At 37.7% G+C, this 144,179-nt stretch overlaps 1 protein-coding gene across 1 annotated transcript; it reads left to right on the forward strand.

The window, feature by feature from the left end:
* Positions 1–5,606: 5,606 nt before the first annotated feature.
* LOC146003035 (uncharacterized) lies at positions 5,607–80,308 on the forward strand. Its single transcript, XM_083141198.1, has 21 exons — positions 5,607–5,724; positions 13,350–13,464; positions 15,094–15,189; positions 17,374–17,584; positions 19,378–19,482; positions 20,748–20,839; positions 22,396–22,498; positions 23,961–24,030; positions 25,320–25,404; positions 28,587–28,706; positions 43,496–43,577; positions 50,411–50,501; positions 60,312–60,426; positions 64,437–64,532; positions 68,847–69,057; positions 71,604–71,705; positions 72,627–72,718; positions 75,973–76,075; positions 76,626–76,695; positions 78,386–78,470; positions 79,853–80,308. The coding sequence occupies exons 1-21, from the start codon at positions 5,697–5,699 to the stop codon at positions 79,935–79,937; spliced, it is 2,157 nt and encodes a 718-aa protein (XP_082997324.1). The 5' UTR covers positions 5,607–5,696; the 3' UTR covers positions 79,938–80,308.
* Positions 80,309–144,179: the final 63,871 nt, after the last annotated feature.

A 144,179-nucleotide genomic window follows, 5' to 3' on the forward strand; every position in this document is an offset into this window, starting at 1 on the left:
AAGTTTCTTCATTAACTGGTTCAGTACTTACAGCTGTTGTGGCCATCAACACAGGACGTCTATCAAGTAGTTGATTACACAGATCTTTCCATCTTCTCTCTCAACCTCATCACAACCTCCTCTTCCAATTTTTGCAAAAGCTTTGTCACTGCAGTGTTTGGATTTTATGCTGTTTGTTAATCGGTTACTTATAATTGTCCCAACTGCAGACACCATATTTCAGAACACACTCGAGTAACTTAATGCTAGTAAAATACTATCTTTAAAAATACACAATGTGGACTCTTGAAAGGCGTGCAGTTAGTGTCGTCACTGTAGTTCCACCTGCTTCTACGTGGTATCTGTTGATCTCCAACCTGTGTCTCAATCTTTTTTGACGTCCAAAATCATGCCATCAGAAGTAGCAAGGATACAGTTCTTCAGACCTAGTGGGTTAGGCTTCTCCTTCATGCACTGATGTAGAGAGGTTCTCCCATGCAAGAGAATTATTTGCTCATCGATTGATAAAGTTTATTTTAGAGGCAGCATCAAACTTTTAATTGTGTCAATAATTGGTTGGACTTTGTACAGTTAGTTTTGTTTCTTCTCTTCATCAGGAAATGCCAAATATCTACACAATATATATATAGTTTCTTTGAAGAACCTGTCACGAGGGATTTGAGTAACAGCAGAAACTTTAATAGATGGTCGATAATCCATTCTCAAACGAGGCAACTTCATACAGAGTGATTATATGACCACCTGTCAATTTCTTACACTCTTCTGGAGTAACATACAAGGGTGTTACGCACCACGCCATGAAGGTGTATAAGGGGGTGGGGTTAGGGCCCCACACTTTCTTGATCACGGCTGAAGGTGGGGATGATGTGATCAGCACCATGCCTCTGGCCACCTTTGCCCCTCAGAGTTTCCTCCAGGTACTCATTTTAGACGACGCTGAGTGAGCCATTTGAACAGGTGGAAAAAAATCCCAGTTTTCCCACGCCAGGGATCGAACCAGGGTCTCTCGCATGGTAGTCAGGTGATCTAACGACTGAGCTACCGTTGCTCAAGGTATTTTAATGATGTCCAATGTTTTCTCCCACCAACATCCCAATCTTCTTCGAAGTAAACAGAAGTATCTAACTGAAAATTATCACATCACCTTAATTCTCTTCCCTTTCCTCCGAGCCGGCCCCCATGGCAGAGTGGTTAGCACATTGTGCTACAATGCCAGGGGTCCAAGTTTGAATCCTGGCCTGGGTATGGATGTTTGTGAGTGTCCTTTCAACAATTTTATCATATCACTCAACCCCATCTTCGTAATTTAGTCAAAAGTGGCACAAAAAGCAAAGTAAAATAATAATAATAAAGCAAGTCAATCAAACCTTTTCCTCCGTTTGTCTGTTTCTCTCTCTTGGGTGGGGCCCCTTCACTTAAAAAAAAAGTGCTATTTAGCAATTCTGCACAATCTATTTCAGTGAAAAAAAAGTATGTAATGGAATGTGTATATCATGTTTGCACTAAGCATGTAGATTTAAATGTTTTAATTATGATTGCTAAATTGAATTTATTTGTTTCTTTGATTTGTTGTTTAAAGTTCACTTTATACACAGATAGGCTAATCGAGACTGGACCTACAGTTTAAAATGTGATCCAAACCACTGCACAATGTGTGTCCATCACGTATCTAATCATGTTGAGCATCAGTGTCATCGGACAATCCTAGATGTTCCATATCACTATTCTCCAGTTCCTCCAAAATTTGTCTTCTGTAGTCTGTCCATTGCTTATAAAATAAGAAATTAATTGTAAATACAATAAAATGCAAATATATGACAAAGTTGTGTTATTTAATCACACACAAAATTATATAGCCCAAATTGTGAACATTTATGAATTTAAGCACTTGGCGTAATTGACTCATTGTCCAGTTCGCTGGACTGAGACTTCAAGTTTAAAAAAAATGAGACAGGCATGAACGTCCGGAGGCTGGCAACGGCGCCCCCTGGAAAATAAATGTCCACCTAAAAAGTATATATTTCACACAATTTCATTTGTCATAATAATTTGTTAATTATTATAAGGGCGTTTAATTTCAGACTCATGTAGTATTTTTGGAGCGGGCATCACTATTATCATAGAATAGCTATTATCAAGGTACATAGAGATTAGGTAAAGCCATCTGAAGATTGCCGATCTTGCACGAACGCGTGACGTCACCGGAGAAGCAGACGAGCCCTAGCATTTATATGGGACATTCAGAGAGCGAAAGTATATTATTGCTTTTAGGAGGGGCAAAATAATAATTGTCATCCTCCAAGATGGTATTGAGGCATCCTTTTAATGATTAGTAACATAATTGAAAACGCACTACTTTTAAAAGGGGGCAAAGTACATGTGAAAAAATGTATTTTGAAAATCCATATTCTTGAAACTTTCTGACCGATGCGCTACAAAGAAAGTTGCGTATTCTCCTTTAGAATTTCGTGATTTTACAAATCGTAATATAAATTTAACAAAAACGTGGTATGCTAAAGAAGAATTAAAGAGTTTAAAAAAATAATTGATTAATAGACTTAGTTTATTTTACTTCGCTTATCTGTCACATATGGCTAATCGCAAAGATGAGGATGCGTGATGATATGATGAAATTGAAGAAAGGAGAGTAGACCCATGCCCGGGTGGGGATTCGAACCTGGGGGCCCTTGGCATCGTAAAGCATTGTGCTAACCACTTCGCCATGGAGGTCAGCATTACAAGGAAATAAACAGAAAAGGGCATCTATGTTTTAATATGCGAGAAACATTTGCGAGGAGGTTATTGAAGTAACAAATAATTATTACAAGACGACGTGATGAAAATTATTAATATATCTGAAATATCGATAGTTGACCTTGCAGTCTCTAAATGTACTTTTAGGGTTACACAAAACCTTTACTCAAAATTGCTAGTGTAAATTTATAAGCTATTAAAATTTAAAACTTATTCCTGTTCGAAAAAAGAAACTGCCAAGTCAAATTAAATATTTCGAAGAAATAAAAGTAAAGTAAAGTGCTCCCCTGTGCTTAGCACCATGCCATGAAGGCGTATAGGGGGGGTGGGTGTAACGCCCCACACTTTCTTGATCCGGTCGTGAGTGGGGATGATGTGATCAGCATCACGCCCCTGACCGCCTTTACCCCCCAGGGTTTCCCCCAGGTAGCCATGTCATTCGATGCTGGGTGAGCGCCGGGGCCGCTTCCAATGTTAGAAATACACATTTTTCTTTCATGAGGCCAAGAGAGTGTTTGGAGGGGACGGTGGTTTGGGAAGGCTATAGCCCCGGATCTCGATCTGCAAAGGGGCTTCCAGTGGGAAAACATTGCTATGAAATAGTCCAGAAGAGGTGGCGAAATGATTTTTCTGAATGGCTCAAGAATACAAAGATATAAGTGGATATTTGACAAGCTTAGTCTAAAACTTACAACTGAAATCGTACGTGTGGGGGGGGGGGGGCTACGTGAGAACACAGTGGAATATGATTCACAATACTAAAATTAAAATAAATATGTGGGAACAATAGAAATCAAAATATGTTGTAGCTAGTGACGGCGCAATAGTAAAGATGGAGGTAAATCATATTTTCCCGGGGCAATCATGTTTATTATTCCGTTACATACGACACAAAAATGCATATTTTGGCTAAAAGAGCATTCATTCATTTATTTATTTTTGTCGTTTCACTGGTGGCAGATAAAAAAAAAAGGTAAAGTGTTCCCCTGTGCATAGCACCACGCCATGAAGGCGTATAGGGGGTGTGAGGGTAACGCCCCACACTTTCTTGATCCGGTCGTGAGTGGGGGTGATGTGATCAGCATCACGCCCCTGACCGCCTTTACCCCCCAGGGTTTCCCCCAGGTACCCATGTTATTCGACGCTGGGTGGGCGGTGTGACGGAGAGTGCAGTGACCCCTCTAGTGTGGTCACTGCCTATAGCTATGCTGGAGAATAATGCACCAATTAACGAGAATAGGGGGCCTTCCTGCCCCCTCCCCCCTCTAGTGTGGTCACTGCCTATAGCTATGCTGGAGAATAATGCACCAATTAATACGCTATTAAATAAAACAGATACTTTTAAAACTTTTAATCAAATTATTTGTGAACTATGATTTAAATTTAGAGAGAGCACATACCTGTTTAATTTAATTTGGATGAGTTAACTTCTGAAGCCAGCCATTTCCGAGCCTTCTTCCGGTGTAACTGCACTGCCCTTTGAGCCTTAGCTGCTGCGTTCAGGTGGCGAAACGAGCAGAATACTAATTAAAACAAATATGTGACAAATATATATAAAAAAAAACAACGTGTTGAAGCTATTGACGGCGCCAAAGAAAAGACAGAAGAGAAACGTGGAGAGTGCAGTGGTATTTTACGGGAATTACACCCTTACATTTACATACAATATTAAAAAGTTCTGCTTTTAGATCTCGCACAATGCCTTTTTCACAAAAATGGGCAATCCCGCATTTTTTATATCAATCAAGCTGTGATATTTTAGATTTCTTCCGTTAGTTTTCTGATAATAGTTTTCACAGCTTTCCATAGCATTTAGGCATGATTTCAGTTGACAAGACCAAAATAATCTTATTTCAAAACATAGAGGAAAAAGAAATCCAACGCGCTTAAAATAAAACTCCCATACATTGGAAGCCTGGAGAGAACAAAACAGAGGTTCCTTCGTAACACGATTTCTTGAAAACCATTTTACATATTTGAATCAACTTTGTGATAAATTGATTAGAAAGGATGAATCTTAACAGTAAAAGTTGTAACTTTTCCCCTGCTACTATATTTTAGAAGATATTCGTTGTCAAATATCTCAATTTTTGCATAAGGAACCAGCCTTTTTCGTGCCTAGCGTTTCGACGATGACGTCATGCATCCACGTACAACTGCGCATACGATCTGCGCCGCCGAACTAGCACCCCCTGAGCTATTATGGGTGATAAAATGGAATAAAATTACCTTGCTTGTCCCTCCCTAGTAAAAATCCTGCGGACGTCCATGGAGACAGGAAATACACCTGAATCGAATATTTTTTCATGCATTACATAAAGCAGTATTTAAAAATATGTACACGAAAAAGTATAATAATAAACACATTTTTAAAGCACATATCACCTTATTTTCTCATATGAATGCATTGCAGCGGCGTGCCCAGAATTTTTGAAAAGGATTCGTTATGTACACTTTTTCTGGGTCAGCCCTCATTTTGCAACCCTTTCCTACCTCTGACTTTTTTTTGTTAAGGGCCAAGGGTGGGGGATAGGGAATGGTACCCACCATCACCCGCTTGGGTCCCGCCACTCATGCGTTGACTTTGTCCTGGAAGGTTGTCCATCCGCTAATCACGAGTCATCAGTCATTTCTGCTCGAAGAAAATGTCCTTTATTATAGTCAGCATTTTTTTCTGATAGAAGGGTACATGGCGTAATATTTGTCTTGTATTAGATTATATCTATATTTTTCTAATATTTATAAGCTAGAGTCACATCAATTCATTCTCTCGATTCTTTTATTTCTGCGAAAGTGGAGTGTAAGTAAATCATTGTAATGGACAAATTGCAATATCCATCCTATGGTTTTGTTTTGAGTTTCAGGTGGTTTGCTTAAAGCGGCGAAATGTTTTTTGGATATTAATTTTTTGTTATTGTCGTTCTAAATTTATCATTATCAATATGCCACCAAAATATAGATTTGAGGAAGGTACGTATTGCTTATTTCCTGGTTACTTACACGTGCGTATAATTCACAATGCAACAGAAAATTGGCCGACCTCCGAGACGGAGTGGTTAGCATATCGCACGACGTCAGGGGTCCCGGGTTCGAATTCCGGCCTGACCATGGATGTTTCTGTGTGAATTCATCACTTTCATAATGTGTTCACTCATCCCCATCTTTGCAAATTAGCCAAGACTGGCACAAAAATGAAGTAAAATAAAGCAAATCAATCAAAAGAAAATTGGGTACTGTTATACAGGGTGTCCCACGAACGGCGCAACTGGGAATTAAGAGTTACTTTGTAACCGAAACCTGTACATACATAAGTCATACACCCAATGTGGTACTTGTTTACTATCCTTCGGACACATTTATTTATTTTTACAGAAGAAACTACTTACCGTAATAAGTTCCTGTAGCATTGTCGAATATCAGGATCTAGAAATTGGAAATAATTGCGAACCATTGGCGCTAGCCCCACGAACCATTGGTACGTGGTTAGGTTAGTTCTGTTAGGTTAGGAAACATAGTTAAAATTTGGTGTCGTGTTAGTATCAGGATCTAGAAATTGGAAATAATTGCGAACCATTGGCACTAGCCCCACGAACCATTGGCACGTGGTTAGGTTAGTTCGTCTCAGGCAAGCGAAAAGGCCTATCAGAAAGACGTACTGGTAATGTAAAAAATTGCAATTAATTTCATCAAAACAACGTTGATACACCTTCAGGAATGTTCCGCGAAGCAGATACGTAAGGTCGAATGTCAAAAATTGACGAAACGAAAAAATTAGAGGTGTCCGAAGGATAGTAAATTTTTACCCTTTTTTTTTATTCCTTTCTTAACTTCCAGAACACACAATATGGCGGGCACATCTTGACTCATGTTGTGGGTATGCAGTGTTTCAACCTTCTTCACCAAAAAATACCTACTATCGTGTTCGTCACCGGTGGAAATTATACATTATGCATGGGTAGCTGACGTATAGCCCCACGAACCATACACGGATAGCCCCACAACCATTCAGGAATAGCCCCATGAACCATTATGCACGGTAGCTGACCGATAGTCCCACAAACCATTCACAGATAGCCCCATGGGCCATTTCCAATAAGGTTAGGTTAGGTTTGGTTACGTTAGGCAAGCATAGTAAAAAAAGGGGGGTTTGAAACACTGACAGGGGCTTACGTCATCAAAGGTACGCACCATCCGGTTGTCGTAGAGCAAGCAAATGAAAGCAATGGCAATTATACGTCGGTGAGATATTTCTCTTGAAAAATACATGATTTCCCGGTCAAATATATTCCACAATGAAAGAAAATACCTCGACGAACGTAGTGAACCTTGGAGAAACTCATTTCCGTAAGTAGTTTCTTGTGTAAAATTGAAGAAATGTGTCTCAGATGTATGAAACTGTTACGCATGTATTTTTCTATAATAATGCCCGTGCGATGCACGAAAGCTGTTGCTTGCATTTCCATCCTTGTCCTTGAACCGGATGTTGCGAGCATCTGATGACGTAATCCCCCGGTAAGTGTTACCAAACACACGATTTTTTCACTATATTGCCCAACCTAAAGCAACCTAACCTAACCGTGATGGTGTGTGGGGCTATCGTGAATGGTTTTACGATCCAGAATGGTTTTTGGGGTTATGTGGGAATGGTTTTTGGGGCTATGCAGGAATGTTTTTTGGGGCTATGCGGGAATTTTTCTGTTAAGAAGGTTGAAACACTGCTTTGCAGTTTGAAAAACAACGCTAGTGAAGATTTGCCTGCCATTTTGCGTGTTCAGGAAGCGAGAAAATTACTCGATATGTCGACAATAGATACTAATTTCGTTAAAAAAAGTGAAATCCCTTGTTAAACAATCTTTCGCAATGCAGAATAAGTAAGTACGAATGTCAACAATTACAGAATAAACGAGTTACAGCCGATTCCTGGCTTTGACAGTTTTACCGAAATCTTCAGTGATTATTTGAAATGAAACTTTTGCCCCAAGTTCCTTTTGTTTTATTGCGATTTCATCATTCTACGAATGCAATTTTTACATGGTTCAATTTCGATGTACGTCTGTTAACACATACTGCGGAGTTTTAGCGATTTCTTAAGGTTTTGTTCAATATATGCTTTCGTGGTTAGGTTCCCTTAGCATTAAAATAAAGTCCCTAAATGCATTCTACTAAGGTTCCAATTTACTTCTACATTCATTCCCACGCTTCTACGATATTTTCGTTCGCTTGTCGACGGAGAGTATCTTGTCCATGAGAAGTGTGTAAGGTAATTTTGAAGTTGTTTTTTTGTACATAAATAACTTCTTTTTTTTTAGTCCAAACAGTGCTCATTACTTTAAGGAAGGTCCAAATTTCGTGTGACAATGATTTCCAAAATTCTACGATAATTAGTCTTTGTGCTAGGAGAAGTCATAAAACAATCGGAACCGTTACCATTTGTTTGCCACTATTTTCGTTAATTTTTCCCTTGTATGATCGTATCCTACGTTGTTTTAAGCAACGGTTAAACAGAGGTTGTCACTTGTGTTGCATTTTGTTCCAATTCTTGAAGCTCTGTTTGGCTAAAAGAAAGAAAAAAATATTGTGTAATTTTCTTGGTAATACTCAGTGGCCGGAAGTAGCGTGCTACTTGTAGTGTCGCTACTGTACCGAGCTACAAAATTTGTAGCTGAAGCTGTAGCGCCGCTACATTTTGAAAACTGTAGCTGTAGCGAAGCTACAAAATTCCTGTGGTTGTAGCGAAAATTATATATATATATATACATGTATAAAATAATTTACCCACGCTACGAAGTCAGAGGTTCTGCTTGTGTCACTTCATCCATGTCATCACTTCATCATTCATCCTTGTTGTCGTACTTACGTAGAGGCACAAAAGCGACGTAAAATAACTAAAATAGAAATAGAGTTTGGGGTAGGATAAAATACAGCCATCTAAAAATAGTAATGTAGTAAAAGTAATAAAATAATGTCCTAGCACAATTGAGTAGCGTTTGACATAATTTCACAGTTCAAACAGCACTTTTCACGGCTGAGTGGAGTTCCACTCCACATCTCCCCTCCATGTTCAAGTAAGATAAGCAGGAAACGTATTTTTGAGCTGGTCGTTGGAGGTTCCATAGCAATAGTTTATTAATGAATTTTCCCGAGAAATTAATAGGCCTGGCAACGCTGACGTGAGCCACGCTAAATGTTCCTTCCCCCTGCCCTTTCTTGCACCTGCCGGCACGATGTGCTTCTGCGCAGGTTTTTTTGCTTGTGGTTCCACTATAGAATGCATTTAGGGACTTTATGTTAATGCTAAGGAAACCAAAGCTAACCTGCCTAACCTAACCACGAAAGCATACATTGAACAAAACCTTAAGTAATCGCTGAAACTCCGCAGTATGTGTTAACAGACGTACATCGAAATCAAACCATATAAAAATTGAATTCGTAGCATGATGAAATCGCAATAAAACAAAAGGGACTTGTGCCTTGCCTTCATATCAGTCTATTAAATAATGAAATATTTATTCTCAAGAAAAATATGTTGATATATAAACATAAATAATCCTACCAAATATTGTTTGTGTATAGTTGTAATCATTAATTTTTGCAACACCCTAATTGCAATACTCAGATATCAATTCGTAATTTGAATTGATACGCCACTTACATAGGTACGTTATTCTCAAACACTAGTAAAAATTAGTAACTGATTAACACTGCTATCAAAATTATCGAATGGCGAGAATAATGGTAAAAAATAACAGAATCTACTTTCAGGAAAGTACAACTATCATACTAGGGGCATCTTTTAAATATCCATTTGGTTGTACAAGGCAACCAAAAAAGTTCTTGCCGTTCTAGAGCAGTGATAAACAAAGGGCAATACAGTGGACGGTACGTACCTTTAGGTTTCGAAGTAATCTCCATCAGCATCCAACACCTTTTGCCAACGTTTCTGCAGCTGCACAATACCCTGGTGATAAAACTCGGCAAGCTTGGATGCAAAGAAGTCCGTGAGTGCGTTCCGCAGGTCTCCCTCATTTGCGAAGGATCTCCCACGGAGGTGGTTGTCGAGGGAATGAAACAGGTGGTAATCTGTTGGTGCAAGGTCCGGTGAATATGGTGGATGGCAAGGTGTCTCCCAGCCAAGTTGCTGAAGGGTCTCCCGGGTCCTCTTTGCCACATGTGGCTTGACATTGTCGTGCAGGAACAGCACACCCTTGCGATTCACCAATGCTGGCTCCTTCTGCCGCAATGCACGGTGCACCCTTTGCAAGTGCTGAGAGTAGAGGTCAGCAGTGATGGTCTGACCAGGTGGAAGGAGCTTGTAATGCACCACTTGCCGACAATTCCACCATACAGAGAGCATAACCTTTCGTAGGTGCAGAGGTGGTCTTGAGGTGTGAGGAACATGGTCACGTAGCGACAACCAATGTCTGGTACGCTTGGGAGTGTCATAGAGGACCCACTTTTCATCACCAGTGAGCAAGCGATCAAATATGGGTGTGTTCAGGTGCCAAGTGAGCAAGGACAAACAGGCTGTCACTCGTTGTTCCTTGTTGGCTGCTGACAATGTGTGGGGTACCCACTTGCTTAACTTGTATGACTTCCCTATCCCATGCAGGTGCAGTCTGACTGTTTCACCGGAAACATGGAACCTTTCTGCAAGTTCATCACACGTTAGACCACTTTCGTCCTCGATGGCTGCTTTCAGGGCCTCGTCATCCAACATATGTGGTCGTCCACTGCGAGGTTCATCCGAAAGGCTCACATCTCCCGAATGGAATTTCTGGAACCAATGCCTGGCAGTGCGTTCGTTCACGGCATTCTCCCCAAATGCCTGGCAAATGCGGCGACTTGATGCGGCAGCTGACAGGCCAAGTCATACAACAAACACACACGAACAAGCTGCTTCGATACCTCCATTTCTCTTCGACACTGGACAAGCTATGACTGTTGTGTGTGCACAACGTGCCTATATTACTGACAAATCGATGGTCAGACTAACTCCCGATCGCTTGGCAGACACGTGCGTCATTTCGTTTCCTCTCTGTGAGCGCATGATTAATGGGACATGAAAAACGGAAAGAACTTTTTTGGTTACCTTGTATTAAGTTTTTTATGCAGAAGTAGCACAAAAGTAGCGAGTAGCATAGTGAGCTACTTTTTGGTAAATGTAGCTGTAGCCAAGCTACATTTTGGAAGAGTAGTTGTAGCTGTAGCAAAGCTACTTTTAAAATGTAGCATTCTGATCACTGGTAATATTTATGTATCCTACTGTACTACAACAATTTCATATTAACTAAACGAGTGTGATTGCTTGACCTTCTCAAATCCATTTCCTATATCCCATTTGGATGGTATCTTCCCGAATTTTTTCCCCTCTGAATCATCCGAAGCTTAGGAAGTATAATTGGTTGTCCCCGCTCTTTCCTTAAGCTTTTGTTTATTTCAGCTTGTTACTTCATCTTCACTGTTACATTATGGTTAAGCTGTAATGAACACATGCAGTTTTCAATTATTGTCCAATAGGGAACAAGTGGACTGTTAATCCACCGCACCTCCTTGAGAATTATGTTGATTTTTTTTAAATGTGGGTCATTCCACCCAAAATCACCCATAACAACAGGTTGCTTCATAGTCATGGATTTGCTTCCACTTTTTTTTTTACTGATAGATACTTGGTCCAACAAATATGTTGAAAGTTAAATTTTTTTAAAAATTTGAAATTTTTAGAAATTGAGTGGACGAACGAATGCATCATGTAACACAAAACATGTCATATCTCAGCCTATGTGGAGTATTGTGATGATTTAGGTATTGTTGGAGAGGAGAAGGACAATCCTAACAGAAAATAACTGTGTTATTTGTGCACAATCCCTTTGATATCATAGAAAGTGATAAACCCAGGCTCTCATTACCAGTGATAATCCTGGATAAGAAGATTGAATCGTTGAGGGAATGTGACAAAGCTCATTCCTCCAACAGCATGCTGCTGTTTCTGATTAGCTGCTAGAATCCTTGGCACAAATTTGGTGCTGACACGATGCAGACCCACTTCAGCGATCAGAATCTGTTGGCATGTCACATAACCAATTTCCACTCATCAGTGCTCATGCATGAGTTTTCGAGCTTTAACAACTATGTCAGGCATTATGCAGCTGCTGAGAGGCCTCCCTGTATTTTTATCATTCTCAATGGGTGTTCAACTTGCCCCGAGGTTCGCATGTCATTCAAAACACCTGTGTATGGCTCATCCTTTCTTTCCCGAACACTTGAGGAGTCATTGCCAGGGTCTAGGGTTGCCAGATTTCTAAAATTAGAAAACGGGACATACAGATTATATAGACATGAATGTAGTTAAAGTTATTTTTTATAACATTTTTAAACATTACGAAATCAATTGCTGTTTAAACCATTGTTAACCCTAGAGCACTGTCATGTTCCATTATTACAGTGTAACTAGCACTACGTAAATTTTACGTACATGAAGGAATCTATTTTTAACACAACCTCTACATCATGAAAACAAAATGATTCTTTGTGAACATTATTTTGGTTATTTTCCTTATATTGGAGTTTTATTCTTCATTTTAAAATGTATGAACATGGTTGTATTTAGCATAGAATAAAATTTGAATTTGTTATGTCTTTAGGTAAATACAGGACAAATGGGCATCCTGAGAACATTTTTTGGGATACCGGGACATTTCTTTAAAAAAGGGAACAATCCCTACCAGGATCTCCACACAGTATTTTTCCAGAGATTTGCACAAAATATGATGCACAGTTCCTGTTAATTTCTTAGAGCCCAGTTTCTGTTACTTTCTTGGAGCCATCTTGAAATTCCATCCACCATTGTTCAACATCAGTTCATTTAGAGTCCGCTGATTAGTCTCATGCACACAGCCCTTTAAATGACCCCAAAGGAATTAGTCTTAAGTTTGGAAGTCAGGAATTCATGGTGGCAATAAATCTTGCCAATAATCCTTTTCTCAGGTAAATGCTCCCAAATATGCAGAATATGTGATTTAAATTAAAATATCATCAAAAGTTATTTTTTAAATAAAAAATCATGATTTTTATTCACCCTGCACCTAAGGCTAGATTACTAACAATTGTGTTATGTATCAAGATAAATTCTAGAAAAGCCATTTTGTATGGATTGCATGTTCAGACTTCAGTACTGACGAATTATCCTTTTCCATTATCCCTTCCAAATGAGAATTGAGGTGGCAATTTTGACTATGTTGCGAATGCTTCTACACAGTCTTTGTGATTCTTATTCCTTTTTAGTCATGTATTCTTTCATCTGTATTGGTATAATGATTCTTTAAATAATAAACAACAATTTTAAAACTCCTTTCCCAGCTCATTTCATCAAAATACCTTCTAGCTGGTTTGATGATATAAATAGTTTATAAAATTCAAGGAAAGTTAATCATGACCACTCAATTATTAGCATTTAAAAGGAATTATTGGTATAGACATGTTGGACATTTATAGTTATGTGAGCTTCTTGATAACTGGTTATTTTGTTAAAATAAAAAATGAAAATTGTTGTTGTTAGAATGTTGCTTCAAGATTCTAATAGTTAGGTGTATTTTCAGGTGAGAAAGTGTTATGCTTTCATGGACCATTAATCTATGAAGCTAAGTGTTTAAAAGCTCAGGTGAAGGAGAAACAGATCAAATATTTCATTCATTATACAGGATGGAGTAAAAAGTAAGTGTTTGGTGAACTGGAAAGCATGCTAACAGGTTTTCACTACAAGTTTCTCACTAACTGCATTGTACATTGTATTATGGATTGTTTGCTCCAAAATATTATAATTTCTGATTGTTCCAATTATCTGTACTGTTAATTAGCACATACCTGTTTTACCACATTTATTAGCATTTCTGAAGTACATTTTTCTTGCATGCCTGCCTCTGGAACATGTAGCAGAAATGCTAACCAAAAACAAAAAAATGTATGTGTCATCATAGTAGCAGGGTCATTCCACATCAAATCAACACAAAAAACTGATATTTTGTCACCCACCAACTCTGGTTTCAATGAAATTTGGTATACACCCTTCCTTTATGGTTGAAAGAAACCCCTTAAATTTTTTCACTCCCTTTTTTGCTCTTTCTCTACATTTATAACACCATTAAGCCTTGTTTCCATCATATGAAAAAATCAATATGTTGACCAAGGCAGAAATTTATTTTATTATAAAACATAAACTAAATGTAACGTTTCAACCTTCTAGCAAGGTCTTCTTCAGACTGCACCAATTTTGTACTTGGTGCAGAGTCTGAAGAAGACCTTACTTTGTATCTGTAGGATGGTTTTTCAACTTAGGTGCAAATGTGACAGATATCAAAAATAAGTATACAAAATAGGGAAGAAATAGGAAATATCAGAAACAGAAAAATTTTCAAATTTTTGCAGCTGCAGCCCAAAAGTCACGCATAGGCAAAATATTCTAAAGTACATGGAAGTCAGTGTCAAGTCCACTTTATTCACAGAAAGGCTAATTGGGACTGGACATACAGTTTAAAGTGGTATCCGAACCACTGTGCCATGGGCCTCCACAGGGTATCGAACCTGGGACCCATTGATTACAAGGCGATGATGTTAGAATTATTGATTTGGTGTATTTTACTTCACTTTTCTGCTTTTGGTTAATTGTGAAGATAAGGATGAGTGATGATTTGGATGAAAGGTCACTCACAAAGAACCATGCCCAGGCTTAGATTCAAACCCGATACCCCTAGTGTCGTAGTGTGCTGTACCAACTAACCACTCTGCCATGGAGAAATTGGTGGGGAGGGGGAAGGAGTGGAGACTGGAGTGGATTGTGAAAGTTACTACACTACTAAAAATGCACAATATTTCCCACAACTAAATCTCCCATAAATTCAATGCCAAAAGTTGGAAATCTCCCTTAAATTCATGGCCCAAAGTTGGTCACTCCAATGTACAATCACAGACACTTCTGGGTTGATATGATCCCATTGAAAGACAGAGAGGTTGTCACAATTCAGAAGTGTCTGTGACTGTACATACATAAGAGATTGTGTTTGTGCATCAGTTTTCAAGCTGTTGTAGTGTGAGATCTAATTAATGTAACAACAAGTGTTCAGTAACCTAAAAAAAAATGTAATGAGAAACAGAGAAGGAACAAATTGAAATAAAATATGAGGAAGTGTGTTTGTGTGGGAATAGAGGATACCATGTACTTTTGTTTATCTTAGTAAGCCATAATGTTACATTACATTAACACATTCAGTTAGAATTGCTGGTATGTACATAATTTGAGTCTTGTATTTTCTTTAGTTAAGTAATGAATCCATTTTCTAATTTCAGTTGGGATGAGTGGGTACCAACAAGTCATGTCTTAAAATACAATGAAGCAAATGTCCAGAAACAAAAAGAGTTGCAGAGAGTCCATGAGGCTCAAATGTAAGTGTGCTTTAAAATTCTGTATTCCATCTAAGTTCTTTCCAAATGTCTACATTATATGAATTGAAATACTTCATTTATACTATTACTTATATCCTTCTTGGGTGTAGTATTTGACTTTCGCCCTTCCTCCCTTTCTCCTCTTTTTACATTCTTGCACAGACTCAAGCATGTTTTTTTTTGTTGTTTTTTTTTTGTTGGAAGATAGAATTATTTGTAATGGCATTGCAGTCAAGCAAGTAAGTAGTCATTCATCAGAATTGTTAAGTCTTCCTGATTCACTATTTGTTTATTGTATGTTTGCTTGGTTCCCAAACATGATCTCATAAATAAATGGATTTTTTTTTTAATTATCCAACATTTTATCAAGGATTCAAGTTGGACGTATTGCAGAGAAAGTAACGGACTGGATTTTTTTAATCAGCAGTAGGACAAGGCAAAATACTATATTGATGTTCACTATATCTTAGAACTATAGGTGGGTACATTATAAAAATATAACATTGAAATCACACAGTCACCTTAAATGATGACCCCCCATATAATGGTTTTGCAGGATAGAGTAAAACATTCATAAATAAATGGTGCATAGTGTGCTTACAGCTGAAAGGAAAAGCTGTCCTGGAACATTCAAGGAAATATTTGTACGAGGTAAAAAAAGTTGTGGAGAAATGTGAAAATTATTTTGCAAGTAAAGTTCAAAACCTGTAATGTTGCAAAAATTGAACTATGTTTGTTGTACTGGAAATACTTACGGAAATTTAGCACAGGTTCACATCAGGTGTTTCTTTAGTATGCATGGATTTTACATTTTGTGAACTGAGATTTTTATATAAACGTAATGTACCTTCTATAGTATAGATTATATATATCCTGAGTATTTCGATGTCACATAGTACATAGGTAGACCCTATAGATCTTTATATTGTTTTAACAATATTTTGGTTAGTATTATAATTATATATGTTATTAAATAATATTTTGGTAACCATATGTATACAGGGTGTTCTGGGAGGAAGCAGCAATACTTTGGGAACTGGTAGTATGGGTGATTCTAAGCAAAAAGTTCATATGAACATGGATGCGATTTTGAACGATAACGGAGATATGAACAGAAGTAAAAATGATGTAGGAAAACATAAACAAAAACAGTAACAAGTAAAACATGGCAATGTAATGGTAATTGTGTAAGTAAATACGAGAAGGGACATGCTGATACTAATCTTTATTGCATGAATTTGTGGTGTAGCAGTAATTAGTACACGATAATTAAGTAATGAAGTTCCATGTCAATTTCTGAGAAATGCTGTGCCCTCCTGGGAAGCAGATAAGACTAAAGTGCTGCACCCAAATGGGACATTAAAGGCATGTAACTGCCTGGTGGCCAATGCTATGTGGGAATGAAAGAAACCATTGATTGCCAATTCTTGCTCACAAAGTCTTTTAAGTATTTTGTGTGACTGCTGGCCGATACCGACACTGCATCAGCGACTTGTTTTTATTTACAAATAACAGAGAATAATGGACAGTAGGGGCATAAACAGAGCCAGCCAAATGAGCATTATTATATATCTGTATTTGTATATATTTGTATGTCGTTTCTCCAGGTTAACCCAAATTACAAGAATGTTGTTTACATGAAATTGAAGCAGAGACACTTGTAATAATCCACCGATTTGTTGGTGTAAATTCAACACTTTCAAAAATTGCTTGCAACATTTCAAAAAACTTTTTTCTTGCACCCTCTGGGTCTAGAAAGAAGTTCACATAAAATGTCACAAGACAATTTAAAGTGCTACAATGCTACACGAGAATAATTTGGGAGTTATTTAATGCCATTAATAGAATATGATATGATAAGTTGTTATGACTCAGTATCTAGCCTTTTCTATTTTAAACGGGAATTATACAAGCATTGGAATCGGTCAGGGTATCTGTATCGGTATTGACTCAGCCCTAATAAAATTATTCCTCATGTTAATCCTGTAATAACTTGGTTTGTGTGCAATCCTTGATATGTTCCTTTGCATGAGATATATCATCATCATTGAATATAACAGGTGATATCTTACGCAAATGTGATCTGCATACAGTCTGTCCTATAATATTTGCCACATTTTTTTAAGAATCTCTGTCAGGGGATATGACTTCTGATACAAAATAATTCTGGAGGTTTTCTTTCAGGAAAAATAATAAAACAGCATCCAAAACACAAATTTTAAAGAGGAAACTTGATGTTGCTTCAAGGAATCCTGACAGCCAAACATCAACTCTCTCAACAGACAAGCTAATTAAAGCAAAAGGAGTTCCTCTGCCTACACCTGCAGCAGCACAAGAACCTGCTTCAAATATACCAAGGAAGAAACGGAGTCGATTGGATCAAACTTTTGAAGCTGTAAGTATGATTCATTGATTTATTTTACTTTGTATTTTGTAAGTAGAATGCAGAGTCAAAATGTACCTTAATATAGCAATAAAAAGTCAGGATAATGTAATCGACAGTTGTAAAACATAAGTAACAGGTGTATATATTCTTCTGTTGTAAGTACAAGCATGCACAGTCTCACAGGAAATGTGACATCAGGGACCACAGAAAGATGAAGAGGAACAGTGGGTTGCTATCCATCTTTTGGGTAATGAGGATGCAACATCAGCAAATATCCATGGGAGGATGTAGAGGCAGTACGGGGATTCCTGTATGTCATTTCACCAGGTTTTTTGAGAGAGAGAATGTTTAAAAGTAGAGTGTCAACTCTGACTGATGCAACTCGCTCCTGTCTACTACCTCATACTGCGACTACACCAGACACTATTGGTTCAATGGATTGAATGATCTTAGAGAATCGGCAGGCAACAATTGATGAAGTGGCTCTAGAATTTAACATCGGTCATGGCTCTAACTTCACAACTTGCTGCAGTACCACATAGTCTCCCCTAGATGGGTACCGAAACAACACACTCCCAATCTGAAGGAACATTGTGTGGCTGTTTGTGAAACACTGTTATGGATGTTACGAAGCCGAAGGAGATGGTTTCTTAAAGCGTATAGTAACTGGTGACGAATGCTGTATCCATTACTTGCATATTCACAGGTGATTATCATGTGTTTGGCCCCCTTAAGAAGGTACTGGGTGGCATGAAGCTCCGCACTACCGATTAGGTGAAAGATCTGGTGCATCAGTGGTTACGCAGTCAGTCAGAAGAGATTTTTTTTCTAAAAATATATAAATAAAAAATATTAAGGCTACTTTTTTTGTGAAATTTTAGCTCTGTTAGAAGTACCAATGGTTTGCAGTTAAAAAGTATCATCTTGAAGGTACTACTGGACATTGTACTTGTACTGCGTTTGCTGACTCTTTATATGACAGATCATTATATGTTCAGTTGCAGTAAAACGTTGTATAAAAATTAATTTTACTCGAGCTCCATCATGCTGTATAAATTATAACTTTGCGAGCAATATGAAGAAAAGCCATATTGGTGATCACGTTGTATAAAAGAGATTAATGGAAGTGTAGAGATATTCTGTGGCTTCTTCAGATGGAAGCCGGGGTTGTAAGTAGTTAGATGCTTGTCGAGCTGATTGTTTTTTGATGAATTTGAAGCATTTTTGCATGTGAAACCAAATAAAATCTTGAAATAACTAACTGCAGACTTGTTTTTGGAAATTTCCATGATTTAGCATATGATGTTTAAAGCCTGAAAGGTAAAAAACCAAGTAAGGAAGTTTATCCTGAATCATCTCCACCTGCAAGCAGTGTGACAGAAAACAATAAACTGGGTAATTTAATTGCAGCGAGGTGTAGTAAGTATGCCATGTAAGTCTTGGCTTGAAGGATAATGCTCTTGCTTTGATGCAAGTGGTCTGAGAAATCTCTCCATATATAACATCCCAAAGGTCTCCTTCCACTCTTACTGTGTATAGATACATCCGTAGCTTTTTAAGTGTTTCCAAATCCTCTCATGATAATGCGTTTTGAGTTAATTCTTGAAGCTTTCCTGGCGGCAAATATTGAAGAGGTTTTCTCGGGCAATCAGCCAGGTGATTTCCGGAAAGGCTTCCGAGCTTTCGAGAGCTAACCTCACTCTCATCTTCAGGGAATGAATAGTTATTTGTCAAGAACATCTTGGCTTGTATTTTTGTTGTATTTTCCATCTTTGCTGCACTAAACGTGCTGTTCATTTTAGGAGGAGGAACAATTTTGCACCAAGGTAGAAGTGGAATTTAAGATACCAGATGAACTGAAGCCATGGCTAGTCCAGGACTGGGATCTTATATCCAGACAGAAGAAAGTGAGTGTTGTTGACACTATTGGATAGCAATTCAGAGAAAATTGACAATTTTTGTTCATTAGAAATTTTTATGAACTTCTTTTAATAACACTTGAAATTATGTCAATCATTTGAGTTAAAAAATTAAATTTCTTTTATTTGAATTAAAAATATCAGCATGATGCTCGGGTAGTTTGAATGTTTTCTTCATTTTTTAATATTTTTCTTGCCTAAAAATAGAAATATAACAACAAATTTTTTCACGGTTTCATTAACCAATCATTATAGTGGAACTTCTCTATATCGGACACCAATAAGGAGTATAAAATGTCTTGTTATTGAGCAGTGCCCATGATTTGGAAATTAATTTATAATGCCATAAAATAGATTTTCGCAACAAAATGTTTTAGGTATTTAAAATGCTTTGAAATTCTTCAAAGTTTAACAAACAAGATTTATCGTGTATGTAAATATTCCGGATTCATTTGTAATGTACGTACAATTTTGCTAAATATATGTAAGTTTCTCTTTCTTGTAGACATTTTTTATTTCAACTTTCTCATTTAAAGTTTATTGTTTGCATGTGTATCATCATAACACACATGCCACACACTTCACAAGATGGAAACTATGCAATTTTAAAACAATTAGGTACTCTTCCAGTGCAAAAAATATCTAAATACATGTGTCCGCCAGTAAATCCTTGCACCTTCTGAACGGAATAGATATTTTGCCCATCATTACAACATTGCCACCTCCAAATTTCAGAAATCACCTTGTTTCACATGGTTGTCCGTTGTCCTGAAGTTTAAAATCAGTGCTGGGAGATAGAATTCAGTGACCACATCCGTTAGTAAGAAGTAATAATGAATAAGTATTTACAGAATCTTTGTATTTCTTATGGAAAACCAACTTCAACTTACAGCTATTCAAATGTCATTTTCAACTTTTCCCACTACAAACAAAATCTTCGACGTGTCCTCTTTCCATACAAGTTTTTTTTTTTTTTATGCCATCGGAAGTTTGATATTCCCAAGAGAACAAGTATTATGATACTTTCATTAGCATAATGTTAAGTTTCTCCCCTGCCTACAACTATCCATTGCACAGACCTCTCCTTTTCCAGCTCACCATGAGGAAGGGGCAGTGTAGGGTCTTTCCAAAACCTCGTGTCTTGCTGGACACTCAAACTGCCCGCTATTCAAAGGGGTCCATTAGATGTTTTAGTGTATGTAATTCAGTTAAATTTTCTTTGGTTTAGCCATTAATTTATCTTCTATTTTTAGCTTGTAAAGCTACCTGTTAAAGAAACAGTGGAGAAGGTACTGGAGGATTACGTGAAGCACAAAACATCTAGCAAAAGTGACACTTCAAATAAGTAAGTAATCATATTTTCAATTGCTTAAATGTTTGTAGACCAGAATGTACTGTTTTTGTAATATGTTATTAGCAAGAGTGTCTCTCTCTCATTCAAATTACACATGCTAGGTGGGGTGTTATTTAGAAAAATGACAGAAAAGCATTGTAATCAATTAATAATTGTTCTCCAACAGTGACAATATATCCTTACTGTATACCTGTAAAAAAAAAAAAAAAAAAGGTAAAACTACCCCTGCATGTTGCATTTGCCATAAAGGCATAAAGGCATATTTGCAGGTATGTAGGTGGTGTGATCAACACCATACTATAGCTGGCTAACTCCCAGAGCTTCTTCATGCAGCGACATTTCCTGAAAAATTCCCACCTGAGATCACTCACTTGGGGCTCCCATGTAGCCAAATGTTAAATCTGGAGGTTGAGGGCTGAAGATGTTTGCTCTAGGTAAAAGCATTGCATGTAAACATATAGATGACATGAAAATTTACATTTTTCTAGTGTCTGGAGAGTATTCCCTATTTATTTGTTGTTTAGTTCTTCTGGTCCTTCTTCCTTTCATCATGTGTGTTAGGGATGGACCAACATGAAATTTTTGCCAATACTGATAACTGATATTCTACTGATGCACTATAAAATTATGAATGCTCCAAAAAGAATTTGAATGGTTCATTCACCTAATTAATGTAAGCAACCAAGTGATCACAATGGTTTTGCTTTGAAAAATTAAAACTATTCAACAGGGTATGTGTATGATACCTTTAAATTCATAAAAATACTAACAAAATGGCAAAGTTTACACAGCACCGCTACGTTTGTGCTCCGCTATGAATTATGTGATCTTCCGGCAAATGGACGATATAGAAAACAATTTCTTTTTTTCCAAGCCTGTGAACTGGACAAGAGCAAGGGTGGAGCCATGGTTGCATACAGGGTGGATAAAAATTATGCTAAACGTGCAATTTTTAAGAGTAGTGCTATTTTTTTTGTGACTGACTGTAAGTTACAAGCTGTGTATGCATATATCAGATTAGTATAATTTTCAGTAATTTTACGCGTACTCTGATACACTGATATGCCTATATTGGCAGATACTAGTAGACTACCAGTTGATTTGTCCTATCCATCCCATAAGAATTACATTGTTTGATGTGTTGGGATTCCATAACTGCATTAAGTGTAGGGCCAATGTATTGGTATTATTGGTTTTGCATTTACCAATGCGTACCAACCAATACTTTTCCAGTGTCTTAAAAAACATTACATTACTTTTTCAGAGTCTAATTATCCTAATTTGTGTGCAAAACTGTTTTTTGTGATTGCATGACTCATGTTTTAATATTGTGTTGTAATTTCTTGAAGATTTTAAAGAAAAACTCTTGGTAAATTGATGCATATCATTAAAAGTGGAATGTAAAATAAATCAATATATTGAACAACTTGTAATTGTTACAATTTTCAAGCATCAATGTTGGTATTGGTGGCAATCTATAAGAGTATAAGTATCGATTCAAAGTGGTATTGGCTTGGCCCTAGTAAAGTGTTTTTGTTTTTTTTCAGGGAAAGTGCAATTAAGGAAGCAGCAGATGGTATAAAAGAGTTATTTGATGCAATGCTTCACAGCCATCTTCTTTACAACTTCGAAAAATTCCAGTATGTGCAGGTAGGTATTTAAACTTTGTTATGCTTAAAATATTAACTTTTCTTGTATCATTACATGTATGATATATACTAGGGATGGGCCGATATGAAATTTTGGCCGATACCGATACAGTACCGATATAAAATTTACCGATACTGATAATCGATATTCTACCGCCGATATAAAATTAGAAATGGTCCTTGAAGACCCTGAAATTTTCATTGATCTCCATAATAAATGTGTGTTTCGAGCTGATTGCAATGCAAAAAAAGTTGAATATTTAGACATTTACTTTTTCAGAAAGTAGGGCTGGAGATTATCCATAAAAATTACAACAAAATGGCAGAATTTTGCACTAAATTATAAGATATTTATCGATATATTGGATCGGTAAAATAATCGCTAATTTTACCGATACACCTATATCGGCCGATACCGAAAGAGTACCGATTAATTGGTCCCATCCCTAATATATACATAAGTATGATAAATCCAAGTAGGGATTGCTTAAGACACAATGAAAATAGGATACCACTAAAGAATATAAAATGTGCGATTTGATGATCACGTCTCTGCACATTGTCCAATTATACTGATAAAGATGTGAAACATGATATGAAAATGGTACACGAGCATTGTTACCTTTGAATTATTGGAATGGGGGACAGTATCTGACACATAATACATTTATCTGGATTATTAGGAGAGGGTGTACTAAAGATGTCCATGAAATGGTGAAGAGTGATGAAAACCCAAGATGACGCATGAAATCGTGCCGATGTCTGTGGCACAGTCTTAACACAATGCCAAGCGTCCCAGGTTCAAATCACAGCCTGGACTTGTGTGTTCTTTATGAGTGTCCCTTCATCAATTTCATCATATCATCACTACTCCTCATCAAATCAAATGAAAGGCTCAGGAAGTCATACAATGGTTCATTTTGTGACTGTTATAAATTTGTAGTACCAAGATTAGTATAAACATTCCTGCTGTTTTTTTTTCTTTTCTTTTTTTCAAAACATTTTCAATCAAACTTGCCACATATGATAGTTTAATTTTGGTTATATATATTACAGAAATATACTTAAAATGCAGGAGTAACAGAATCTCATAATGATTAAGTGTACTATGGAGGAAAATTTAAGATTCCTCTAATCCACTTCCTATAGTTTGTTTTAACTATAACTGTCATGATCTAGTCAATAGGTACTGTTGTACTGTGTCTCATAAAAATTCATAGTGATTTCGCTATCAGTGCTCTGAAAAATTGCCAGCTGGACATGTGCATGTATATTTTATATCAGCGTTAGAAATGTACTTTCTTGGATATTGAATAAATAATCCTCTGCATTATCTTATTTGCTGGATTATTAATGGCCTTTGCATGTTCACTTGGTCTTAACTAGGTAGGATGTATTCATATTTCATTGCTTGCTTGGCAGTTTTTCCTTCAAATTGTGTATGTGTTGTTTTTTTATTATAGATATTAGAAAAGCGTCCACAAACCTCTATGAGTAAAATATATGGTGCCATACATCTTCTGCGACTCTTTGGTAAGTGAGAATTTTAATTTTGGATACTCTGCTTTGTAATGTTGTATAATTACGCAGAGGAAACCTTAATGTATTTACATCATGAAGGTATATAGGGCTAAGTTTACATCTTCTTTTACCTAACACTTGGATGAACTAGAAACTAGATGAAACTGCCTGTATTTGAAGTTAAGCCAGAGCTCTGTTAATGAAATGTTTTAAACAGATTGGCACATTTATTGGTATGCTCTGCGGGAAAGATAGTTCCTGTGTTCTCCGTAAGTCTGTTCGCCAGTTTGATAAAAATTATAAGAAGCTCGTTCTATGAAATCATGCAAAGTTAATCATAATAGCTACTAAAAAGAGTGTAATATATTTGTGTATGATCTATGTGGATAAATATTTATATATAATTGCTTAGCATTGAATTGTCATTGTAAGCTAGGAAAAAAAGTGCCAGTATGGTGTCCCATTGTTTACTGCTTGGAAAAATAGATTGCATACACTGATATGACATTATTTGCTGATAATCATACTGACATCAAGTTGCCTTACAAATCTTGTACATAATTATTATGTCTCTTACAGATGTGTATTGCACATGTGAGTAACAAACTGAGGAAGTTTTTGAATAAAGCTAAGCTTTAATTTTCCAACATTTTAAATTGCCACTGATATTCCAATTTGCTTGAATTATTATGTTATGTTTTAGGCTGAGCAGATCCACTGCTGATGCTTGAAAATTGCAATAATTAAATGATGTTTACAATATTTACATCAGAATATAATACATGTTATGTAATCACAAAATCCAGGATAATTTGACTGCGAAAATGTTGCATGGAATTTTTGTGAATCCCGTGAAATGCCAAAAAAATGTTGCTGTGTTGGTAAAAAAAAAAAAAAAGTCAAAACGAAACTTTCCAATACCAATAGATCGGCTTTGTTATCAGCTCGGTCCTAGTTCTGATTGGAAATTTCATAAAACATTATTCAAGTTACAATTAACCAATAGGTATATGCATTCTTTTACATTTCAATCCTCAATAAGACTCAATTGTAGGATTGAGAATTTAACACATTTGCATTTGAGCATCAATGTCAAAAACAAATTACTCCATGAATGTAATGCAGCATAAGCCAAGAAATCTCCAACTAAGAATCCAGTATTTCTCTATTATCTTAGTTGTTCAATGTTAGAACTGAAATAGGTTGATCCGGAGCACTTTCTTTTGGAGAAGTTACAGTGTAATTTCACAAAGCTTATGTGATTCTTTGTGTATGAGTGGTGGTTGTTTCTAATTTTTCAGTGAAAATTGGGAAGATGTTGCCAGTTGTTCCTGTTGACGAAATGAGTCTTCATGTTGCTGTCATGCACATTGATGACATTTTCAGGTATGAAAGTAATAGCATTTCTTATTCAATTCCAAGAATTTAACATTTTACTAAGTCAACACAATTATACAGAAAAAGTAGCTATAATCTCATTGTATGAGGGCAGAAGGTTGCCACATAGCTTACTTTGATGAGTAAAGATGTGCACTCGAAACTCCCACTTTTTATTTCATCAGCATAAAAGATGATAGAACTTGATAAAAGGCATATTGATTATAAGTTATATGTACATTGCAACAGTTAATTTAAACTGTGTGAGGCATGAAACAATAGTTTCAAAAGCTGAATAAAACCTTGTTCATGAAATCCCTTCAGATACTCCGAATACCAATCCATTATGGTTTTTGATGGATATGCGTAAGTCTTTACCCCCTAAAACAGGAAAGTCTCAAAGTGATAGATCCAGTCTCCTCCCATTACATTGTATTCAGTTGTTAGTTAAATGTAGATGGGCACTGTTTTGCAGACCCAGTGGGAGTTTTCTTGATCGTCCACAGGTTCTGTAATGCTAGATGTTGACATACACTGCACCACAAACTGCTGGTTTCTATTAATTTACAGCCTTCTGGTACTAGATCTAAGTTAGTGCCTCCTTGAACCAATATCAATACTTAATCATTACAATGATACATTGACTTTACTTGCTTTCTAATGTAAATGACAAATTTTAGGGCACTAACCACGAAAGCTGAAACAATCCTTATGGGCCAGATATGTATTACCTGAGCATGTCGAGTTGTGGGAATAATCTGGCAATGTTGTAATTCCTGCCAACCGCCTTTATGAAGTTGTTCAGTATGCTATTAATATATAAGTATTCCATTTGGGTTTAAAATATTCAAAAGTTCACTAATGTAAATATTAAAATAGCAGTTATTGCATTACAAAATCATTTTATCACACATTGCTGGGGAAAAATAAATGTATAATTTGAATATATAATGTCCAATGATAGTGTTGCAAGGTATTTTGCAGACTTTACAAAATATCTGAACTTCGGAAAAGGTGTGGCTAGTATCAGTGACAGACTGTAACTTTCCAATACCATACCCTGTTTTATACTCTATTCACAAGCTATGATCTGCATTAGCTAGCTTATGATCAACTATTTCCAGATTTTCTTTTCTTATCTAGACTTGTCTTACTGCCTGAAAATACATAGTAATTTATTGATACTGATAGTGCACAGAGTTGAGAAATGAATACAAGATAAATTCATAAAAATACTGACAAAATGTAGAATTTTGCACTAAGTTAAGCCTATTTATAGACATATCAGATCAATAAAATTACTGGGAGAAACAAATTCAGTTGTATTTGTATCCTAGACAGAATAATTATTTTCCAGGGTTGTTTCTGACTGTTCAAATATCATCATTGGAAAAAGATAACAGTTCATGTCTATTTCAACAATCTGTGAGTGACATCAAAGGAAATTTATCAATAGAATTCACATAATTATATTCAAAATCTGTAAGAAATTGTACCCGAAATATCAATGGGGTTGAATTTTTTAAATATTGAAAGTAGGGATGGGACCGATTAATCGGTTTATCGGTAAAATTACCGATTATTTTACCGATAAGATATATCGATAAATATCTTATAATTTAGTGCAAAATTCTAACATTTTGTTGTATTTTTTATGGATAATCTCCATGCCCTTCTTTCTAAAAAGGTAAATGTCTAAATATTCAACTTCTTTTGCACTGCAGACACCTTGAAACACGCATTTATTAAGGAGATCAATGATCATTTCAAGTTCTTCAAGGACCATTTCTAATTTTATATCGGATCGGTAGAATATCGGTTATCGGTATCGGTAAATTTTATATCGGTACTTTATCGGTATCGGCCAAAATTTCATATCGGCCCATCCCTAATTGAAAGTAATGTAATATTTTTGTCACTATTAATGAGTAATTAACTGTTAGTGATACAGCTTCTAATCAAATTAACTGCCTACAAATGCTTATTTCAACTGACAATGTAGCATGTGAAATAAACATTTGTGTGTTATTGGTTCCTTGTACAGTGCCTTTTATGGTTGAGGCGTCCATGGAGCGGTAGCCGGCACGTCGGTAAGTGGGATCGCGTCTGCCAGCATTTAGATCTACAGCTGTGCACTGACCTTGACACTGTAGGCATCAGTGCTTCAGTATTCAGATAACTGGTGTCCAGTTTGCACATGTTTGTGAAGTGTTAAGATGTTAACAAGTGTTTCAGATTGTTTTGTTTTAATTAAGGTATTACTGGTGCTTTTTTGCAGTCTAATAATGCCATGCTATCTGTACAATTTGAAACAAAGCATTTTTATGTATGGCTCTTGCATCATTACGAATTCTTGTAAGGAAATTGGAATACATTTTGCAGCGAATTCCCAGATGTTCCTGTTTCACATAGTGACAGTGTTCAGATACTTGTGAACAAATTTCGGCAATCAGGGTCTGTTCTTGATAAGAAGCCAAAGGTATAACGGCGTGTGCTTAATGAGGAGAAACTAGACAATCGTGAAGTACGATCAAAAATCCCTCCAGTGCCTTGCACAAGAAACAGACATTTTCATGGCATCTACATGGTGAGCTACCAAGATTTTAAACCTGAAGCCATACATTAGAAGAATTGAAAGAAAATATAAGAGAAATTGAAGCAATTTTGGAAGAGGAATTGATAGGTGGGGCCTCCCCAATGGCGGAGTGGTAGCGTTGTCATCTTGTAATCAAGGGTCTCATGTTTGATACCCGGTGGAGGCACATAGTGGTTCGGATCCCACTTTAAACTGTAGGTCCAGTCCCATTAGCCTTAATGTGCATAAAGTGGACTTAAAACACCAAATCAATCAATCAGACCTATAAATATGCTGTAAATGTGTAGATGCACACACCTCTTGTAACTAGGTACGTGCTCATTTTAATTGTAACTGTCAATGCAATTGTACAAGATTATTCCAGTTATTGCATCCAGTTTGCCGCAGCTCCACAGATGCCTTACCCACAAAAGGCACTGTAGGTATATCTTTAATAAACAAACATTATAACCAAATTAATCAACCAAACATTATCTACTAATGGTTGGTTATTCATGTGAAATTTGTAATTTTGTCAAATTGCAAAATTTTATATACGTGTATGTATTATCAAATAAGAATATTTAATTCCACATAAATGTGATTTACTTCTCAGGTACCTAGTGAGGAATGTTGCAACCTTATTCAGTAAGAGAGTTTATTTTAGTAGTTCATCTGAATATCAGAGAAGAGCATTGATCTACCAAGGAAAGATAATCATGGAAACATATGAATAATTTGGAAACAGCTGACTGTATATATTTTTATAAATCAATGTACCTGATTATCATGAATGTCAGATTTTTTTTATTTTGTAGATTAGTTTTTTTATAATACTGTATTGGCAATACTATAAGAATATATAAAAAATGAAAAATACACATAATTTTACAGTTTGTCTGAAATGAATATTTTTTGTTGCTTATGGTTGCCTGTAGTAAATGGATAACACCATTATTAGTTCATTAAAAACTGCTGTTTGCAACAAATCAGGCCGTCAGCCCATTGCCAAGGCACACGACACACCGGCTCGGTCCCCTCGAAAAACCAAGATCGGACGTCCCTGCCTACCATTTCTCTTTCTGTTATAAAATATATATACAGGGTGACTGGTAATTAGATGTATTCCCTGAAAGGGGTTAAAGTAGAGACAATTTGCAATAAATTTAACCAAATGATACCCCGTCTGAAAATTAGTAGTTTCCGAGATAATCGAATTTCTATTGTTTTTTTAAAAAATGACAATTTTCCACATAAAAAGATGAATTGAGAAAAAACTGCTCATTGTATGGAACTTATTTCAGCGTTTTCTGATAGCTAACAAATATGTGGTTCGTTGAAAAAAAGGTTTTCCAAAATAACAATCACATGTAAGTAACGGGTGGGTCTAAACTTACAAGTGATGATAAAAAAAAATGCACTCTAGTTTACTTGGCAACGTATTAATAACAAAAATGGTATGACACGAAGCGTACAAATTACTTTAATTACTTCCTTGTGTCATCTGCTATCCAACAAGGTACAAATGTTGCTAGCATTCACATTTGTGTACAAGAAATAATACTACATTCATCTTCATGTGAATGGAATCAATGAACAATACAATTAAAGAACATTACACGTCTTGCTCAAAGTGGGCACCTCCGTTACGAATGCAGGCACGCAGGTTTTTACGGATATTTGTTCTCTTAACTCGTGATGTGATGGTGTCATTGATGTGTTGACCAGCTGTTAAGATCCTCTCCCTGAGCTCTTCTTGCGAGTTTACCGGTATCTTGTCATGTGGCTCCAAATGTAAAAGTCGCAAGGCGTCAAATCGATCGGGGGATCGAGCTGGGCAGTCATCATGCTGATAAATTATGTAACATCTTGTAACTAGAGGCACATCCTCCAACAACATTGCCATCCCGCGATCCTCAAAAAATTTTCATAAGTGATGCCATTTAAGATTTGGGGCAGGAAAAAATGGCTCGATCAAATTATTGTTGGTGACGCCCATCCATACTTCTGCCTGGGTGTGCGACAGTGGCTGGATGAAAATTATCCAAAGAAATGGATTGGCCGAGGCGGCCCGATTCCCTGGACGGCTCGATTCCCTGATTTGACGCCTTGCGACTTCTACATTTGGAGCCACATGACAAGATACCGGTAAACTCGCAAGAAGAGCTCAGGGAGAGGATCTTAACAGCTGGTCAACACATCAATGACACCATCACATCACGAGTTAAGAGAGCTCAGGGAGAGGATCTTAACAGCTGGTCAACACATCAATGACACCATCACATCACGAGTTAAGAGAACAAATGTCTGTAAAAACCTGAGTGCCTGCCTTCGTAACGGAGGTGCCCACTTTGAGCAAGACGTGTAATGTTCTTTAATTGTATTGTTCATTGATCCATTCACATGAAGATGAATGAAGTATTATTTCTTGTACACAAATGTGAATGTTAGCAACATTTGTACCTTGTTGGATAGCAGATGACACAAGGAAGTAATTAGAGTAATTTGTACGCTTCGTGTCATACCATTTTTGTTATTAATACGTTGCCAAGTAAACTAAGAGTACATTTTTTTATCATCACTTGTAAGTTTAGACCCACCCGTTACTTACATGTGATTGTTATTTGGAAAAACTTTTTTTCAACGAACCACTTATTTGTTAGCTATCAGAAAACGCTGATATAAGTTCCATACAATAAGCAGTTTTTCTCAATTCATCTTTTTATGTGGAAAATTGTCATTTTTTAAAGAAACAATAGAAATTCGATTATCTCGAAAACTACTAATTTTCGGACGGGGTATAATTTGGTCAAATTTATTGCAAATTGTCTCTACTTTAACCACTTTCAGGGAATACATCTAATTACCAGTCACCCTGTATATGCCATGACTACGCTCAGTTCCTGCGGGTCATGAGAGTCTGCATCCCAAAGTTCGGGTAAGGGTCTGCTTTTTGAATAATAATAAAAATAATTTATGCTTACTTAACCTTAACTCTAAAGTAAGGTAACCTTCCTTACGCTTAAACTTCCATCGTGATCGCACCCACATCCCACTGACCAGTGAGGATACGCATGCGAGTTGCGAGCGAAATCAGCATAATCTAAACTGACATCTTATAGATTGATAAAGCCTCTGCCTCACTGACCAGTGACGGCAGGACACCTCATCAAACCAAAAGGAGGCCAGTTAATTTGTACTTATGAACCAAATTTACTCTGAAGGAAATACCCATTAACGATTACAAAATTTATTTACATTCTCAAATTTCCAATAAACATTCCAAAAATTATCTTGAGAGAAGGTTCTCCATTTAAACCTTAATCAACGTATTCACAAATTCCATCATAGTTAAATTAAAAAAAATATATACAAACTTCTGATCAAAAGAAAAACTACGACAATGCCAAAATAAAATTTAGATCATAATAACTTCCATAATATAGTCAAAATTTTCTACTGAGTAAACATAAAACCCAGAAAGCTCTCTCTTATATTACATGTCCATATCCCATCATAGAAATAACACAGCTGTAACTTGGTTTCAATAAACGGGTGACAATTTATTCACTTTCTAATGGTCGACAAAATTACTCGTAACCAAAACCAAAGAAAAATTTACATAACATCTATCCGTAAATTCCTATTCATGCTTTTGTCATATTTTCACATCTACATTATGTTCTATAGAACTCATGAGGTGTACCACCATCTTCAGGTTCAACCTCTAAAAACATTCATATTTAAAATATATGGGGAGCCTTTCTTTACCCTTTATCAATGCCATATCTCGGCCACAAATTACAAATGTCCACGTGGAATTCCTTAACATAATAGGGGGATCTATGTATACCCTTTTCAATGCCGTTGGCTACTCACATTACAAAAGCAAAACAATAGACTTTTACATAAATGATTTATACAAAAACTTATATTCGACCGGTCACCTGTTATAGCTGTTTCATAATTAAATCTAATATAAACCTAAATAAGAGAAACCATAAACTTTCCTTAACGTTCCGGATACTCAGACTTTAAACGGACATGTAAACTATATAAGCTATGGGATTTAAGAGGCACCCTCTGACCAGAGGTATGGTCTCGCATTAATGTCATAGAGAAATAAATATTTATTTAATTGAACCTCCTGACCAGGAGAATTCCGAATGATTTGGAATAAAATTTATCTGATCGAGAAGGATGTATATCTTTGATGAGCCTAATTTATTTAACTTGAATTTTACATCGGAGCCACACTGACCAGTGCTAACTCCAACAGAATTTACGATTTATGAATGATACCAAATTTTAAATTATTAAGATTAAATATTTATATGTGAATCAAATTATTTATATGTCCGCTAAATCCCCTTTAAGGATCATGCTGACCAGCACTAATCCTGAAAGGTGGCTTACAGAAAACCTCGGACGTTGTGGAAGGGAGAGCTGACCAGCCACTCCCCACACAAAGCCCGTATTCTCCCAGCCCTGGACCTCAACAAGCGATTTAATCACCTAAAGATTCCAGAATATACTGATTATGTTGCCAGCAAAACGGCTGGTATTTATAGTCGCGGGATTGTGCAATTCTATTCCCTGAACAAAAGATTTGGACATATGGAAAGTTATTTTTAGCTTTAACAATTACCACTTCCAAAAAAGGCATATCAAGAAACACAATGCAGCAAAATTTACTTACAAAACCGCGCAGTGCCGACCCAAAAAGAACCCATTGTTGATAAGAAAGAAAAGAATGCAAGCTTCAACTTGCTTTGCGTTCTTTTTCGCTTGGCAGAAACTGCGTTACAATTTTAACAAGGAACAAAATATGCATACAAAAAGATTAGAACTCCTAAAGAATTTATACGAGTGCTGTCAAAATTAAAAATGAAAGTCACGAAAATTTACCAAAATTTCTTGATCGACATGTTTTTGACATTGATTACACAGCCCTGCATTTTGGGAAATAAATTTGGATGATTTCAAATCAATGGGTGATTATGCAAGTATTCTGAATGCTGATCACGGAAATGACATCCGTTTTTTCCCCATCACATCAGAATTTTTCACATTTTCACAATCAAAATTACCATATTTGCCATTACATTATATCTATTACACAGACCTGCGAAATTGGAGTTGTTGCAAAATACAAGAGACGTGTACGCTGAGTATTATGTTATTGGGTGTGCTGATTTCGAAAATGACCTCCATTTTTTTCCATCACGTCAGGATTTTTTGTACAATCGATATCGATATTTTTGCTAAAGTCTTATGTAAAAAGGAATTTTCGCGAACAATTTTGCATGCACTATCTGGCAACAGTGGTTTTGATCCATTTAAATCTATGTAAAATTGATGCTTGGTGATGCAAATTGATTTATTAGCAATTGATTTTATTTTGTATAGGTTTAAATGGAAGAAAACCACTGTTGCCAGATCGCACGAGCCACCTCTGGTCGAGAGAAAAACACAAAGTTCTCTTGAGTTTACACTTTTAACATCCCATTATGGTGAAGTTTCTAGAAAAAAAGCACCAACGTATTATGTTCATTTGTGTTTATTAAGGTAACGTACATAAAATAGACGATTGACCACGAGGAGCAATGTATGTGTACATGAACGTTTGACACAAATTGTAAACTGAACAAACAACAAAACCAAACACAAACAAAGTTTATATTTACGTACGTACCCTTTTGCCTTTGAAACTTCTTTTTGACGTTCTTCTTTTATGTGCAATCTCAGGCCTCTCTCGTGTTAACATCCAATAGTAGTCGGCGAGCATGTTCTTGTTCCGTTGTCCTTGATATTTGCACTCCATATCTTTAATATCTTGGTGGAACCTTTCACCCTGTTCTTCGCTGACTGCTCCTAAATTTTCGGGGAAATAGTCCACATGTGAGTGAAGGAAATGTAGTTTGACACTCATGGAGCAACCCAACGCTTGAAGTTTGTCCAGCATATTCATAACAATTGCTTTATAGTCAGGATCCTTGTAATTTCCCAGAAATTTACTGACCACATCTTTGAAGGCAACCCAAGCTTCTTTCTCCGTTGATGTCATGCTAGTCTCAAAGTCTTTATCCTTCATGAGCTTGCGGATATCTGGACCAACAAAGATTCCCTCTGTCAACTTGGTTGCAGATAAACCTGGAAACTTTTTGCACAGGTATTTGAAACAATCGCCATCTTTTGGAATAGCCTTGACAAATTGCTTCATTACACCTAATTTGATATGCAACGGGGGTAACAATACTTTTTTGGGTCAACTAAGCTGTTCCGAATCACATTCTTGGTGCCTGGTTCAAGATTTTGTCTTTTAGCCATTCTTTCTTGACCCAATGTTGAGTCTTTGCACGGCTGTCCCACTCACAAATGAAACATGGGAACTTTGTATATCTGCCTTGTTGACCAAGAAGCATGGAGATAACTTTCAAATCACCGCAAATGGTCCAACCGTGGTCTGCATATTTTATTTTGTTGAGGACGAGAGCCAGGTTTTCATAGCGTTCTTGTAAATGTACCGAGTGTGCAACTGGTACAGATGCATATTGGCTTCCGTGATGAAGAAGGACAGCTTTCAGGCTCCTTGTCGATGAATCTATAAACAGCCTCCATTCATCTTTATCGTAGGTGATATTAAATTTGCTCATCAATCCGGGAACATCAGAACAATAGACCAGGTTCTCCGCTTTCTCAAAGTCCTTTTCTCGATTCCTGTGCCAATAAAACGTGGTTCCTTTGGCCAATAAATGTTTTTCTTTCAATCCGGAGCCCAACAATTCAGCTGCCTCTTTCGAAAGGCCCAGATCTCTAGTCAGATCATTAAGTTCAACCTGAGAGAAGGGCTGAGGTGAATCGTCTCCAGAGGGCTTATATTCGGTATCGGAGCCTTGACCGTCTGGATGTTCCGAGTCTGGAGACTCTGAAGAAATGACTGGTAATTCAGTTGGAGGCAAAGGCACTGGCACATCAGGTACATGAGGAACGGGGCGTATGGCCGATATAATGTTCTCAGGATAAGAGATTAGCTTGTGATTTTTTCGGTTATACCCACGGACATAGCAGGCACAAAAGTAACAATCATCACAGTGGTTTCTCGGCTCCCTCCATGTCATAGGAATTCCAAAGCGTAAAGCAGTGTTCTTTCCGTTGAACCATAAGCGTAGATCATTGAGACACTGCACACACACTTTATGAGGAGCCCACGATTTGTCCTGGTCTCAGAGTTTCATGCCAAAATACGCAAGATAAAGTTTTCTTACATAGTTTGTAATGGTCAGGCAGGGAGGAAAGCTATTCCACGCCGAAACAACATATTTATGGTAAATGTTCATACAAATCCATGTACAATTAAATTTTTCAAGAAAACGTGAAGTGATAGACAGTTTTCTTTATTTTTTTTGAACTCAGCACGACAAAATACATAAAGTTCACCTATCACTTCCCTTGTATTTTTTTCATCGCAGGCCTGTGTTATCTAAGGCATCAAAAGAAATTTATGCGAGGGAAATTTAGGTTGTTTCCAAATCAATAAGTGATTCTGAAAGTATTTTGAGTGCTGATCACGGTAATGACATCCATTTTCGCCCATCATATCAGGATATTTCACAATCAAAATTCTCATATTCGCCATTCCATTACACCTATTACAGAATGCAATAAAATAAGTTTTAAAAAACGACATTTTCAGATGTTTACAAACCAATAGGTGATTCTGGAAGTATTTTGAATGCTGATGGCCGATATGGCATAAATTTCTTCCCATCATGTCCAGGAATTTTCTTCACGTCATTAAGTTCAATCAACCCACTACTTTTGGATATTTTGTGAATGAATTTTTTATGAGGGATTTCGAGAACGGAACTTATGTAATCAAAGTTTACAATTCATATTTTGCATTGTGCGAATTACTCACTTTTAGCAAATATTGAAATATTTTTATACATTAATAAAAATATAAAAATGTATAAAAACCCAAATTACTTATGACAAGTGAGTACCATCCGTCGATAAACGAAGTTTCGGGGGTCTTGCCGCCCCCTTCTTCAGGCTCTCCTTAGGCACGTATCACCACATTGCCACGTCAAGTTATATCAAACAAGGAAAAGGGAGTGGGTTGAAGTGGTAAAACATAATTGGATAAAACTTTTTCTCGTCAAATATAAATTGATCGTATCCCTTACCATCTTATTATTAAGAAAACCCACACTAATGAATAAAAACTGTTAAAAGTATAAAATTCTAACCCCTCACACGGCCGTGTGGCCGCCAGCTGTTACTTCCTTATAGAATGCAGGTCATAAGTATTTTGGGTTTTTGTACATTTTTATATTTTTATTAATATATAATTATTTTTTTTAATAAAGTTTACAATTTTCATGTCAATGTGTCTTTTGAAGATAGGTGGTGGATTAAATGCTTACTATTCTATGTGCATTTATAGTTCAGAATTGGAGGATTTGTATTGTAGAAAAACCCATTTTTTACCACCATCTAAACAGGAAATGTTGGAACTTAAGGCAGTTAATATATTGCTATTTTCTGAAGAAACTAGACATGATGCATAAAAATGGATTTCATTTTTGGAATCTTTCCTGTTTTTATTGAATCTGCTTCTAATTGACACAATATTGTGATGTTCAATGTTATTCACTTGTTTTACTGTTAATTTTTGTATTAAATGTAAAGTAAATATAAAATATATAATTTGTATAATCATTGCACTAACCCAAGGTTTCCCGCTTCTACATGTTTGTTGGCTTCCTGCACCAACAAGTGGCTGTAAAAGAGCAATTTACTTTTGTCAATCTCTGGTGATATGTGTTAGTGTTGTGCAGATGATTCAAAGTTCTTGCAGCCCTAACTAGGGTGGTTATCATAGAGAACTGCAATGTCAGGGTGTCCTTGGTGAGGCCTGTGTATGTGTTTACACCATAATTTCGTAATTCATCCTCATCAATGCAATTAACTTAGGGATGTGGAAAAGGGACATACAATAACGAAAATAAAAAGACAAAATCATAACCCTGACGCTATGAGGCAAAATGGGAAAGAGGAAGAAGAAAAAAATATGAACACCAATCTTTTTCCCCTATTGCATTGTGAAGTCTCATCACTGTTGATGATTTGTTAATTTTAGACATTTTGGGGGACTGAGCTTGTAATTTTTAGATATTGGGAGGGGGACTTCTACTCCTTAAACTAATTTGTGATTGATTGTTAGTTTTATATCTGTGTGTGCGTGTGGGGGAAGGGTGTTATATCCACCTACACCTTCTTCATTAAACAACTGATGTTACCACTATCACTCTTTTTATACCATTGACGTGATACTGAATGTCTATTAGCATCATATTGATCATTGAACAATGGAAATTTGGTTGAAAAAGAAGCAAGGACACTTACATTTTATTGGGTAACTTGGGTGGTATCCTAGTCCAGCATTTGAAGTAGAAATTGCTAGCTGGGGGAATGTTTAGTCGAGTTTCGGGGTTTATTGGGAGAATGTTCCTATGGTTCAAGATGGTGAGAGTGAGGCAGCTGGGAGGATGCCACTTCGAGCACTGCCTAGTCAGAGGAGGATTTATTACTTTGCCAACAAATTTTGATCCCTCCCCCATCTCCACTAATGGGGAGAAATGGTAAAATTCCTAATGCTGTTTTAAATATTTTAAATTGAAGTAGTTAAAATTAAGTCAATATTACAATAATATCAACATAATGTGTAGTTTAGCTGACTGTCACTTTTGGCTAATTCAAACAATGGGGATGAAGGGAAAACACATATGGATCATGCAACACTAGTCTGCAGAAGATTATGGCTATGGGCCCAGGTGCCAGAGCCTCATCAGTAAGAGTGAAAATTGATGACTTAAAATATATAGGTATATAGAATGTCCTAAAATTGGGAAAAAATGCAAAAAATGACCATTAAATTTCTTATTTTCAGGTTAAAAATTGAAATGAAAAGGAAATTAAACAAAATGCAATCTTGCTTTTAAAAAAAGGCACCAAATGATACCACATGCACATTCAATTAAAATATGCAACGAGGATTTCCAATGGAAACAACGGAATAATTTTAAGACAATTTAATGAAAAAGTCATATACACTGAATGAATTGGTGTAAATTGCATTAATTTCCTAGTTTGCCCCAGACAGATGAAACCTGGTGGTATCCCCCGACACAACAGACTGTCACCAGTTCAGCATTTCTTTTGCTCATAAATTGCAATCCTACGAGATATATATATATAGGCCTATGTTCACAAAATATGATGAAACAATACATCGAATATTGCGAAAAATGCCGTAAATCGGGGAAAATGACCTAAAACCTGAAAATTGGCAAAAAATGCACTTTAAAATTACCTTATTTGGGTTCTAGACAAAGTGTAACATTGTGTATATTTAATGGGCATCGTGTCCGAGATGTCAGAAAAAAGATGACATTTCATCAACTTCTGCTCCCTACTCATCAGCCTTTCGTGGATCTTCCAAAAAATGCAGTCCTTGGAAGAAAACATAAAATAAAATCATCCTCACATTTATTGATGTAATTTTGTCAGGATTTATGCAAAATCACAGAACATGTAGTTTTGCAATATGTTTGATACTTAGTGTGAGTTCTGAAGTTTTGGTATTGATCTAGAATTGCAAGAACGACCGAGGAGTCGCTTGAAATGATATAGTAGCAGGATTTGGTTTAAAAAGCCAAATAATTGGGGTGATGGGATTTGACGTGCTGACCATGTATCACTTAATGAGAAGCCTCAAAGAGCTGTTGCACTATGTAGTTTATTCATAATTGGGAAAAGAGATACAGTAGTATATAAATACAGAAAAACTAGTACTCACTTTTATTCGCAAAGCTGTTTTTTCTTTTTCGATTAATTTCAGTGGCCACTGCCACCATCCTTGGAACTTGGGTGGCAGTGGCCACTGAAATTAATCAAAAAAGAGAAAAACAGCTTCGCAGATAAAAGTGAGTACTAGTTTCTCCGTATTTATGTAACTGTTAGTTTAATTGTTAATTTTGGTTACATGCAAACAGACTTTTTTAAAAAAATTAATTACTATATAATTTTACTTTAAAGTGAAAAGGCTTTATTTTTTTAGGGGGATGATAAGATCCTATAGATCTTTATTTAATTTTAGTAATATTTTGGTTAGTATTATAATTGTATATATTATTAGGTAATATTTTGTTGGGGAGATAAACCATTCAGTGAACATGATTTGGTGATATGTGGATTCCCTTTGTTTTCTGAAGAATAATAGTATGATAATTTTAATGATTTTATGCAATAAACTTGAAAAACCTTAATTAGAAAAGAAAAAGCATTCCAGAACAGCCATTTTGTGCACATGTAATCTATGTCACACAATAATTCCTGGGCGAAAAAGTACCGTCAGACCATATCTCTATGAGAATCTTGTGTTGGGGCACTGAGGATGAAAAATCAAACCATCTCAAAAACAGCCTCTTTCTTGAAATGATCTCTGGTTTCGAAGAAAATATTGTATTCTATGTATTAGCTAATGATTAGTGAGATCAAGGAAAGTGGGAAAGTGTGTATTAAGGCAAATGCAACAAATTATTTAAGACTGAGCAATGTAATCAATGTTGTGCTGAATAGTAAGGCCTGACTCGGAAGTTGATGGAAAGTCATCATTTTAATGACCTTGAAGATAATGCTCAATACAATTGTTTTCATTTTGTATTTGTTTTAATTTTATGATTGTTTATTGCATTTTGAGATTTCTTAACTATACTTTTACCCCTTCATTCATGTATCTTGGCTTTTTTTTCTCCCAAATTCTACAACAGCAAACAATTTTTTGCTTCAGGTTAAGTGAAGTCTTGGTATCTGGTCACAGACAACAGCAGATAGTAAAGAATGAGACTGGGTGTTGCAGGCAGCTGCAAATTGCACAATATATATATATATATTTTTAAATTTAAGTAGTGTGAACCATCAAACATCTACATAGTTGTGTTGTATTGTTCAAGTACTTGTATTCTCGTTTCTCTCCTTTGCGGTAGATCAGTCGTTAGGGTGTCTGACTACAATGTGAGAGACCCAGGTTCAATCCTGGCAGGGGAGAACCAGGTTTTTTTTCCACCTATTCAAGGGGCTCTGGTGCCCACCCAGCATCATAAAGGGTTTTCCAATAAGGGCGGGTCGATATTGGCAGCCATGTTGTTTTGGTGGCGTCTGTCTAATCTGTTGTTTCTTTTTGAGGCACTGATGCCAAATCACCATGGCAAGTTTCACAATTGAGCAGCGCGTCCAAATGATAAAACTCTATTATCAAAATGAGTGTTCGTTAGTGCAAACGTTGCGCGCGTTGCGCCCATTTTACGGCAGACGTGGTGGCCCTTCAAAGTCGACTCTTCAACGTTTGGTAGCCAAATTCGAGACGACCGGTTCGGTAAACAATCAGACAACACCCGTACGTCAAAGGAACGCCAGATCGGCTTAGAACATCGCCGCGGTCTGTGAAAGAGTGCAGGAGAACCCCAGGCAGTCAATTCCTCGAGGTGCCCAAGAACTCGGCCTTTCGCAGACTTCAACTTGGCGAATTTTGCATCGGGACTTGGGCCTACACCCGTACAAGATCCAACTTACCCAGGAGCTCAAAGTTAATGACCATAGAAAATGCCGTTTGTTCGCTGACTGGGCTTCGGAGCGTTTGGAAGAGGATCCCAATTTTGGCCTAAAAATCATCTTTATCGACGAGGTGCATTTTTGAATGAATGGCTATGTTAATAAGCAAAATTGCCGTATATGAGACGACGCCAATCCACACGAGGTTCACCAGGTGGCATTCAATCCACAAAAAGTTACTGTTTTGCGGATTTTGGGCCGGCGGCATCATTGGTCCGTACTTTTTTTGAAAACGACGTTGGTGATGCCATCACAGTCAACGGCGAGCGCTACAGAACGATGATAACCGATTTCATTTGACCCAAATTGAACGATATGGACATAGACGACATGTGGTTCCAGCAGGACGGCGCTACGTGCCACACAGCGGACGCCACGATGGACATTATGCATGAACGATTTGAGGGTATGGTTATCTCTCGCAGAGGTGACGTGAATTCGCCACCAAAATTGTGCAATTTGACCTCGCTAGACTTTTTCTTGTGGGGTTTACTGAAGTCGCAGGTCTATGCCAATAAGCCGCAATCGACCAATGCCCTTAAAGTCAACATCACCCAGGCCATCACTCAAATTCAGCCATATCTATGCAGCAGAGTCATTGAAAATTGGACCACTCGGATACGTGCCACCGTGAGAAGCCACGGCGCACATTTGAACGATGTTATATTCCATACATAATGGCATACATGGGCCTTTCAAATAAAAAAATAATTTCGTTCATACCTCACACACAGCTTGTTTTATTCCATTTCAACATCGACCCGCCCTTATTGGAAAACCCTTTATAAAGTCGGAACTTGGAAGGGGAGGGTGTAAGGGTGGCCAGGGGCATAGTGCTGATCACATCACCTCCACATTCAGCCGTGATCAAGAAAGTGTGAGGCTATAACTCCGCACCAGCACAGGGGATGATTTTTTCTTTTTACTTGTTTTCAATTCCTCTAGTATTTCTATTCAGGCACTTTCTTTAGCTACGTTCTTTGCTTTCATGGAGCTTCTTTATTCCACCATTCATTTCTCCTTTTTTGGGTTCCATTTCAAATACTTCAGAACAGGCCCTTAGCTAGAACTGATCTCCAGGGGGTGGGGTGGAGGCCTCTGTAAACCAAGTCCATTTTTCAACAGTTTAACCATATTAAATGAAGGTTAAATTATATGTGTATGTAAAATTTATAAATATCATACAAATACTACAGTACTTTTTTCTATAGCCTATCTTCTAAAACATTTCTTGAAGTGCTAATGACTGCTACTGACACCATCCCTTAATACACACTCCATACTATTTGTATATGATATGTATATCATACATGTTAAAATGTACAATAGTCACTTCAATCATAGTGCCTACCATACATTCCATCCCCGGCCGAAGCAATAAAACTCCCCTTTGTTCCCAAAACTTGGGATCTGTTAACATTCGGTGCAGATGTGGAAGGAATGTGGATGATGACGTCAAAATCACAGATTTCTGTCAAACGAGAGGCTGCAACAGCGGCAGGGAAGGTACAGATAAAGAAGGCTCCCTATGAAGAAACTTTCTAAAGTCTAGAGAATCTTACCACGCTTTCAGATTTCACCAGCGTGCATCAGACTGGTGCACCAAAAATGACGTCAATTTCGGTGAAATTCGGAAAGCTTCATACTGAAACAAATGAAACTTAGATTCGGAATGTATGGTGTTTATCAGGAAAAAAATCACCATCAGTGACTAAATCACAGAAGATATTTTATGAATATTATATATTTCCACTTAACGACATCTTATTTTGCAAATAAATACTTTCCTGCATGTTTCAGCAGAAGATGGATGCATGTTTTGTTGCATCGGCATACTTTATTTCACTTTGCGTGCAAGTGATGGAGTAGTAGTATTTAAACTGTCGACAGTTTATGCCTGCATCCACTTTATTTGCCCTCCGTGCAAAATCGGCGTGACATTCCGTACTATTACCTGCAGAATGCATATCATGAATCGGAAGAAGCTTAAGTGGAGACGATGGCATTTTGATTCACCAGCCACACCAGCTCTTGCTTCAGAAGTAGCTTACAGTATAGTAGTTGTAAAATTTTCCCAATCCTTTTTCATATCGTCTCATTCTATTTTTTCTCTTAGTTTTTGTATTAACTATTGTTCATATTCTCTTCCATTGGTGGCTGCTGCTTAGGTAGCAAAGATGCACAACCACCATATTTCAGGACTTACGGGGGCCTCCCCGATGGCACAGTGGTAGTGTCATCACCTTGTAATCAAGGGGTCCCGGGTTCGATCTCCGGTGGAGGCACATAGTGGTTCGGTCCCACTTTAAACTGTAAGTCCAGTCCCGATTAGCCTTACTGTGCATAAAGTGGACTTAAAACACCAAATCAATCAATCAATTCAGGACTTACATAGATAATTATTAAACTTGTTTTTAAAGAATAATAGTTAGATAATGTAATCATAAGATAAATTTCTTCCCGAGCATTTTCTGTTGTGTGCTTAGGCATGGGATGGAAATCTCTGTCTTTCCACGTGGTGGTGTACAGCAGGATCCATGAGTATTACCATGCAAATTGTCCATGACTCTTTTCATTAATTTTTCTCTCACATCCTATGTGTTTTAGAGAGATAGATTTTTATGTATGCTGGTGCAGAAGTTGTCAACAGCTTGTTTTGAGTTTTCTTTTAATTCTTGAAGCTCTTATTCGGTCAAATAAAGTGCACATACAGGATGATGGACAATTTGCACGGTAATACTCATGGATCCCACTGTACTCAGATTCTGCCACTTCAAGAGGGCATTGGAGGCCTCCCTATTCTTTTATGTGTGTTTTAATGCCATACCTGCATTTCTCCTATTCCAGTGTATGGGTTGTGGGTGGTTGCATGCAGATTGCAACTATGTCCAAAGTTGGCAACCTCAGAACGTCAAAACCTTCCATGCTTGTGAGTGACCACATTCTTGTTTTTTGGACCGTATGCTCATACCGAAAAACGTATTGTTTATCTGTGGTAGGTAGGCTTGCATTTAAAGATTTATGTAACATAAGATAGCTAAGTAACAGCAAGGCTCATGTTGTGCGCTGAAAGCCAGATCCCAACATCGAACTCTGGTCAAGCCATGGATGTACCATCCAGGCACGGAGCATCCATGTAAGCTGTGTAAGCCAGGCTTACACTTTATTAGTTCTAGTAAAATGTATGTAATTATATGGCAAAATTAGTAAAAACTTCAAAGTTCAACTTGGCCCGATACCAGTCTTCGAGATCCTGTTTATTAGATTGCAACACTTCAGCACCAGGGGACACATGGGAACTCCCGCCTTTTGCTTGCGGAAAGTTGTCAGCCGTCTGAATGTTGCCTTACAAATTTCTGACCACGAAGGAGCAGTGCCTACCGTATCTGGATGGAGAAGAGCGGGCCAAACCCTAGGTTTGTAAACCTACGGCCACAGGCTTACAGCAGCGTTGCAAACCCCATGTTTAGAAAAAGTGTTGTTCATGGACATCCACAGTATTTCTTTCCACCAGGGAGGATTAAGCAAAGTGTTGTTTTTTTTTTCAGGGGTTGGGGTAAACTAGGTATATTTCCCTTCTCAAAATATACTAATTCAATTTGAAGTTGACATTTTTCTGCAATGCCCTTACAATAATTAACAATTTGATGTGACTGAAATGAAATTGTGTGTGTGAAAGTGGTTGACATTCATTTTTCAGGAAGTCTCTCCTTGCCTTGCCCCTTCTGGACATCCATGGTGTCGTTTAAACTCCGAAATTATGCTACATACTACTAAATTGTTCTGTGATTTTCATATTATTAATATTAATTTATAACAAAAATATAAATATAAATTCGAATGGATCAACCAACGGCATGGGTTAGACGTTATACGTGAAAAGTTTCAGAAAATTCAACCACAACGAAAAGTGGCGCTCTTGTTTTATTTATATCCCCAACTTACAAGCAACTTTTTAAACTTGTGCGAAATTTAGCACCATTATGCTTGGGTTGGCTTCACTGAATATGCGCCAGCGAGAGACAGGTCCTGCAAAACGAGGGGCTCCAGCGGTGTCGGGTATGAATGGTTGACTGCAAAGGAAATTTGAGGTGCTTCAAGGAGGTTTTTCCAGGAACAGGGAATTCTGAAGCAAAAATCTATCAGGAAGGGGGGAAAAAGGAGATACACATGAGTGGGATACGGGAAAACTAGATACACATTGATGTGCTAAATTCTTGTTTCTGTTTTTAGCTTATAGGAGATCATAAACATCAGAAATATTAAGATCTCTGTACTCAGCTGGTAATAATTGAGCTAAAAAGTGCAAAAATAAAAAAATATATAAATGTTAATGAAAGATGAAGATTGAACCAATTTTACAAATCTCATGTCAAATGTGAACAAAATATTATTAATTACGTAGTCCGTGATTCAAACACTCTTCGAACAGCATTCGAAAAGCCTGTTTATGATCTTTTAGGTGCTAGATTTGCTTTTACAGTATCCTAAGAAAGCACTTACATGTCCTTTGATAGAAATTTCTGGATATGTCCCTACAATTAGTGAGCATTTCTTTTATAATTAATACTGTATTATTTTTTTTTACTAAATATAGGGAATTTTAAGGCAAGAGAGGGAATTTTTTATATCCAAAAGGGATATTCCCCTCACAGTCCGAAAGATCACTGCTTTGAGCAGGGACCAATTTTGGATCTGGTTTCTTTTTGTTTCCCCGTTCTTGTTGTCGAGGTATTGCTTTTGCGAATTCCATCTATTCAAAGTGGACTGTCGGCCCTGTGCTGTTGTGTGATAGTGAAGTGCATTATGGAATAAAACGAGTGTGATTGTGCGGTGGGGTGGAGAACTTGGTGCAGACACCGTTATCCAGCAAGGATTTTGCTGCCAAGAAACTTGTGGATGTAGGTAGGCCCACCCCTTCCTTCTCTAGCAGGCATAGTAACAGAAACGAAAAATAAAGTGCGCCGATTTTGTGATTCAGGGTACGAAGCTGATACTTGGTTATGCGGTTTTAAAAAGCATTCTGCACTTTTCTGTTTCCTTCTGTTTTCGATTCTTTATTATTATTATTCATTTTATCTAACTTTGCATATTTTTTATCGTTACATTACTCATTGTGATAGGAATAAGACTGACTTAATTATCAGTTGAAATGTAGGAGATACACAGCCTAGCAAAGAAAACACCAATCCCAGAGATTTATCCAGAATTTTTAATTTGGTGAAAAATTCCAGGGAAGTGTTCTGAAAAAGGGGGGGGGGGGGTCGATGTGTGTGGATGATTCGCTAACCATGTCAGCCCAAAAATAAGCACAACGGGAAATAACCTTCATCATGATAGGCTTACACTGTTGGAAAGGTCACACTCCGCCACTGGTACCATCATGTTTGTTTGATTCATCCTTTCACCGTCATCATCATGATTAGACTATGATGTAGGAAAGGGATGTAAAATAAATATCTTGTTAAAGTGCAGCTTCAGTTTTCATCTTAACCAGCCTTGTGGTAGGCGTCTTTCATTGAATAAAAACATATTTTTTCTTAATTTCCAACTGTACCTAAGTACAAGTAGCGGGCGATTAGATACATGTTAAGAAAAAAGAAAGGTCAAGAAAAAGTCAATAATTTTGGAGTTGTTATTTTGATAGACACACTGCTACAATAAACGGAATTTTTTTTATGCTGCGAGTAGCACACTTGGGTTTTACACTGACTTTTTGCTGTCGCTTTCATCATATTTTTGTAATTCTTTCACGTCCCATGGGGTTTAAGGGGTGACTTTCCACGTACACCAAATTGCCAACCCCACTTCTACGTAGTTTAGTTTAGTTTATTTGCGTCCAAGGACTACCGGTGTGTACAAATTACAGTACATGGTAATATAGGACATGTCAATACTTATATTACAATACAATATTACATTAATAGATTTTACAAATACAAAATATATAGCCAAAAATTGTAAAAAATTGGGTCTTACTCTGGTATTATATCAAAATCACAAAAAAATATAACATGAGAAGATATAGAACTTCTAAACGGCGTACGCTTTTAGAAGGAACATGAGTTCGAGTTCGGCCAATACCCAGCCAGTGTTACTGCGCTGTTGCCAAACTAACTGCTAGCGCAAGAGAAGGACAGAAGATTCGCGATGTGTCCATTATTTTGATAATATAACAGTATATATGAGTACAGTGAAATAATATAGTGAATATTTCTACACAGGATTATAATATCATATCACTGTAGCATATACAAGAAACCCATACCTGAAAGAAGCTTGAAGGTATATATTCATCACCGTTCTCGTAGTCTTCCTCAGTCTCCGTGTCACTGATTTCACTCATTTCCGAGTCACTCTCCTGGAGGTTAATGATTAGGTTTTGCACCCTTGGTGCCTGTACTACTGGTGCTAGGTTTCGAGAGTGACATTATTTAAAATAAAAAGAACACACACTATTGCACGAAAGGGCTGTATTTAATCTTTTCACAAACTGTTCTTCGTGGCGAATAATTTTACACCAACCTTGCTACGAAAACGCTGAACTCAAACTGACCCAGTTTTTCAATGTTCGAGAACGCCCAGAACAATGAAGGGTCATTGTTTATATCGAGACGAATTTAACACCCACAGTTTTCTCTAGACACAACAACTCAGCTGCATCAACATGGTGGCAACGAAAAAAACAGGTAGAAGGAAATGAAAGTTGATGTTTCCCTTGTTTCTTCAAGGAACGATAACTCCGGCTGTAGGTGACGGAAATTCATGGGACTTGGACAGTCAGGTTCAAAATGTCTTGCCCCATCTTATGATGAACCTTAAAGTGGCGAGTTTTATGAAAACTTCTTGCGTGCAAGAAAAATGCAGACCACGGCTTTTAACTTCCGCACCACAGTCTCCTAACTGTACAACGTTGCACTCCTGCCATTGGCTGATCGCCACGCACACACCCTCTGCATGGTCCCGCCCGATATCGCTTCTAAAAGCGTGCGTCGTATAGGTGATACTAATTATCCACTTTCATTTGACATTTAATTTTACAAGAATAATATGTGATTATACTACATTATGTACATTTGTCTTATGTAAAAGTCGCTTCCATGTATTCAGCTATAGAATAAAAAACATGCTTCAGAAGCATTGATTTTATCTTGTGCTTGAATATCATCAATTTTGGTTCTTTCCCCACATCTTGTGGTAGTTTATTGTAGAGATCTATGGAAGAGTTTAAGGGACCTTTCTTACATAAGTTAAGGTGGCAGTGTTTTATGTGAAGTTTGTCTTTATTTCTTGTGTTTAGGCCATGTATTTCCTCATTTGTGGCAAAGTTGGAAATATTTTGCTTAACATAAATTAAGCATTCATAAATGTATATGCAGGGGAGAGTTAACACATTAAGTTTACGGAAAAGAGTTCTACATGAATAAGTTTTCTCTACTCCAGCTATGATTCTTATAGCTCTTTTTTGAAGCATGAAAAGGACATTGGAGTGGCCCTTGTTACCCCAAACCATAATACCGTATCTTAGTAAAACATCAAAGTTTGCCATATAAAGGCACTTTACAGTTTGGGTGCTTGATATGTCTACCATTTCTCGAAGGGCATAGCACACACTACTTAATTTTGATTGTAGCATGTTTATGTGTTCTGTATAGCTAAGGTGTTCATCCAGAATGATACCCAGAAATTTTGAATTTTTTTTAGGCTCTAGTTGTGTATTCCCAGATATTAGATTGAGGCTTATTTGGTTTCTGGTTTGGATTGTAGAAAATGTAATGTAATTTGTTTTTTTGCTGTTGAGGAGTAGATTATTATTTAAAAACCAGTCATCTAATTTGTTTAATGCGTTATTAGCCTTAGATTGTAGAGCATCTTTGGAAGTGTCTGTTACTATAATATTTGTATCATCAGCATATAATATTACATTTGCCTCGGGTATAACATTTGGTAAATCATTATGTACATAAGAAACAAAAGAAGGCCAAGAATACTTCCCTGAGGCACCCCACATGTTACACTTTTCATGGTGGAGTGTTGATGTGTTACATATCCTTTTGCTGTGGTGTGAGCGATTTCTACAATTTGCTTTCCATTGGTAAGGTAAGATTGAAACCACTTTTGTGGTAGTCCACAAATACCAAGTTTTTGAAATTTCCACAGCAATATCTCGTGATTTACAGAATCGAAAGCTTTTGATAGGTCACAAAAGACTCCTACCATGTGATTACAATTATTCAGCAATTGTGTGACACATTCTACTAAGTCTGCTAATGCTGTTTTCATGCTTCGTTCAGACCTAAAACCATGCTGCGACAAGCTTAAGATTGAGTGTTTACTACAGAAATTTTCTACTCTCATCATTATTGCATGTTCAATAATTTTTGAGAAGACTGAGAGTTGCGAAATGGGCCTGTAATTTGATAAATCCTTTGGGTCATTTTTCTTCAGTAATGGTTTAACAACAGCTATCTTTAGCCTGTCTGGGAAAATACCCTGTTCAATGGAATTGTTTATTATATGTAGTAATGGTTGACATAGGGAACTATAACATTTCTTAATTAGGAAGTCTGGTATTTCATCAATGCCGGAAGATCGTTTGTTTTTTATACACCTGAAGATTATCTTTAATTCCTGTTCAGTAATGGGGGAAATGAACAAGGATTTGTCATTTACTGTTATGTGTATAGAACATTCTTCTGGAGCAGCCACAAGCCCATTCCTTCTATTTGGAACTTCATTTACAAAATACTCATTGAAAGCATTCGCAACATTAGGGAGATGTTGGACTTCTTTTCCATTAATGCATATCACCATATTATTACGTAAAGATTGGTGTTTTGTTGATGCATTTCTTATAATTTCCCACATTGTTTTACATTTATTGTTTGAATCATTGATTTTACGGTCATTATGATTAATTTTTGATTGGTGGAGTACAATTTTATATATTTGCTTATACCTCTAGGACTGCAATTTGCAGACGAACGGGACTCTGCCGTCTGGACCTGCAGCCAGTATAATTTTTGTAGGACTGTGTTTGGTCCTTGTTTGTGCTCAGTGCACATTTACAGCCTAAGCTTTAAAGCCAGGTAAGGATATTTTAGTTTTCAGACACGCTTTTATTTTAGTCATGATAAGGGGCTAGACCCCGTATAGTGTGACGGGTGCAAAATAGACTAAGTGTTGACGCACCCAAAGTTTTAAATTTAAATTCAAATTCAATATTCAGGTGCCATGCTAAATTTAAGGGGCGACCAGAAAGTCTTGACCTGTGACGTCAGGCCAATCAGAGGACGTCTACACCACTGACATAGAACGTGACTTCATCAATGCATGAAGGCGGATTTCTCAAAAACGAAAACTATATCGACGAGATATTTTGCACATTTTATTTCTATTCTTTACCATCATTCGTAAAATTGATTAAAAAAGTATATCGTGCCGTAGTGGAAATGTCCATTAATTATTTTTTTTTATATAGGTGGGTACATACCGTAATATTTATCTTGTATTATATTATAGCTAACATTTTTTTTAATATTTACAAGTGAGATTCACGTCTATCCATCCACTCCATTCTTTTATTTCTGCGAAAGTGGAGCGTAAACCCAAAGAGAATACCATTCTCTTTGCGTAAACCATTGTGAAGGACAATTTGCAATATCAACCCTCAGTTGTTGACAGAGAGAACGGTTTTGACATGTCTATGGTTTTGACTTTTGAGGTGGTTTTGTTCAAGCGGCTTCCAAGAGGAGACATTAGATTGGTGAAACTTTTTTGGATACTAATTTTCATTATTATTGTTCTAAATTTACCATTATCAATATGCCACCAAAATATAGATTTCAGGAAGGTACGTATTGCTTATTTTCTGGTTATTTGTGCTTACGTATATTTCATAGTACGACCATAGAAATATGGGTATACCGAAATTTGTTACAACGCGAATAATATTTTCATGGCAAATATTGTTTTTGTTTATAAAATTATGTTCGAACGTTTGATATCTGTGTAGAAATTTATAATCCATAATTATTTAAAATAACTCTTTGTTAGAGCGGGCAGAAATTGGCAGGTACATTTTATAAAATAGATGCTGGAATAAATTCCCCCACGAGCGGCAATTTTTATGTAATTATATACAATCGTAGTAATACAGTGTAAGTTTGTTACGTATTGTATAAATGCATAAAAGTACGTTTGGGATTTAAAAAAAACTCATACAATGTGTTCAACTGCGAGAGATACAAAGTATATCCAACAAATACAAGAGAGCGCCATTTTGAACTACAACAATTTCATGTTAGTGGAGCCAAACGAGTGTGATTGCTTTTGACCTTCTGCTGCAAAAGTTGTGTGTTTCCATATTTTTTTTCATCGGAATTATCCCAAACATGAGAAAGACAATTGATGTTCCCACTATTTCCTTGAGTTTTTATTTATTTCGGCATATTTCTTCATCTTCAGTTACATTATGGTTAAGTTCTTTCACTAACTGTCCAATAGCTGCAGAATTTCAGAAAAGGAAATGAAGATTAAAACAATTTAAAGAATACCTTCACCAGGTGATGAATAGGGAACGGAATTTTATGTGCTAAAAAACTCAGAAATATTTATTTTTTATGTGTCATAAATGTTGAAAATATGTGATAAAAACAGGAAAATATGTGACAAAAATAAAAACATTTGGTAACAAAAACTAAGAGTTGCAGTGGATCACCATAGTTTTTTCCAAATTCTCCATTGTAAATCTGTGACGATTATCTCTAAAAAGCATCTCATATTGTGAGAAAGATCGCTCCACATCACAAGAAACAATTCTTGCATTTTTGAAGCACGAAATGTCACTAACGCTGAAGTTTTCCAGAGCTTCCTCTTCCTCACCTTCCAAAACTCGTGCAATTTGGCACAAAGTTTGAAAACCTTGGGTTTTCCCCAAAAATTATGTACATTTAGACTTGTGCATTAGATCCGGTGAGTTTTTTCAGTTTCGTTTCTACTATATGGACTTCACCCACGGAAGCTGCTAAAGTGTTCGCGGACGATTCAAGCTTTCATATGGAATTAGAGAGAAAGGACAGATTTGTTGAGATGTATGCCAATTCGACTTTTGAGGAGGGATTCTTGCAGAATTCTTCTTTGTCGAGATCATTTACAACAGCTACAATTTTTTCAAAGTTCTTGGCATAATATACAGTTGCATCCAACCAAGTGCCCCATCGCGTAACTACAGGTGTAGGGGGAAGGGGAACCTCAGGAAATTTTTGTTTAAAAATGTCTATCTTGTAGGCAACTTGATAACTTTCTTCCTATTTGAAACCAGTTTATCGACATTGGGATAAAGAGCTCTTATCTTTTCACATATTCTATGCAATGCATGAGCCACACATGTAACGTGCACCATTTTGGGGTAGCTAACGGCAAGGCCTACTGCAGCTTCTTTCATGTAAGCTGCAGCATCTGTGACGAGAAGAACATTGTCAATTTTTATGCCTTCCGGCCACAATAGCTGCATTGCTTCATTAAAAAGCTTTGCTATCGTTACATGTAGCCAGCCCCAGCTACTTACAGCTATTTTCTCCCAATAGGATCATAGGTGAGGCGCCAGAAGTCTGCCAGCAAGCATGTTCAAAGAAGAAACATACCTAGCACTCTTGATATGAAAGGTGCGGAGAATAAACATTTTTCATTCGAGGATTTCGAGGTAGCTGAAGTCAATGAGCAATTTTATGTATTTAAAATGAAAATTCGCAAAATATGTATTTACATACGGAAAACTGGAAAATTTGTTATGTAAAATAAAATTTGCTGTGTTGACATATAAGGCTATGATCAGAATTTTGGCAAAAATGAGGGTCTCTATCTTATCGCAGAAAAAACATTTATTTACCTAAAGTTCCGTTACCTAGTGATGAATCTAGTTTTTGTGCCATTTTCACCAGGTCTCATGATTAGTCACTGCCTGGGAATTTCTTTTTTATAGAAGATCCACGTTCTCTTGTAAGATTTTTCTTTTTATTCTGCTTGTTATGGTAGGTAGTTAGGTTCCATGTCTCAAAAAGAAATAGAAGGTTAGAAATCTCCATAATGTTTAGTGGGTTAGTTAGATTAACTGCTCCCTCTAGTAATGATAGTTATATTTATTGTTCTATATTACACTTTATGGTTAGTTGAGTGATTACTTGCAAAAGATTGACAATGTGTAAAATATAATAACATAAGTTCTTGATTTCTATTTGAAAAAAGAAACTGTTGATAATAACTCATTCTACTAGTCTACCGATGCCCTTCAACTTAAAACAAATAAAAAATCTGCAATCTTAATCTGATGTTTTGAAACACTATACAGGGTGTTTCATAAATAATTAAGTGGTTACAAAAATGTAAACTATTTAACTTATGTTAAAAGACCAGTCTAGAACGATTGAGGAACGCGAACAGTTTGTGCGTGTATGTTTTGTTAAGCTGAGAGTTCATATCCCTGCTGCTAGGCAACACTCACATCACTCACGGTGTTTCGTGCAATGTTTTGGTCCCCAAACTCACCGGATCTTACAACGTGGTTTTTTTTTTGTGGGGTTTCATAAAAGACAGGGTATTCGTCTCACCGATGCTGCATGACATCACACCCCTAAGGGAGCATATGATCGCAGTGATTGACACTATCGACAGGCCCGTGTTGATGCGAGTGTGACAAGAAGTAGACTATCATGTTGATATGTTCTGTGTCACCCATGGTGCACACATTGAACATTTGTAGGTGTACAAAAAACTGTTTGAGTTCCTTGTTCGTTCTGGACTGGTTTCATTAACATAAGATCAATACTTCACTTGCAATAAGTTTTTGTAACCCCTCAATTATTTATGAAACACCCAGTATTTTACTACATATCCTCCTTTTGATCTTGTCATTTCTACATGGAATGCTATGCCATTTTTAAAGCTTTTGAATATGACATCATATCTCTTGTCACCATGGTCAGATTTCCTGTACACCCACAAGCAAAAGTATTAGTAGATAAATTGACCATCACCTTTTTTCATACATTGTTTCCTCAATGTAATGATCATGAATGAAAATAAAAATGTTAATAAGCAGACATCATCCTATCATCAACAGAATTCCATTGCTTAAAGCAACACAGGATGTGGAATGAAGATAGATATGGATAATTTGCCTATTATTATCTTTGCTGTTGGCTGTACATTAAATAATATTATTTATGGCTCCTTTTGACCAGGGTTAGGCCAAGCTAGGCTACTTTTTGTTATAAAATAATACACTAGTTCACACTTATGTCAGCTGACTGACCCAAATACATTTGTGTACCTCTCCTATCTTGTGAGATATAGATATATATAAGGTTCCTACACTGCTTCCATTCCTTTGCTGTGATATATGTGTGTTGCCCAACAACTACAATAAAAATGGTACTAAGTCTGGATGCATAAAAAGGCTGAATGACACAAGGCTAGATTTCCTGGTGCAGTATTTTCTCACCATATAGTTTTCACATCACAGATACCCGTTACTGTACTTGTTGATAGCTGCTGCTATTTTCCTTACAATAGTCAAAATTAAAGGTTTTAAGAAAAGAAAAGCATGGACTATAAATTAACTTGAAAGAAAATATGGTAATTAAGATGTACTCAGCATGCTTTTTAGTGAACTCGGGTATGTATTAATACAGGATATTTGCAGGATTCATTCATAAAAATATAAATATATTTTGTTCAGCTATGTTAAACATTTAATACACTGGTAATAATAAAAATATTCATTATTTGCTAATCACATGATCTGTGTACCAATGTCATTACTATGGATGAATTCCTAAATATGAATAAACATGAATACACCTCATTTCTGTTACTTTTTATTGTTTTTTATTATTTTTTATTTCACATGTGTGAAATTTTATACATTGACTCCCATTATTAAAACTATTAAAACTAATGTTGCATACTGCTTCTACAACTACTGTCCAAAGCAGAACCAATCATGTGTAATACCTTTTAGACTGGACCTATATGAAAAGCAGAAAATAACATGGTAGTTTTGGATAAAGGCGAACTCTGAAACAAGAAAATCTTCTCCTTAGAGGATATGGAGTAAGGGTCTTCTCTCACCAGGAGCAGAAAATCAACCTGAAGTGGCTTTTGCTTTTGTGCAAGCACCCCTTCATGCCCCATTGGTGCAGCCCCTGATATGAACCTGCCCTCAAGTGATAAATTTACTTTTTGTGTATATCTATTGAGATTTCAGAGCAGCTGAAGTCCACAAACCACCTCTTAAGCCATTTATACATGAATGATGGTGGCTCGGTCGGTAACGCGTCTGACTACCATGCTCAAGGTCCCGAGTTCGATCCCCGGCCGATTCAAATCGGGGAACTTTTCTAACATTGGAAGCGGCCCCGGCATCGAATGACATGGGTACCTGGGGGAAACCCTGGGGGGTAAAGGTGGTCAGGGGCGTGGTGCTGATCACATCACCCCCACTCACGACCGGATCAAGAAAGTGTGGGGCGTTACCCCCACACCCCCTATACGCCTTCATGGTGTGGTGCTAAGCACAGGGGAGCATTTTACCTTTTTTTTTTTACCTTTATGATTCAATTGCAATTTAAACATAGCATTCCTGACCCAACAAAATCAATAATTGAGAGTCGGAACACCATTCTTATTGAAAAAGTCTGAAATTATACCCATTCATGAAAAATTAAACAGCGCGTTTACTTTAAGGTGGCTGTATATATGACAAGGCAAAGATAAGTAGATCAGCTGTAAGGATAATTTTCTTTCCAAGGAAGATGTATATCAGAAACTTGCATAAACTGTGATGTGTTTTCTCATGCTAAATGTAATCTGAGAAATTGTGTAAGCATAATGACAAAATTATTTTCACAGATATATATATATATATATGATAGTGGCGTAGCAACATATTTGCGAGGCCCTGGACAAGATTAGAATGTGAGGCCCCACCCATTCGAAATCTCAATGGATACGTCAGCAATTTATCATGTTTAATAATTTCACTCACCCTAAGAATGTCTCTCTCTGTTTTCTGGGAGCTGAAATCTGAACCTGTAGGACAGGCCCATTCCCAGGTGAGGGGCCATGTCCCCCTCTTACTATGGGATATTATAATGTGAGGATATAAAAACGTACGAAAATAACATTGACAATTTTTCAGATTGTGCAATTTAGATTTCATCTTTTAACATATGAATGGATGAATGGGTTGTTTGGGGAGAGGCAGGCTCCAGAAGTCGGCAGTCTGCAACATTGAGTAATTTTTGTTTTATAACATTGATGGAAGACCACAAGACATCCCATCCCGATTTTGTCAGAACAGTTCATTCTTTTTAATTCTTGCCCTGACTTTTTTCAAAGTCCAGTCATGTTGCGAATATGTTTTTCGGTTAACTCACATTTAGAAATGTTCTTCATTTAATAATCATTGCTAATATGTATCATTTAATTTATAAATATATTATTTTGTAACCATAGAAGAAAATTTACACTTTGCACTAGCTGCAATAATACCATAACATTGGTGGTCACATCTAATACTCCAACAGCATTTCGCCGACCACCGTGATGGAGTGGTTAGCACAGTGTGCTGTGATGCCATGTGTCCCAGGTTCCAATCCCAGGTTGAGCATGAGTGTTCTTTGTGGGTGTTCCTTCATCATATCATCACTAATCTTCATCACGATTAGACAAAAGTGTTAGAAAATTGATGTAAAATAATCTAACTTAATCATTCCATTCGGATTTGCCCCCTCCCTCTAGGTAGGGGCCTGCTGTAGAAAGGAAGAAATCAACGAACACATTTAAATGCCTCTGGCAGTTGGATGTGCTTTATTGTTAACTTATTAAAATTGGGAGTGCAAGGTCAAGAGAAATAAAAAATACAAGACAAACTGCTTTTTATTCAAGAAAAGGTTAAATGGGTAAAAATGTCCAAGCAAGTTATAGTGAATTTCTGCGTAAATGTTTCACATGTTAAATACGACGATAATTTTTACTTTTTTGGCCCTCCTTAGGCTGTAGGCTATGCCCTTGATTTGACGTATTCATTCAATTATAATGTTCAACAAGAATTTAAAACCAGTTTTAATTTTATTGCCTTCCATATTTTTTCTCACTTCTATTTATTACATTTTTCATATCAACCTCATGGGACGCGAGGGTGTGGGCAGTCGCCCATTGCTACGCCACTATACCGCGTTTGTTAGAACCTGTCCCATTTCCCGCGCTAGCGATCGCTCGACAGTTTCGGTGCCAATGAGAAACGAGGAAAAAATCGTCTGCTGGGCAGCGAGGAGCGAATGGAAGCCAGAAGAGAGGCGCTTACGTAGATGCTGTTGCCACGTTGCGTATTTTAATTGGCTGCCTGGCTTTGACTTTCTCCAGCACCAAGAAAAGCCAGCGATCAGCTAGCGTGGGAACCGGGACAGGTTGTAACAAACGTGGTATAATATAGGAAGTTGTTTTTCATTTGTATATTTTATGGTTGGTTATCCAATATAATTTATTATTGCTTCACTTGCTGCTATAGAAATATGCATTATTCTTTGTTGTATAATTGTGATCAAATAATAAAGACAGACAAGTATATTCCACCTGTTTAAACTTTCCATGCTGCTTTCTCTTCACTTAGGGTTACCAGAAGTCCGGTTTTTCCCAGAATTATCCTACATTTTAGTCTTATGTCCGGCATCCGGGAGGAATTTGAAAAATATCATAAATGTCCTACATTTTCATTGTCACATAATATTAATTAGGAAAATACATAACAGAAAAAAATCATGCAAGTTACAAGTCTATGGACTGCTCTTTCAAACTCAATAGTGAAATTTATTTTGATTCAGTTATTGCCCAAAAATAATAAGTTTGTCCTGCTATTAAACAAACTGGAAAATGGAGCAATTAATGAACAAAGTTTTGGGACCAGTTTCTGATAACGTCACTGTTCAATTCCTGAGCAGAATTTCTTGCATTATGGTTTATACTGATGGAACAAGGTGTTGCCCATTCTTATTCAATATAATTTGATTGTAAAGCAGGGATATAGAGAACAAAGTTATTCAGAGTGTGTGCCAGTCATGAAAGTCATGGATGTCAAGAAGAAGTAAATAAATTGACAAGTAGGTCAAGAAGTCAATAAATTATTCTTGTGCTCAAGAATTTTTGCTATCATAATGACTGATTGGTTCATTTAGTTTATTTTACTTCACTTTTTTCTGTCCCTTTGGCTAATCGTGAAGATGAGGATGAATGGTAGTAAGATAAGATGGATGAAGGGACAGTCAAAAACATATAGGGACAACCGACACAAGCCCCACATAAGATTATACTGGCTGCAAGCCTTGCTTGTCTGCCAAACAGTTCAGGATGCATTAATACGAGAAAGCAGATGTAATTCTCTTCTTAAATTCAGTTTCAGTTTTTATCTTAACTGGCCCTTTGGTAGGGTTTTTCATTAAATAAATATTTATTTTCTTAATGAATTTCTAACTTTACCTAAGTAGGGGTTGAATAAATAAACGTTAAGAAAAACTGAAAAAAGGTCTACAAAAGTCCAGAAAAGGTTAAGAATTCTGCATGTGTTATTTTGGTAGACACTCTGTTATTGAACTAAAAACTACCCAAGATGAAACTTCTGGAACCATTTTAAATTATGGTAATTGCTGAACATTTGTTTGCCATTACAGGTCATAATTCAAATGTTGAGAGAGTACTTTCATTACTATCAGCACAACAGACTCACGAGGGAAATTATTTTTTCATAAAGTCTGTAAAATGTTTGGTACTGGTCCCTATAATTTCAAGGAGTTTGACTGTCCACTCTAACATAAATATACAGTTTGACTAAACCTGAAATTTTGATAAAAATTGTCTGCTCTAAGAAGTACCACTTAAATCATGTAGTAAGAGGTGCATTGATTAGTATGATTGCAAGTTTTGAAATTTTGCATTTAAAAATTCATTTTTTAAAACAAAAAAGTGTCATTTTTCAACTTCTTTTAATGTGTTCTATAGAAATATGTATTATTTATTGAGAATGTTTTGTGTCCTACATTTTTACTTAATGCCCTACATTTTGGGACAGCATGTCCTACATTTCCCTTACAGTGATCTGGTAACCCTATCTTCACTACAGAATAGAAATAAATAGCATTCTGTATGTCAGTAATTAATTTCAATAGCATGTGCTCTGATAATTGAGAATTAAATGGGCAAATACATTGTTTACCCTCCAAGACTTGGTACTATAAATGAAGATAGTGACCTTGGGTTTTGTTCATAGATGATTTGTTATTCTAAATGTACTCAGCTTCTCTGAAAATCTTTGTCCACAGTTTTATTAGTCACTTTTTATGTTAGTGAATTATACATTGTACATGAGAGTGGAAGAATGGTAACACATGGCTCACTTTATAAGTAGGTTTTTTAAATTTATTTATATATATATATATATAAGCAACATTAAACAAGCTAAGAATTAACAAGACAAATCCTGTCATTTGTTACCAAACTTCCATGGTTCATGGTGCGTGCAGTATGTCAGTTTTTTTTAACTCTGTTGGTGCCCTCTTTCCCTTTGGTCAACAATCAATAACTATATGTTCTATTTATGTGATGGTTTGCTTTTAAAAATTTGGTGTTTCTCCCCCACAATGCACAGTTTGATAACCTCTGCTCTGTGATGTTGGTTGCTTTGCAATTTATACATGTTTGTGGTCAAGCAGTTTGATTCATTTCACGTTTTAGTTCTTCTGTGTTATCTACCCCATATCAGTTGAATACTGAAAGCATATGCATGCCGTATTTTTTCATTACCCTACTGTTACTTGATTTGATATTGATTGTTGAATGAATCTGAACTGAAGAATATGTTCAAGTGTTGTTCCCATCTCCCAATATCTCTTTACAGACATAGCTCATTCACCAAATAAGGCCTGGTAGGCAATTTGTTAGCATCATTGTTACTTCCTATGTTATTAGATTGGAATATTCTACTTATTTAATTTGGTTTCTCAGTCATATTCATAATGCTGGTTCAACACCGAAAATGTGTTTTGTGCAAGATCCACACAAGTGTTCACCCCTAAGGTTAGATTGCTAATAATTCGATCAAGATGAATTCTTAGACAATTTAGAAAAGTCATTAGAAACTAGGTTCATTTTGTGTGGATTGTAGGTTCAGATTCCCAATACTCATTAATTACATTTTTTACATCATCCCTCCCCAATGAGTGCTGAGGTGTTGTGAATGCTTCTATGCAGTTTTGGTAAATTCTGTTCATTTTTAATCCTATATCCGTTGATCCGCATTGATGTAATGATCCTTCAAAAAATGAACAATAATTTTAAAACTTTTTGCCAGCTCATTTCATCCTAAAACATCACATTTCATCAAAATACCTTCTAGCTATTTTGATGATGTAATTAGTTCATAAAAATTCAAGGAAAGTTAGTCGCGGGCACTCAATTATTAGCATTTAAAAGGAATTGTTGGTATAGATGTGTTGGACATTTATAATTGTGTGAGCTTCTTGATAACTGATTATTCTGTTAAAGTAAAAAATGAAAAATTGTTGTTGCTAGAAAGTTGCATCAAAATGCTAATAGTTAGGTGTATTTTCAGGTGAGAAAGTATTATGCTTTCATGGACCATTAATCTATGAAGCTAAGTGTTTAAAAGCTCAGGTGAAGGAAAAACAGATCAAATATTTCATTCATTATGCGGGATGGAATAAAAAGTAAGTAGTACTTACTTTGTATTCTTTAAAAGTCATATCAGTTTGCTGTAGGTGTAGGAACAAAAAGTTGGTAGTTTGTTGCTGACTCTCCAAGTGTTTGGTGAACTGGAAAGCATGCTAACAGTTCTTCACTACAAGTTTCTCACTAACTGCATTGTATTATGGATTGTTTGCTTCAAAAAATATCATAATTTCTGATTGTTCCAATTAACTGCACTGTTAATTAACACATACTTGTTTTCCAAAATTGTGTTTGCATTTTTGAAGTACATTTTTCTGGTGCTCCTGCCTGTGAAACATGTAGCAAAGATGCAAACCTAATGCAGAGAAAATGTATGTCATCGTAGTAGCAGTATTTCACAAAATCACCAAAATTATCACACTATAGCTGTATTGTTATGAGATGCAGTAACCAAATTTTGCTAAATATGAATTGTAAGTGGTTAGTTTAGTCGCAATGAATGCCTTTGTAATAATTGCAGTTATAGGAGAAATGAAAGCTAGTATCCGTATATTTTCCTCTTTATTGGAGCATGGGATCTTTTGCTTTAATCTTGGTCTTGTGCAGGCTATTTCCTACTTTTTGGGGGTGAAATAGTCTACCTATAGATTTTGTAAGCTATAGATCTTTCCTTTCTTCCTTTGGAATTTAGATATAATTAATTTACACATAGTTGTAGAATCAGATTAGGTATGGTGCTTGGATTTCATATTTTAATTTATGATGAATTGTTGAAAAACCTCTCATCTTCAGTGGTGTATTCTCCCATGTTACCTGGTATACCGCCAGTAAACCAACTTTATTTATTTATATGAATAAATTGTTGTACTTGCATGCTGGAATTGGTGTTTTATTTCTATTATATTGTAATAAGAATGATTGTGGTAAACCAGGTCAAATTTTCAGAATATGCCACTGCTCATCTTTCATATTATGCATTTGTAGTTGTATTCTTCTTTAATGTTCATACAATGGCATTGAGACATTTATAATCAGAGCTAAGTGTGATTGGTTGTTGAGTGTAATTGAATTACTCACACTTGTTTACTTACTATATCCATAATCAGCAACTCTGATTCTGTTACTTTCCCACACATCATCATAGAAAAAATGTAGGTGGAGAATGCTTCATTAAATTACTAATTTTGCTATTTGTCATTATTTGTTTTTGTAACATTGCATGAAATATAAGATGTGATTCTTACCATGATCATTGTATGTTGTTTGATATATATTAGTTCAGATGTGACGTATTGCATTATTATTATTATTTGTAAAGAGTTGAAGGTTCTATGTATATTTTAAAAGCTGAAAATTAATCATACCTCCTCAGAATTTTTGGTGATATGTTTCTCATAGTTCATATATTTGTTTTGTATTTAATTCTTAGAATGGACAGGAGAGAGAATAATAATTTACAGTATCAATCTGAATATCTCTGAAATTGTTTACATTTATATTTACCAATTTTTGCTAAGCTATATTAATACAGTGGAACCCTGATTTTACAATCCCCTATTTTACACTTTCCTGCATTATACATTCAGTCTTGATGGTTCAAATATAGCAAAAATGTTATAAAATTTTCCCCTATTTTACATTTTGTTCCACTGTATGTGTCGGGAGTGTTACATTTAGTGCAAATTTATTTGTGTAAAATCAGATAACATGACATATTATCCTGAAAAGTTATGTTATCCTTAGTTTTCAACATTAGATAATGTTCATGTTTTTACACCCTTCAGTGTATAAGGGGAAAATCCCCTTATGTAAAACCCATACCTTAAAGATAAAGAGGGGATGTAAAGAGCCCTTGAGAAAGGTTAAAGATCAAGTTGTGAAGGGACCTGCACAGGACGAACACAACACATTAAAGAAGGTGTGGATAGTTTAATGGTCGTTAGTTACTGTAATATGTCTACATAATGGATAAATATGATACACTGTTTTTAACCTTTAGTGAATGGTAGCCTTTCCCACCTGTAAGCCACTTGAAATGTGATGTTTCTAAGCATGTTCTTTCCAAATGTGCAGTGCTGCTCAGAACAATCCTAGAAAAAACTATTTACCATAGACATTTAGGGTGTTTTCTCCCCTCAAAGTATTGTACACAAAAGTTCCTATTCGGACAGCTCCTGTGATCAGACATGAATAAAGAATTCTAAAATTTAAGTGTTCCAGTTAGATTGGCAATGTGGATAGGATGATGCACGACAAAGCTAGAAGCAATGAGTTTGAATCGTGGGTCAGCCATGAATGTGTCTATTTGTAGCATGGTTTATGAGGTTAGGTGTAAATGTGACAAATATGAAAATATAAGTACAAAAAATATGGAATAGGAGGGGTAAAGTGAAGGATGTGAGGAGAGACTGAAGTGAATTGGGATAGCCTCTTTGACATTATTCAGACTAGCGGTATGGCTCAAGGCTCATATATGAGCTTTCTTCCAACATTTACGTACTACGGTGTTTTTAGATTGGGAATGGAACAGATGGGTTGTCGCTATCCGGAAGCATTCGTTTAAGGAGATATTATGACTATTGATGTGAAGAGCAACAGTGAAATCCAGGTTTTGGTTGGAAGAGTGGTGGTTGTTGAAGCAGGTTGAAAGTTGTTACTGTTTACCCCAGGGAAGATCTACAACAGATATTGTGGATCAAAATGTAGATGATGTTTGAGGTGTGACAGGTTTCTTTGATGGAGGGTAAAGTTGCCTGCGGCAGTGTGAATCTACAGAGTAGAAGAGGTGATGAGAATTGGACAGGTTTTGCACTTCAGGTCTTGGTTGCATTTGGGTTCAAGATGGTGGGGTGCTGTAGTACCCACATACGGTACATGCACAGTCAATGACACTTATGGATTGTAATGATCCCATTGAATGTCAGTAACGTTATTACTACCCGTAAGTGTCTATGACTGTACATACGAGTTGGTTAGAGCCTACTCAGAGGCCTATGAAATCCATTCAAAGCAACATTCAAATGCTTGTCATTTGAGATGGAAACATGTTGCTGAAATAATGACAACTAAAAGTCGTCAATATCGCGATACGATATATCACCCAAAACTAGTAGTGTCATGCCATGATCTGCTGGCTTTCAGCTCTGGCACAGCCCATACACACTCCTGATGAACACGACCTTTTCAAGAGTCCCCACAGCCAGAAATCACATGGGATCAAGTCTGGATTGATTGATTTGGTGCTTTAAGTCCACTTTATGCACAGTAAGGCTAATTCGGGACTGGACCTACAGTTTAAAGTAGAATCCGAACCACTATGTGCCTCCACCGGGTATCAAACCCGGGATCAAGTCTGGAGAATGGGCTGGCCATGCATCTGGAAAACCTTTAGAGATAACACCATCATCTCCCATGTTGGCACAAAGCAGGTCATTCACTTGTCGGCCAACATATAGGGATACTCTATCTTTCATGAAGACAGGAGAGTCTAAACTTCGTCATGCACTCAGAGCAGACCATATGACAGCACTTAACATGTCAGCTCCTCAAAGCAAAAGGGACCCAGAATGAAATCAGTGGTAAATCTACACCCCACATTGATGTAATCAAAATGCAACTTCTGTTTCAGCATCGCATTTTCTCTTGGTGGCAAAGATTTAAAATTTTTATTCAGTGGCATTCACTTCTCCATGGTATGCATAATCTCTGTACCAAGTTTCACAGCAATCCATTACTTTGAACAGGCTCCAGAGGGCTCTGAGTATGTAACTGTAATTCTAACCACCCAGTATAGAAGAGGCTACGCAGCAAATGTTCTTGCATGCATCTGTTTTCAAGCTGTTGTAATGTGAGATCTAATTCAACTGTAATGACAAACTGAGTAAGAATAAATTGAAATATTATGTGAGAAAGTGTGTTTGTGTGACAATAGATAATACCATGTACTTTTGTTTATCTTGGTAAGTCATAACGTTAAAGTACAGTAACATATTCATGTTTTTTTTTTTGTTTTTTTTTGTTAAGTAATGAATTCATTTTCTAATTTCAGTTGGGACGAGTGGGTGCCAGAAAGCCGTGTGTTAAAATACAATGAAGCAAACGTCCAGAAGCAAAAAGAGTTGCAAAGAGCCCATGAAGCTCAAATGTAAGTGTTTTAAATTTCAGTATTCCATCTAAGTTCTTTCCGAATGTTAACCTTGTACAAATTGTATACTTCATTCATACTACGTACCAGTGGCGTAGCGTTATAGTACGCCCGTACGCCCGGCATTCCCAGATTTAAAATTTCAAAAATGCTAAAATGCTGTGATTATAAAGTAAAACGTGACTAATTTCAAATATGTTTGACCTTCATGGCATTATAATAGCTATTTTTCGCGATCCGCTTGCAACGCTCCACTCTCAATGCTCGTTCTAGCATCTCTTTTCAATGCCTTTCCCGGCCGGATGCCGAGCAGGTTCGGCGTACAGGACTCCTATATTCCTTGCTGCCTTTATGGAGGGAAAGCTTCCATTTCTACAGCACGCACGTAAATGGGCTCTCTTACACCAGCGTACGAGAGGTCTACCGTGATTGGTTCATGTGACCCTTCCTGCCTTCTGAAGCAGACGGCAGCAGTAGAATTCCTACCTGGTTCTTCGCTCTTCACGCTCATGCAACTCGTGGTATGGGATGCTACAATACGCAATATTGACTGACGTAACTTTACCAATCTCAAATATAGTGCTTTTTAATGGCCACTGCATTGTATGATTTATCGCACGAACAGCGATGTGCATTAGAAAGATCAACACAGTTTTTGTGAAGTAAGTTGGTGAAGTCCTCGTGGTAGAAATTCAGCCTGTTGCTGCTCTACCACTTACCCGCAAAACTATTATTTTTTTTATTGTATATTTTCGTTATTATCTAACTGCTTAATATTGTGTCAATGGAAATGTTTAGCATTCATTTGAAAACTCTTAACATCGAATGGTCTCTGGATAAAATTATTTTAAAATGTTTATCAGCATTCTCAAGATGTAATAAACAGTGGTCTGAATTACTAATCGGCACTGTTACGTCAGTAGAGTGTACGATATTTGGATCATCCACTCTGCTTTGCACAGTGCGCCAAGACGACAGAGGTCCCTGGTTCGAATCCCAGCGTGAGCACGAGTGTTCTTTGTCAGTGTCCCTTCATCAATATCATCATTCATATTCATATTCGCGATTAACCAAAAGTGGTAGAAAAGCGAAGTAAAATAAACCAAATCAATGAGTAGTTGGATCAACCACAACAATGACGTCTGCTGTTGTTCAAAGGTGCTTGTGATTCAGGTAGGTTTTCTAAGGACTTGCATCATGCAGAAAGGTATAAAACACCAGAGTTCAAAACATTTGTGGCATAGTGAGGCATCTAATTGTCTAGCTAAAACATGCATGGATGATGTTTTATTGAAAACCCAACTGACTTCAGGCACATAAACAATACCTGTGGCGACTAATACCAGAAGTACGTTATTAAGCTAGAAAGGGCCGACCCTTCCTTCGGACTTGGCGTTCCCACCCGAAATGTCCATGCTACGCCACTGCTACGTACTCATATCCTTCTTGGGTATAGTATTTGACTTTACAGTCTTTCACAGATTGCAAACAGTTTTTTTATATTATTTTTTATCAGTTGTAATGGCAGTGCAGTCAAGCAAATAAATATTCATACATCAGAATTGTTAAGTATTCTTGATATATAAAACTACTCTCAGATATTAATTTGTTTCTTATATGTTTGCTTGATTCCTAAATATTAAGGATATTTTTTCATTATCCAACATATCCAACATGATTTCATGGATTCTGCATAGGCATATTGCAGGGAAAGTGAGTGGATTTTATCAGCAATAGAAGAAGCAAAAATACCACAATGCTGTTGGTATAGTTATGCTTTTTGAGGAACTTTAGGTACATCAAAATAAACAGTGTTGCCTTCAATGATGATGTTTTTTTCCATCAATGTATACCTGTTTTGCAGGATAGAGTATAACATTCATAAGTAACAGAAAATAATATTATACAGTTGTGCTCTTACAGCTGAAAAAATAATCTAGCCTGCAAAATTCAAGGAAATCTTTCTACGAGGTTGGGGAGGTTTTTTTTTTTTTTTTTTTTTTTTAAGTTCAGAAACGTGGATAGGTTGCAAAAATTCAAATACCGGTATGTTTGTCGTACTGGAGATAATTTTGTAAGTTTAGCACAGGTTTACATCAGGTGTTTCTTAAGCATGCATGAATCTTACATTTTATGAACTTTGATTTCTATATAAAGAATAATCTACCTTCTGTGGTGTAACTCTTATATATCCTCAATATTTCTATATTATGCAGAAAATAGGTAACCAGTGTATCTCTTGAGAAAGCAATGTTCATTTGCAGTGTGCAAATCATGCTCAGACAAACTAATAGAGACTGGCCCTACAGTTGAAAGTGGGATCCGAGGTATTTTACAATGTGCCCCCGCTGAAGATCAACCTTGGGTCCCCTTGCTTAGAAGATGAGTGTTACAGAGGCTCATTTGTTGTAAATCGTGAAAATTAAGAAGTTATACATTTTTTATATGTATGTAAACAAATATTTTCAAATGAACACATGGACAATTACAAGGAACTTTTCGTTTCATGTGGGCCATTCCATCTGAAATGAACCAATGAAAAGGCACTTTTCAACCTCACATATTTTGCTTCATTTGAAATTTGACATACTGAAAGAGCCACCTGAGGTAGGAAATTATGCAGAGTTGTAGATCCATATCTGTTTTATTTCCGAAATTACAGGGGTGCAAGATGTGCGATTTTGGCCATTTTTGTTTCAACATGTTAACTTTAAATTGCAATATTTCCCGCAATCTATAGAAGTGATTAAGACAGCATTAGAAAGGTCTTGAAGGACTCTTTCACACGAGATATAGCATGCCCCTGTCAGGGTAAAAATCACTTGAAGGTGGTGTAAAGAAAACTTTGGTAGCCATTTTCTCAAAAATGAGTTTTTTAATTTAAAAGAAATAACACATGTCATGCGTACACAATTTCTCAATAACTGCAAAATTTAAAAATGGGATGCCAATATGATCTGGAGTTAGGCTAGATTGAGGTTAGGTTAGGTTAGGGTAGGGTATTTTGATGGACAAATTCCTATAATTCAAAAGTAGAAGTCTTAACAGAAATTAAATATGATATTATTTGAATTGACATACATGAAGCTGATTTTTACATTCCCAGTTGTTAGAATTACAGGATGATTCAAAAGATTGCTCCCATAGGCAACTTCATTATTAGTGCACATAGAGATAAATAAATGGAAGGAGGGAAAAGTTGTGGGAAATAGATGAGTTTCAATCTAAATTGCTTGAATTGTCAACGTAGCATGCACCGTTCAGGGTGCGTGTGTGCATGCTTGCATGTGCAATGGCCTAGCCCGTCTCCAAAATACTTCCAGAGCCCCTGTTTTCATTTGACTTAACCCTTTATTGGTAAGCTGGAGCACTCAGTTTCCTTAGTTCACAAAAGATTTAGATCACAGAATTAAACATTGTTTGATTTTACGGTATGAGCCAAGCCATGAATTTGTGAATAATGGGCTATGTAATAATTATGAAATTCAAACAACACGGGTTAATATCGAATGTAAAGGGTTACCATTTCAGAAGGCACCCAGATGTCAACCTCTCTTTCATGTTGTACACCCTGGACTCCCTTTGCAGACTAACGAAGCTCTGGTGCCTTGGCCTGCAGCCAGGATTATCCTGTTTAGGAATTGTGATGTGTCGTCCATGTTTGTGATTGTCCCCGCATCCATCTCATCATACCACCATTCATCCCATTGTCATGATTAGCCAAAGCTGGCAGAAAAGTGATGTAATGCAAGAGTTAATATCTTTATTTTAATTACATATTGTAATGAAAATGTTGAATAAAACCATACACACATTATTGTTGTTCAATGAAGAAAAACTGCTCAGTGAGCAACGTTTCAATTCTTTATGCAAACCTTCTTGAGAGAATATTCAATTCCTGGTGCTCCCGATGGTGCAGTGGTAGCGTCGTTGCCCCCGACAGCCCGGACAGGACGAGAACAGAAACACACACACAGACCAAGACGCCTACCTTCAATTTTTGCTAACCGTCAAATTTAATCGAGGGGTTCCAGGTTCAATACCCGGTGGAAGCACATAGTGGTTCGGATCCCACTTTGAACTGTAGGTCCAGTCCCAATTAGCCTTACTGTGCATAAAGTGGACTTAGACACTAAATCAATCATTCAATTCCTGGTGGAGATGGTTTGGATTTCACTTTAAACTGTAGGCCCAATGTTAATTGAACTAACTGTGCATAAAGTTGACTTAAACTTTAGGCCTTTTAGCCAACCGTTGAAAACTTTCAGAGGATATGATTTATGATGCAAAATAATTCTGGAGCTTTCCTTTCAGGAAAAATAAGAAGACAGCAGCAAAAACACCAATTTTAAAGAGGAAAATTGATGGTGCTCCAAGAGATCCTGACAGCCGAGCATCAACTCCATCAGCAGAGAAGCCAATTAAAGCAAAAGGAACTCCTCTGCCCTCACCTGCAGCAGTACAAGAACCTGCTTCGGATATTCCAAGGAAGAAACGGGGTCGATTGGATCAAACTGTTGAGACTGTAAGTAATTTGCATGTGGCTGCATCAATATGAAATTTATACTTTATTAGAAGTACCATAGGCAGTTAAAATGTATCATCTTTAAGGTACGACTGGAATTTGCTTTTGCTTTTGTCTGGATATTTGTATCAGTTTTGCGACATCATAAGGTTGTTAGTTATATTTACTTATGAGAAGTTGAAAGTACTTCACAACAGGACTTCCTCTTTCACATATAATGCTGTAACCAAATTATTTTGCAACATATGGTGTGGCAAAAGTTAATCTCATACTTAAGTGGTAGCCATTTTATTATTTCAGTTAGCTCTTGTGTAATTCTTTGAATATTTTAAAGAAAAACTGGTAGATTGATATCATATAGTTGCAGTGGAATACTTATATGTTAGTATTTATAAATATTCTGAATGCAACTTCTGATTGTTACCATGTTCAAATTTTGTTATCAGAATCTGTGGGAATTTTGAAGAGTATCAATAATTGTTCAAAGTAGTAGTGTGTTTATTCATGGTTATTTTAATGAGGATGCTATTACAGAAACTCTAATTTTTAAAAAAAAAATTGCTAGTGGCAAGAAAACAATAAATTTGCAATTTAAATACATCTGAGGTTTGTTACAAACAGTATTTGTTTTGTGTTTTATTATGCGTAACTAATTGAGTGCATTATTATTTTATATTTATGTATGTTATCTGAACTAGGGTTGACTATTTTAAAATTATAAAGAGTTTGTATTCTTAGATTTCTTCCATGGTTCTCAAGAGTTTAAAAGAGCCAATAGAATTTGAACTTTCAGCCCTCCCCACTCAACAAGGGAGTTTGTATAAATATGGCCTCTCTGACAGAGGGTGAGACAGGAAGAGACTAAGAGTGTGTGAAACTGATAGTCAGAGGGAGAGTGTTCTTGCATACTTCAGTGGCCTCCCATGAGTTACAAAGCATTACTGCTCACATTACAGAAACTATGTATATAATGCCAATTAGGGAACTTAAATGGAAGAATCCGAACCTTGTTCGTTTTGTAAATAAATGTACAGGGTGGCCAGAAAGTCCCTTTACACCTCCACTAATTTCATCCCTACATGAATAATATTTACAGTTAGTTGTCCAAAACATCCGTATGTGCAACTCCATGATCCCTGCACAGTTTGATACGCCCATTGATGGCCATTGGCCGGAATGCGTGCACGCCTAAGTCCATTTTCGTGTGGAGCTGCATTGTGCTCCTTGCATTTCCAAGTTCTGCAGAACTCTTTCTGGTCGACTTGCAGGATGAACTCATCACTGACACACTAACGTCTGCACACGTTTCCTTTCGGGTTGATGGATGACCAGAACGAGGGGCATCAAAACACTTCCCAGGCGAAAAGCTTTCTTCTCCCACGTGATCAAAGTCTGACAACTTGGTGGCTCCTTACCAAACCGTTCACGAAACCTATCCATCACCTGCGGCATATTTTCGTTGTTGTGCTTCCGTTTATTGACCCACACAGTTGTCACTAAGCGCTCCTCCAAAGAGAAGTGACTGGTATCTGCCATTGTTGTTCACCAAACACGGTTAGGTTAGGGTAGGGTATTTTGATGGACAAATTCCTATAATTCAAAAGTAGAAGTCTTAACAGAAATTAAATATGATATTATAATATGAACTGGTCAACGCACAGACTTTATTCTCCCTCCGCGGTCAGGCACGTGGCAATTCATGTGAGGAGCACTGTTGCTATATCAATGATCAGGATGGGAGGTAAAAATTTTAAATATCTTACAATCTTACATTGTTACACACATTTAGTTCGGGTGTAAAGGGACTTTCTGGCCACACTGTATAATGCCCATTTCTGCGAGTTTCAGCAACCACCCTGCATCGTAAATTCAGTAAGTTCTTGCCTGTTAATCGATTCTTTTGTTCTGATTGCTCTGGTGAGGAATAGCATGGGAACCCAGGACTAACAAGCCAATGTAGTTGTTGATTTAGGTTTTTTCCTACCAGAAGCAACCCGGTAAGGGTGGTGTGTTGCAAAACAGGTTTAATGGGCATGGCATGTAAATCTTGACTTGAAGCATAATGCTCTTGCTTTGATGCTGTAACGGGTTCCATAAAAATGCCCATGGCATATAAACATTTATTTCAAGTGGTCTGAGAAATCTCTCAGCTCGGATAACGTCCCAAAGGTCTCCTCCCACCTCTTAGTGTATATAGCTGCTAGATGCCTATTACACCCTTAACTTTTTACATTTGGACTGGTAGTGTGTTTTGAGTTATTGTTTAATAACATCTTGCATTGTAGTTGTGTAATGTTTTTTTTTTTTATCTTTGGCGCCAGACAGTACTGCAGCAGGTTCTGATATTTGCGCTGTAGACGATATTGAAAATCCAAATATTGAGAATTTGGGAGTTTATGATTCTGTTGAGGATGCTACTAACTCCGAAGTGAAAGGGCTAGTAGTTTCGGTACATTCACGTGTTTCATCAGTATATGATTATATTTTGAATAAGTGATGCTGCTTCACTACATGATATGTTGCCTTAAATGTGCTGTTCCTTTCAGGAGGAACAGTTTTTGACCAAAGTAGAAGTAAAAGTGAAGATACCAGATGAATTGAAGCCATGGCTAGTGGATGACTGGGATCTTATATCCAGACAGAAGAAAGTGAGTGTCATTGATAATATTGAGTAGCATTTCTTCATTCATTAGTAATTTTTGTTATGTTTAATAATCTTGTAAATGATGTCAGTAAGGTAAAAAATTACATTTTTTTCTTGGTAGTGAAAAATTAGCATCATGTAACTCTGTTAGTTTGAATGTTTTCTTCAAATTGTTTAATTTTTGTTGCCCGAAAATAGGACAACAATGCATCTAATTTTTGCATGGTTTCTTTCACTGATCATATGTAGCAGAACTTCTCTATATTGGATGCCAATGGGGAATGTAAAAATGTCTGTTAATGAGAAGTATCTACTATTTGCAAATTAACTTATAATGTGATAAAAACAGAATTTGCACAATCAAATGTTTTACCGTATATATTTAACTACTTTGAACTTGTAAGTTTAACAAGATTTATCCTGTATGTAAATTTTCCATATTCATTTCTAATGTAAGTACAGTTTTGAAAAATTAAGCTCTTTCTCGTAGACATTCGTAATTTCTGTTTTCTCATTTAAAGTTTATTACATATTTGCATGTCTGCCATTGCAATACACATGCCACACACTTCACAACATAAAAAATGGTATACATTTTTAAAACAATGAGCTTCAACAATTACTCTCTCTTCAAGTACAAAGAACCGTAAATATATCTGGCTACCACAAGATCGTTGCAACTTCTGTGCAAAATGTCATTTTGCTCATTATTACAGCACTATTACATCACCTTATTGTTTCTCATGGTTGTTTGGGAGTTTTAAATCTGTGGCATTATTAAAAAGTAATCTCCATATACTCCCATGTATTTCTGCTGGGAAATTAGGAAATGTACATTATTTGCATGTGTCTGTTAGGAGAAATTTTACTGTATACCCATCAAATTTGCATTGGTTTAGCCATTAATTTTATATTCCATTTTTAGCTTGTAAACTTACCAGCCAAAGAAACTGTGGAGAAGATACTGGAGGATTATGTGAAGCACAAAACATCTAGCAAAAGTAACACTCCAAACAAGTAAGTAATCATATTTTAAATTGCTAAATGTTTATAAATCATAGTGTGCTTTGTATGTAACATGCTATTCAGCAAGTCTCAGTCTGTACACTTTTCTCTCGCACAGATCAAAGGATAAGGCATAACTTACACCACATGCCAACATTTCACTTTGAAGTAATGAAGTCCAGTTTTGGCATGTACTTAGTTTTCCTTTAGCTTTCACCATATCATGTGCCTTCATCAGGACATAAGACAAGAATAGTCAAAGTTTAAAACATGGGGAGACGCGGTTGTAGATAAATACTGAGAAAATAGTACTCACTTTTTCCACAAAACTGTTTTATTTGTAGTTCTATTATTTACAGTGGCCACTGCTGCCATCCTCGTTGGAACTTGTTGCTTGGCGTGCTTCTGTTGTTCATAGTTCCCTGGCTGCCACTAGGTGCGCTGTTGTCAACCATCCATCTGCATCCGTGTCGTCTGCTGTTGCCCGGTGTTAACGGTTGTAGTAGGAGAATCCAATTGTGGTGTGCCTCTCCGCTATCCATGTTTAGCTGATGCGGGAAGTACATTATGGCATATGTTTCTTTGATTTTGTGTCCATGAGTGTGTGGGCTGTGGGCTTGATATGTACCTTTTGGATTTTATGGCCATTGTATTTGATGTACTTAGCAAGACCAGTAGTGGGTTGAGTTTTTTTTTGCATCAGTAGGGGCATGCATATTTCGTTTTTGACGAAAAAACGAAATGTGAAAAAACACATTGTAGTGTTAATTTTTCATGTTTTTGAAAGGTGTGAGATGCATTTTTAGACCATGTTTTGTCACGAAATAATGCGAAATGAACTGCAAAAAGCGAAATTAACTCTTAAACACGAAATTTACCGTTTATATACCAACGCGACACTTTCTGAAGTATCCTGTGAGTTATGCAATTCATGGAAAATTGATTAAATCTGCTGTAAATATTTGAGAAGCAAAAATAAACCCCTTTACACAGGAATAAACTTAATACTCTGGTAACTTCATAAATGTGCTATTAGAAGGGATAAGTTTATTTTGTGTAATAAGTGCAGTTTTTAAATCAAACTTAGGATTATATTCACAATTTTAAAACCAAAATGTCATTTTATATAGCACTTTTCATGTGATTATTCACCGCTATAACACCGAAATTTCATTTTATTTACCGCTTTTGAACCCGAAATCGACTCTGTTTTTGTACCGAAATTTTGCTTTTTTAATTACCAAAAATATGTGCCTCTATGCATCAGATAGGTGTTATTGGATTCCTTCATTGAAAGATCTAATGGACCTGCCAATGTAATGTTCCTTGCACTCGCACACTACGTAATATACACCTGGGTTATCATGGGGAGAGAGGAAGTACCATTTGGGTTTGTTTAGTTTGTTAGCTATTTTGGCATTGGGTTTGTGCACTACTTTGATGTAGTGTGTGGTGGGATGGTGGGGGAAGGCAAACCACTTGTACTTGCCGTTGGAAGTTCATTCTGGCTGGGTTGGGGTATCTGACCTGTATTTCTACTTTGCTACACCAAGTGAAATGCTGGGCTTCTGTGTAGTCATGTTTCATAGCTTTAACTTTGACAGTGCAACAAGTTCCAACGAGGGTAGTGACAGTGGCCACTGAAATTAATAGAACTACGAGGCACATGTCAAAAAAAAGGGCCGATAATTTTTTACTTAGGACTGGCAACACTGACGAAGCTGAACGTGCACGGAAGCATGCTTTAGTATTCTGTGCCTGCAACAGAGGTATATTTCTCAGTGTGGAGGTGCATACATGTGAGTAGCAGGAAGTTGAAATGGCTGCTGTAATAGAAAATCCCGCCAAATGTGAGGTGAGATCGGTGATTAGATTTCTCAATGCAAAAGGACTGACTGCAGCTGGCATTCATCGGGAATTGTGTGCCATTTACGGGCCAACAGTAATGAGTGAAGGAAAGGTATGACAATTGTGCTGTGCTTTTCGGGAAGGACGTTCAAATGTTCATGATGACATGCGGAGCGGCAGGCCTAGTGTTCAGACGGACAACCTTGTGCAACATGTTGATGAGAAAGGGCGTTCCAATCGCCGTTTCAGCATTACTGATCTAGGCAAGGAGTTTCCTGAAGTGTCTGATAAAACATTGCACGGAATTCTAACGTACAATGTGGGTTATTGCAAACTGTGTGCGAGGTGGGTGCAGAACAAACACTCACAAAGATGAAAGAATGAAATCAGCACGTGTTTTTTTCGCCCGCTGGGAGAAGGATATGGATGGCTTGTTTTCTCACATAGTGACTGGAGATGAAACCTGGATATCGTACGTTACTGGTGAGTCGAAGCAGCAATCCATGCAATGGTGTTAACTCAGGTTCACTGAATCCGAAGAAATTCAAGCAAACACCACCACCGCAAAATCATGGCAACCGTGTTCTTGGACCAAAAAGGTGTAATCCTCGTGGAATTACTGAAACCGGGATGAACCATCACAGCAGATGTGTATTGCCAAACACTGTCTAATCTGCAACGTGCCATCCAAAACCGGCGAAGAGGAATGTTACGGTCTGGAATTCTGCTTGTTCATGACAATGCCCGCCCACACACAGCTGACCGTACTGTTGCAACAATTCAAAAATTCCGATGGAAATGTTTTAATCATCTACCATACATCCCCGATCTTGCCCCAAGTAATTATTTCTGTTCCTTCATCTCAAAAAGGGGCTTGCTTTGCAACGTTTCGATGATAGTGAAGTTCTCAAGACATCAGTTCCCGACTGGCTGAGATCCCAGGCAGCAGATTTCTACGCAGAGGGTCTACGTAAACTTGTTCCATGGTACCAAAAATGCTAAAAGCATCATGGTGACTATGTAGAAAAATAGCCACACTTGTATAGCATCAAAATAAAAATTTTCTCGCTTGATTTTATTCTCTGTAATAACCAATCGGCCCTTTGTTTTTTGACTTACCCCTCGTACAAATAAAACAGTTTAGTGGAAAAAGTGAGTACTATTTTCTCGGTATTTATAGGGAGGTAAGTTAGGTTAAAAATGTTACAATGGTAAAAGACAAAGCAGTGCCCTGTCACTCCTTCCTACTCCAACTCTAGCTGGCAACTGGAACTGAAGGAGTGACAGGGCACTGCTCTGTCCTTTACCATTTTAACCTTTTTAACCTAACTTAGCTCCCCATGTTTTAAACTTTGACTTGTTGAATAGAAAATTTGTGTGTGTTCACTTTGGCTAATTTTTATATTTTCCTTTTGTAGGGAAAGTGCAGTACTTGAAGTCACCAACGGTATCAAAGAATATTTTAACGTAATGTTGGGAACACAACTTTTGTATAAATTTGAAAGGCCGCAATATTCAGAGGTGAGTAACAACCTCAACATTGGTATAATGTTGTTGTTTTTTAACATGTAAATATTTTTGTCTATATATTTTTTCCTTATAAAGAGGCGAGTAACTTGTACTGTTAGTTTTCAGCTAATTTGCATAATCTCAACTTGTCTGATTTTTTATATGAATACTGTATTAGGGAGAAATATTATTAAATGTCGAACATGCGCTACAAAATGTATTGTTTTCTGAATCATAACTTTGATTGTGGGCATCCCCGATGGCGCAGTGGTTGCCTTGTAATCAAGGAGTCCCGGGTTAGATACCCTGTGGAGATACATAGTGGTTCGGATCCCACTTTAAAATGTAGATCCAGTCCCGATTAGCCTTACTGTGCATAAAGTGAACTTAAACAAGAAATCAACAACAACATAACTTTGATTGTATTGGAACTAGGTTTCTGGTATTTCATTGTTTCAGGTTTAGCTATGTTGTTCCTTAAAATAAATGCTACCTTGTGTAATACAGTGTTAATAGCCGAGTTGCCCTTTTGTAATGCCAGGAATTATTTTTCCTGTTTTAGATGTTGCAGAGATTTCAAAATACTCCAGTGAGTAAAATTTATGGAGCTGTTCATCTCCTGAGACTTTTTGGTAAGCAGCACATTAGAAGTTTTACATTCTAAATGTTACATTCAGTTTCCTATAATTGCATTTGTCCCCCCTGCAAATCTGATTGGGTAATACCTTAGGACAAATTTATTATTAAAAAGAAACACTAATGAATCATTCTTATTCCAACAATGCACTAGCATTTTGTTAGATTATTTTTGAAATTTTATACTGATGAAGTAAACTCAAATTATGTATTTTTCTTCACATGCTGTACTGAATAACATTGCACAATTTTAAATCGTGTATTTCATATTTCAAGTTGAAGTTGATCAGTAGATTGACTTGCAGTATTTATTAGTATGATCTACCAAACCTGGTGATAATGAAATTATTGTCAAATATATTGTGACTACATATTACACACTTTTTATTTACCATGTAATAAGGATGCGACTAGAGAAGAAATAAAATGCAGTGCAAAAAACTGATAAATGAAAGTTTCTTATAACTTCTTCTTAGAGGCATGCAAATTTCGTTTTTGGCAAAAACACGAAATATGAATTAAAATGCTGTAATGTTCATTTTTCATGTTTCTGAAAGGTCTGAGGTGAATTTTTCTACCCTGTTTTGTCACGAAATTATTGCGAAATTTACTGCAAAATGCAAAATTGACTCTTAAACATGAACTTTAGCGTTTATATACCGACGCGACACTTTCTGAAGTCTGAAGTATCCTGTGAGTTATGCAATTCACGGAAAATTGATTAATTCTGCTGTAAATATTGAGAAGCAAAGATGGACCTCTTTACACAGGAATAAACTTAATACACTGGTAACTACATAAATGTGCTATTAGAAGGAATAAATTTATTTTGTGTAATAAGTGCAGTTTTTAAATCAAATTTAGGATTATATTCACAATTTTAAAACCAAAATGTCATTTTATATAGCACTTTTGATGTGATTATTCACCGCTATAACACCAAAATTTTATTTTATTTACCGCTTTTGAACCCGAAATCGACTCTGTTTTTGTACCGAAATTTTGCTTTTTTATTTTCCAAAAATATGTGCCTCCACTTCTTCTTTTTTCCACAAAAAAGTGAAAATAGGAGACAAGTTTTACCTTAACTGTTATTACAATAATGGTAATGTATTTTAATCTTTATTAAAAAATCAACAGGAATGCATGAAGGCTAGGTATGTGAATGTGCAGTCCAGGTAGTATATTTTTAATTAAGTCACAATTTTCTTTTAAAATAATAGGCTGTTGTTAAATTCATCATTAACTATACTGCTGGACAAAAAAAACCGGACACTTGCATTTTTTGTGATAACGCAATGGGTCGATAAAAGCTCTGGTACAAGGGCTAACTAAATGTTGCAGAAACTGAATTAAGTACGAATGCATAAACAAAGTCCGAGCCTATGAATGGTGCATATGGTACTACATGATCTGCCGAACATTCTGTAATATACCTGCGAGCTGTTATTGCAATTCAGATGTCAAATATTAAAGTGTCCGGTTTTCATTGTCCAGCAGTATAGTATTAGGTCAGTTGAATTGGTAATTATTTTTACCCTTTGACTAGTTTTCACCCCCCCCCCCCCCCCCCGACTACACACTTTGTTTCACCAGACAGGATAAAAACTTTGTGTATGTTTTGTATTTCATGGAGCCTTTTTCAATGTACAAAATTCAAATAGTCTAATTTTTTATTGTCCACAGTGAAACTTGGGAATATGTTGGCCTACACTCCTCTTGATGAGAAGAGCATCCAGCTACTTTTGATTCACATTCAAGACTTTTTGAGGTGAGAATGCATTATAAGGGAAAGAAGTTGATTGTTTTAAAATAATAATGTGTATCTTTCGGGCGTGAATTTATCATTGTTTTAAGCTTAGTTCCAATAATTTTGGTACCAAACTAGTTTTGGCAAGTGGTTACGATTGCAGGCTTGTATTCTGTAAGTTACAGGTTCAGATCTCATGCTAGGCCTGTAGTCCAGATTGAAGTTCTGTGGTTTTCCTCACTCGTTTGGCAAATAGCAGTGTTTTTTTTTTAAAAAAAAAGAAGGCTATGAACCGTCTTCTCCCAACTTGTTCTTTTGCTTCCACTGACCTTTCCTCTTCCCACGGTCTTTGAATTTTCAGTGATGTACAGTCTGAGCATGAATTTTTAAAAACACTTTTTTATTGCTGATTAAAAAAAGTGAAACATTTACGCTTAAGTAATCACCTTGTCTATTTGTTAGGTAGGCAATATTTCAAACCAAATATGGAGTGGTTGGAGTATTAAACTTTCACGCACACGAAAGGTCTTCACTACAATGTTAATGTGCTGTTGAGGTTTGATACAAGAACTATTGGTTGGTATATTAACAGCATTATGTTAACAACCACACTTGTCTGGTAAGGTTAAGAGATACAATGAATGGATGCAGAGATCTGAGAATCTGCTCCAAGTGTGTGAAATAATAAGTCAGTCCAAAGATGAATGTGTGGTGCGACATGATACATGATCAGGTCATTTGACTGTTCCTCCCCACCCCCACCCCCCACCCCTCACTTGGGGATGGCATATTTACCACCAAACACAATTTTCAAGCAAGATAGTGCACCATTGGATTCTTTTCTTCTGGCATTTTGTCAAGAATGGAGTGTACACAAGTAAAGTGTCTAACATTGGGGTACTGAAGCAAAGGATCAGAGATGCAGTACATTCTGTCCCACACACTATGAAAAACAGTGAAAGAACTAGATTACTGTCTAGGTGGCAACTAAAGAAGGCCATTTTGAAGTGGAGATCAGTGACAATACAATGCAAAAAACCATAAGCTGCTGTTTTCAAGTTTTTGAGTTATTGGGTTTAATTTGTTATTTAGAGTTGCTTTTCTGCCATTTTTGATTAATTGCGGCAGTGAGCATGAGTGATATGATGAAACCAATAAGGAACATTCACAAAGAACACCATGCCCAGACATAGGATCCCTGCTATCATAGCATGCTGTGCTAACCACTCCTTTTCTTTCTTTTTCAAGAATGTAGATATAGGTAGAAGTGCTATGCCAGTGATGATGTACGGTCACGAATACTTCTGGTTTGTACGAATACATTAACAGAATTGTTACAACCCAGAAGTGTCCATTACTATACATGATGTTGAAAATTAAATAGAGATTATATTTCTTCGCAGGTACCTACAGAAGAATTCTTCAACCTTCTTCAGTCTTCAAGATTATGGTGTTGCCCCACCTGAATATCATAGGAAAGCTATATGAGAATTACTAGATGAAGACTGTTGGCAGTCTTACGAAACAAATTCTTGCGAGTTGTAGGAAATGGAGAACGTGGACAGGAATGGACATAGCTCGTGATTGTGTCTCAGTGTTATGGATCTCATTATTTTGAGATGTGGCTTCCAGTTATAGAGATTAAAGTAATATCAAAGGCAGCAGAAACTCTCAACTATCTTTTCTGTGGAAGTGTGGGTGTTGTAATGCATTTTTGTATGAATGTGTGGATGTAATATCTATATGTTTACTTTTTAAGAAGTTTACGTGTTTACCCTTGATGATGTGCATGGTCTTCATTTTATGGCTCAAAATGTATGATGTGTTCGAAAAATACACAGGGTATTTAATAAATTGTAGCAGTACTTTTTATTTAACTTAGCTGGTAATTTGTGTTGATTTTTGCCTAGTGTAGCTTTTTCCTGTACTTAACTACAACATTACCAGGCCACACAATGTACAGTTAAGGTCACAAGATTTATGGATATAAAAAGCAGGACATAAATCACAAGAACAGTAATTTTATGTCTTCAGCTTTTTCTTTTCTCATTGCCATACATAACACAAGTACAAGAAGAATGTTGCCTTGGTAATTATTTATAAAGTGTGTTTTATGCTCATGTAGAGCTGAAAGGAAAGAAAAGCTTATTTGCTTAACCCTGCGTTGGTCCCGCATTGTCTCTAGTTCCAGGAGTGTGGTTTTAACAGGTTTTAACATTGCCATTTATCAATGCTTTGTTTTGTCAACATTGTTCTGTCTAGTTTCTAGTTTTCCTCTACCCCGCAATTTTGTTTTCAAGGTTAGTCAGATCTTCAAGCCACTAAGGGGGGTTTGTCTAAGCACCAATCTGTTACGTCCGTGCATAACTATTGGTGTACCTTGCTGAAAACCTGCTATGCCGTTCTGACTAACGAAGAGTACCTTTTCTGTTGGTTTGTGTGTTTGAACTAAACAGTTGATGTAATAAGATGGACAGAAGGGAAGACGAACAGATAAGACAGTCATTCCTGGAAATTTTGAGGGAAACTGGCTCAATGGATGGACAGTTTGATTCAGATGACCAGTGAGAGCCATCAACTGCAACATTTGTAAGAGTGCCATGAAAAATGAAAAAGACTTTGTCACCAGTTAATTTGTTTGCAAAACAAACTCATTTTTCTAATTGCTTCTCCGATGGCACAGTGGTAATATTTTTGCCTTCCAATTAAGGGATTCCAGGTTCTGTACCTGGTGAAGGCATATACTGCTTCGGATCCCACTTCAAACTGTAGGTTCAGTCCCGATTAGCCCTTCTGTGCATAAAGTTGATGTGTAGCAAAAACTCCTTTTTCCAATTTTATGTTACCACATTGTAACATTGAAATTTTCATTATGTGGAATATTACTTATTTTGTCCTGTGTATTTATTTTATTAACTAAAGTGTACATTTCATAGTTTTATAAATCTCAATTGATGCAAAAAAAAAAAAAATTCTCACACGACCCACAAAGGGTTAAGGGAAACATAAATAGAAGATGTACAAACATACATGCTTTTCTTTAGATTGTATTGCTCATAACAAAGTAGTGTTTTTCAAAATCAAGTATTGAAATATAGAACATATACAGTAAAATTACAGGGAGCCTTGATTGTCTAGTCAGTAGGGCATCTGACACTCATGCAGGAGACCTGGGTTTGCCCAGGGTGGGTGATCTAAAGTCGAAATTTTTCCAGCCTTGTCCCTGCATAAAGCAGCTCTGGACCTCATCCAGACTCGAATCAATGGGTACTTGTGGTCAACCCTGGGGGGAAGAAATTGCCGGAGCATGGTGCTGATCACACCACCTCCAAAATGTCCAATATCGAGAATACCCCTTCATGACATGGTGCTATATGCACGAGGAACCTTACCTTACTGTACCTAGTGTCTTCAGACTTCTACGTTTAGTATAGAATTGTTGTCATGGGCATCAGGAGGGTGGAGTTGAGACTGAATCAATCTGTCAACCCCCTTTCCTCCCTGGAAATTGTCATCTTTAATTTCAAGTTACAAAAAATGAGAAAGCATTTTAGTAACATAAATAAAGTTCAGTGAGTATTCAAAGAGAATAATGAAGTAAAAATGCATTAAGGCAAATTAATTGAGTGTAAAATATAGGAACCAGTTTGTTTTCATATCTTCTACCGTGCGTTCATTTCGATCTGCAGCCGAGAGATCGGGAGAAGCGTGGCGGGCGGCACCGACTGAGATGCCGCCATTTGCGGCCTGTAATGCCCGCTTATTTTTATAGACATATGCAGACATTTATATAAATATTGCAAAACGATCACTAACCTGTGTTATAACATGCAAAAGTTCTTCTGTAATTCATCCAAGTTCTGCTCTTATATGCACAAAAAAATACGCTTTAGAAACGATGTTAAGAGCCACAGATAATAAAACATTTTAATCATAGTTTTGACCAGTAACGTCCTGCTTAAGTTTATATCCTTGAAAGAGTTTTGTGCCGATGGGGATCGTTTGGAGGTTTTGAATGTGCAACACTGTATCAAGATTACGCTGTAGAAGAAACCGTTAAAAGTCAATAGTGTTCGTGAGCTTCCTTGCAATCCGAAATCTCCGAGCTCGAGTTTTTTGTTCCTTCGCGACTAGATGAAGACAGAGTTGTAAATATAGTGGCGAGCAATGTAAACCAAGAGCGTGTTAATTTCGTACTGTGCGCAAGAGTGTTATTCTTGGTTACTTGCAGTTACTTGTTTGCGTTATTGTAGTGTGTATGTGTGACGTGTCAGTGAGACGATTGGAATGCCAGCTGCAAGATTCACATTAGAACAAAGATTTTTTTATGTATGACACGTACCTACGTGAAAACAAACTCGTGTCGAGACGTGTGTAGGTAATTTGTACAGAAATTCCCATGCGTTTCAACTCCACACAGAGATACGGTTAGACATCTTGTCCTTAAATTACGAGAAACTGTATCGTTAAATTTTAAAACACCTAAGCAAAAACGACGGATTCTAACCGAAGCAAAACTCGATGATATTGGTGCAGCGTTAGAACGTTCTCCAAACAAACCTCTACGCCGTGTTTCACAAGAGGTGGGCGTGTCAAAATCATCGGTACATACAGTCACTAAGCTACTAAAATTAAAACCATACTCTTATAACACAGGTTAGTGCTCGTTTTGCAATATTTATATAAATGTCTGCATATGTCCATAAAAATAAGCGGGCATTTCAGGCCGCAAATGTCGGCATCTCCGTCAGTGCCGCCCGCCACGCTTCTCCCGATCTCTCGGCTGCAGATCGAAATGGACGCACGGTATTTAAACCAAAGAATAAATTGTTCCGTAGTTTTCAAAGTTCGAAAAATTAGTTTTATGTGAGAGGTCACATATGATAAATCTATTACCAACATTTCTCCCTAACTAAATGAAGTGTGTAAAAGTTAATAACAAAATAGAAAAACTATACATATCAGTACACAAACTGTTTGAAATGTAAAGAAAATAATAATAAAAGCAGTTGTGCTTGAATATTCCCTCACCTGGTGGACGAGAAGTAGGAAAATCTCCCCAAGGATATAACAATAAGAAAAGAAAATTGGTTTATTTTTATGAATTTATAATAATCGTAAGTATAATAATAATAATTGCTACTTTTCAAGTTTTATCAATGGACTGATCCCTCCCCCCTACAAAAATTTCTGGCAACGCCCACGATTGTTGGCTGTTGTAATTCATTAGTGAAAACCCTTTCAATTGTGGGCATATATACATGTAAGACAGACAGACTGAGCTACAACTCCACAGGTTTTCAAAGTGATTTTTTATTTCTTGAAAATGTTTTAAAGTTTCGACCCAAATGAAACCTAACCTTGTCTTAGAAGAATTCCAGTCATTCATTTGGTAAGTGGTTACATATGCTTATCGTTAGTAACCTCGTTTGCAGGACATATTCTTTGAAAGTTTCATCATGGACCACAGGTAATGAGCCAAAAAAGAGAGACTGTCCTGAGGAAATCAGAGCATCTTGTACCCTGTATTCAGTGCAACCTGATATTATGTTACCAGATTTTGCTTTTTTTCTGTTACCAATAACGTTAAACATAAAAATTTTCCACTTTCTAGGTTCCATAGCAAGTTCCATAGCCTTGGTCACCTGTAAAACATATAATCAAGATTTCACTGTAGAATTAGTACATGCTCATGGTTGAGTTGTAGGATTATGTAAATATGTGTATTAGGTTTTCCTGGTCCTTTCTGATGGGACATTTCTTTTTAGGGCTGAGGTGATTCATCATTTCGTGAAGTTTGGTAGTGATTTTTTTGTGCTCTTCAAATGAGTCTGCAACCTAAGTTGGTGTCATTACTGATTTGAGATACACAACTTTTCTTAATGCTTTTTGCAAGTTCAGGCCCTGTTTTAGTACTACTAGACCTCAACAAATGCATAATATTCACTACGTACTCATCTATTGTTGTCGCTGGTGTTTTTTTCTGTTAGATAACATACTAAAGATGTTTACATTGTGGAAATTAGATCATGCTAGCAGGAAGCCAATGTAATGAAATCCCTGAAATTAACCCTTTTGCTCAATTCATTCATTGTTGCTGATCGTATTTGATACCTTTGCATTAACTTGTACAGAGTGTCCGAAAAGTCACGCAACCCGGTGTTTACGACCGTATAACGGAATAGCGAATAGGAATGAGAAGAAACGCTTTCTGCCAAGAGAATGCCCTGTATATTGAGAAAAAATTTAGAGAGGCAAACATATGTAAGAACATGCATGTTTTAATAACAAATAAGCAAAGTGTTGCCAAAGGCGGAAAAAAAATATTTGCAAATCGTGTATATTGATGCACAGAACTCACTGAGGTAAATTATTGCAACATTTCACAATACCAACGAACAATTTGGATGGCCATCTAATGAATTTGACAGAAAAAGAATTTTGACGAAGTTTCAAAAACATTGCAGAAGGGAATAAATGGGCTGTTCCAAAAATCGATGTTTTCACAATATTACGAGGGACACTGGGAACACTGTTGGTGTCACGTGTCACTAACAGACGTGTTTCACCTCAGGCTATCGCACTAAGACACTTTTAACGACAAAGGAGAAAGTTGGTTATTCTCGAACATATGCGCCCCTGCCTCTCCCTCCAGATTGCAACACTGTGAACCAATGTCGCTGCGAAGAATGGAGTGGGGAAATGTGGTGTGAGCTGCACAACAGCTATTTGCAGCGTCTTGTTTTTAAACTTGTCAAGTTATAGATCCTCACCTGCAACATCTGTGGTGGCTTTTACCTGGGAAAAATGGACAGCCCTCAACCTCAGGATCAATAACCACCACCTCTCCTCTACACTACCCAAAACTCGAGACTTCGTTGTTGCCATCCATCACAATACATAATCACAATCAATGACTGCTTCTGAGTAGCGTAAATCCACCCCTATCCGCCAACACCTCAGTATAAAAAGATGAGAGGGCCTACATATCAGCCATGAGTGCAACCACACCACCTGACTTGAACAAGGTCACCCAGTAGCTTGCCCAACAACACTAACCAATACTCTAAATGAGGGGAATGTGGAGTCCTCCCAGGCACTTAGCCAGGAAGAGGGCTAAGGGTTCTATTGGCGCCCTATTTCCCGTTCACTGAGTCCATCCCGTTGCAACTCCACCTCTCTTCTCCTCACGGTGTTGTCAATAGGTTTGCCCCTGGCCATGGTGATGATGCACTGCGGTTCCTCGGTTTTTTTTTTGGTTTTTTTTTAATGACCGTTTAAGCGGTCAGGGCATCAGCTTATTTGGGGCCTGCATCTTGGTATTACCTCATTTTCAGGCATCGAAACTTTTCTTTATTTACAAAAATTTTGGGGTTACATCAACAATTGTAATTTCTCTCTGCAACTGTCGCAAGAGAGTGCATTTCTTATGTTCCCAAAACCGAAGGTACAATAACACATAAAGGGACAAAAGGGACAACACATTGCGCCTTACGGCTCCATTTCGTCGGCGAGTTGGGCAATAACTCGTCGGCGAGTCGAAGTGTCCGGAGCAGCCCGGATTTGTTGCAATCCCTGGAGTAATTTTAACAGTCCTGGAATCACGTCGGGTTTCGCCAGCTGTTGGAGAAGTTCCAACATTGACTCGTGATGTGAAGTCGGATGTGCAGCTGGGCGTGGTGCTGGTCGAGGTGCTTGAGGACGTCGGTCTCTCTGGCTGGCTGCGGGCTTCTGATTGGTCGAACTTGAAGGAATTCTCGGACGATGCTCCCGGGCGGGTGTCTTCACGGGAACATCTCGTCGAATGGGCCGTGGTTCTACTCGGCGTGGCTGGTTCGATCGGGTCTTGCGATCTTCTTTCACTTTCTTGAATAGGGCACATCCCCTATAACTGGCATAATGTTGTAGTCCACAATTGGCATATCTCGGTTTGGTGTCCAGTTCCTTCTTTGGACAATCGGAAAAACTGTGTGGCCCCGCACACTTAACGCAGCGGGGAGTGACGAAGCAGTGCCGCTGGCCGTGCCCCACCCGTTGGCACGCGTGGCATTGCAGGATTTGCTTTGAGTGATACTTTTCCACTCTAATCTGGAAGATACCTATATTGGTAAGTTTAAAAATCTCGCGAGATTTCGTAGAATTAGGTAGGACGACCATCATGAGGGGTAGTGGTCGTCTCGTCGTGCTGGAACGCCGGTCCTCTGTGGGGCGGTCCCTTCGGTTGCGGTCTAGCGTATTGAGTCGACTCACACTATGGACAATATATCCAAGTCTGGTTGTCAAATATTCTTGGATATTGGCTGGAAGGGTATCCATCGGGAGGTCGCGTATGACAACCTTAAGCTTTTCCGCAGCGGACGAGCCGTATGCGAATCCTATGCCGTTTTTCCGCAGGAAATCACATATTATAGTGAAGTCCGTCTGATTTTTGGAACTAACTCGGCAGGTCCCTCGAGTGTAACGATATGTACACCTGCCGTTGACTAGTTTAGTAAGCGTCATTGCCATTTCCTGGCTGGTCGTCTGATAAATAGTAATACATGGCGGTTTTCGCGTCGTTGCTGGTTTCTCTCGCTGCTGGGTCTCGGGGGGACTCTCAGCGTCGGACTCGCTGGTGGTAGAGGTCTCATCATCTATCTCTTCTGTATGTCGTTTCTTGCGGACTCTCTTCTTTGGTTTCCCCTTGTCCATCGCCGGGGATTCCATAAGCGGGCGTGTCTCCTTCTCTACCTCTGCTGGGCTGTGTGGACGAGGTGCGACGGCCTCGTGCCTGTCATTTCTGCAGTGCACGTACGTGGATTCGAAAGATGAGAATGGTTCCTCGGTGCACAGCACGCGCTTATATACGGCGGACTCCCTTATCGTGTCCGTGACGTCATGCTTCCGTCGAATGCGCCACTATCTGGAATTTTCCGTATGGGTCTGGTGCCTGGTCGAAGTTCAATGTCACGCGTATAGTTCCCCGTTTTCGTTCTTTACGTGACCTTGGGTGCAACATGCTGGAATCACGATTCTTGCCTGCTCACACGCCTCCTCTTACACACATACGTCACTTCTGCGGGTCACCCATTCCACCGCCTATGCCTCTGTGCATTTAATCACGTATTCCTTTCTGGTCGAACTTCATTGTCACCAAGGTTGTACATCGCAAAATCCAAGAGCGTAGGAGGCGGAACACCCTCAAACCCGGTGTGTCTCAGCTTCAGTACAAAAAATCAAGTTACAGTTTCCCCCTTCCCGATTGTCACACAATCGTTGATGGTAAAAGGTTTTGTCTCCTGCTTTGTGGCGTTTTATTCAATTTATTGAACCTCACATTCCGTAAAACAAAGGGAATGAACAATTTACCTAGTAATACTTATGTATCTCCCGCGCGCACACACACACGTTTTGCAACTTTTTGCCTCCGCACTATGAACGCTTAATGTTAAGCTTTGTCTACCAAGAAAAAATCAACTGTCCTTGCCCCTCTCCTCAGTTTTGCGCCCCAGTAGCTGCCACTGTAGGCGAAATAACATGATTGCACGAAACTTGATGCCACCTGCTACAACCAACCTGCGCCGGAGAATACATGCTCTGCTCGAAAAAAAATAAGCACTGACATCCGTTATCAAAACTACAGGTACGTTTCCTCTTTAAGTATCGAAATTTATAAAATTAGGTTTTTGAAAAATCGATTTCGGTGACCGAGGGCTTGTTATGCTTGCTTCACATCCGATCTGGTATTGGTGCTACGTACGGTAGGGCTATTTTGAAGCAAAATCTCGACTATGCTGACGTATTGGTATTACACAAAATATCCGTACGCCAGGAAGAGCAAGAAATGACACCGAATCGTTACCTTTCCTGACAAACGCTAACGTACAAAAATAACAACTATTGTGTGTGTTAAGTACACTGGGTCAAACTCAACCAAAATAGTGTCCTGCATGGCTGCCTGGTCTGTTGGCATGAGTGGAGGAGAAACATCTACAAAGAATAACATCCAGGCTTTCCAACTAGGCTGACCATACGTATAGAACTTAAAATAGAGTCGCAGAGACTTCCGTGCAAGTTACGACACTTTCAGGTTCTCCTAAGTTGCTGCTGCTCTCTCTTGGTTGAGATGTGAATTATTCCTTGAAGAATAGTTTAGAAGTCCATTTGAACGAATCAAATTGTGTTTGCTAGGGTGACCAGATATTTGTTGACCAAAAAGAGTATAGTCTATAGGTTGAAGGTACACATGCACAAAAGAAAAAGAAAATAAGGGTGGCTATTTGTTATTGCTTCTATTATAGCCCCTATAAAATAGGCCTACACTCTACAGATTCAAATTACTTATGACTCTAATGTAATTAGCTAATTACAAATACTTACTCACCAATGGGCACCATCGTTCATACTTCTGGGATGATTTTGCTTTCTTGAGTATGTTTAAATCGTACTTTATTGCCAGTCCAAACTCTTCACAGATCATGTCCACATTGAATTTCACTTTCATTACTTGTTCGAGTGTTGACACCAGGAGTGTACTTTTTTCCTCTCGCCAATAAGTTTTAATAACACTAAAGAGTCATTCACAACAAACATTTGTACCAGGCAGAGTAAACAAGAATTTTATGAGGCACAATCACTTTTAAATTTGACCCAGCCTGTACTAAATCTTTGCACACTTACCTCCACTTACCCATCATTAATTCTTTTCGTTCCCCCCCAATCTTCAAGATGTTCTTCAACTGCTTTTGAAATTGCATAGTAAGTTTAAAAAATATCATTATTAGGGATGAGCCGATACCGAAAGTATCGGTTGGAATTCAGCTACCGATACCAGCCGATACTTTCCGGCATTTTGGTTTTCACGGGATCCGCAAAAATCCCGCGCGACTTCTTGACAGTCTAATTATCCTGGAAATTATGGAAAATTAAAACTTCCTTTTTATTTTACACTAATTTTGCACGGAAAACTATATTTTGTGACTACATAATATCTATTTTGATATTCTGATGCAATTCTTGAATATTCTAAAGCAAATTTCTTTGTACGTTGATGCATATAATTGGAGGAGAATACTTACACACCAATATTGATCAATATTTTGAACAAATTTTAATTATTGCAATTTTCAAGTATGGGCATCGGTACCGGTGGGAATCGATAAGAGTATCTGTATCGGCTCAGCCCTAATCATTATCATTAAATTCCAATGAATTTGAAATATGTTTTGCTTGTTGATGGAATATGAAAATGATTCTTGAAATTGTTCATAGGAAATTCTTGAGTCAAGGAGTAAATACTTCAGTTTGTTGACATCTTGACGTTTCTCGTTCTGTGGATTTTAAGGCATTTTTACGCGTAAAATAATGAATGAAATTAAATAGAAAGGAAAAGAGTATATTTGGAGATTTTGCAAATTGAAAAGAGTATAGAGTATATGAACCTCTAAAAGAGTATAATACTCTTAAAAAGAGTATATGTGGTCACCCTATGTTTGCTTTATTAAACTTTTCTACTATCATTGGCCAATGGAAGGAATTATGACCACCCACACCCGTCTTATATAAGGGAACTTCACGGAGGGGTGGGGGATGGCTTTGAAAGGCTGCACAGAAATGAGATATGTATGAGACGAATAACATTAGATATTAACCATCTGACATTGCTTGACGATACAGTTATAATTAAAATTATTACAACAGTTATAAAGTTCGTTGCTAAAAGTTATTTTGTGGGATCGCTGAGATCCTCTTCTTTGCCGGAAAGTCTAAAGCCTTTATAAAAAATGTATCAGTATCAGAAAGCGACAATCACTCTAAATGGTGAATATGAGTGGGGGAGAGTCCATCCAAAAGCAAGAAAACTTAATAATTACATGAACTTTACTTTCAATGTGATAATTAGGGGCGTTGATTCTCATTTTTTGCTGACCACGGTTGAAATTAGCAGCAACAAAACCTGTTTGAAAGATTTGGAAAGCATTCGCACCTATCAGAGGTGCCCACCCCCCCAAAGCCTATGGTGTCTTCCATCGCTTCTCGAAAAGTGGGCGTGGTTTGTCCCGATCCATCGCTCCTGATAACGAAAGTGGTTTTTTCCGGGTCAGATGTTCCCGACCCATCGCCCCAGAAGCGTCAGTTGTATGCAGGTGTTCACGCCTACCCTACTGTGTGTGTGTGTGTGCAGACCTCCTTGAGACGATCAAAATTATAGTTTAGGTTAGGGACGTTGACGATTTGCTACTTGCAAAGGAAAAACGTGGCAGGGCTCCTATTGGAGCCGCCTAGGAATTTGTCTTGAAAGGGATGTACAACTATAACAATCTCGTCCATTGCAAACTTCTAGGCGTATTCCACGTCATCGTACAGTAGGGTCGAGATTACTTTCCTGATAGCATATACATTTTTTACATTTATTGTGTACCTACTGTTCATTTATTTATTTGCTTATTATTTGTTTATTATTTATTTATGAAATGCTCAGTTTTGCTTATTTATTATTTATTTACTTCTTTTTACATATTTATGTGTGGAACAACGTTTGTTAGTTTTGTTTGTGCGTGTGGCACAGATCTTTATATACATTCTGTGAGTGTTCATTTCCTTATTTTCGGAAGCGATGGAACGGGAGTAAATCAAGCCTATGACGCACTCCCCCCCAAAAGTAGAAGATTCCTTCCTCCCCCCTTATGCCCAATTATTTACTCAATTCTTTTTGGTCAGCCAAAATTTGCGGAACAATATAATTCAGATATATTTAAGCAATGTATATTGTACTATATTACTTGAGTTTTGACATTCATTGAAATAACATTTCACATAAATGATGATAACTTCTGACGTTGCAAAGTTGTTGCAGCAAACTTATTGATGATTTTCTAATTTTGCACCACTTTTAAAATTGTTAGTGTGCTGAACCTTATTCTTAAAAGTGTGTCTGCTTGATTAACCTTGTAATAATGCGAAGAGCACGTCCTCCCCCTTTCCAAACCGATTCTAAAGGCATAAAGAGGTGGTGTTTCATTTCAATCCCATCCCCGCGATCGCCACAGGCAGGTAGAGCAACTGTACATAATAACCATAACTAAAAATCAAGAAAAAGTCAATCAAACTAAACGATCCCCCCCATTTTTGTGTGAAGATATATAGAAATTGATAGCTAAATTATAAAATTTTGTTACCTCCCAAATTCCCATGACGCAGGCGCGTCATGAATCCCCCCTGTGGGCACCCCTGGCACCTATCATCCATTTCTGTCTCAAGGTTCGAGCCACGCCCCATCCGGCGAATTGATAGACTTCTCTCTTATCGAAAGCAAATTACGCCATTGAGGGTTCTTAAAACAGCCTCTTGGTTCTCTTCAGAGATTGGTAGCATAGACATAGATAAGCATTGATGATCCTTTGGTTACATAGTGATTCAAGTGTCAGGAGCGTTTTGTGGAAGAGATAACTTGTACAAATCAAATATTACAAAACAGAACTTCCCGGTTTATCTGCCAAGTCAACGTTCTTTAATGTATTCCAAATATAGATTATTTAATCGTTAAAGCTGAAGAAAAAATATTTTTTATGTGACAGCTAATATTCTAACAGAGATAGAAAAGTTATATTTACTTTTGGACCAACAAGTTTCATACTAATAAAAACTAAACTAAAAATCGAACTCTGGACATTTGGATCAAACCTATTTCCTTCAGGCAGTAGCGGCGATTGGCTGTCAAAACTTGGGGGGACAAGGACAGTTTACTTTTTCTTGGTAGACAAGGCTTAGCATTATGACACCATATTGCTGGGACAGAAAGTTGGGTCAACCGTCTACCCACATTCCCCCTAATTGCCGCCACTGCCTTCAGGTCAACCTTGTCCTTCAAGTCTCTTACCTTCAGGCAGAGACGTCGATATGAAAGACCCGTGTGCACTAGCGCCCCAACTCCCTGATACTTCCACGACCCACCCAAATATATGTTGTTTGAAGGAAAATTCACATCAATATCATTAAAACCGTCCAAATTATTTATTTATAAAACTTTGCATGTGGATCAATCGTTTTCATAGTTTTCGTTAATGTACCCTATACTATAGTATCTACAGCTATGAAAAACAATATGACACATACATTATAGTATACTGTGTGATGAATGTTATATACAGGTATGTAAAATACAACACAAATCCTCTCGTGTGTGCTACATGGTCCGTCCACCTAAGTCCTCTTGATTTAATTATTGTAATAATATTAGGAGCTGAATATCGATTATGAATATAGTTTAGTATGGGTACAGCGAGGCGCTGTAGTATGGGCGTAACTTGGGGCCTAACTTTGGGAAGGACAGAATGAAAATTGTGTGAAAATTGTGGCCTAATTTTGGGGGGAGCCAGGATCGAAAAGTTTCACCCCCATAAAAGAGCGTTCCGGACTATTTTGCTTAAATAACAGTTGCGTTTGGAAAATCAAACAAAATTACTCTTTATTACTTAGTTCCTCGGTCCAGCTGGTTAACAAAATACCCTTAATTTGTAAATTTTAATAAACCTGAAAATTTTATGGGAAGGTATCCCCCTTTTCCTCCCCAAGTGACACCTATGTTTAGTAAGTTGGTAGGGCCTAGAGATTGTAGAAGACACAGTTCGAGTATAGAATTTTAGAATTTTTTTTGGTTCAGTTGAAATGAATAAATTGCAGAACAGATGTGATCAAAATGTAAAATGCATTATTCCCGGCGGATTAATCGTTGACTATGGCGGCTAATCTAGCAGCGGAAATATGCACAAAACTATGTGCTTCTATTAGCTGGACCTAGCCCAAAAGCAAACTACAGGAAAGCTACTGGCAAGTTTTCGGTACACAATGCAACTTTTCGTTAAAGAACCATCGCAAAGAGCAATAGGCTATTCGTGTTTCATTTCACCTTTTATAGCAAGGAAGGAGAAGCAACATCCAAGTTTCTTATCTAATCTCTTTCTTCTTTTCCTCTGGTCCTCTTTTTTTTCCTTTGTTGAAATGAAAAAAAAAGGACAACTGTGCTGGAACACTGTTGCCAATTTAACTACTTTGGAGCCAATTTCCGATCTTGTTCAGCTTTTGAAGCTTTCTAGGACCACAAGAAAATATCTAGCGATAGCTTAGACAGGCTTTACTCTGTTTTCAATAAACACCCTTCATAGTTTCAGTTTTAATGCGTTAATCCTTCTTCCTTGCCATATCTCTTTCAACAGCCAGGCACATCTAAAAATACGTATAATACGAGGGACGTGTTCTCAAGAGAAGGAGTTCGGAAGAGGTAAAGAGATAACTGTCCCTGCATGGCGCGGCTCTGAGGCTCATCCAGCCTCTAATGAATAGTGTTGCCCACGAGACGAGACTTTTTCCTGTCTCGTCTCGTGGAGTCTCGTGGAAATGCTGTCTCGTCTCGAAAATATTCGTTTGTCTTATGACACATGGTCAATCTCGTCTCGTCTCGAATTTTTAAAAGCCTGTCCCGTCTCGTCCGTGGGCAACACTACTAATGAATGAGGTATCTGCACAGGAACAACGCATTTGATAAGCTTTTTGTTAACCGCAAATAAAAGGAATGATAGTCTTCACTAAATTGGGTAATTTTTACTACATTTTTTTGGTAGCTCTAAGCAAATGTGCACGATTACTAAAATAATTTGGATCTGGTGAACATTTGTTAGCTATTTAAACAAGTATTTGTCTACGAGAAACTATTTTTCTGTTATTCCAAACAAAGTTTTTCTGTGTGGGGGGGGGGGGGGCAACCTTGGGAGGTAAAGGCAGCCGAGCTGGACTGTGGTGCTGATAACACTGCCTCCACATATTACCGAGATTGTCAATATGTGGGGCACACATTGACAATCCTACTTCCACACGCTCCCCGATACACCTTTACGTCATGTTGTCATATGCAGGGGGGTAGCTTTACCTAAGCTGATCTGTGAAGGAAATTAATGTGCTTCATTATGCATTATTTTATTCATCTCAGTCGAATCCTTGCCTTCATACGGGTGCAGAGAATAAATAACCATCTTCTCATGGAAAAGGCACATGCGAGTAATTCGCTTACTTACTTTGGTATCTTTGGTTGGGGGTGGTCTGAGACATCTGAGCTCCTTCTAAATATGTCCTTGTCAGTATGTCAGTCAGCGAATGTAGTTGGGTATGATTCCACCCTAAGCCGTGCCTCAACCGCGTAAATGCATATAAAACTGTTTGTCTGGGACAACATGTCAGGATAATTAGTGGTGTTATGTTTTAGTGTTCTTTCGTGTGCTACATAGCCTCAGCTCTTACATGGTTATTTTTAATGCTCTGATATACAGGTATTTGACATTGAAACTGAAACACCTACGCAAATAGCCTGGGATGTTCCGCGGGACTAACCAGAGCCATCTGGTAGTTGAAATCGTACTTATGGGCAATGAGTCACGTTTGCGGGTCCTTGGTAGTCACTCCAGTAGAACGTCAAATCGTGCGTGTAGAGCGGTACAATGGGGGACATATCCGACTTCAAAAGAGAGCAGATCGCAGGGGCGCGTCTAGCAGGTGCATCTGTGTCCAAAACTGCAACACTTTGTGACATCTCACGAGCTACAGTATCCAGGGTGATGTGTGTATATGAACAGGAAGGACGAACCACATCCAGGAGGAACAACTGCAGGGGACAACGGTAGTTGTCGGAAAGGGACGTCAGGCCATTGACTAGGATTGTTGCACGAAAACAGAAATCCATCGCATCGGCAATCACCGCAGAAGTGAATACACACCTCACAGAACCTATGTGCACGAAAACAGTCCGTCGATACCTGCATAAGGCCAACATTCATGGCAGGGTTGCTATCCCGAAGCCTTTCATCAGTAGCACAAATGCCGTAAAGCAGGTTCAGTGATGCCAGACTCATAAAAACTGGACGTTGGATGACCTAAAACATACCATATTCTCGGATGAGTCCAGCTACACCGTGTTCCCAACAACAGGGAGAGTGTTTGTCTGGAGAAGTCCCTCCGATGCATACAACCCAGACTGCTTGGTACCCGCAGTCAGACATGGAGGCGGATCCGTGATGGTATGGGGTGCAATATCGTGGCAGACTTTGGGCCCACTAATTGTTCTCGAGGGTCGTGTCACTGCCAAGGACTATAGGACCATTCTGGAGGACCATTTACACCCTATGGTTCAAACAATCTTCCCGGATGGTGGTGCTGTGTTTCAGGATGATAACTGCCCTATTCACACTGCTAAACTTACCACAGAGTGGTTCGATGAGCATGACAGTGAGTTTGAACATCTGCCCGCTCAATCGCCGGATCTCAACATTATTGAGCCTGCATGGGGGTTTGTTAGAGGATCGAGTGCGGAAACGTTTCCCTCCACCACGTACACGTGCTGAACGTGTTACTGTGCTTCAGGAGGAATGGCTCCAAATCCCTCTGCACACGGTGCAGGACCGCTATCGATCCTTCCCACGTCGTGTTGCTGCTGTACTAGCCGCCAAATACGCCCCAACACCTTATTAAATAAGTTAAGTTTCAGTTTCAATGTCCAATACCTGTATGTTCTGGTCTTCGGGCGGAAGGGAGGAAGGTAGAGAAAGAGAAAGAAAGAGCCAAAAGGGAGACAGGGGGAAAGAGTGGAAACGCGCGCGTGTGTGTGTGTGTGTTGTGGGCTCTAGCCAGATAGACTAATCGGCACTTCAGGTTAAAGAGAGATCCGAACCACTGCAAAAATGTTTTCACCGGAAATCAACCGAGACATCTTCATTACAAGGCGATATCATTAGCGGGAAGTTGAATCTTGACCTAGAGCAAGAATAACACGAAGAGAGCGATGGAGAGAGAGGGCAGAAGAAGAAAGCGATAGAAAGGAAGAAAGAAAAAGAGAAGGAATCAGAGGCAGAAGAAGAAAGAAAGATACAGTCAGGAAACAGAAGAGAATAAGAGAGAAAGGCGGGAAAAAAGAAACGAAGAGGAAAGAAAAAAACAAAAAAGGAAAAGAAGAGAGAATCTTATTCACAATGACAACCGAAGAAAAAAATTGTCCAAGATTGCACGCACCCGAGCGAGGTTCTCAGTGACTCCGCTGTCTGGTTTTAGTTCTTATTAAGGATTTGGTCTTAATATGATTAAATATAAAATAAACTCGAAATTAGGTAATGGGAGCAAATAAGTGCTATCATACCCAGCATACTTTAACAGTCAATTCAAATTGTTGGAAGACCAAGAAACTAATTTATTAAACGAACGTTATTGATTGAAGCGTATTGCCATGAAAACATACTATTTTCACATTGGTTCGGATCTGAGCGAAACTAAACCGAAGCGATCAAACAAGGAATCACCCCTCCTTTAAGAACTTTCTGGGCATCTTACTGTTTGCACATTCTGACTCAAATTTCTATTTCGAAGGTCCTGGGGTCGAATTCCGAACATGTCATTTGCTTCTTCCGCGTCCATTTAATGTAGTCCTCATTTTCATCTTCCTTGTCGCTATTAATCCCAAGTACAAGTGCAAAATTATTTTTTTGCCGCAAGTTGGATTGTTCCTTACATTAAAGGTTTGCAACACTGCGTGGGAAAACGACTGCTGGAAACCACTGGGGGAAAACACGAAGAGGGTTAATTTGTGACGTTTATGGGAGTAGACTTCCTTCAAGTTGACTTCGATTGGAGGGCAGGGGAAGGGGGCTTTATAGGACTTTTAGTTCCAACTGGCGACATCACGTGGATAGGAGCACGCAGACACAACGCATCAATCGGTCAGGGTTACCAACTTTCAAAAGACCAATTATCTGAAGAGCACCCGTCTTATGAGCGCTGCTTGTTAACTCTTTTATTTTTTCTCTGTCTTAAAACGCGTGCTTCAGGCATTTCTGTTGAAAGCAGTATCTTCGGTTAAATGCTATTAGTGTGTGTGTGTGTGTTGTCATTCACGTACCATTTCATTTCAGGAACGTCAATTTCAGTTGAGAAAGTTCATCGTTTGATTTTTAAAGTACATTTTATGTTGAGCCAGGCTAATCAGCACCAGACCTACAATTTAAAGTGAAGTCTGGGCCACTGTCTAATGCCCCTCCACTGGGAACCGGTATACCTATATACTGATATTTCGTCTTCTCGATATTTCAAATAATGTTATATGCAGGATTTTAACACTTGGAGAGAGGCTGGTCTAAAAAAAAATCTAGAAGGTCCAAATGCAAAACCTCAAGTGTTACATAAAAATAGCGTGATTTAATGTGTACGACCGACCTCCGTAGCGGAGTGGTTAACATAGTCCACTACGACGACAAGGGCCCCGGGTTCGAATCCCGGCCTGGGCATGCCCGACCCTGTGGCCGAGTGGTTAGCACATCGCGGTGCGACGCCAAGGGTCCCGGGTTCGAATCCCGGTCCGGCTTGGTTGTTTGTGAATGTCCATTCATCAATTTCATCGTTTCATCACTCATCCCCATCTTCGCAAATTAGCCAAGAGGCACAAAACGCGAAGTAAAATAAACTAAATCAATCAATCAATCAAACCGGCCTGGGCATGGACATTCTTTGTAAGTCGCGATTAGCTTAAAGTGGCAGAAAGCGACGCTAAATAAAAATCAAATCAAAATTAATGTTTATGGGTGATAGGAATGTGTCAAGAGAGATCAAGGAAGACAATAAACGAAAGAAGCTACAGGGAGAGGAATAAGGGCGAAGAGCAGATAGGGAGAGAAAGACGACAAGATAAGAGAAGGAGGTAGAGGATAAATAAAAAAGGAAGGGAGAATAGATGAAAGAAGAGAGAGAGATAGGGAGAGACAAGTAAAATTAAGGGAAAGACACCGAGGGAAATAGAAACTCCAGAGTGAATGGAAAGAAAAAACGAAACGAAAAGAGACAGTAAAGATATTTAAAGAAGTTGCCAACAACAGATGGGGCAAGCAGTAAGAAATAGATTCCGAGATTAAGGAAGAAAGACGAGAATTAAGAAAAAGTAAAAAGATAAAAATAAAACGTGGTCAAATGAGAGAAGGAAGTGATAAGCATGTAGGTATTTTTCTTTATTACTTGATGTTCGATGGGGCCATCCAATCTCCACAGCATAGCTACTCAAGAAGATTTTCATTTAAAACAGACTTAAAATGAAGACAAAATTACTCGCTATCTCAAAAGTTCGCCTCAACATTTTTGCTAGCACAAATGCCAATGCTTCTAATGCATTTTTATAAGCAATACTTTACGCGAAGCATCTCATGTGTACATTCTGATTAGCATTTGCGATTGCGATGCGAGGAGTACAGAGAACATTGCATAATATATACAACACGAAAGGCATACCGAGTTACACGGTTTTAATTTAATTAATAATGAATTTAAAGAGAGAGAGAAGGTGCGATTTGAGAGAGGAAATGGTGATTTAATTAACGAGATATCGTTTAAACAAACAAACTCTACATATTTTCCTTGTGGCATTAAGTAATATTCAATCTCACCTATATATTGACATGTTTCTGTCCATGAGCCAGTGACCGGTGTTTACAATTGAAACAACTAGTGTATTCTTTTATGCATGTAGACAGGACTATTGATTCGTACGAATGTTTTTCCTCAAGGTTGAATAGTTATCGTCTTTTTAAAAATGTAAATTGATACGTTGTTTACATCGCACTCGACCGCCATTACATGTGCACTTGTGACGTTGAACTCGCTTCTGATTGGTTATGCTACGCGAGATGCTAAGAAAATTGCCCTATTCTATCTGTGCACGTATATACTGTGGCAATGACATTAAAATGCTGTAAAATGTCTTTACTTTACATCGTTAAGGAAAATGCTTTCGTCTAAAGCGAGCTTAAGAGAAGCTTCATCTTAAGCAAAGCCTAAACATGCACTTCAGACATGCCTAATTCAGCCATCTGTTTCGGAGTAACGAGAGCACATAGAGTTGGTTCGACGCTGTAGGTCATAAATTCAATGCTTCATCCCCTCTCCCCGTTCTTTTCTACTCCCATCTGTGTTTGACTGTCACAAATGGGTTCCCTAATGTAGCAGAGGTTTGCCAAACGACTGCTGCACTAATCAGTACACGCAGCAGTGTTTCGTGCTTGGCGTCTCGACGTTTTCTCGGCCTAATTTCGTCAATGCCTTCGTTCAGTTTAACCAGTGACGTATTTACAGTCGATCTCCTGATTGATAGGAACGCAACTTGTTCGATGAATGGCGCGCTCGAATTTCGCAACCACAAGCAATTAAATCACTGCGAAAACATTGGTCTGCTTGTTCGGGTTGCGCGTTTTCGCTGTATTCTATCTTGTCGTCTTATTTATGTATTTATTTATTGGGGTCGATATATGTGGTGGTGTTTCTGTGCAGGACAGCAGGACGACAAAATTAACATTAGGAATAATATTTGAATTTGAAACATACGATTGTTGTTCTTTTGGAGCAACGAAAGTTTACTCACATATACGACCGACCGTATGTAGGTCTATATACATATTATGTTCCTCCACCAGGAATGGAACCCGGGACCCTTTTATATGTCGTGCCTAAATGGGAGGTTGGTGGGTGTTATGACCCCCTCCCCCTTTGGCTCAGTATCTCGAAAAGAAGTAAGTAAATGCTAGAAAATATGTCATCATATATGGCAGACTACTAAAAAAATAAGACATAATGCCATCCCTTTCGAAATCTTGGGCACGCCACTGACTCCTTGATTTCAAGGCGACTACGTTATCACTAGACCTCGGTTTTTAACCTATTTTTTCCTTTGCAAGTAAATAAGAAATAACAAGTTATATCAGCGTTTCATTAAAAAAAATCAACAACTGACGAAGTTGTATAGTGCCTAAAATAACCTATTTTGCTTGTTAGAACCTATTTTAGGTATATGTGCCTATTTTTTTAGGTTTATATATTTTTTTAGGTTTTACAGGATTTTTATATCTCACAGAGGTATTTACTAGGTTTGGTGGCGAAATAATTCAATGACTGGCGTGTTTGAAACATATTTTCTTTCGATTTTCCTCCCTCCAAATACTATATGATGTTTATCAAAGCTTTAAACAAAACAAAAAATGTCTGACGTCACTGTTACCTGCAGACAGTGGTGGCGAAAGGGGCCAGTTCTACCCTACTTTTTACCCCTGCTCTATAGACTGTTAGTGCTAAGCCTTACCTACTAAGATAAACTGTCCTCCTCAATTTTGGTACCCAATCGGCTCTACTGCCTGCACAGTCCAAGTGCAAACTTCTGATCTGTGTGGCCTTTGCACACTCTCATGTCAGTTTGGTCCTTTCACGCCTTGCGAAGTAATGTTTCAGCATTCGAATTTGCACTACTGACTATGTTTCTGTTCAAAGATAATTTTTAGCATATGAAATGATCCTCACAGACAAAAGCTGTAGTTTGAGTGTGGATAATGCAAAAAGATTCATGGTGGTCACTAGGACCATGATAAAATTCAAGTATAATTCCTGGTTTACAGGGTGAACTTTCCAAAAATTCAAGGATACAAGCAGATGTTTTCTCTATTCCAATCTTACGTATTACCGACTCTCACCCTCCCTTCCACACACAAAAATATTAACAATATAAAGGGTTTGTATGATTCCAATATACCCAAAAATTTACCTAATCAACTTCAAGATATATATTATTTTGCAAAAATCTTCCGTCTGCCAGACAAATTGTTCTACAAAAGACACTAACAAAGTAATCGGATTGACAATTTTTTTTTTATTTTCCATGTAGCTTTCTTTTTCTTCCTAAAAAGAAATAAAAACTAAACTGAGACAGCCTTGCCTCAGGGCATTTTTAAACATGTATAAATTTAATGGGATTTGGATTAATAAAAGTTGCAATTTTTCACGTCTACGGAGAAAAAATTGGAATAGAGAAAACATCCACTTGTACCTTTTTCATGTTTTGCCAAAATTCATGAATAATTTCCAGAGCCAATAATTCACGAGCCAATAACGTGTAATTCCCGGAATTCAAGATATTCCAAGTGAGTAACCACCCTGATATTGTGCAGTAAATTATACATACGTAGCCTAATTCATTCTCATATCAACAAGCAACTTTTTCTAACAGCACAAGTGCAGTATTATAATAATTTGTAGATAATTTGTTACGTACCCAATAGGACCAAGTAATGTGAATAGTTTGCCAAAGACGAATAGAGATGGCAGCACCAGGCGTGCAAGGTTAAGAATTGGCATAATATATGTGAATAATTTTACAAATAAGAACAAAGCAAATTGGAAAGGTGAAAAACAATAGAATATATTATAAGAAGACAAAGAATAAATATGAAAGAAGTAAATTAATATATATATTTTATAAATCAAGTCAGTTATCACATGAAAGTTAATATGAAAATTAAGGAAGTCAAAGCACTGATACAAGTTTGTGTCTTTGAACAGATATTGCATCTGTTTGGTCGATTTACCATTCCCGTAGCGGAAATTTTGTTTACATCAGTGGCGAGCGCGTTCCGATCGACGCCCTACAGCACTTTTTGGTTGCGCGTGTAAATCGTTTGCACCAAGTATACACTCTGTTGTACCTAGTTAGTGGTGGCGCGTTCCAATTGCAGCCCCAAGGGAGGATATTAGTATTATTCCTAAAGCTTAAAGGGTAAAGGAATTCGTTAAATAGTCAAAACATAAATAAATTGAAATCCAGAGGGAAGTTCACAAAAAAGATAAGAAGGAAGCCCAGATCCAGAACGAGGGAAGTCCAGATCCTCCCTATTGAGAAGGAAGTCCCGATCCAGACCGCCTATTGAGAAGGAAGTCCCGATCCAGAGCGTCTATTGAGAAGGAAGTCCCGATCCAGACCGTCCATTGAGAAGAAAGTCCCGATCCAGACCGTCAATTAAGAAGGAAGTCCAGATAGAAGAATATACAAATAGAGAAAATAAAATAATAAAAAGCATATAAGAAAGTAGCTTATCATGTAAATATTCTTACTCCATGTATCCTGTGTTTAAATAATATATTCGTTTAAACGTCTCCATTGGAAGGCATCCTGTCTGGTTTCGTTGTCTACAAAGAACCCTACCCTGTAGATAAGCTAGCTGAGTTTTAAGTTTAAGGTTTATGTACCTTTGCACCAAATGAAGGTAGCAAATTTTCAAAATGATATAAAGAAATGAAAATTTGTTTAGAAAATTAATATTTGGTTATTACTGTTCTTGTGAAATTTTGTTTTTAACGATTGTATCTAATCAGTATTTTTCAGGAATATTGTACATGTCAAGTCTTTTTGAAGCCTATTTCAAGATTTTTCGAGTCTAATTTAAGGTTTTTAGAACCTATTTTAGGATTTTTCGAGCCTAATTTAAGGTTTTTAGAACCTATTTTATGATTTTTAGAACCTATTTTAGGATTTTTCGAGCGTAATTTAAGTTTTTTAGAACCTATTTTAGGATTTTTCGAGCCTAATTTAAGGTTTTTAGAACCTATTTTATGATTTTTAGAACCTAATTTAGGATTTTTCGAGCCTAATTTAAGGTTTTTAGAACCTATTTTAGGATTTTTAGAGCCTATTTTAGGAACCTAAAAGCACACTTTTTAGAACCTAAAAATCCAAGGTCTAGTTATCACTACCACATCAGGGAGGACTATGGTACATCTTGTTGCTCTTGTCTGTATGCTTTAATTTAATCCGAAGTATTCATATGTTGCCTTATCTTTCACAATGTTATTTTGATCTTATAAATGTGTGTGTGTGTGTGTGTGTGTGTGTGTGTGTGTGTGTGTGTGTTGAGAGAGAGAGGGGGTGGAGGGAGAAAAAGGAACAGAAGGACCATTTCCATATATTTCTTTATCTCCATCCTCTCTCTGATTATTTTTCTCTTCTCTTAATATTTTTCACTCTTTCTTTCTTGTTCCCTCTCTCTTTCTCTAGGAGAAAAGAAGGAGAGAAGAGAGAGAGAAATATAATATAGTATAGGATGTGTGTGTGTGAAGATATGCATGGACGTAACTTTGGGGCAGCAGAATCAAAAAATCCCCCCCCCCCCATGTAAATAGCGTTCGGAACTATTTTGCTAAGTTAACTGTTACATAATGCGAAATCATAAAAAAATACTCATTACCTTGCTCCTCAGGTCTTAGGAGGTTAACAAAAGTGACATTAGCTTGTAAATTTTAATAAACCTGAAAATGTTTAGCCCCCTTTGCTCCCGCCAAGTTACGCCTATTATGATTATATGAATGTTTTCTGAGAAGGGGATCATGTTAATTGAAAAGAGCAACTTTGAACACATAGTTCCAGAAACTCTGCATCTTATTTGCTGTTCAGTTGACATGTGTCAGGGTTCAACGAATCGAGTGGCATAAACAAACCAATGGTGACATAACTATGTCAAGGTGACGGTTTAAAAAATGTGCCTGTGTCACTTTCTCTGGCGCTGAGGCCATGTGCAACGACAGATTCCCCCATGCTGGCGCCTCAGATGCTTGCCTGCATTTTTCCCATTGATGTTGGAAACAAGTTGGAGCTTCTATTATGGCTTTGGATTAAATCCGTCTGTCCATGTCCATGATACATTTCATGAAAGCTCATTGACAATAATTCATTTGTTATTGCTATTTTATGCTGTTTTATCCAATATCGCTCCAGACTATCCTTTCTAAACTATTAGACATTCATGTTTTGTTGCCGAGTATATTTTCTCGCGCCCTCTGTACAGGCCCTCGCCAAGCAAAGGTCAGGGCGGGGGGGGGGGGGGGTTGAACCCCACTGGCTCTGCCGTCAACCCCCTTGACATTAGGCAAAAGTATTCTATAAGAATGAAAATGTAGACAACAGATACTATTTTGCTCACAACTTGGTGAAGGATAAATTCACAGAACACCAACAGCAGCTGAACATTCGTTCATCTTGTAACTCTAAGTAGCGGCAAGTATTTAGAAGATTCTGTAGACTTTAGAAAGTCTTTCACAGGGGAGCTTCTTTATCTGTACCTTCGCTGCCCTGTTGCGGCCTCCTGAGTCAAAGGTCAACAGCTCCCAAGTTTTGGAAATTAAGGAGATATTTATTGTGCAATGTACAGTAGGCATAGTGCATTTTCTTGTATGATAGATATAAGTGTCTGTATCATCAAAAGTAGTACGGAGTGTGTAGTAAGGGATGATGACAGTAGCAGTCAATTGACACTTCAAGATACTATGCTTTAAAGTTACAGAAATAACTGTAGTATTTGTATGATATTTTTAAAAGTAATATTTCATGTTAACTTAATGACTGAATGACCCCCCCCCCCCCCACACACACACACACAAAACTTTCATTTAATACTGTTAAACTTTTGAAAAATGGACTTGGTTTACAAAGCCCCCCTGATCACCCATGAGCCCCCCCCCCCCCCCCGGAGATCAATTCTAGCTACGAGTCTGCCTCTGTACAGGGTGTATCTTTGTAACACCAACATACTTTCAGAGCATCCTGCGAGTAGGGTGACCAGACGTCCTTTTTTATCAGAACATGTCCTCCTTTTTAGGTGTCTGTCCGGCGTCCGGGCGGATTTTTTAGAAATCGGTAAATGTCCTCCTTTTTTGGAAAGAGTATAGCACTGACCATAGCAAATGTGCAGCATACAGAATGCTTCATTTGGGGCGCGTTAAATATTCGAGGAATGCTCACCTAGCATTTGGGAGTTCAATACGATCACTTTCCCGACTGAGTCATTAGTAGGGCGCGTATTTAAGGCACTAAAAACCTCTGAAATAGGCAGTCAAATAGGCACCAAAATGATGAAAATAGGCACTTGAAAAGCACCATAAACTGAGAAAAGGCACGAAAATAGGCACTTAAAAGGCACCCTAAAATTAAAAAAGACATTAAAATAGGCAATGGATGTGAACTTATTTAAATTTTCTTCCTACAATGCACAGTCATACTGTATTAGCACTTCACTTATACATAAAAGTGCGCTAGCGATTAACATACTATAATACTCTTTTGATCGAAATTCACATTTGCGGGGAATCGTCTGTTAAAGTAATTCTCACAAAACGAACTTGTGCTAACAACTGCGAATTTGAACAAATGATGAAAAAACAATTTGCACCATTGTAAGAAAAAAATATTTAAAACAATGTTCCAATTCAGACCATCAAATCTGGCGAATTCCAGATTTCAGTCAGTACGAGGGTCACTATTTATATTTTGAGCCTTGGCAACACTGATTGAAGTTAGGCGCGATTTGACGTTTGCACGGAATCGTCTGGCATTATTGACCATAACGTACTTCAAATGTTTTGTCAATAGCTTGATTTGTGTTGTTTATGTTGCCTTGGAGATTGCGCGACAACAATAAAATGGAATTAACTCGTGAACATTTTCGTGCGATGAGTTTTTACGATTTTCGACGTGGATAATCAAGACAAGAGTGCATCGATCAACTTACTTCCACATTTGGCGATGAAGCCCCATCCTTTGCCACTGTGAAACACGCTGGTATAACGAATTTAATCGTGGCCGCCATTCGCTCACCGACGAGATTCGCGAAGGTCGTCCAAAATCAGTTGTTGTTCAAGAAAACATTGATGCTGTGCAAAACCTAATACTGCAAGATCGTCATGTGACATACTGTGAGATTGAGGCAACCATAGGCATTAGTTCCACCAGCATATATAAAATATTACATGATCATTTAGCTGTGAGAAAGGTATGTTCTCGTTGGATCCCACACAATTTGACAAAAACTCAAAAAGACTCTCGCGTCAATTGGTGCAAACAAATGCTCAATAAATACAATCGTGGTGCTTCAAAAGACGTATATAAGATTGTAACAGGTGACGAATCATGGATATATGCATATGAGCCGGAACGTAAACATCAGTCGACTGTATGGGTGTTTCAACATGAACCCAATCCAACAAAAGTTGTTCGCGCTCGAAGCACATCGAAACAAATGGTCGCCTGTTTTTTCTGGAAAACTGGTCATGTGGCAACTGTGCCTTTAGAGGAACGTAGAACGGTCAACTCTCAATGGTACACAACAATTTGTTTGCCAGAGATCTTCGGTCAAATACGGAAAACAAACAAACGCCGTCGGATCATTCTTCATCAAGACAATGCCAGCTGTCACACATCTCGTCTAACAACCGACTTTATGAACAGTCAAAAAATCGAATTGATGGGTCATCCGCCGTACAGTCCTGATTTGGCACCCAATGACTTCTTCTTGTTCCCGAATGTCAAGAATAAATTGCGTGGACAACGATTTTCGTCGGCGGAAGACGCCGTTGATGCGTTCAAAAACCATATTATGGAGGTGTCTCAAGAAGATTGGAAAAACTGCTTTGACAAATGGTTCGAACGAATGCAAAAGTGTATTGACCATAAAGAAGAATACTTCGAAAAACAATAAAGCAGTTTTCAATGCCAAATTCCTGTTTTTTCATTGTTAGGCTCAAAATATAAATAGTGACTCTCGTACAACATCAACAAAGCCTTACATCTTTCAATATAGGGAAAGCCAAATGCACGTAAGAAAAAGCTGAAGTATGCAAAAATTGCAAAATGTCAATTTTTTGGCACGATTAAGCAAAATAGTCACTTACCATCAAAATAGGAATTTATAGGCATTATAAAAATGTGTTTTCGGAATAGAAACTCCATGAAACGAACATTAAAGTTTAAACATGAAAGCCTTTGGTTTACTACAAAGGAATAAAAATGCCTAATTTCCGCACCCCAGTCATTAGTATTAAGCGCTGAGACTGCTGGAGCGCATGTAGTCTGTGCAGTTCCTTTTCGGTTGATTGATTTGGTTTATTTTACTTCGCTTTTCTGCCACTTTTGGCTAATCGCGAAGATGAGTATGAGCGATGATATGATGATTTTGATGAAGGACACCCATGCCAGGCCGGGATTCGAAACCGAGGCCTCTGGAGTTGTGGCGCGATGTGCTAACCACTCCAACACAGAGGTCGGCCAGTTCGTTTTCGAGTTATACATACGCGATACAGAAATGCGTAGTGAGAATTTTGATTATTAAGTAAGATTTTTGGCTAATCGCGAAGATGAGTATGAGCGATGATATGATGATTTTGATGAAGGACACCCATGCCAGGCCGGGATTCGAAACCGAGGCCTCTGGAGTTGTGACGCGATGTGCTAACCACTCCAACACAGAGGTCGGCCAGTTCGTTTTCGAGTTATACATACGCGATACAGAAATGCGTAGTGAGAATTTTGATTATTAAGTAAGATTTACTTTCATGAAATAACGAAGCGAAGGTGTAAATTCAACAATGATCTTGCAAGAAAATATCCAGTTTTAAAGGATGGAAGAAACGAATATGGGGTAAAGTGTAAGGTGGTTGTCACTTTCCTCTGCTGTTGAAAGAGTGCTAGAAATGTTCGTGGCATTGAAATCATATTTCTCTACCCAATTTAAACTACCTAAAATTTTCATTTGGTTTTTCGTAATAAGTTAAGCGAATCTTACTTGTTACATTTGCATTCACTTGTGGAGATATTTCAGTCTAATATCCAAGAATTAGAAAAGGAGTAAAATTCTGTGCTTCAAATTATAGATATTCTTTGTAATTTGTTAAAAAAAAAACAGATTTGGAGATTGTTTTCTTTGCTTAAAGGTAAGATGAAGTTATTGAAAGAGATCTGAAAAGCATCTGTGAGCAAAATGTTGGTAAGTTTTTTGTATATTGATTAAATTATGAGTAATGGCAAATGTATAGCCATTTTTTGCGGTGTCCTCTTTTTTATGACTTTGTCCTCCTTTTTTGCCATGCTCTGTCCTCTTTTTTGAATGCATGTGTCTGGTCACCCTGCGAGCTCTCGAACAAGAGCGTGGCTCGGTGACCGAGTGGGTTAATCTCACCATTACAGGTCCCATGTTCAATTCCTGATGCTGGCATGGGTATTAATTTCATTTTGAGTGTTCTTTCATCAATTTTATGAAACCACCATTCAAGCCTCGTTAGTTATCAAAATGCAGTCCAGGGTTCTACATGGAAAAGAGGTTGACATTTTCGGTGACATTAGATAGGGTCAACCCTTACACTCCTCTCTATTTATATGTCTGCCTGACTCTCTCTTTCACTTTGCAGAGAGCAGTGATTCTCAACTTTCGTGAGCCTGCGGTTCGGTAAATTCGAATTTTAAAAGTTGATGCCCCGAACCCAGAATTGTACTCGTAAATAGCTTTCAACTTTATACGTTAATTAATATGCACCCTTGAAATTGATATTAATAAAGAAATTTTGGCATAATCATAGAGAGCATTAGTTCGATTAGTCTAAGCGAGATGACAAATTAGATGACAACGACTGGATCTAATGGAATCTTTTAGTTTCCTCTGGCCAATATCATTAGATTAATTTGGCAAGTGCTGATTTTCATTGGTATATTCCATTTCGGACACCTGAGAATTCCAATTAATCAAAATTTTTTCCACATCAATATATTTGTTAATGAAAATTGCTGCTGAAACTAAATTGACCGTGCTGACCGTCCAACATTCACATTTGGAGGAGGGAAGGAACATCCCCCCTCCTCCCGGTTAGATCATTCGCCACTGGCGCCAAAGCATTTTCTGTTATCGCAGTCGAACTTAAACCCGAGCGAAAGGTCATCTTTTCAGATAGTTGTCAAGACTTGGGCTGCAAGGCGCATCACACTTCCGGCTCTAACTCGAAAAAGTTAATATCCAAATTTGGAGGTTGCACGGGTGACAGTTTTCTCTCAGCGGCTTTGATTTCTCACCATCACTGGTGAGAAATGTTTCCTCTTATCGCTGGTGAACCCCGAGCCGAATACCATCTTAGCCTGCAAGTTGCAAACTACAATAGAACCTCTCGCGACCCGATATAATTGATGCCAGTAGTGTTGCCCACGAGACGAGACTTTGGCCTGTCTCGTCTCGTGGAAATGCTGTCTCGTCTCCAAAATATTCGTTTGTCTCGGGACATATGATCACGTCTCGTCTCGAATTTTTAAAAGCCTGTCCCGTCTCGTCCCGTGGGCAACACTAGATGCCAGGGCCCAGCGGTTGAGAAATACTGGTGTAGAGGACATACATGCAAGCTCATTTCTGCTTCTGCGATAGTACAGTGGCAAACGCTGTCGCCTTGTGATCAAGAGGACCCGGGATCGGTTCCCTCTGGAGGCACATTGCACAGTAGTTGAGATTTCACCTTAAACTGTAAGTTTCGTCCCGATTAGCCTATCTGAGCATAAAATGGACTTATGAAAAGCTCGTTTTAATTGAAAATGAGGTTATTGTCACTGGCTTGTGAAATTTCACTGTTCATTTGCAAGGGAAGGGTGCGCGAAAAAGCATTAGAAAATATGAATGTAAAGGTAGAATTTTTTTTTAAAAAAACTTTGAAATATGTCGTCAATACTAGCTACGATTTTTTTTCTTGTAGTTGTCAAAGAGAGCCTACCCAAGAAGGATGTGGGACCTGGGGCGAATTATATGCGTGGAACTTGTAGCCAGAATTCAGTGGAATATATTTTCAGGTAAGACATAGCATTTTACATTTCCATATCATAGTATCGGTCTCCTAATCAATAAAAAGCAGATGTGCAGTACATATTTATTTATTTCAAATAATGAAGCATTTACAGGATTTTTTTGTGACAAAATACTTCATTTTACTTTTCTTATTGCAAATTATTTCCGTAATTCAACTGAATTTGACCTACTGAAGCTCGGGAGCGAGTGCCCCCCGTCAAATATACAAGGGGGAGTCAAATGAAAACCTTAATTTAGTTTGTTTTTTTATCTAGTAGATTTCTGCATTAAGGATTGCACACGGTTACTGCATTTTGGCATAGGCCCATTGCTGATGTAACTAAATTTTCAAGTCTGATTTAGTGCCCGTGTAACTCAAGAATAATAATCTTTGGGCCCTGACCCTTCCCTGGATAAAAACTTCCGCCTGTCTTTGTGTAATACACTCTTGCACCTTCATGCCCATCTACTGACATAGGACCAACGTATACTATTAACTGGATCATTTCTTTACATTCGTTTGCACGAAAGCAATTGTTATCGATCAAAGCCTTTTATGCAGGCTGCCATAAACCGATCAAAATAGATTAAGGAAGAACAGGTTTTGATGACATGGGCCCGCAAAAGGACGCGTGATGGAAACTCTTGTTGGACAGTTTCGGAATCAAGAACAGAGCAAATTGGTCCATTCACGGCTCCTCTGAATCATTGGGCTTCGATTTTTCTATTCGGTGGTGTCGAAAGTAGGGGGAAGACCTTGTACTGTAATAGTGCGTGACATTGTACAAGTTGATTTATGTATGTTCCCATGCGACCTTGTCCGGGGATTACAGCTATGCGTCATTCTAAATTGCCACTTCGACGCTCTTAGAGTTGCTTAGTTTGGGGTCATTATTGGAACAACAGCATGCTTAGTCTTCAATTTGTATTCTCCAGGTGCGTTCTGATTTGAATATGGGCGATCTTGCTTTTCTTTCATTTACCCGCAAGCCTTTCCTAACACATAGTTTAAGGTGTCAATGACGTGATATCAGTAACATGATCAGATAAGTTTGTTTCGTTTTTCTTTTAATTGAAACAAATTTGAAAAAGCAAAGTTGAATGTTTATTGTTATTCGAGTATGGGCTTGCCAGATGTTCCGGTTTTTAATAATTAAATTCACCGTCCAGAAAATTGCTTTTGGGACACCTATTTATCACGGTTTTTGTTTTTCCTTACAATGAGAGATTTTATTCATTCAATCTGTCCTCTTCATTTCGTACAATTCGACGTTGGCAAACTGTTCCATCGTTTGAACTTAAAACTACATTGATGATACACTACACCTCTCGATCGTATTTTCTTCCAGTCCTGTAAAAATAAGCGAATATTTATTGTCGCAGCCAGCTTGCGTGGAAGCATTGTCGATGTGAAGTGTAAAGCCAATCCACTGCTGCGCGTGTCTGCGCGTGCGCGTGGAGGATGAGATATTAACATTGTTGTCCAACTCATATGAAATGTCTATTCCATGCTTATAATCAGGGAACGGATGCATACATAAATACATATCTTCATATGATGCTAAAATCAGTGTCATTTTGAGTTATCTTTCAAATCGTGGTAAGCTCGAAAAAAGCTTTTATAATTTCAATAATTTACATACCCCTGTTGTCCCCTTGACATCCGTGGCCTAGTGGTTAACACAGTATTCAAAACTAATTTATAAACAAAAAGAAAGTCATTGTAATTTGTTATTGAAGACACAAATTGCAATGGCTTTTCACAATAAATAGGGATTAACATGAACAATAAACACTTGGAGGAGATTTTCAAATCAAAATGATTGTCTATTATTTATTATTATTATTATTTATTATTTGAAGTAGGGTTACACTTAAGCTTACAGTATTTTTACACGGATTATCTTATTACACGTACACGTGCTAGTGTACATGGAGAAGTTCCTTGTACAGTCAAGGACACTTCTCGGTTGGTATGATTCCATTGAAAGTCAATGGACTTGCTACAACCCAAAAGTGTCCGGGACTGTACTACGCCCCCTATCAACACTACAGAAATGAAAAATTCTGGACAAATCCCGCACCTAATGTTCACTGTGAAATCCCTGAACGAAATCAAGTAAAGCTAAAACAAGTAACTTTGTACAACCGTTGTGTTGCGATAGCATCAATTACAGACTAGAAACTATAAGAACTCTATACACAGAAATCCAAGTGTGACTTTCAAGAAATCATCTTAATCTGGGTTTTACGTCGATGCTCAGTAAGGCGCCGAAATAATTTCTACCCCATTTGATGGTTTCGCTGACCATTTGCATGTTTTATTGCGACGTATAATTATAAATCGCACCTTGGCTTGTTTGTAGACTTCGCTGTGCTAAGAAGGCATTCATTACTACACCCTTCTTAAGTAGACTCTAACAGGCTGGACCTTTTTAGGAAACTGCAGGTAGGAACCTTAGTTGATCTATAAATTTCCGTGCAAGCGTCTCCTTTTAAGTTCTTCAACAACATCGAGTGGGTTGTATTCGCAATGGAAACTTCTTCGCAACACGGCAAGCTCTGAAGTTCTCAATAAGAAACCGAGGAATGAGACAGGGCCGTCGCCTTGTAATCAAGGGGATCTCAGGTTCGATACCCGGTGGTTCGAATCACACTTTAAACTGTAGGTCCAGTCCCGACTTAAATAAAAAACTCAAAACACGGAGTGTGTCGCGCGTAAATTTATGAGGTTCCCTTATTTGGTTTGACGACACATCATTGCCTTTATTAAATTTTCAGTAAATTTTCGTCATAGGGAAATTGGTCAACGGCAAAATTTGTTAACGGAAAGGGCTCATACAAAATGTTCCCAAGAATTGATCGACGAAAACAAGTGAAGGAATACACAATGCACTTCATGTAATTTTCAGAATTGAAAAATTTAGTAGATTTGAATTTTTATTGGCTGAATGGACTCCAGTGAAATATTTGATATGGAATTATTGCCTGGCGAACAGAGAGGGATAGAGGAAGCTACAAGATACCTACCCAGTCCCTTTTTTTCTTATCCACACACACACACATGTAAGACACATTGATTGCGAGTGTGACTTATTATCTGATCCTATCAGTGATCGCCCACCCCGCAGAAATAGGAAGCGCCCGATATCCCTGGATACATCATGGAGTGTTCGACACTGGTCATGCGGAAAATTTGTTAATGGAAAGGACAATTGTCCAACAGGATGAAACATTTTGGGCGGATTTCTTTTAGTGAAAAGAACACCGTGGAAACATCGAAAACAGCAATTTTTGTGGTTGTGCATGTTTATATTATTTACAAGAATATTATATTTTATTATATTGCAAGATGCACAATGGAAACTTTTGTGAGGCCTCAGTGGAGGAGTGGTCAGCGTAACGAATCACGAAGCCAGAGGTACCAGGTTCAAACCTTGAGTGTATCAATTTCTTTGTCCCCTCACTTCATTCATTCCCTTCGACGTAAGTAAGCCAAACGGAAGAAAAGCAAAATAACCGAAGGAGAATACTTTTTCATTCGGAGAGAACAAAATGTATGGAAACCGCTGCCACGTTGACTAAATCGCTCTTTGTTTCGCGCGACAGCCACATAGAGGCGTGGAAGCAACCGTGAGTAATAAAGATGCTTCTTTGGAAAGCATCTTCTTCATTAAGGAAGGCGTGGTTGGGACCTTGTTTCAATTTCGCAAACGACGGTAAATCTTATCATAATGAGGCGTAAAGGATGAGCAAGGAGTGTGATTTGATTGTTCTGGATCATGAATCATGTATTAGTATCCGTTAATGTCCCGATGTTCCGCCTGCCTATTGTCTTTTGGCGCTTGTGTTTGCGTTATTCCAGTTATGGAGTGGCAATTGTGACAAGGTGCGCCACTGCAAATGTTGCTCTTCCCGATGTTTTCTTTCCTTATCCTGTTGAGCATTTAGTATCCTGCTCAAGTCTTGATGTCGCATTGTATAATTTTTAGAGAACTGATACAGTTCAATAAAGCAACAATTGTTATATGTCTGCGACATTGTGCTAAAAGACAAGTAACTCACTCACTGCATGGCCGTGAGGGAAGGGGGTTCTGCAAGAATACTAAATATTTTGATAGCTGCAATTGTTATTATTGTTAATACCATTAACTAGGTTACAGTTAAATAATAATATAATTCCCACACTCTAACTCTGAACATAGGATATGATGTACATTCATTCAAATATCCATAACAATTTTCTTTCTACACAGAAAAAAAAAACAACCGAATTTGTTTGCATTAACAAAACACAATTGGTTAAGCCTTTTTGGTACATATAAAAAGTTTGGCAGCCACTAAATTTGGTAACTATAAGGTACACGATTACGAAAAGAATTTGGTTATGGTGAAGAATCATTTATTTGTTGTCTATTTAAATAAATTTTATAGCCAGCAGAAAGTATTTTTTTTAGTATTCCAAAGATTGTTTTTTCTCTGTGTACATTTAATATTTATTTGTTGTGCTTTATATTTGAATTGTAACAATTATCTATCAAAATACACTAACAACGCGTACATATTCAATAGATTTTGAAGAAAGTTGGCAAATTAAAATTGAAAACAAAAAAAATTAAAAATAATTTCATGTTATGCAAATGTACCATAGTTTGGCATCAAAATCACGATGCATCAACTATAATTAGAAGAAATTTTATCCGCTGTGAATGTGCATTTTTGGGCATTCCAGTGTTTATCCCGTTTTCGTGTGATTGTTGGTTCTATTATAAAATTTATGCAAAATATTTTCTAAACCAATTGGAAGGGTTTGAACCCGTTTAACGGGTCGTCTTCCTGATGGCGCAGTGGTAGCGTCGTCGCCTTGTAATCAAGGGTTCCCGGGTTCGACACCCGGTTGATCCCACTTTAATCTGTAGGTCCAGTCCCGGTTAGCCTTACTGTGCATAAAATGGACTTAAAACACCAACTCCATCAATCAATCAACCCGTTTAACAGCCAATGCTCACTGTATGTAAAATTCAATATAGGCGATGCTCAAATCAATCGATCACAAGGATTAGGTAAATGGTGATTGGCGAAATAGATTAATGCAACAGCCGCGGTGGTCCAAGAGTAGGGTGTCTGACTGCCACGCAGGAGACCCGGATTCGATTCCCGGGCTGGACGATTTCATGTGTATATGAATGTCCCTGCAGAAAACGGCTTGGGTGTTCGCCCAGTGGCTCACAAATGGGTACATGGAGACATCGTGTTGACTCGATCTGGTGGTCGCTTCGGTGTGAAACCCCCTGTCGCCTGTTCCTTCTGTCTGAAAGCTGCCACAAATGATGTAAGCAATTTGTTGCAGGAAAGAGGGAAGGGAGCGTATTCAAATTCACAATCATGCAGGTCTGACGAAGTTGTCCTTGAACGGCACGAGACATTGCAATCTGTTCAGGCACGAGAGACCTTTGCGCCGACCTGATGGAAACGATCGAACGAGCACGTGACCTCCTGCATTTTGCCCAAATATGTTCCATTCGATATCAAAGAAAAACGCAAAATTATGGAGTTTTACAAAGTAACGAAACTGCAAAACAAATAGCCTCACTGCACGCTTCTCTTTTCAGCTCGTTACGCCATGTTTCCAACAGTCGAGACCGGTAAATCTTCAGCTGTGCCATAAGGGGTAGACATTCCGCATAACTTAAAGGACTCCATACAGCGGGTTTCACTTTTCTTTCTGACGTAGGCGTGACGCAATCGGGAGTCCAAGTTCGTGTTTGTGTGTGTGCGTCGTGACTCATCTGGATATCAGCTTCCCTTCTTGGTCAAATATGGTCTCTTTCTTGCCCCGCTAACTTCCCTAGAGGCTATGGGCCACGCGTTCTCCCTCCTCTTCTCCTCCTACTACAACTCCCCCTCCCAATCTTATATATTCCGATTCACGTGGTCTATTGACTGCTGGCCAAGAGTTTGAGTCAGTGTCCTTGTGTGCGAATGCATACTGGCAGACAGTCGCATCGCATTCCATCTTTACCGTCGAGATACATGGTCTTCTTTCCTCGCCTCTGCCATATTTGCTTTAGTTTCTTAAGCACACCCATGGAATTTCTCAAGGGAAGTGGTGAGGAGAGTCGAACTGGTCCCTAGACACCCCTCCTCCATGAAAATCGACATAGTTCATTTCAAGTTTAAGAAAAGAAGAAAGCTTGTTATTTTTTATTGTTAATAACAGAAATAAGGTTTAATTAGTATACGAACAGAATAACCAAAGTAAAAACTTAGAATAATAGAATTGGTTTATTTCTATTAGTTTATAATAGTTATTATTGCATAATTACAATCAACACCATAATGATGATTATTATTAGTATTATTTCCTACTATTCAACTTTTATCAATGGCCTGACTCCTACAAATTAAGAATAGGAATACGAAGCAATTAACTCTATTGCCCCACAACCTGGTGTTCTGCCGTTCTTGGTGTAACATTTGATGTCAAATTGACATTCAGTTATAACCCGTCGCTCGACAGCCCTTGAAGGGCCTACGTCGATCTCCCGACTGCCAGTCTCCCTTCCACAATCCTACCTAGAGGCGTGGAGCTATTCAACCGGTAACGGGGTGACGTGTGGTCAGCACGACGAACCGGTCCTATACACAGGCCGAGAACCCAGGCGGACTCGAACCCATGCCGTCCCGCAGTCGGAGCCCAAAGCACAGCGCCAACACGGCCACGAAGGAGGACATTGACATTCAGTTGACCCGGTTACTAGTGCAATAAAACAAATATGTTTTGTCGAATCTGGAAAGTTTATTTTTTCAATATCTTGAAACGATTAACAAAAGCAGGGAATCGTAGAAGTCATAAAAGCAACAATTTTTTCAAAGTAAAGTGTCTTCTTATGTATATCAATCAAGTAGTTACTTAATAATATTTTTATATATCTTGGGCATGTCTTAATAATATTGAACTTTTGATGCTATTATTTATGTTAAAGATTAAGCCAACACTTGAACTTGCTTCAGTGATATAGAAAGATACCTCCACCACATAACTATAACATAAATTCAATTGGGACCGTCCGAAGACATTAAGAAAAATATGTATGGATTATCATTTCAAAATGCATATGATTTATTATGAGTAATCAAATGTATTAAAAATATTAGGGTTTATGGCAAGTGGTAGAAGAGTTCAGAATAAAATTCAATACGTACAGTGTATCGTGCTTGTGCATTCTTATTATCCAAAGTACGATTTACAATAACAAACCACAGCATAACAACATATCGTCCACTGACGTTGTTGAGTACCTTATTAAATAAGCCCCATTGGTAAATGTAGTGAACAATTTTACAGCCAATTAGAGCTTGTATTGTTCTGTCAGACGCGCAGCTGCATTTAAGCGTTGTGAAAGCAGACGGTTTCCTCATTTTCAATATTTTTCGCTTCTCTTCGCTTAAGAAAGTATTCGCTTTACTTTGCGATCGACCAAGAAGATAAATTACTCAAATATAACACATAACCAGACAGAGAGAGAGAGAGAGGGGGGGTCGGAAGATAATGAAGGGAAGATCAAAATGGAGAGAGAGAGATAAGAGATAGGGAAAGAGAGAAATAGGGATGGAAAGGGAAAGAAGGGAAGATCAAAATTTGATGAGAGAGAGAAATAAAGGTGGAAGGAGGAAGATCAAAATTGAAAGAGAGAGATGGAAAGAGAAGAAGGTAAGATAAAAATGAAAAAGAGAGAGAAACAGATATTAAGGGAAATATCAAAATGGAAAGAGAGAGAGAGAGAGAACAGGGGTTGCGACAGAAGGTACTTGCATATTTGCATTTTTCTCTTTTAGTCCTTGTTTTCCACTTTTCGCTAATCGCGACGATGGAGATGAATTATGACTAGGGCTCGGAAGTTGAGGAAAAATCTTTTTTTTCCTAGTGCCCGAAGATGAGGCCCAACATAAAATATGTTAATTTTTGGTCATTGTAGGCCAGAAAAAGGCGATCTTTAGTTGTCCTTTTTTGCCCTTTTCGACGTTTTTTTGGCTTATTGGTCCTTTTTTTAGCCTTTTTTAGGTCTTAACGGCCTTTTTTTGCAACTTCACCTTCTTTCGACTACGTTTTAACTGCCGATTGTCAATTCGAATCATCATCAGTTCATCACCTCTTAAACATCCTTTCTGTAGTAAATAAATAAAAATAAATAAATAAATAAATATATTTGAACCATCCCTGAAACGAGAGAAAAACATTTTTGACTGAAAGAAGATGCATTTCATTCATACAGTTTTTTCGCACTGTGTTTTCCATACCACCAGAATTCTGTATTTTTTAAATTCATTAAATATGTAATTAAAACTGAAGTTATCAATTAATTCGGATCACATTTATAAGTCCTTTTTTCCGTTTATAGTTTCTTTTTTATATATTTTTAGGTCTTTTTATAGGTCTTTTTTTGGCAATTTATAGGTCTTCAACTTCTGAGCTCTAGTTATGACTATATTAAATTGATCCTCACAAAAACAGGAACAAATACGTAGATTTGGAAGAATATAGAGTAAAACGTAGGAGGGGAGAGAAGTACTGTTGGGCGCCCAACAGCATTGACCATGACTTCTTACCTACGTTATTTTCTACCAGCTCTTCTGTCCAAGCAGACCAATCAATTCGAGACTCCGTCACTTACTATCATTCAATCGCGAACGTGATGCGATGGAAGCCGTGCGTGAATGCAAATTCGTATCAAAACACGAAACTGCTGAGACTTATGCAGATATGAACATACAAGTTTGCAACGTCCCCCGATTGTACACCAGTCGTCAGAAAGTTAGTCCGCTACTCCTTTAGTCGGGAACATGAGAATCTTTGCAAATCATCAGGGCTTGCTGGGTAGAAAAGAAACACAACACAGTATTCAAAGTTAAACGCAGTTTTATAATCACTTATATTTCCTATCGTATGTGGACTTACAAGCCAGGTACAGATTTGCTTACGTTTCTGCCTGAAGAGAAACAATTCTATAGCATATTAAATCACATCACAATCACTAAACACACTTGCATATAGAATTAATGTTGGACAAGACAAACGTAAATACACGAAAGTTTCGGTACTTAATTATTATTTCTGAGTATAGCCAGACTGAAACGAAAATAATTACCTATTATACTATTCGGGCATTCCATTAACCGTTATCACGTTTCTGTTGATTTCTCACCTGTTTTCTAACTCAGTCTGTCTTAAGGTGAAAAAAATTCAGGTGGGTTCACTTCCTCTGCTGAGATGAGAAAGTAACGTCAACACGAACAGATTATGACGTATTTATAAACATATATACAAGTTCCAACCACAACTGTATCAATCTAACTTAACTATAGTTGTCTGTGACAGCTTGCACATTATTTGAAGTAACAAACATTTAAAAAATCTTAACTTCTTAGAAATATAAAACCTTAAACTCTCAGGTTCGTTACAAGTTAAAGTTACTCTTGCTCTGCACAGAATGAATTTTGGGCATCCATGAGGGACCAGAGAGGGTTAAGTGAATCACTACCCCCCCCCTCTCCCTGGAAAATTGCGTACTTACTATTGATTTCGTTCTCAGATTTGCATCTCCTTTTCCTGCTTTTCTTTCTCTAAGTTTTCGCCTTCCTTCTCATATTTTAGAATCTACAGTTTCTCTAGATCATTATCTTTTTGTGATTATTTCTTTCCTCTTCCGTTTATCACGTTTACTCGTACTTTGCCGCCAACCTCCGTGGCGGAGTGGTTATTACAGCGCGCTACGACGCCAGAGGTCCCAGGTTCGAATCCCGGACTGGGCATGGGTTTTCTTTGTGTCTCTTCATTAATTTCATCACTCATCCACATCTTCGCGATTAACCAAAAGTGGCAGAAAACAGAAATAAAATAAACCAAATCAATCATATTTTGTCTTTCCTTCGCTCTTTTCACACACACACACACACAAAATTTGATTTAATTTGTATTACTTTTCTCACTATAAGACAACATGTGGTCCTTTCATTTCTCCCTCTGCAAAATGAATTATTACATATTATAGAATCCAATTTACCACAAATTATATTGTCAAGCTCTATTTGATTTGGATGATAAATACTGAAATTTCAAAAGCATGAAGTATAATCTGTAATTTCTGATTGAAAATTTCTTTCATTGCAAAGTGCTGCCATCTGTGAAGGAAGTGCGGCGGTGAAAGGAAAAGATAAAGAAAAAACAGAAATAAGAGCCTTGCATGCTTCTCGTGCCGTTCCAAATTTAGCACTGTACGGGGGAAAACTCAAGCATTGGCCGTGTTAGAAGCACTTTGGCAAAAGACGCAGTGTGTCGAGACGCCTTGACTTCCGGATAGAAAGAACTAAACGTAACATTTTACTCAAGAGGAAACGTTGTCAACTAACAAGATCCAGCATTATTTGCAAAGTTTTACTGGAAAACACCTATTTTAAAGTTGACCACTAACTAGATCCAGCATTGTTTCATAACTTTCATCAATGTTTTAGCGTAAAATACGATAACTATACTTATTGAAAACAAGTATTTCCAAATTGATAATTACCGTTATATTAAGCTTCTTACAATAAAATAACTATTATAAGGCCTCCACGATGGCTTAGTGATAAAGTCATCGCCTTGTACTCGAGGGGCCCCTGTTTTTTTTACCCGGTGGAGTCACATAGTGGTTTCACTATTTCGTGGACTTAAAATTAAATCATTCAGTAGCTATTATAATCATTAGTGTAATAAGCATACTACGCTTTCTTATTTTGAGTTGGTTAAAAGGTTTCTTATTACTATGACTACTCTACTGTGATTTGGTCAATTTGCTTGTGATCTGACAGTTTCCAATTTGTAACTGCCTTTGAACATTTTAAACTGCAAACTTCATTGTGTTCAGCACCAAAGTGAGAGGTGTACTGAAGAGGAAGGGGGGGGGGGGAGGATTGAAGGATGGTGGTTGCAAACTTGCCATTAACCCAAGTTTCTTTAAAGAAAAATACCACATGGATTACACACACATACACACACTAAGCACAGCCAGCCGACTCGGTGGCCGAGTACGTTGTTCAACACCGACAAGAGTAAAATGATTAATTGGAATTTTTCCATGTCCGAAGTGAAATGCAACATTTCAATGTAAATCAGGCTTATCAAAATAATTTTATGATATTGTCCAGTCGTTGTCAACTAATTATACAAAATTTTATATTTGTCAACAAACATATACATAATCGAACTAATATTCTTTTATCATTATACCATAATTTATTTTTTAATACTAAATTTAAAGGATACATATTAATTACCGAATAACGTTTAACAAATTAAACTATATATTTACGAGTTAAATTATTGGGATCGGGGGGGGGGGGGTTCGACTTTTAAAAACAGAATTTACCGGGACGCGGGCTCATGAGGGTTGAAAACCACTTGAGTAATGCATTGATATATTACTTGCTTGCCCTTTCCAAATCCAAAGTCTCGTGCAACAGCATGGTCAAGTCGTACCATGTTTGCACAAAAAGTACATTTGGCAACAACACTTCCCAGACGACCTAGTGGCTAGAACTGTACCAGAATAAACCTTTTGGCCAATAAAACAGGTCATCCAACACCCATAAGATCAGAGCGTAAATCCGCCACTACCATAGATGTCGTATCTATCTTCTTATTGATGGAAAACTTACTTCCGTTACCTTCAGTGCATCAGGTATACACTTGATTTGGTCGGCCATCATTTTCTTTTCCCTTCCTTTCGTGTACAGGTTAGCGGAAATCATTTGTGCTGAAGAGAAAAGCAGCAGTACCGCAGTCTTCAGCTCTCACGCGGTAAAAGCATAAAAATGCCAGAAGAAATGAATGGTAACTGCATCATTATTGATTACGTGATCCGCCGTACTAAACCGATTTTACTCACTGTCACGTCGTCCACCCTGTGAAGACGATTCTTCGAAAGAGCGTTGCTAACCTCAGCTCGACAGAAGAACGGTATTTTTGTCTTTGTCCTGAGAACCGTAAATTTCCTATTAGGGGTTCCATACGTTGATTGATTTTATTTATTTATTTATTATTATTAAACACAACAGGCGAATGCCCAATTACCGTGTTCTACATTTCTTGCTTTGAGTTTGTAAATTTACAGTTTGATAAGAAATATTATTGTGCAGAAATGTAAATAAACATAAAACATGTCAACGCTAAATTATATGTGTATACAACAGTTAACAAACCGAGTTATAATAATACATGTTAATTGAAGAGAGTGGAATAAAATATCTAACTATTATCTACAAAAATAGTCTACATTAATACAATATTTCAATCATTAAGTACAATACACAACGTATTTTTTTGCACTCAGTATTTCAGATCTTACCACCATGTACAAATATATATATATATATATATAAGGAGATACTAATATAATATATTATAAATTACATAAAATATGGAAATAAAATAAACACAGTATAAATCAAGGATAGAAGTTATTTACCTTGAAGAAATACATTAATTATGTGTGTAATAAAGTACCTGTAAATAACTGACACTCTAGAAAGTACGTACATATATGTAATTGAGTATAAACTACGAAAGAAATATATATTTACAAAAATTGCGTTTATGTTTACATTGTTGACATTTATGCTTCCATTCCTTGAATAACTTTTTTGAATGTCCCAATAGACATGTGAAATATGTCTAATTTTGGTTCCCTTTCGGAACATCTGTTGTACAGTTCACACATTCTCCTGATAGGTGATTTATTTATAATGTTCGATCTTCTGTTACTACAGTAAAAAAGATCGTGTCTTGGAGATAGGAACACGTATGTGTATTTGTTCTAGAAGATGTTGCACTTGAATATTATTGTTCATGATTTTGTATAAGAAACAGAGCAATTGCATCTTCCTTCTTTTGCTGAGAGAAGGCAGGTTGTGGTGTTTACAGAGGGAAGTGTATGATTCGTATCGGGGATATATGCCTGTTTCTTTATAAGTGGCGTACCTTACGAATTTAGACTGTAGCATTTCTATTTTATGCGTGTAGTTCTTGTCCTGAGGAGCCCATATTTCTGCTGCATATTCTACTTTGCTTCGGACTAAAGCGTTAAATATTATTTTCATTATTTCTTTGTTCATAAACTCTTTACTCATTCTAATTGCGTACCCTAAGTTCCTGTGTGCCTCATTTACGACCCTTTCAACATGTGTTGCAAATGTAAGTTTTGAATCAAATGTAACTCCTAGATCACTCATCTCGTTAACCCTTTTAATTTTTGTGTTATTTATTTTGTAATTGAATTCAATTTGCTTTCTGTTGCGCGAGTGTTATTTTTCTATGTTCAGATTAAGATAATTTATTCTGCACCATTTTGTTACTGTATTGATTTAATTTTGTAACGATTTGCAGTCATCAATATTACAAATAGTCCTACCGAATTTTAAGTCATCCGCGTATAAGAGTCTGAATGAGTCACAGAGGTACTTTGGTAAGTCGTTGATTAGAATTAAAAACAACAGAGGTCCGAGATTCGAACCCTGGGGGACTCCTGAGAAAACTGCGAACTCTTCTGTTAAAATTCCATTGTAGGATATGTTCTGCTTACGGTCTTTTAGATAAGAAGCAAAGAAATTTAGTGCGGGTTTGGAGAGGTAGTAACATGAGAGTTTACTCAACAAAATATCGTGGTTTACTCTATCGAAGGTCTTGGATATATCTGTATAGATAGATGACATCTACTTGCTTTCTTTCTTCTAGATTAGTTGCAACGAAATGACTTAGGAGGGATAGGTTCGTAACAGTGGATCTGATTGATATTTAAATTATGGGCACCTCAGCACATAGGCTACTTGTAGCCGTCACACATTCTGTGCGTAAAGTGGACTTGAAAATAAACTCAAATAGTCACGCTTACGTAATCAGAAATAAGGTTTTGGCGCTACTCAAGGGGGCGCTCCGGTCTGGCGCTTTGGGCAGTCAAGCTATCAAGCTTGAAATTGCTTCCAGAAAGCTTCAAACTGTGAAATACACTTTGAAGGCTTTGTATTTTTTATGATTGTTACAGTCTTTGTATATGTGCGTAACTATAATTATTCTTTATCGTAGGAAAGTTTCTATTCTCTTTTTAAAACATTTTGTGTCCGTTTAAAGAATTTCACATCATTGGTAATGTCTGATTCGTCCACAATAATAGACTCCATATTGTCATAAAATAATTTCCAATCCTTTTCGGTATATCTAAAATTCTCTCCAGGACCGTTATTTCAGCGTACAGTTTGGGGCCTCCCCGATGGCGCAGTGGTAGCGTCGTCGCCTTGTAATCAAAAGGTCCCGTTGGAGGTACATAGTGGCTCGGATTCCACTTTAAACTGTAGGTCCAGTCCCGATTAGCCTTACTGTGCATAAAGTGGACTTAAAACACCAAATCAATCAAATTCAGCGTACAGTCCAAGGTCTCTGGTATGAAATTACTGTACATTCAAGACTAGGACCGTACGGTTAGCAACGCTGAGGTTCGAAAGTAAAGCGCAAGGTTTGTTCAACATTTCATCCACTTCCATTTTCAAATAGAAATGACGTAATCCAGATAACACATCCGGAAGAAGTGTTTGTGATTCGTAAACACCTTGGCTTCTGAAATGTGAAAACAATTCTGTTTTTGCCTTTGCCAATTGTTCTTGCACGAATTGTTTTGAATTCAAACGTGATGTATAAAAATCTTGGTAACGAACCGAATCAATAGGAAGATATTGCACACTAAAATAGCATGGCACAATAACTTGGAGTTTCACTGTTATCGTACTCTTTGATGTGAGGTAACTCAAGCTTTTTAGCAAAATAAAGTATGGGGCAGGACCAGTGGTGGCGATTGGGTTCCAAAACTGGGAGAAGAGGGCGCGGACAGTTTAATTTCCCTTGGTACATAAGGTTTAGCATAGTGTGGGGGCAAAAGTGGCAAAAAGTGGGGACGCAACTTCCCCCTCACGCCTCCCTAATCACCTCTACTGGGAGGACTAACTAACTAACTAACTCTCTAGCCTTCTTAAACCCGAAGGTTCATGGCTGCAGCAACACAGGCCTTCCATCTGTCCCTATCTTGAGCAAGATCTATATACTCTTTTCCATCCCTACCGATTTCCTTTAGGTCCATCTCAACGTTGTCCCTCCATCTTCGTCTTGGCCTTCCTACAGGTCTCTTACCATTAGGTTTCCCAACAAGAATCCTGTAAACTCCTCTTTCCTCTCCCATTCGTGCCACATGGCCTGCCCACCTAAGTCTTCTTGATTTAATCATTCTAATAATATCTGGACATGAATACGAATTATGTAGTTCTAAATTATGTAACCTTCTCCACTCACCTGTCTCCTCATCCCTTTTAGGTCCAAATATTTTCCTAAGGATCTTATTTTCAAATACTCTCAATTTATGTTCCTCTTTCAATGTAAGGGACCAAGTTTCACACCCATATAATACTACGGGCAAAATTACTGTTTTGTATATTTTAACTTTTAGTTTCTTAGATATTAAACGAGATGACAAAAGTTTATGAAGAGAGAAGTAACATGCATTTCCTGAATTAAGCCTACTTTTTATTTCCTCTTTAATATAATTTTCATTTGTTAATATTACTCCTAAGTATTTGAATTTGGAAACTGGTTCAAACGAGTTGTTATCAATAATTAGATTTTGATTATTACCTAACACTTGGTTTCGGCCTGTAAGCATATATTTAGTTTTCTCTTTGTTAACTTCCAAACCTATCTCTTTAGCAGTTTTGAAAAATATTTTAGCATTATTCTTAATTGTAATGATATATTCCCCTAATAAGTCTACATCATCTGCATATGCTAACAACTGAGTCACACCATCTAATTTAAGTCCTTCGTTAGTTTCTTTTACCTTCCTAACAGCATATTCTAAGGCAAAATTAAAGAGCAATGGAGATAATGCATCTCCTTGTTTTAACCCATCATGAATTGTAAATTTGTCAGACACATTAATACCCACACGAATTTTACTTTCTGTTTCACTGGTGCATACTTTTATCATACTAACAAGCTTCTTAGGTATTCCAAACTCTACTAATATATTATATAATTTATCGCTTTTGACCGAATCATATGCTTTTTTGAAATCAATTAATAGCTGATGGATATTTTGATTATATTCCCACTTTTTTCAAGTGTCTGTCTAATGTGAAAAATTTGCTCTGTAGTTGATCTGTTACGTTTAAATCTACATTGATAATCACCTATAATTTCATTAGCATATGGGGTTAGTCTTGTTAAAAGAATGTTAGATAATATTTTATATGTTGTTGAGAGTAGAGAAATTCCACGGTAATATGTTTAAGAAATTCGCATAATAAAATGTGTAATGCTATATTTGTTAAAACTATTTTAGAAGGTGTTGATGTTTTTTAGGGTCTGGGAGCTTACATGCTCGGAAGTAAATCTAAATGCTTCCGTTATGACAGTGGAGTGGACCGTGACGTACCAGGAATTTATTATAGGAGGGACCTAACCTTCAATAATGATAATTATACAAAAGTGTCCGAAAATTGTTACGGAAAACAATAATAATGCATCTGTCACTATGCATATTAATTGTGTATTCGTAGAATAGTTACTTGAAGTAGACATTAACACAATTGGATATATTTTCAATTTTATTTTTGTAAATTCAAAAATATGTTCAATGGTGTGATTTGGAAGTCCCTATGCAAGGTTCTGAGGGCTCGCACGAATGGACATTTCCACTCAATTTTTTTTACAACAATTTTAAAAACTACACCCTGGAAAAATGACCCCTGCAAGTTCTCGCGTTTCTCTGCGTCCAGTTTAAGGCAGAAACGAGACTTCCAAAGTTGGGAGGCTAGCGTTGCGCTGAAAACACGCCGCCGCCATGTTACTACGTCACTCCTTAGGGAGAGCTCGTTTGTCGTCTGCTTCGAGCGTCCAGTTCCGGATGGGTAGCCCACGGTGAGCGAACACGTGCAGCAGTTTTACAAATCTGTACCGATTTAAATAATGGAAGAAGGAGCGATAGGAGAAAGGAAATCTATGTTTTGTAATGATCATTCTTCTATGAAATATCCGTGCTGCTCACGTGCAAGATTACCGTGGTGCAGGTGCCTCGCCGAACCCCAATTGCGCACCGGAACGAAGATCTCCTCCTTCCACCGAGCACGAACTGCGCACCAAGCGGAAGTTTGCTGGAAATACACACAGAAATGGAACAAATTCAAAGCATGTAACAATTAATGTAACTAAGAATAAGAATAAGAATTTTATTTCAGATTTGGGCAAAATTGTCAGTAATCATACACCAAATTATTTAATATAGACATCCAAACGAGTCACATGTACTTAACAATTACATTTTAATATAGACATTAACAAATTTATTATGATCCATAATTGATGCTGTTCCTGACGAGCATCATGTCCTTTTGGGTTAAGGTTTCCACAATGTTCCGCTACTCCTGTAACTCTGTGTGTATTAACTTAGAAGATCTTTCCTCAATCTCATCTCCTTTTCGCTTGATGCTGTTGCTCAGGGATTTTCTCCTTAAAACCTGGTCTCGGAAGGCATCATGATTGTGCTCTTTTTCCACACGCGAGAATTTATTTCCTTCGCCGAGTGTGTAAAGTATGGCCTTACATGATTTACTGGTACACCTCCAGCGTTCTTCACCCGTAGATTTCAATATCTTCCCTTCTCGAAACGTATGTTTTAGATAAACGAGAAGTGAGTTTCCTCTCTCACTCCAAATTTTTTGTATTTCCATATTGCTACACTTTTTCCACAGTACGCAAGTCACAAGGACGAGCACTTTCACTTCACTGCTCTGTGCGCAATTCGTGATTGACATCCACCTGCCAGCGTACCTGGGCTTGCTCCTATCATGTGCCGCTCTGTGCACTATTCGTGCTCGGAGATTAGTGAACCCTTATCAACATTAATCTCTGGCCAGGTTTTGTGCGCAATTCGAGTTTGCCCGGTTCTAATTGCTAACCTGATCCTTCCAACCGGTGATAGGAAAAATCGCAGTAGTCTGCACACCATTGGTCAAAACTTGTTTCCTGTTACCTTCAATAAGAATTTATTGTTCCTAAGCCCTAACTCCTCGATTGCTAAATGTGTTGAGCGGTCTACACCAGATGACATCACGACGGGTTCGAATCCCGGCCTGTTACTTTGTTTTTATTCCTTTAGCAATTCCATCCTCGTCGTCATAAAGTAAGAAATATGCAAATAGCGATCAGCCTCTATGTGCACGAAGTGTGCTTTCCACGATTTTAGTTTTTCCAGGTCTACTGATTAACGGAATGTACTTCTAAACCCGCGGACGGATTTGGGTCAAATTCAGGAATATCAAGTTTCCTTGTACAGTTTACTTCTCTGTTCATCAAAGCTTGATCCCTAAGATTGCGAAATAATTGAAAAACCAAAACAAGTGGGCAAAATCGACAAAAGTATTTAGTGCTACTTACTGTAGAATTCAAAACTACAAAACTGTGCCACGGTCACGAAACACAGGTCATTGGTGATATCATAGCTTTTCTCACAAACAATGATTACGTAATTGCCGTCGCTACATGTTCCAGAGCCCATATGTGGAGGAAGCTGGTCCAGCGTCAATGGGAAACGAATCACACGAATCAGTGACTTTGACATTGAATGAGTCATCATATTGGTAATGCTGTTGTGTGTTATAGCTATAGTCTTAATTATGGTATCAAGATTAATGCATATTTAATTTAATTGGTACATTGCCGAAAGCCGCCTAGGTGGCTGAGCACATGTGCTGAATTAACTGCCGGGTCTGGTGCGGCGCGGGGTATAACCAGCTTGCAACCAACACTAAATGCTAGGTGCTCTAAACCTGGCCCTCCCAACCTAATAATTCCTGACCTACAATACCGTTTAGGTTTGGGTCTAATAATGCATATGTGGTTAGGTTAGGAGGGGTCAGATTTAGAGATTTTTGGAATTAATTTTTGGCGTTTGTGGCAAGCTGGGTGTTCCCCGCACCCAGGCTCGTACCTAGGAAAGGGGCCATGGGGGTCATCCCCCCTCGAACCCTGAAATATTTAAATGCGAACCTATAAAAAACTACGAAAATAACATCGTCGATTTTTCAAATTTATAGACATTTCAATGTTGTTCTGGCATAAATGAATGTGTTTCTTGTGTAGAAGTCTCCAGTCTGCAATAGTGGGTAGTTTTTAGTTTTTATAATCATTGATGCAAGGTTACCAGACTTCCGATTCACCGATTTAGTCAGAACAGTGCGTTACTTTTAATCTCTGTCCCGACTTTTTTCGAACTGCAGCCTTGATGCGAAAATGTCTCTTTTATTAATTATTTTTGATAACTCACATTTAAACATGTTATTTATTGTAATAATAATTGCTAGTACGCAACATTGAATTTATAAATATTTTTTTTTCTAAACATAGAATTAACATGACGCATAAGAAAATTGAAGGAAATTTGAAAACATTGTTTATTTTTCGGAACACAACTTTTTGTAATATATATCTCTCTATATATACAAACACACACACACACACACACACACACACACACACACACACACACATACGGGTCTGGCCCCTCCCTCAAAAAAATCCTGGGTACAAGCCTGCGAACCAGACTTCTAACGCCACGAAGGCTCGAAGTGCGAAATGGGTGTTTGTTTTGTCCTTACCGTTGCGGTTAAGCCGAAGTGATAGAAAAGTGAAGTTAAGCAACCAAACACAATTCTTACTGAAAAACATCACCATGCGAATATTACATTTATTAAAAAGTGTGAGAAAATAGCACACAGAAGAAAGCAGTGCATGTGTCGTGTGTGTGTGTGTGTGTCGCTGAGGTGGTCTAGTGGTAAAGGCTTCGAGTCCCGACATAGACATGGGTGTTCTTTGCGGTTGTTCCTTCATCATCAATTTCATCTAAACACCATTCATCCTGCTAGTCACGATAAGCAGAAGTAGCAGAAAGGTGACGTAAAAGAACGTACACACATTGTATATTGGTAGGGCACTTATATAGTAATTTTTCATCTCGGATGGTATTCCGATCAACATCAAGAATACCATTACTTGACCTTTACTTAATTATGGTACAACCGCCACGGACATTTCTTGGTTGCAATGATTCCATTCAAAGTCAATGGGCTTGTTGTAACCCAGAAGTATCCGTTACTACACGTCCAAATACAGTAATTCCCCGTACGCGCTGATTCTGGTTTCGCAGTTATATTTCAGCGGTCCGCATACGTTGCCACGTTATTGCAGTATTCTGGGGAAGGGGTAGTAAAAAACATAAAGAACAGTAGGAGTAATGCTGGCAGATTTTGTTTAAATTGTCTTACCGTAAGCGAAAATTATATATCGGATCAGTGTGCGAATTAACGGGAGGATGCCTCCCCCAAAAAATATTAATCTTGCCAGGAATGTTTTCACCACCCTAAAAAAAATTGAATTGAAAGGCTATTGTATACTATTTCTTAACTATATAACAAACACAATTGAAAAGTCATTTGTGACAACCCATTATGTACCAGCGTCCTATAAATAGGACAGTTGATTTCTTAATTTTTATTAAATGTAAAACTAAGTTTATGAACAAGCAATTGTTTTATTATTCAATAAAGCATATTAATAACTATGTTCATAAATAAAGATAACAATTTGGGTTGAGAACAGCATAAGTAAAAGTACAGTTAATTAAAGCAATATTTAGTACTATGTCATGCTATCAGTTTCATTCATCTAGTTTGCAAACAATATGCAGTGGGCTTGTAAAAATGCTATATATAACTTTGAAAGGGTCTCCATACGATTCATATGAAGAATTTCTGAAACCCACGAGGTTTTTGTCTTTGTGGAATGGTAATGAAGTTTGCTGTCCTATTTATAGGACGCTGGAACTTAAAGTTATCAACGTTGCAACAGAAGACAAACGAGTAGCTGCGTATGCAAAGCCATTGTGATTTTTGCGTGTCAGGAGGTAACAGCTTGCTTGTTGCAGTGTCCGTTATCCATCATCTTACCTTTGTCGACATGTTTAGGAATTGGCTTACAGCAAGTGAAATAAAGGATATTCTACTAGATCCAGCCGTAGCTGACAACTCTGCAGAACTGAGGGTGGTGATTCTGCCTCCCGATAATGACATCATCAGCGATGAAAAGATATTTTTGAAGATGATCAAATAAATGATGTGGAGGTTGCAGATGTTCCTGGTGAGTTACTTTTGCAAATTGTACCACATGAAGAAAACACGGAGTCTTCATCTTTGAATGTGGAAGAACCTGAAGAAATCCCTACACCTGGTTGCAGCAAAAGTAGAAAGTTACGAGGGGAGTGAAGAAGAGGCAGCTATCAACATGTGCTGTAAATTGGAGGAAATGTGACCCAGTGTACACCAACTTCCAAGTTGAAGGTCTTTGTGCAGAATCACAGGCATCCGATATGGAAACTACATTGGAGGGCAAATCTCCGCTTCAAGTTTTTGAAATGTTTTTCGATTGCGATGTTTTGAATTTGATTACTACACAGTCTGTGAAGTATGCAACAAAAATAAAAAAAAGAATTGAAGTTTTCTCTATCAGTTGATGAGTTAAAGCGATTCTTAGGGATTCCTTTACTATCAGGCTATCACAAGGTGCTCAGTGAGAAGCACTTTTGGAGTGAAGATGATGATTTATGTGTAGATATTGTGAGAAAGGCCATGTCAAGAAATAAATATCTCAAAATTAAGAGTTTGAGACAGAATCCTTGAAGGATTCAAAAGAATTGAGTAAAGATGCAAGGGGAACATTTGACTACTATTTTGAAGTGGAAGGAGAGATACTATTTGTCAAGTGAAACGATAATGAATGTGTTGCGATCGGTACCAACTTTGATACTATTGAGCCATTGTGTCAAAAATCTAAATGGAGCAGAACAGCTAGAGCGAAAATTTCCATCCTTCAGCCACATATTGTAAACACATATAATAAATACATGGGTGGCGTTGACCACCACGACTGACTCGTAAGCAAATACAATGCTTCTGTTCGAGGTAAAAAATGGTATTGGTGTCTGTTTACAAGAATGCTTGACATGGCAGTTGTAAATCCGTGGATTGCGTACAGAAAGGTATCACAATCAGGAATGTACTTGCTGGAATACAGAAGATCAATTGCAGTGGCATATTTGAAGGCAGGACAAGGACGTCCATCTGCATTTGGAAAACCCACCAAAACATCATCGCAATCCACATTTCAAGATGTGAGGTATGATGGCATTGGACATTATGTTGTGCGAAGAGATAAACAAAGAAGGTGGCAAGGACTGAACTGCAAATCTAAACCCTTAACATTTTGTGAGAAATGTCAGGTAACATTGTGCAAAGATTGTTTCACACCTTACCACACACAATAAGCAACCAGAGTTCCATATATGTATTGTTTCCTTTTCTTATTATTTGAAAATGTATGTGTATCATGTGTATCAAATGTAATAATCAATAAACAGAGAAGTAGTAATACAACTTTTAACCAAGCTTTCAAACTTCTTATATCATCTTAGGTTCTGTCAGAAAGGTGCATATGTTGAGTATGATACCCTATTGTACCAGCGTCCAATTTTTAGGACAGTTATTTATAGGAAACTGGTAACAGGTAAATCTTTAATTGCTGCGTGGATCACTTTAAAACAACCCCCTTATCATATCCAATCAGAATTTCAGTCAATAAAATCAAAAGAAAAAGTGTGGTACTTAAAGGGTTAATGGTCCAGTTACCAAAGACTTCCCTACCGAAAAGTATGTAGCCTTGTGGATTAAAGAAAGACACCATTCTGCAACTGACCAACTTTACCGAGCCGAGATAGGCTGTTTTCCACTTAAGTTTTCATATCATAGTGTTCATATTTTACATGAGAAGAAAGAAGAGGCCAAGAAAGCGAAAATATCGGATAATAATAGGGAGGTGTTAAGAAAGGGCCTATTAAGCGTCAAACTAATGTTATAATTTTACACATTACGAACCTAATACAGTAATTATGTTTTACAACAATACAGAACAAAAATAACTGGAAAAATGAACTTACAGTTACAGAATTGTCTGTAGTTAAACACAGTGATTGAAAGAAGTTTTTGATCGTAGTCTGCTTTACTGACGATTGCCGTTTCTTCGCTGCCAAGTCTCGCAATCTTTGCAGCATCATTATGTCGATTCCTGTAGTTTCTTCTTGTTGCTCAATGTATTTAATTGCAGTTTCTAGAGCCTTAACTCCGTCGTTATGTGAAATTCTGGGAGGCTCAACAGTTAGTGCTCACGCTCGCAACTTGCAGTTCTTGTTGCCGATTGATGATTTTTTTCCGGTGGTATGTCGGATAAGCGAAGGTCGGATAAACGAGACTCTACTGTACTTATAATCGCATGGCAATAGTTTAGTTTACTGACTGGTAACGTACATACAAATTTGCATACTTAAAAATTCTACACCCCAAAATGAAATCACAAATACGCCACTGAGTGGGCACCCCCCCCCAAAAAAAAAAAAAGCAAAAAGCTTAATTCGCACAACGTATCGGATTCACCAACATCTCGAAACGTATCATCCACGGGATAAAACAACCTTTGGAAATGTCTTAAATTTACCAAAAGATCATTGAATGGAGCTTCTGTGGCTCTTGAAGTGAGGCGACAAAAGAAACGAAATGCGGATGTGTGACAATCCTTCATCGCACGTGCACCAATTCAAGAGATCGCTCAAGCCGCTTTAAGATGAATCACACAAAGGCAACGGCTGAATATTATTTGCAATGCAGTGTTACGTCAGCCATGACTCAGGGACAACCAGACTCCAGCAAAGAGATGAGGATTTGAAACGAGAACCTCCGTGCTACGGATCTTTCAATGACCTACTGACCGCGAGGGAAACGCTCCATCAAATGCTCCATAATGCGCGAAGATCAAATTAAAGCGGAACCCTTAGAGGTTAATATCGCCTCCATTACGACTTAAAGATTGCAAGTCTTAAGAACCTTTCCACCGGAAACCAGCTGCTTTGCATTTCACTCAACAGATGGTGCGGGAGAAAGTTATGTGAAAGCTAAACGTGATTCTTTCAAATGACGCTGCAAAGGCCAAAGGATTCTATGAAGTATAAGGAGAATGCTTTCTCGCAGAATTGCTGCACTTGCACTTATCTGAACAGTGCAACAAAAAGTGGAAGTAAAAGCTTGACAAGATTTGGCATTGTAGCGACCAATCCATAACCAACAAAGATAGAAATATATTTTGTTGATAAAATGCTGATTAGATAACATGGGCGTCGCCAGAATTGTTTGCAGGTGTTTTATGCGCGACACATCCAGCTTATAACACTTCGCGAAAATCGGTTTCTCAAACATGCTGAAAGCACCAAACTTAACCCTTCTAACCAAATTACATGCATTATTTTCACAATTACAATTCTAATAATGCCTTCGTTGTTAGTTTAGGGGAACAGGTTTAGGGCTATCACCAACCCATATTCTCGACGTGTTAGTGGCTGGATGTGCCCCGCACCCGACCGTGCTTAGGGGTCAGGCCATTGATAAAACTTGAATAGCAGAAACAATAACAACGATAATTATTTTAATGGTTGTATTTATCATTATAGGGTAATAACTATTGTAAACCAATACAAGTAAAATGTTATTAAAATATTAATATTATTATATCCTGACGTGGACGTCCACACGATTTTTCCAGAGAAGGGCAAGGAAGGTAACTTTCCATGGGGTCGGGTGGGACGGGGGGGGGGGACGAGCGAGGTATATTTTCTCCCATAATAGTATTGTCCCCTCAAAAACAATCTTGCAGTTCGAAGTTCTTATCATGTTCCAGCAACTCCCTTCTACTTACAAATGTCTGTGAATGAAATGAAGTTTATGTTAAATTTGTAAATTTGTAATTTTAGATTAACATTCATTTTACACGGAGAGCCGTAGCCTCCTTGCTCCCCCCCCCCTCCTTCCGGACGTCCATGTATCCTTGGGAGACTTTTCTACTTCATCTATCAGATGAGTAAATATCCAGCATAACTGTTTTTCAGTTAGTCTATTGAAATGTATAGTTATCCCGTTTTGTTATTGAGAAAGTCTATGTTGCGTGCCATCTCACATAAAACTCCAAGTTTTAGAATTTTGAAAACTGTGGAACCATTTATTCTTTGGATAATATTATACTCAATTTTTTTGATCTAACGCAGTTTTTCCTTTATCATTCTGTTCGAATTATTGCTAACTGAACTTTATTTCTAAGGATAAAAATAACAAGCTTTCTGCTTTCTTGCTACTTGAAGTGAACTATACCAATCTGCGGAAGGGGTCGACGGACCTGTTCGAACACCCTTCCTTCGATGCCTAGATATAATAATTTTAATGAAACAGTAGTAAGATTGAATAATTTGGTGATGGCTATGCGTGGGAAATTTCTTATAATTTATCTCTATTGGGCTGTTTAGGAGACCATAAGTGGTAGGAAGATAATGTTTCGTCTAATCAAGTCGGGTATGCTAATTCATTACGATATAATTTATGCTCGTAATGAATTGTTTGGATAAAACTGTGTTTGGGAGAGTTGATGAAAGAAAGCAATGCTGGAAGTGATCAAGAAAAGAGAAAAGCAGTTGGCTGGGACGCTGGCTAACTGCTTGAGTTTTGAATTTTTTTTTAAGTCCACTTTATGCACAGATAAGCTAATCGAGACTGAGCCTACAGTTTAAACAGGATTCAAACCACTGTGTGCAGCCACAGAGTAAGAAACCCGGGACACCTTGATTACAAGGCAACGACGTTACCACTACGCCATCTCTTTATGATGAAAAGGAAACCCCCCCCCCAAAGGGTTCTTTCTCATGTCGTTTTTTACTCAATTCTCCATTATTCAGGATTGAAATCCGGGACAGCGGGGTCGTCGCGCGTTGTGATGACCACTCCGCCACGGAGGTCGACAATCGGGAAAGCACATGGAACTGCCTAGGTTCCGGTTTCGAATCCTGGACTGGTCATGGGCATTCCCTTGTGTATTTGTTCCTTTATAAACCTCATCTAATGATCATTCATCCCATCGCCTAGATTAGTCTAAAGATACGGATAGAATCAGTGTATAGGTCGCCTGTGGCTTCGCACCGTTCATTTCTAGAGTAATGCTGGTCATGTACATCCCTCCGCGTCCGCTATCGGCATCTCGGAACCTACTGCAACTACGATGATAACATTTGGGGGCCTGATAGACATATCAAACAATAACTTAATAGATTGTATCAGTCTAGCCATGAGAGATAACAACCTATATCATGGAAACTGTTAAAGGTAGCGCGATAAAACTTAGTGAAATTTGGAGGACATGCAATCCTCAGCTGATCTCGAAGTTTCTTCGATAACCCTGACACCACATAAATAACTTATCGATACTCCATTAGTTCTCTAAAACAGATGACACTGTAAAACAATCTTTGGTGACCTTTCCTAAACCACGAGTACATATGGAGTCCTTCAAGGACTGGCCATTGCAGCCTTCCATTGCCCCAATGCATAATAGTGTGCTCAATGAGCAATCGTGGCGAAAATGTATGCAAAATTCAAGACGCCTCTAGCATCTATGCAGGACGAAATAATAAATCAGCTCTACTGGCGACATTCTTAATCTACATGTAAATCACTGGGACTTCTTGCACAAGGCTGAAAGACCAAGCGACACGAGGAAGGCACCTTCAGCCAGTTGGGGCGTGTATACCCTTTGGCCAACAATCAAATGTTGTCTGGATTCACGGTCGCAGGCACCATTCATAAAAGGCAACCTTATTGGCTGTGTAGAAGTTGTCTGACGACCAATAAAGATTTCCACCCAGTTGATAGCCTCGTAAACAAATCGGTCAACAAAACATGGGACCTTTTTTTGAACGAGAGACTGATAGATTCATACCAATGCCGAGAGAATGAATGGGTTAATTACGTCATCTTGTTTAATGCCTCAATAAGACTGGAAGAAAACGAGAAGCTACTATGTTATAATTGGGATATAAAGGGACAGTAAAAACATCAGCAAATGACAAAGAAATATGATGATTGGATCTAAAAGGAGAGCCATATTCAATTCCGCATTGTTAAAGAAAATAATGATTGAAACAAATTGGATTTAGTGAGCGGTTTGAAAGGAACGCAGAGTAAAAGACAAATGTTTATAAATCGATTCAACAAGAGCCATAAAGGAAAACTATTCAACATTTGCGATATCGAGAGCGGAATTTATTCCACAAGAATCTTGCATCGCTTGACAAATTTTGGACGCAAGACTTTGATTTCTTGCACAAAACTACAGAACCACTTCTGTCTTAAACTTATTAATCCATAATAATGAAGTTATAAACACCATGTTGCGACAGCCCTTTGCGGGGCAAGGCCTACCAGGCGGCTTTTTCATTGGGTGACGCCTGGTCGGCGCATTGAGTCCATCGCCGCTGTTTTCTGTTCTGGCTTTCGGGATTGGAAACTACTACAACATGTTTTCAAGCAGCTCCCCAATTGTCCTCACAAAGAACACCCACGCAAGGTCGAAGTTCAAATCCAGCGCGCTTGACCGCCCAGTCGGCAGATCAGCGTTAGGAGTAACTTGGCGGGGGAAAGGGATTATTAAAATTTACAAGTTAGGGGACCTGAGGAGCAAAGTAATAAGGAGTAATATTTGTGATTTAGCAAACGTCACAGTTATTTAGTAAATAATCCTGGACGCTCGTTTTATAGGATGGAAATCTTTGAGTCTATTCCCCCAAAAGTTAAGCCCCAGGTTTGATTCTACCTCCTCAAAATTAGGCCCCGTTTAATTCTGCTCCCTCAAAATTAGGCCCACTTTAATCCTGCCCCCTCAAAATTAGACCCAATTTAATTCTGCCTCCTCAAAATTAAGCCCAGATTCTGCCCCCTCAAAGTTAGGTCCCAAGTTACGCCCATGCTCCTATCTTATTCTTTCATATCAGCATAAGTGAAATGTTTCATATTATTATTATTATTACATTTGTTTGATTTCTTGCACAGTAATGGCGTAGTTCTGACCGTTAAATTCTTCTTAGATGTTTAGAGCCCTCCCGATGGCGCAGTGGTAACGTCGTTGCCTTGTAATCAAGGGTCTCCCGGGTTCGACACCAGGTGGAGGCACATAGTAGTTCGGATCCCACTTTAAGCTGAAGGTCCAGTCCCGATTAGCCTTACTGTGCATAAAGTGGACTTAAAACACCAAATCAACCAATCAATCAATCGTTAGATGTTTACACGTAAACTGTACGAATCCAGTCCCAATTAGTCTCTGTGTATAAAACGGACATTTTTCGTCTAACATTCTTTTACGGACTACAAGAAAGAAGATGGATGAAGAAAGATTGAAACATAAAGAGAGTTGCATTTTTAAAATTGTTTTTCTTCAAATTTTACATAGAAATGAAAATGCAATGCAATCAGTTTTCATGCAGTGGAACAAAAAGCTAACATCGTGCAGATACCGTTTGAGAGATGCCAACCCGACTATACCCCGCGACAGGTTAAGTTTGCAGCAGGTTTTATGTATCAATCCACTCTAGAGCAGCACTCAGCATCCCCATGGCAGTCTCACCTTAACCGCTGAGCTGTTCATATCACAGACAGTGAGAAAATCCGCAGTATTGCAGCGGAACTATTTCCTGCGCGCACGTTTGGGTCTATATATGCGAAAAGTTGCTGCAAGGTTAACCTGTCGCGGGGCTTAGGACCTAATTCGTCATCAACCGTTGCTTTTTCTGGGTGGCCGTTGACGCAAGTACACCCCTATTTGGAACCAGCAGCTACGGTTTTTCCTTGAAACGCTTGCGTTGGCAGATGTCGTTCGTTGGTTTTCCTGATCACGACGCGCAGTCGTGGAGAAAAAGGATATCTGTTGTATCTTGACCAGACACTGCCATGTTTTCTTGTGCAATCACATTAACGATTTCTATTTTAAGGGAGAGGAGACATCACCGGTAAACTGTAAACTTGTCCAGCGTTGTTGCATACATTCAGGATAAAATTATGTTTGGTTCGTGGCATCGAAAAGAGAAGTCAATCAAAAAAAACTGAAGTTTGTGCGTGGATACAATTACATGTTGCTTATGCTATGTACTTCGAGACTTGGGACGAGACCGAGATTTACACTTCGAGACCGAGACGAGAACGAGATGCATGTTTATAAATCGAGACATAAGCAAGAGCGAGACGACTCAATACGAGAACCAGAACGAGACAGATTTCCTCGCACACAAGGCGAGACTATAGGCACTGCCAAATGCCGTCTAGATATCTGCTTGCAGAGGATTAATGAGCTTTTAACTTTGGCACAAAAAACAGAATTTCCTTGTAAAATACGAAATATTATTTTCTGGCGCAGGAAGAGGAAGGTCGAATTTCAAACTTTATTAATGTTCCCATCAATGATAAACTTTTCCCCCTTCGTGTTCATATACCTGCCGATAACAACAGTGTAACAGTGCAGAAAGTGAGGGGGCAACTGCCTCCCACACCACCTAATCTCCGCCACTGCCTATCCTCATCGTCGCGATTAGTGAGAATTGATAGAAAAGTGACATAAAATAACCTAATTCAATCAATCATCACTGGCGTCGCCAGAAATTTTTGTAAGGGACCTTGCTATGATTATCATTATAAGTATAACCATTAAAAATAAACAAATTTTATTCCCAATTATTATTATTTGTTATTGCTATTGTATTCTTGTGAAGACTCTCCTACAGAGAGGATATATATGACAACTGTTTTGTTTCGTTCTTTTTTTTCTTTTCATTTTTCATCTCATACAGTTAGTGTATTGAAATGTATAGTTATTCTATTTTTTAAAAAAAACTTTAACACGCCTCGTTCAAGGAAAGGCTTTAGAAGTTAAGGAAAATTTTAGTCAAATACCAAGTAACTGAATTTTATTTCTGTTATTAACAAAAAAAGGATACGCTTTCGTTTTTTTTTTTAAACTAGAAATGAATGGTGTCAATTTCCAGGGGCAGGGGATGGATCTATTCGACGCCCATGACACACGCACTCATATTACATATATATGTATATGTATGTATGCATGCCTCACCGAACTGCATTTGCAAACCGGAAATCAAATGTCCTTCCAGTTGTTTCCTGTATGCCGCTGCTTCGGCTTCCATTCGAACAAAGAGATGTTGTGTTGACGTGCCGATTGTGCCGAGATAAGGCCTTTCGAATGCTGCAACCCTGACATTCCTGCACAGTTTTCTCTGGTGTTTGTTTATATACGTGTTCTTGAAAACGTTTCCCAGTGTATATCTACCGCAATTCTCTCTAATCACGTCTATATGCTGGGTCCACGGGAGAAAAATACCACAGTAATGCACGTATACCAGTGTTGGACAATCAACTCTAAAGGGTTTTGATTTTAATAACTGAATTTACAAATAATATTATTAAACTATTTAGTATATTAGTAGTAATTTAAGACCGATATTTCCCTTATGTATTATTTTTTCTTTTGTAAAAATATGATTTGAGTAAACATATTTGCTTCTATTAATCCTGACCACTGATGGTGTGTTTCCGAGGGGTTTCTCTACGCCTTTCAAATTAGATTAATAGCCAGTTTGTATCGTTTCCTGATTGGATCAAACTAAATAACGAAAACAGAGAAGGGATCAAAGAATAGAGAAAGGGAGGAAGAGACATGGATTAGAGGAGAGAGGGAAATCACGAAAACGTGAAAAGGGAAAGAGAAAAGGGTGAAATAAATGTGGAAAGGGGAAGTAAGGCGGGAAAGAGAGAATATGCGGAGAGCATGCAACAGTGATGTGCCGTAGACTATAAGTTTACGTCTACATGCGTTGTCTACACGTAATCTACGCGTATATTACATTGGGTTGTAGTTTACATAGACTACGTAGACAATCTAAAGTGCATTAAAATTCATTTTCAAGCGTTTCATGAAAGGAAAGTGACATTTTCAACTAACGAAATGAAAATAACCCTATTACTATGGATGAAGATAAATAGTATGCAAAAAACAACAACAGATGGCAGTCGTGAGCCAAGAATCGTCTTTTCCCCCTAAAACACTAGAATATTTCCTGTATTAGGTTTCTTCCTAGGTGAGAATTTGTTCGAATTTGAAAGAAAGAGTATGAAAAGTTATCCTTACACATCAGCAACTGATACGCAGTATAATTTTCTTTTAATTCCACGGCGCCCTTTGCTAAGTTATTACCTTTCGCCATGTTGTTTACATAGATTATGTAATCAATGTGTATAAAATAGTCTACGTGTAGAATGTAGACTATCGTTGTTTACGCGTACACGCACATCACTGGCATGCAAGAAGATAAAGAAGGGAGAAAGACAGACACACACACACACAAAGAGGAAGAGAGAGAGAGATAGAGAAGGAGAGATTAGAATTGAAAAAGAAGGAAGGACAGAATGAAGCAGAGAGGTAAAAAATATGAGAGGAAGAGAAAGAGAGAGAGAGAGAATGTAATATGGAATATTACAAAACAGAAAGGCAAACTAAATAAAAAAAGAGAGAGAGAACATAAAATGAGGCAGTAAGAAAGAAAACAAATAGACGAAGCATGAAGAGAATGCAGGCAGGTAAGAGAAATAGGGAAAAGTATAAAAAGGAGACAGCAGTTAACACAACTTCGCAAGAACAGTAGTCAATTGAGTTCTGTTAAAGCCATTTTTTAAAACATAATAATCTTGCTCATGATATCCTCCCACTTTTTGGGCTCAAATGTTCTACAAAGAAAGAAGAATGTAAAATCGGAAGTGAATATCTCCGATGTGAAAATCCTCACCACTTCAGTGGATTATGTGGATTAGTAACACGCAACCAAAGCTTGAAACCGTAGTTTTGATAATTTGTTAGTTTCGTTGATCTTATGCTGAAAAAGAAGTAATCAATTTATGATCGCAGCCAAACAAATATATTCAAAACCTCGATTATACACACAGAACCCAAAACATGTCAATCGACACAAATATTTCTAATATTTTTTTTACTCCAGTAACACACTAAAGTGATTAAACTGCTAATTATGCACTTTCGGTGCCTCAAAACAAGTTTACGTGGGAAGAAATTGCACAGAGAAATAATACTTTGCTTTATTTTATTTTGCTTTTCTGTCACATTTGGTTAATCACGAAGATGAAGATGATGAGATTAAATTAATGAAAGGCAATCACAAGCAAACTTGGACAGGACACAACACAAACTGTGCATTGGCGTACCACAGGGACAAGGGGGAGCTGATGGGGCTAAAGCCCATACAGAAATATTGAGAAAATGAAAATTTTCAAATCGAAGCAGTAAAGAAATCTGGGAAAACCAGAGTGGTAAATTCAGATCCCCCGTTTGCCATTTTTGTGTTTTTAACAATTTTTAAAATGAAGGTTAAAAATGGTAATTACCAAATATTTAACAATGTGTCCCGCCCCTTATAGAACGAAGCTACGCATACCTTTATAATTCAAGCCCCCTCGAAATAAATATTTGAAATATTATGGAAAATGCTGTAGAAAAAAATTAAAAATGGCTAATTTATCACAGTCAAAGACCTGCGACAGTGGCGTTAGTGGCGTCGATTGTGTTTCAAAACTGGGTGGGGGGGCAAGTTGCCAAAACTGGGGGGCAAAGACAGTATATTTCCTTTTGTAGGTATAAGGTTTATAGTGCGGGGGCAAAAGTGGCGAAAAGTTGGAGGGGGTAATTGCCCACCTCGCCTCTCCTAATCGCCGCCACTGGCGACAGTAATAATAATAATAATAATTTGAATTATTATTCTCATGCAGCATGGAAAAACAACAACATTCCAAACACACGCGTCTTTAATAGTGAATGCCTTGAAAATAAGCACGAATTCTTGAAAATTGAATATGAGGGTAACTATGATTTAAAAGAAAAAAGTTGTTTTGTATACCAGCTGCAACAGTGTGTAACGAACATGTATTTTTTTCTGTGAACAATGAGCATTAACTAAATAAATTTCTTGGTTCGTTGTAAGCTGCTAATGTAGACAAATGCTAGGCCAACACGAATACACAATCACCAGTTCGCCTTCCCATTGTTTCTGAATTCGAACTACAATAAGCTTAATTATTGTGAAATGTTTTGTTGGTAAGAACAGCGAGACAATCCAGATGTAAATTATCGTGCCCGTGCATACTACATTTTGAGAACGGGATGGGCGCGTTTCTCATAAATCTTTACAGTGCCGTTTGGAATCCGTCGATATATCCAAATAGTCTGCGGCCGCAAAGTTCAATTTTGCATTTTTTTTGCAAAAAGTCGGCAAGTGACTCTCGCGAGAATTGTGAAAATTCCTTGCTTCGTTCTTCCCGGTACTGATTTCGCATCTCCTTGTGAACTCTCAAGTGACGCTGAGTCTACATCTACATCATTAAATAATGTTGAAGAAGTGCTTTGTGAATCACCTAGAAGTGATAAATGTGTTCGAATGTCTATAAATGTACTTTTGAACGCAAACATAGACTCAGTGGAATTTAGCAACATATATTCTCGCGCCTTATCATCATCCTGGGTGAGTTTCATAGGTAAAGGTAATCCAAATTTCCCCGTATATATAGCACCGTGCCATAAAGGCATATGTAGTGGTCAGGTGGGGCCCCATACATTCTCGATTTCGGCCATTTTGAGGGTGATCAGCACCATGCTCTGGCAGCCTTTATCCCCCAGGGTTGATCTCAGGTACCCATTGATATGAGGCTGGGTGGGGGGGGGACAAGACTGAAAAAAATCGAACCAAATCCGGGAATCGAACCCGGATCTCTCCCGCGGTTCCTCGTATGCAAATAACTGTTGACTAGACAAATATTTCGCAACAAAAAATGCTCCTAGAATTTGTAACAAACTTATGACTAGAAAGTAATTTTGTTCTATTGCTTTCATAAATATATTTATGTAGATCTCTACTACTTAATAGTAAGTGATATTATTAGTAACAGCAGCTGCATTAGTAGTAGTATTATTAGTAATTAAACTAATTAATTAATTATAACTATTGTTAATTATAAGTATTATAAATTAATTAAAGTATAATAAGACAATGGTAATGTGAATTTTAAGAAAGTTTTAGAAATAACCCCCCTTGATGCAGTTTCGCAACCACAGGGGGGCAGAGGGGCATTCCCCCAACCATCGACGGAAATGAGTTCTAGGGGG

Source organism: Lepisma saccharinum, chromosome 19 (genome assembly GCF_977018435.1).
Source record: "Lepisma saccharinum chromosome 19, izLepSacc3.1, whole genome shotgun sequence".
Lineage (NCBI taxonomy): Eukaryota > Metazoa > Arthropoda > Insecta > Zygentoma > Lepismatidae > Lepisma > Lepisma saccharinum.

What these genes read in the sequence shown, in the direction of transcription:
- LOC146003035 (XM_083141198.1), top strand. Translation starts at nt 5,697, where the DNA reads ATGCCACCAAAATATAGATTTGAGGAAG. An exon ending in AAAAGTGACACTTCAAATAA is followed by an intron (nt 20,840 to 22,395) that starts GTAAGTAATCAT and finishes GTTTTTTTTCAG; the next exon opens with GGAAAGTGCAATTAAGGAAG. An exon ending in ATCATGGAAACATATGAATA is followed by an intron (nt 28,707 to 43,495) that starts ATTTGGAAACAG and finishes CTCCTATTCCAG; the next exon opens with TGTATGGGTTGTGGGTGGTT.